This window comes from Conger conger, chromosome 5 (assembly GCF_963514075.1).
Source record: "Conger conger chromosome 5, fConCon1.1, whole genome shotgun sequence".
Lineage (NCBI taxonomy): Eukaryota > Metazoa > Chordata > Actinopteri > Anguilliformes > Congridae > Conger > Conger conger.
This window is the reverse complement of record NC_083764.1, coordinates 16,801,957-16,944,751: the sequence shown is the minus strand read 5'-3', so window position 1 is coordinate 16,944,751 and position 142,795 is coordinate 16,801,957. Positions and strand designations below refer to the sequence as shown.

Below are 142,795 nucleotides of genomic sequence, written 5' to 3'. Positions count from 1 at the left end.
CCTGCTCGTCTTCTGGTTCATGCCCACGCTTCCACACATCCTGGAGCTACAGATTCATCCCCCTCCCCTCTGCACTGCATGCTCTCCATCCATCCTCCATCCATTACCTGCTAGCTCAATGCCTGAACTGTTGCCATCTTAACCTAAAGGCCAGCGGAGGATGGGTATCCCCCTGTAGCTGAGTTCTTCTCTCATTTTTTTCTTGCCACTATTTGAGGGTTTTTCTCCTAGTAGGGAGTCGTTTACCTCATGTTCTTTTAAACTTTCACTGTAATCAACTGAAATGTATTCATTTCTTCATGATTTTCCAGAACTAGAGTCTCTTTCTGCAATCACTGGAAATTAATGTTTTTTTCCACTGTAGTTTTGTGACCTCTGAAACAAATCATTTTAAATGCCCTAGGAAAACAGCCCATACTGTAAAGGGGAAAGAACTGGTGGGACAGACTGCTCCGTTATGTAATTTGATCAGCTACAGGCCTTTGACCCATTGTGTGGTCTTACTTTGAATGCCAGTCATGCCGCCACAGCTGTTCCATTCACAAGGCGATGTCAGACCAGTCGAGGGCTGAGCTGCTAATCTTCAGCATCTACCCCTTTCATCTGCCAGAGAAATGCCTCTGTGTCTGACATCCCACCCTTGCAAAAATAATTTCCGGAAGAGCGACTGGGAGGGTGTCCCCCCTGCATATTATGCTACATCAATTCCCGAAGGTTCATCAATTCACAATGGGATCATGGTTGTTGTTATAAGGCCACCCTAAACACCAAGGCGACAGGAATCCCAGTGGCCATAATGTTCCCTTAAGTGGTTGACATGGTAAGGTTAACATGACATGTTTTTATGCTAGCCCTGCATTTCCTTACTAGGGTGGCGATTTGTTCCGACCTCTTGCGGGTATCAGGAAGCTAATGCTAAATTCTGCGAGCCTCCTGGAGCTTCCTGGAGAGGATGGATGCGGGGTTGCTTGATTTTGAATGAGAAGTACATTATTCCCTCTAGCTTCTCTGCTCCTCCCTTCTCCTCTCACTCTTTTGACAGTGGCACCATCAGACCATCACACACAAGGTCAGGCAGCAGCTATGAGAGCTACTGCAGGCGAGACGAATACTGGCCACACATTAAAATCAATACACTATTATCAACAAGTGCGTATTGTACCCTGAGATGACAACAGAACAAATGGGACTTAATATATCGGTTTGACGATTTAATATGTCTGTAAATTATATTTGTCAGGAGCAAATTATATTTGGCTGTCTGATTATGGAGTTTAAACAAGCATGCATTGTTGTCAGTATACAAGTAACTTATTTATTCATTGTATTGTGCAATGTATAATATTTTGGACTGGATAAGGATGGAATTACTGGCTTCTCTTGGTAATAGCAAATCAAATGGATATCATTGGCTATCATTGGTGTCAGAGCAGAGGTAATATATGCAATCTTTCTCATCTTGATAATGATATTCTACTTTGAAATATGATCCTGCTGGTCTTACAACCTATGTTTTAATAAACTTCATTGGAAACACTAAACCAATTCTTTTCTCTGCTGGCTAGATTCTGTTACCATACTTTTGCAATATCAATTACAATTGGAAAGCCAATTACAATTGAAAGATTTATAAATGGATACCTATTCAGTTGAAGCAATGAGAGAAATTGCAACAATGGTTTAAAATGGCTCGATTCCCAATAAGATTTACCGCCGCGTCAATATTTCATCTCCCTTTGAGACCAATGTTTGAAAGATCTTCACCAAAAAGAAGAACTCAACATGTGTCTACTTCAAAATCTTCTCAAAGGTATTTACTTCCTCTGCTGTTCCTGTCTGTAGCAAAATTGAATCAATATTCTACACCACGAAAGGGCTGCTTTATATTATCCAGTGCCACACAACATAAATCGATGCTGACAAGTCCCCTTCCCTCCCCCCTCTAGTGCTAGAAGAATGTTTCCTGCTTCCACATTCATTTCTTGAGGAATCTGCCACAGGGCCAGGTTTACTATAACTTGTGATTAATCGGCTGTGATCCGGGCCATGACTATAAGCCATTTAACAGACTACAAGTGCAAAACAAAACCTTGTAGCTGCTTTACTTAAGGCATAAATCTGCCGTTCGCCTTCATGTTATTCCGATTCATTCGGTGCTTTTAAAAAAGCTTTAAGGCTATGTGTATGGTATCGTTTGACAGCGTGTTTCACTATACCTACGGTGGAAAAACGAATAGCTGATTTGACACTTGTTATTTTTGTAGTGATGCTGTCCATGTCTTGTCAGATACCGAAGACCCCCCCATGGCTAATATGGCACCCGCAGTCTGCCTGTTCAAGATGCACAGGAAATATTCTCGAGCGACTCAATGTCTGCACAGGCTCAACCAGGGAACTGCGAGAAGCAGCTGCTTCCCTCCTCTACCATCTATCAAATTGTCAAAGGAGGTCGCAGTGATGAGCAAGAACACAGATTTGGGCATTCCAAACCTGGAGAAAATAGAGGTACATTTTTTAAAATTATGCCTGTCACCTCAGCATGAAGAGTGAGAAATTGGGGTTAAGTTTCCTGTGATATATAATATACGGCCCAGTGGCTCCATTCTTTCCTGCTGCAAAAATCAGGATAAGCAAAAACTGTGCTGGTCGCTTAGCCTGGACGTGGATACCACGCTTGGCGGACGACCAACAGTCCCTCCCCAAGGTGCAAAGCTGGCAGAGACAGGCCCATGTTGCTGTTAATCAGCCTCAAGCCATTCTCAATCATGAGTCATTTTACTGGGACTGATTTGGCAGATACCTTTAATTTAGTTCACTATTTACCTTCTGTTCTTGTCCACTAAGTCTTACAATCTATTTTCAACTTTTCCTTCATTGAGTCCTGGCTTGCGTTCATGCTAATCTCATAAAATCCCTTTCCCCTCCATAGAGGGGGTGCTTTGAGATCCAACAAACATAAAAAATAAAATAAATCTGCTGGCATAGAATAAAAGAAGTGAGCACACATAGGCTCCTACCTCCAAGGGCAAGGGTCCATAATTGACGTCAGAGGTAGACTCAGTTTCATTGTTCTCTTGTTGATCATCCAATTCAATTCTGAGGAGGACCTAGAACCCTAAGCACCATATGCAGCATACAGTAAGTGTTTTTGGATGTTTATTGGCTTAGGGGGGGGGGGGTTAAGATTTTGATTGTGGATTGTGTTTGATAGGTTTTGACATACACATAGGCATAAACACCACTACAACTAAAGTCTCCAAGTCAAGTTGAACCACATCTCCAGTGATGCAACATGTTCCAGCTTGTGTCAGGTGTACAGTACCTTTTCTTCTCTTTAATAAAATCACACTATTTTTAGCCTTTAATCAAGATGCTATGATTTCACAGTATGTGTCACAAGCTTATTACCATCTTTGAATTCGTAATGATCGGAGGGGCAGTCTGGCGGGGTGCACAGACAAAAGCAGGGGGTTTACAGGGCAGGCAAATGCAATGTCAAGAGGTGCAGTTCTCACTAATGTGTGACGTACGGTGACTGTGATATAGCAGATCACATCAAACCACACAGATGCATGCACGTACACACTCACCCATACTCATACACACACAATAGAGGTAGTTAAATTATTAGTTTTGGGTCATATGGATTTGATGCAAAAGTTATAATTAAGTAGTTTTCTTTTGCTGCTTCTTGCCTGTTCTGTTTTATTGTTTGTATTTTTAACTCCTGTAATTATTACTTGTCATACGTACGTAATCACATGGTGTAAATTTATCTTAAATTGGCTAGCTTTCAAAGATTTACATTCAGCTTGTTTCTGGAATCACCCTTATGCATATAGTCAAATGTAGCAACAGAGATCAAGTTATATGCGTACGCTCTGTATTCATAATACTTTTCGATGGTGACGGAGCAGATACATTTCTCTTGGATTATCTCAGATTTTAAATAGTAACATTCTGCTCGCTAAGGACAGGACATGAATAACTACCGAGCAAAGCCTCAGCACTTTCTCTGTGTCATGGCAGATGTGTCCCAGTGGTGTTCTTGGCCATCTGGTGGGTGTGAGAATCTGGCCCATGTGTCTCTTATCCGGGACCAGTCCTTGGCCACAGCCCCACACATAAGGTGGGGAAGTGGGAAAGCCCCTCCTGTCCTTATCTAAAGTCGCTGGCCACTTGTTCCAGCTCACACAAGTTTAAAACCTTAGTACTGCAGCTCCACCATACCTCCAATCTATGTTCAAACCCTACACTCCAGCCAGATAATGGTTATAAGGTGACTGCCATTCCCTCCCTACATATTTGCTTCTCATTGCTCACATGCCTGTCTGTACTGACCCCCAAAAACGGTGGAGAGAACTTTCCGTGGTGGTCAGGAGGACAGCAGAATTGGTGGTAATTTTCTGATGTAGACTGAACACCAACCAATTTGCCACATGGAGGCACTATACCAGTCTACTGAATTTCCACAAATTAAACAAGAGACTTCTGCTCTGTTGAAAATATATATATTTTAAATACTCAGTTGCTTGATGAATCAAGTTGAAACTTTGCATGCTTTCTGTTAGTCTTCCATAGGATCTACAATCATAAGTCACATCTGAAATGACTGGCATCAACCAATCAGTTGTCCGTCCACATGGACAGGTTTACCAATGGCTTATCATCATGAATTTTTGAACAATGTGTCCTTACAGCTTAAAATTTCAGTTTTATTTGTGCTGCTTGGACCCCATTACTGCTTGCAGTTATTTATTTTTATTGTGTTTCAGGTATTATAAAAACATCACTAACTTTTTCTCTTGTATACATTTAATTAGTTGTAGTTTATTTAGCTTCTAGATAGAGTAACGGAAGAGATCCTGCACAGCAATCTACTCATCCAAATGAGGTTTATCACTTGGATCTTAGACACCTGCCTTTGCTCTCTCCATGACCATTACATACCCAGAATAAAATGTAATGCATTCAATCTGGCAAAAAAGTGCCCCCTGGTGTTAGGTTTCTCTCTGAATTAGTAGACAACCTTGACGTTCCGAGTGAGGAAAACCGCTACGAGGAGCGCCGGAGAGAATAACCCCATAAACGGTTATTGACTGATTCCCCCTTTTCCACTCTGCAGTGAGTCGATAAGAGCGTGGACAATATGCTCAGGTGAGCGGCTCTCTTTCTTTTCGATGCGCCGTGGATTATTCTAAGATGCCTGCCAGCTCTGTGAAGGAACACCTGATGAGCGGCTCAGTCCATTGCCTCAAGAAGGCACGGAACATTGCTTATAAAATACCGTGCTAGCTGCATAAGTCATAAACGGGAAACATTTTTTTTCCTTTACGAGACATATAGATTCTAAATGGATTAGATTGGAATTGTCTCTTTTTAAAGTGCATCAAAGGTAAGTGACACATTTTGGTTAAACTAAACATTAAGTTCTAATCTTGTTATTCATAGATAATACCAAACTAATGGAAGAACTGGACGATGTTGAATCTATAGAGTCGACTAAGGTGTTGAATGTACGCTAATACGTCCAACAATTAACATATTTTGGTATTTCTAACTAGTGTTCACCAGACTGATGGTTAAATTGGAAAGTATACTTATTGAACCGTTAATTATAGTCGAGCCTACTCACTAAACATAAATCTGACTAACGTCGGTTAGTTACATTACGGAATCATTTGGATTTATAATACCGAGATGCATTGTTAAATCCTTTCCCTCCATTGACTCGAGTACATGCTACATATTCGCCTTACTGTTAGTAACCTGCTATTGGAGTCATCATTTGTGTGAAATTGATGCAGGAATATTGAAAGCAAGTATTGTATTTATTTTTATTTTCTGTTCAGTATGTTCTCTGTGTGGGCTATAATAACTTGTCTGTTGAGAAATACTATGTGTGTGTGTGTGTGTGTGTGTGTGTGTGTGTGTGTGTGTGTGTGTGTGTGTGTGCTTGCGTGTGTGTGTGTGTGTGTGTGTGTTCATCAGCGCGATTTTTTTTCAATTCGAAATAAGCTGACCCTAACTGATAAGCTTGTTGCATACTCAGTGTTTGCGGTGGCGTGATGTGTATTGTTGCCGGGTGCCTCTGCTACTGAAATTATTTAGCGTCTCTGGGTCTTAACTCTTGCATTAATATACATATATCCGCTTGCATAGCCGTTATTAAACACGTCCGTTCTTGGAGTCATAAAATTTGACTGTCCGGAATACAACAGGTGTGATTGAAATGATTGCTATACCTGAGAAAAGAAGGACTGCTTGCGCAAGTACACTCTCTTGAAAATATACCAGCGGATGAAGCTGATTGCAATGTCTGTGATAAAAAGAAACCACAACTTCAAAATTAAAATCATAAAGCAGCACATTGTTGTGCACGTATTACTGTAGTCAATCGTGCATAGCAGGAACATTTTACCTTTTCCAGCTGAACATTTTTTTCTTGGCAAATAATTATGCTAATCTCAAAAATATGACAAGCTGCATTAGAAACCAGTAACCAACCGTGCTGTAGTTTAATTCCATATTAAATCAAATGAGCGTTGACCATACCGCTCACACCCACATATTTTGTTCTATAAATATTTTCACACATTTTATGTGTGAAAACGGTAACACTGTAATTATACATCATAAAGCCTGCATAATGCTGCTGTTAACATGATATAAGTCCAGTCAAGTACCAGCCATTACAGTCTATTACAGCTCATAATAAGGGTCTTGACTGTCATAATAAAATAAGATATTTTTGCAATGCAAGTTTCAGAATAACTGTGCCAAAGAGATTGCAGTATATGTTATGTCAATGACATCTATTGCAAGCTATAATATGTTGCCATGGCTGTTTCTGAAAGGTTTTATGCCTTCCTTATTATGACAGTGCAATGATGGCTTTATTAAACTTAAATGACCATAAAAGGAGATACAATGTGAATTGCAACTTTAATATTCTTTTAATTCTTGTCAATATTGTTATTATTTTTCACATGGAGTCACCCTTGTGATACAACGAAGATGCATTACCTATAGCAAATAGAGTTCACAGGTTAGCAATAACTCTTCTTTACATTGCCTGTTGACTTGACAGATGTCAAATATAGCCATATAAATACAAGCAGTGCTTCAACTCAATATTCTTACAACAGGAAAATATAGATCGCTGCTATGATATTAAACATTTTTATTGCAGATGCATATTCAGTCTCTCTATTGACTGTATATGCCAAGACGTTAATTTCCAGGAATTAATGTGAACCATGTTTCACTATCAGAAATGCATGTAGTCTCTATGTTACAGCAGAAAATGATTGAATGTCTTGAAAACCCTTTTAAAGTTTGGTGTTTTCCCGTTTGTACATTAATAAAGAAAATACTGGATTGGACATGGGGAAAATGTTCTTGCCTGTTAGAGTGAAGATGATATTTTCAGTTGAAAAGCTAATATAACCTGTACAAAGGGTTAAGTTATTGTTTTTTATTGCAATACCTCTATTCCCAGAACCAATGTAAAAGATGGAAAAGCATACAGCAGCCAACCCAACAATCTTTTAAAATTTTAACTGTAAATGACTCAATGTTTTGTCACTATCCATCTTGAGGCTATAAAAATGTCATTTCAACTTATATTTGCTTTTCTTTTATGTACAATACACCTGAGTGTATGTCAGTGGGATTGGCTGCTGTTAGCAAGATTACTGTTTGAACCCACTGCCTCAAATATCATACCTTGTTGTGACATTGGCTCAGGCAGTAAGAGCAGTTGTCTGGCAGTTGGAGGGTTGCCAGTTCAATCCCGCCCTGGGTGTGTCGAAGTGTCCCTGAGCAAGACACCTAATCCCTGAAATGCTCCTGATGAGGTGGTTGGTGCTTTGCATAGCAGCCAATCACCGTTGGTGTGTGAATGTGTGTATGAATGGGTGAATGAGAAGCACCAATTGTACAGCATTTTGGATAAAGGTGCTATATAACTGCCAACATTTTACCATTTTAAATGTATATACTTTTAATGCACACAAGGTTGGGCAGCTCTGCTGCTGAAGGGACAGATCCTTGTTTAACGCTTCAGTTTGAAAGTTGTCACTGAGGTCCATGTTTACACTTTAAATTATACATTTCTGGTCTGAATTAAAGGTAAAATGGGGTGACAATTATTATATATAGTGCTGGAATTATTTATTTTGTATGTGGCCAATATAATATGAGGGGTACTCTGCACTGTTTTTGACATGGGGGTTACTGTTGTGCATGATGGTGATGTACTTACTACCTACTGAAGCTGTGTCCTTTCTCAAGTTCTGTGTTTCAGTGGGTGGTGGTGTGGGTCACATGAAAGGGTTCACTTAATATCCTGCTACATAAATGGGATCACGCCAAATATATACGTACATACAGTGCAGTATTTGGACAGTGACACACACTATTCTTGTAGTTTTGGCTCTGTACTTCACCACGTCGGATTTGAAATGAAATAATAAGGTTAAAATGCAGACTGTCGGTTTTAATTTGAGGGTATTTACATCCATACCAGGTGAACTGTATCGGAATTACAGCCCTTTTTATACATAGCCCCAGCAGCAGCAGGATGAATTCTGAATTGTATTGAATGTGCTCAGATCCTTGCCTCAAAGTTAATTGGATGGCAGCAGGACAATGACCTCAAGCACTTCTGAAGCAATCAATTAGTTTTTCTTGTTCTTGGCCTGGTGAGTCAGTCACCTGATCTGAATCCAATTGGACATGCATTTCACTTGCAGAAGACAAGACCGAAACCAAAAAGCCCCCCAAAAATAGGAACTGAAGATGGCTACAGTACAGGCCTGACAGAGCATCACCAGAGAAGACAACCAGCATCTGGTAATGTATATGGGTTGCAGATTTCAGGCAGTCATCAAATGCTAAATATTTGTAACCAAATGTTAAATAGGATGACTTCATTGAAAGTTAATGTGTGCAATTACTTTTGGTCCCCTAAAATGGGGGGACTATGTATGCAAAGGGTGATTCCTTCAAAGATCACCCCATATGGATGGACATGCCCTCACCTTAAGACTGACAGTCACTTTGACATCAAATTCACAGTTTCATTTTGAATAGAATGTGCCGGAGTATGGAGCCAAAACTACAAAAAACGAGTCACTGTTCAAATACGTCCAGACTGCACTGTACAATATGTGTATACTGTACTATGCCTGGACAGTGATGTTTCCAAACAACATAAGTTAAGTTAAAAAAAAGAAAGAAATTGGTTGGTTGAGTCAAAATTATTTCTGGTATTCCTGATTGTTCCTCCTGTATATTCGTATTTTCAGCAACATTTAGTGAGGGCCATGTGGAAAATAACAGACAAAATAATTGCAAGGCACCAATTACTTGTTGATCTCACAGAGTGATTGATGGCAAAATGGGGGAATGACCACAAAACTGCTACAATGGACTAAGTTGAGTATGTCCAGTCACTCAGCGCACTACATACACCTATCAGTGTGTGTTTTTGTTGGTCCTGGAAGAGCAATATTCACAGTGGACCCTCCTCAGATTCTACATCTAGTATTCTGGTTGGCTGTTGAACTGTTCAGCATTGAACCAATCAGAGGACAATCTCAGCTTTCTTTTGAAGTAATCACTCTTGCAGAAAATGTACAGCCTGTACTTTCAGCATTCAAGTGAAGCAGATGTGAGCTATTCAGAAAATTGATACCAATTTGTAAGGCTTATACCATACTATATGAATGCTAATGTAAAATGTGAGCAAATGGTTACAGCTATTTTATTAATTGAAGTTAACTTGAAATTGTACCATTAAATGGTTTCAAGCTAAATTGGAAAAGGCTTGGAGAACCATTTCCCCTTCCAGACTGCAGTCATTATAACTGTTGTTTGCAGAACATTAAGGCTGGGCAGTGTGTGTGTGTGTGTGTGTGTGTGTGTGTGTGTGTGACCCAATTTTTTGTTGTTCTTCTTCACATTGGCTTGCAAAGACGAGAGATGTGGTACTCTGCCGCCTTTAATAGTTTTTCAATTTTTTTCTCCGCAAATAATGTGTGAGCGAATTCTGGAAGGCACTGCCTGTCCTGTTGCACCTCGGACATCTTCCAGCCTACTGTAAAATAATTACAATTTTCAGAGAATTTGCAGTCATGGCTACTTATGTGCTGTCAGGTTGACATGCAGAGATTTACATTTTGAGAGGTCTGCAGATTTTACTCCCAGGAAATGGGCTGTCAGCCCTGATCAGTGAGGTCAGGCTGGCATTGGCCAACATCGTGGCATAATCCAGGCTTCAGTGTCTGGGCCCACTGCTTTTTACATTTTTTATTTAACCTTTATTTAATGAGGAAGTGTCTTGAGATATTATATTTCTTTTACAAGAGAGACCCGGCCAAGACAGCAGCAAAAATAACGATACATTAAAATGGAATAAAACACAGAGTGCAAATAAAGCTGTACCAAAGAATAACAGTAGAGCAATTAGGGCCTTGAATACAGTCACATTATAGTATATCACAAATTGAAAGGTGGCTTTGTCTATTAAAAGCAATTACATTCTTCCTTGAGAGTGTTTTGGGTGATATGTCTAAAATCCTGAGTCAAGGGCAATATCTCTAGCTTAATGCTTTCCAGTAGATTATTACCAGCCCGGGGTGCTTATTACGCAAGGTGCACACACAATGTGATGGTACTCCAGAGTTCCTCTGCAATCACACCAAAATGCATTGGGTCTCCCACTCCGACCTGCCCTAGCACCTCTAGGCCCTTGGCTCTGACAGGCGAGGCCTGGTCACGCATGGTGACGGCCAGCTTCCCCACCCGTTTAATCTCATCCTGCCATTTTCTGTCCCTGGTTATTTCTGTCATCTCCATTTGTCTGCCTAATGGAGCTCTCTGCTTGTGGGATAGGTTTCATTAGGTACAGGAGATTGATAGCAACTGGAGCATGAAGAGTAAACAGTAAAGGAGACATTTAAAACATCTTCAGAACAAAACTGAATACAACTTAACTATATTTTTTCTTATGTATATTGTATGCATACACTTACATGAGTTACATGAAAATGCATGAACTTGAAAGTCTTATGGAAACACAGTGAGATACCCCACAGAAAGGGCAAATTGAATCTATAGGATCTATTACACTGACCTGAGCCTCCAGGCCTGGAGAGTCGGGGTCACATATTATCTTTGAATGTCCAGGAGCGCATTTGACAAAGTACTTTTCAATTCGATTTCATGATGGAGATAATCTTGATACTTCATACATTATCAAATGGTGGGTAGACTTTGACATGAGCAACATACCGTGGGATTGTTCCAGAATTATTCGCACCCTTGATAACTGGAAAATAATGCAGGTATTGACATAAGCTTTATTTTCCAACATGTGTAAAGCATTGTCCTATATCAATGACTACGTGTTATATTTTTCCAAAAAATATATATATTTTCCCAAAAAACAGGTTCCACAATTATTGGCATCCCAGGTTTAATACTTCATAAAAACACCCCTTGCAAAGATGACTGCCATGGGTCTTTTCCTATCATTTGTCATAAGATTAGAGAATACATTTGGGGGGATTTTTGACCATTCCTCCATGCAGAACCTTTTGTTAGGACCACATATTTTTCATGGCATTTAACTCTTTAGACTGAGATGGTCATTGCAGACCATGGTTGTTGTCTTACTTATCCATTACCATGATTATGCGTGGAGTCATTGTCCTGCTTGACAATCTACCAAGACTCAGCTTCCTAGCAGAGGCTACCAGATTTTTCCATTGATCTTTAATAGTTCCCCTGGACAACTGGCAGCAGAACATTTCCAAATCATCAGTAACCTGCTGCCATATTTGTCAGTTGGTATGAGTTACTTCTCCTTTTATGCATTCCACTGTAATCTTATGGTTACTTATGGCCTTCCTTGCCATCCATAGGGATAATATGTACTTTCATCCTCTTCCTGGCAAGTTTGCAACCATTCCATATGTTTTACACCTTTTTATTATTGCCCTTACAGTGCTAAGTGGTATGTTTACCCGTTTATGTATTTTTCTGTACCCATTACCCGACTTGTGATGGTCAATTACCGTCTCTGTCTTCTGAATTGACAGCTCTTTGGCTTTTCCCATGCTGATGGTTACTGTACTACTGTAACATTAAACCTTTCATTTTTAACAAGCAGATTGTTCTTGAATAGACATTCCATGTGCTTTCATTGGAGCAAACTACAATTTGTTGCACATGAATAGAAATTCTTACATGTCAGCAAAAATCATTCCCTTGGGAGATGTACAGGTAAAGGAAGTCAGTCACAACATATTTTCTTTAGTTTTGCAATTTCAAAGCCACATTCTAAGCAAGCAAATGCATGTACAACCAGATTGCGGAGGTCGTTGACTCCTGAAGCTAGGTATTTCAGAAATGCAAAAGAAAAACTATTTGAATGGTCATTCAAAGCCAACACAGGATAGGCATTGTGCTTTTATCCAAAGCTTTACAATTAATGCCTCTCATTCACCCATTCACACCCACACTGACACAGGAAAAGGTGACAGGCTGCCATGCAAGGCACCAACCAGCTTGTTGGGAGTACTTTACTCAGGTGCTTTACTCAGAGACACTTCGACGCACCGAGGGCAGGGGATCGAACCAGCAACTTTCCGACTCCCAGACAACCGCTCATACCTCCACATCTACTGGCACCCCATACATATGAATACTGTCAGTAAGAACACAATATAGCATTTCCTCATCTCTTGTTGGTGTGTTACTGTTGGACAGGGACAAGGAAGAGACACTGAGAAGTGTCAGGTTGTTTTTTAGTGCCACGGCCTCTGTCATTGCAGCTGTCATTGATTTCCCATTATGATAAATGTTATTACATTTCTGGAGCGTACTGCCAAGAAGTCCAGAGGACTGCAGCTTGGGTCTCTGTGAATTTAGTTGGGGACAGCAGGCAATAATATTTCTGTGTGTGAGAAATTATTATCCTGAGGTAGCAGGGTGAGATTCTGGGGAAGGGGCAGTATTAATCTTATAACCTCTCAGCGAGGGCTCAGTTAAATCAAAGTCTCGAGTGCCATCCTGAGCATGAAGTACAAACTCAAGCGTCAGCTCAGGGCACCTAATTATCGATGAGCAGATTGGATATGATTTAATGCCTGCCCCAAAATAGTTCCTTAAAATTTTTATGTATGCGTCTGTCCTGATTAGTGAAAGTTGACAAGTTTACACTGTGGCAGCAGTGGGTTAATTGTATGGTGAAATAAAACAAAGTGCAGATGCCTTCATGTTTTGGGGATTGTGTATCCAGTTGGATGGACCATATCTGTGAAGAAAAAGACCGCACAAACATTCTGCTCGATGCCACACTGGTACACGACGAAAACAACTTGATGAAAATCACTGTCAATGATGGACTCATTGTCTCAACCTACATCCTCCTTCGTGGAATAAATGCAAACTTTCAGTGATAAAATGTTCAGTAAATAGACGTTCTGTGGTTCAGCGGTCCACTGTCTTGTTTCTGACGCGTAAGAATGTCCACGCTTAAGGTTCAGCTGAGGTTCTGTAATGCCAGGGTCTGACAGAACCGTGGTTGCCCCATCCAGGATCACAATCCAGGAAAACAGGGCCTTGCTGTCCAGAATACCAGCAGCAATCAGTGATGTCAGCTGTACTCATCTGTCATTTTGTCACCGAGCTATAAAAACAGAACGGTGATCCAAGACATGGGCGCATCAGATGCTCTTTTGCAGTTGATTTGAGATTGAAAGGCAAGCTGTCAAAATCACACTGTCATTCGTACACAAGAGCTCTCTCACCAATGATAAGGATCCCAAAATACCTTTTTCATTCTCATGGGGGTGGAGCTCTGGATCACGTCATCCGTTATCTCTGCCCTGACTGTCTGTATCTGTCGCGCCCGCCCATCCCCCTGCACTGTCATCTATCACTGCCCGAGAACCTGGTTCTCACCTGTCTAACGGGGCCCCTAGTCAATGTGAGGCAGATGCTCAGATCCGTTGCTGGCCTGAATACGGTGCCTGTGTGTGTGGTGTGCTAGCTTGCTTAGATTCAGCCTATAGTATGTGGACTTTTTCCCACCTGCTGCATGTCTGCCTGTAGACTGTAGTGGGACTGTGTGTGTGGTCTGCATTTAGTGGGCTTGTGTGCAGAATGTAGTGGACCTGCGTGCAATTTCCTGGGGGCATGCACGCAGGCTGCACTGGACATGTTTGCTGTCTATAGTGGTCATTCCTACATTCTACAGTGGCTATGTTCACAGTGGGTTTGTCTTCAGACTGTAGTAGGTTTCGTGTGCAGTCTGAAGTGGGCTAATGTGCAGTCTGAAGTGGGTTTGTCACATGGTCAGGAAGAGGAGTTTGAGGAAAAATTGTTGGTATAAAAGTTAGGTATAAAACACTCTGAGGGCTAAATAGATAGGATAGAGAAGTTTTAAAGTAGACCATTTAACACTAGGAAGTCTAACACTCCGCCTTATTCATTACCCTGTTTAGGAGTTCTGGTCAGTATTTGAGCTGTTGACCAATGTTGAAATAATGACAGGGCTGAATTCAACAAAGGCAATAGCATACTTTCAATGCAAAAGATAGGGTCCTTTATATCATTAAGGCTGATATTGAGTCTCTGTCATTGCCATGACATTGAAATGGCAGATTGCAAGAGGAACAAATGACAGTGAAACCCAGCAGGGTGACTTAAGCCACGAGAAGCTGAACCCAGGTAATGACACCAGGATTTCACGGTGATGCAGGCCAATGTCAGCAAAACCCAACACAGTGAGCCCAGCCAATGACAGCAAGATTTAACACCATTATGCCACTCAGCACAGTGAGTCCAGCCAATGATGCCAAAGTGTTTCACGGTGATACGGGCAAGGGACTGCAACAAACACAGTGAACATAGCCAGCCACACCAAGGGGTCTCAGTGATGCAGGCCAATGACTGTGAGAGCCAACAGGTGCTGGGATAAGTAAGCCAGAACCGGTACAGCAACAGGAGCCAATTACAACAGGACTGTACACTATGCAGTTTCATTATAGCACAACATGTCCGACACGGATTCCAGTCTTTGAGGGTAATTTGTTTTGAGTAAAATGACAGGTTTGTTTGCAGAGTAACAGCCTTGTTTGCTGAATTTTGAAATGCGATATCCAAATTCCTGAAAAATAGAATCAACCGTCAGCATTCCTCTTTGTTAAAAGTAAAATAGGTAAGATTTTTGTGTTAAAAAATTGTCATAAGACCATTTTACATCCCTTCCTATCTTTGAAAAAGGCTCACTGACATGTTGACTCACCCTCTGCCCGTGTTTATAGTCCTTAAATTCGGGTTTCAAAATATACAGTTGAAGAATCGTACCAGAACATTGTATAGTTCAAGAGTATTCAATTCAGTATTTAATTCAAGAGTATAGTCATTCAGATGCGTCACTATGTCTCTACACACCGGAGACGGTCAAGTGTTATGAAGCTCCACATGAAAGACCCGCACTACCTGGCCACAAACTTGAAATCCAAGTTTGCTGATACATTGGTGAATTGAAGACCCCTTGTCTTCCACATGTTTTGGGGGCACTTGACTATATGTGTGTAAGCAGGCTAAATGCATACAGTGCAAAGTGATTTTTATACGTATATACACTGATTGATTGAGTCATGATCTCTGGTTTCAGCACTGACAAGGCCATCCACTGTGGGCGTCAGCTGCCACAGTAAGAAAAGTTGAAGATCTCGAGATTGAAGAGTCAGATGATTTCAGTGTTTTTGTGGCAGACATTTAAGACATTTTGAGACAACCATATCTCATCTTCTTTCGAGAAAAAAAGATCTTTAAAAATCATGGTGCAATCGATTCAGATCCATAAATACATTTGTGAAAAATTGACATCGTAATTTCAGTTCAGTGTCTATGCACAAATTCTGACAAAGAAAAGCAGAAACAATGTCATTGAACTTTCACACTAAAAACGTAATGGCTGCTGAGGGCTTGTCATGATGATGCCATGTGTTTCGGTGTAGTAAGGCACTCCATGGTCCACTATCAGTCGATGACCGCCAGTGCCAACTGGCCAGCAATCCCACAGAACAGTACATAATTAGCTCGAAGGTTATCCAAGTACAGGTGGTTGGATTCTTGTCTCATTGCACCCGAGCATCAGTGGCATGCCTGCATTTGTCCTATCAGAAAATATTTTCCCCATTTCATTACACATACCAGACACCAAATTCACTTTTCATTTCACACAATAAATGAGCACTTATAAACTGTAATAGATTAATTTCACAAATGAATTTATTTTATTTTATAACCTGATATATATTTGTTTATTGGCATCCCAAAGAGCCAGAAAGAATGCTCCAACACTGACCACCAGTAAAGGCCTAAGAAAAATCATCCAAACTGGCTCTTTTTGAGTTTTGCTCATTGGCAAGCAACCTATGACTAATTGATGGGCTCTTCTAATATAGCAATCTCTGGCCAATGTCGACTGCTGACTTGTAGTCCCACATTCACTCGGTGCACCTGACTGTTTGCCAATGCTAATAGGTAATCTACTGTAGGGCCAATTTGTCCTTTCCAGTCCAGGCATTGGCATGTGGCAGAACTGTGCTCTGACATTGCTGGACCATAATTGACTATTGACTGAATAACACCAGTGGTTTACAGAACATGCAGCGAGGATCCAGAGTGGCTTTATACTATTTATACTGTGGACTATATTCGGCAATATACGACACTGAACTATCCAGGTCACGTATACAGGGCTTTGGGTACTGGGCTAGGAGCTGGGGATGTTAATGAATGTGTAACCCCTGGAACCTTCAGGGACTGAAGTCTGCAAAATCAAAGTCTCAGTTGCCTGAAGCCTATTTTTTTCCCAGTGCTGTAGACCCAGGGTCATGGTCAGCTAATGATATAGTCTAACAAGCGATGTTTCTGGTATGGAGCACATCCTACCCTAATGGTTAGCACCCTTGCATGAGAGACACAGCGGTCAGAAGACACAGTGAACTCTTTAATGTGTGAATTTAATGTCAGTAATGTTCTATTCTTAGCATGTGGTTTAGTTAGTAAACAGTAGTTTGTTGCTGTGGTTCCTTTGTTCATATTTGTTCAGAAATTGTATGAAATGATTCTTAATTATATTCTATTTTTTGGTTGCTTTTTATTTATAGGTATAATAGTTTGATGTTTTCCATTTTGAAATGTCATGTTGAGCATCAGTAACAGATGAGAACAGACATTTCACCGGTTTATTTGCAGAGAACATATCATATATGCACCACTAACACAAACATCAATCTGTTGAAATTCAAAGGGAAGTTATCTATCCTGTCAAAAATTTAAGATTTCTTAACTTTCTGTAATTTCCTTCACATTACCCTTGGAATTCGTCCCCGGAATTATTCCAGTATTTTCCTGAGGATTTTGCTGTCTCTTGAACATGGGTATACTCTGGGGGCTGAAAAGAAGCTATCAAGAAACAGCATGGAGTTGATTAAATGAACTTAAAGAGCAAATTTTGTGGGAGATTTGAGATCATCCCCCTCTTGCTATTGTTATGAATAATAAAGTATGAAGTGGGTTGTGCTTGTCTGTGATGATTCACGCCTGAAGGCGGGAACAGACAACAGGCCATGAAATGTAATGCAGATGTGTGTGCAGCCAGTGCCTGACCCAGACTCCATACACCCACCAACACCTCCAGCCCAAACAAACCTCCAAGCAACAGATGAAGAACATGCTAAAATAACTAGAGTCATCCATTTCCAATTCCCTCAGAACTCAAATTATACGTAGATCCAAAATCTCTGGATTAACCGGGGATACTTTTAATCTGTGGTTCCAAACATAGGCGTTGCATGTAACATGTGGTTGTGTTTGTTATTTTTTCACACAGGATGCTCTTTAATAAAGGAAGGTATTTACAAGTGATTAGGCTAAAGTCTGTGAGCTTTCTCACTTAAGGAGCCAAGACTGAAAACAAAACCTTACAGTAATGCACAAATGAGTTGCGGAGAAATCATCGGTCATAAAAACAATTTACTCTGCCAAATAATCTTGCATTGATATGCTGAGGCCTTGCCAGTGAGAAAAAAGGCTCAATGTTTTAAAACAGTCGTGTGAAGCTGATGACCCTGGACTCACACACCTCCGTTCTGTACTTTGCAATGTGCATTGAGAAATATTGCAGTGAGTCATCTATCCATTGATGACATTCAATATGTCTTTGTGCAATGACTTCTCATGCTTCCTTTGTTCAAGCGTGCCTTATTACAAGAACCGTGTCTCTGTGCCAAATCGTTCAAACCACTCTTTAATTATCTGACTGCTGAATGTGTGTTGTTCAAACTATATGAAAAGTATAGGGCATGAATTAATTGATTATTCATAAAGCTGAATGTTGTATACGGGTCGTAAACAGGCCAATGATGCATATCGCTGCGTATAATAACATCGCCGTGCTCTAATTTGTAGGCTTGTGGTCTTTGTTTTATTGCTTCAAATGTGCTGAATTGCTTTAGCAACAAAAACAAAGAAAGTATACCTTTGAAGTAAACACAGTGGCAGTTATTTTCATCGCTGAAGTGTTTCTTGTCATTTGAATCTGTCAATATGTAGACATTTTGACCTTACATGACTTGCACAATATTAGACTCCTATTCCTTTAAAGCAAGTAAAGTATTGCAAGAAACTATGTTTTTTAAAGATATTATTTAATTAAAATATTGTCAAATGTCAAAATTGTCATTTTATTTGGCAAGAATTTGCATCCCACAATCTTATCTGAGACTGGCATTGAGCCACTGTTGAGTCACAATAATCGCAATGTTGTCACGATTCAAAAGCAACAGCTAGATGTCCTGAAGATGTATAACCTGGTGAACAGATGGTCGTAACAAAGAGTGACAACTTAACATGTCATCTTAAAATGCCCTGGGCACATTTTGTGTGTAGCTATGATGGCAAAGTTAATACGCTAGAATATATGCTCCTGAGACCAAAAATAGCAGTATGTATGCTAATGGATCTGGTCACATAAACTCATGCAAGCGTGTGCGCGCTCTGCGTGTGCGAGAGAGAAAATAATTGATTTTACCTCTGCTGCCACCTAGTGGTATAATGAGCAATTTCTTCCAGTCGAAAGAGAAGGAGACTAAACATGACAGAAATATGACAAAATGTTACTGGATTATGAGCTTCCTGAACTTGATACAAGCTCACTTATCATGAGAACTGTTTGGTGATGCAAAAATATTCACTGAGCTGAACTTTATTTTCGTGTGGGACATATATTGGTTTTAATGCCTTATAATATCTTAATTGAATATCGGCTGAGCAGACAATTGGTAGCTTTTCTTCTGACAGTATCTCCAAGTACAGCTGTATGTTTGTAAGCAGCTGCCCCTGATGCCAGACTTGAACACTGCCTCTGACATGGTCACCTGTACTCTGTGGTTATTGACTTAGCCTGCAGTGTGAAAGCAATGGGAACCGCAGTGGACTGTGACTATGATGACAGCTGCTTTTCAAGCGTAGGTTATTCCTACAACCATATGTGACAGGAAAGCAAACATTGCCTCTCTTTAGATGTGTCACATGTTGTGTTGTGGTGGTTGTATGGTGCATTAGCAATTCACTTGAACCTTATCTCCATGAGCGTGCGTGATTTTTTGTGGGCTTTTTTGTTTTTTGCTGTTTGATGTTTAAAGCCTTGTGGTGTCTTTGCATCAGGATGAAAACCAATTACCCTGTATTGTTCAGGGCAAAGACTGAAGTATTTATTCTCCTGGCATAATGAGACATTCACACTTTTCTTTGCAGTGCTATTATTACTCAATTTGATCTTTGAATCAGAGTAACCATTTTCCTCTGGTGGAACCATGCCAAACTAAACCTAGCTGTGCTTTATTGACAAGGCAGACCTGGGTTGTCATTGCTGTATCTGTTGTATTATGAATGGTAAATGGTAATTGGTGCCTTTATCCAAAGCGCTGTACAATTGATGCGTTCCATTCACGCACACTCACACACCAACAGCGATTGGCTGCCATGCAAGGCACAAACCAGCTCGTCAGGAGCAATTGGGGGTTAAGTGTCTTGCTCAGGTACACTTTGACACCGGCAACTCTCCAACTGCCAGATGACTGCTCTTACCTCCTGAGCTAATAATCCCCCCATATTATACATCATGAAGGATGCTGCAAGCACCAGTGTGACCAGAGAGTGCTACAAATACCACTCAGCATTCGTTAAGGACAAAGCTGAAGAAAAACAGTCAAATTATAAAAACAAAAAAACTGTAGTAATGTCAATGAGCCACTTTTCTTTCATTTGAGTGATTAAGCCTCTGTTAGAGTACAAAGGGTTATTTTCAGCACTAAAGTTCCATTCATGTCATGAAACATTGCCCCTTGTGCCAAAAACAACATGATGATATGATTACTATTACATTAGCAGCGCTCAAGAATACCCATTCTTTGTCTGCCCACCAGACAATCTCCAAAACAAGATGTTTTAAACAAGATTTAAAAGGAAGCTATCAAATGCATCTTTTCTCATTCCATTTTTTCTTCCCCAACTGCCAATTTAATGAATGAAGGCACTTCGACACACTGGGATTAATTATAGATCTCTGTAATACAGAAAAACTTGAAGGAGGGGAATTCATCTATTGCTAATTATGACTGCTGGCCTGTGGCTGCCTGGATGTTGTGAGGAGGAACTAATGCAGTGGTAACCATGGAGCCCTGGTAACCCACCCTACTCCTGGCAGGGTGAAGCCAGTCAGTTCATGGCATGGCTCATACATAACCCTACAATAAGGTGAAGCCTGGTCTTTTGGAGAATTCCTTCACTAACTGACCCTACTGCAAGCCTATAAATATGCCAATCTGCATATATTAACAGTATATCAATTATATTTCCCCACTTTGGTTTTGGCCTTAACTTTGAATGTAACATTTTAGGAATCTGGATGTGTTTTGAAATTCATTATCGTAAGATTACCAGACAACAAACAGTCATTAATAAATACAGCAGAAAGTAGCTTTAGGCAACTAGCTGTCACTCCGGTTATGGCAGGCTGTGCAGTTTCGTGTTTTTTAAGAGTGCCTGGGAGATAACTGAGAGAGAGAGAGAGAGAGAGAGAGAGAGAGAGAGAGAGAGAGAGAGAGAGAGAGAGAGAGAGAGAGAGAGAGAGAGAGAGAGAGATGCAGAGAGAGAGAGAGAGAGGGGGGTAAAGAGAGAGAGACAGGGAGAGAGGGGTAAAGAGAGAGAAAAGAGAGGGAGACAGAGAGAGAGACAGAGAGAGAAAGACAGAGAGAGAGAGAGAGATGCAGAGAGAGAGAGAGAGAGGGGGGGGCAAAGAGAGAGAGACAGGGAGAGAGGGGGGTAAAGAGAGAGAGACAGGGAGAGAGGGGTAAAGAGAGAGAGAAAGAGGGAGACAGAGAGAGAGACAGAGAGAGACAGAGAGAGAATGACAGAGAGAGAGAGACAGAGAGAGAGAGAGAGAGAGAGAGAGAGAGAGTCTGCTTCTGTATGTGAAGTTTAAAGCGTGCAAAACCACCGCACTGAGATCAGGGCCCAGTCTCTAGGGGAGCTGCTACTCACTGACAGATCCCTTCTTGGATTTTCTGCCTCATTCTGCATGGAGGCACATCACCAGTGTGGATCAGCATTGAAGAAATTTCAAGCCTCGCTGATGGGTCTGTTATATCAGTATAAAGTTAAAAACATGGGTGTGTTTTCTGGGCCTTCCTCAAACAGTGTTTTAAAACATCCTTGGCCTATTCAATTGCCCATGCAATGTAGTGCAATGTAATTGACTTTATGAAGGTGACGCAATCAGCTTGCTGTTGGGTTGGTCAAAGTGTCTTGGCTGTTCAAAAGTAAGGCTTTCAGCCAAACAGCAATGGGCTTCCTATCTGTATGGTGATGTTCAGAGATAACTAAAGCATGTACACTCAGTGAGTAGTTTATTAGGTATTTTAATTAGACTATTAGCTGCTGTATTAATTAGCTGCTGTAGCCTATCCACTTAAAGGTTTCATGCATTGTGTGTTCAGAGATGTTCTTTTGCATACCACTGTTGTAATGTGTGGTTATTTGCGTTACTGTCACCTTCCTGTCAGCGTTGACCTGTCTGGTCCTCTCTCACTGGATGTTTTTAGTTTGTTGCACCATTCTCTGCAAACCCTAGAGACTGTTGTGCATGAAAATCCCAGGAGATCAGCAGTTTCTGAGATACTCCTGAGCCATCCTGTCTGGCACCAACATATCACATTTCTTCCCCATTCTGTCATTTGTTCTGAAAAATTGCTGAACTTCTTGACCATGTCTGCATGCGTTCATGTATTTAGTTGCTGCCACATGATTGGCTGATTCAATATTTGCATTAACAAGCTGGTATACAGGTCTACCTAATAAAGTGATCAATGAGTGTCAATATGCCTGTATGTTTTCGAATATGTGGTTGCGTTTATTGTTGGCATTGTGAATGTTTTGTCAGTATCATATAAGGCTTGTTCATTTTTCCCTTCCAGGAAAGGCTGACAGCGACAATGCTTGCATGTCCCCTGGCCACATGAGAGCTACATATGAAGGATGCACTGAAGCCTGCCTGTGATGGAAATGGAGGCTGAGATAGAGGAGCTCCTGAGGGCCAGCTTCGGGGCCCCAAACATCACAAATTGCACAAGGGACCCAGGAGAGAGGCTCAGGGCCAGTCCAGTAACTGAGAGGATGGTTGTGGTGGTCTTTCTCGCAGTGCTGACCCTCCTCACCACCCTGGTGAACGTGGGAGTCATCACAGCCATCTGCACCACCAGGAAGCTGCACCTGCCTGCCAACTACCTCATCTGCTCCCTGGCCGTCACGGACTTCCTGGTGGCCGTGCTGGTGATGCCCCTCAGCATCCTGTACATCGCCCGGGGGTCGTGGTCGCTGGGGTGGGTGGTGTGCGAGGCCTGGCTGAGCCTGGACATGACCTGCTGCACCTGCTCCATCCTGCACCTGTGCGTGATCGCGCTGGACCGCTACTGGGCCATCACCAATGCCATCGAGTACGCCCCCAAGAGGACCGCCCGGAGGGCCGCCGTCATGGTGGCCGCCGTCTGGGCCCTGTCCGTCTTCATCTCCGTCCCGCCCCTCTTCTGGAGGAGGAGCCGCAGCCCCGGGAGCCACGCCCGCTGCGTCATCGAGCACGACCACATTGGCTACACCGTCTACTCCACCTTCGGGGCCTTCTACATCCCCATGAGCCTCATCCTCATCCTGTACTACCGGATCTACAGCACGGCCAAGACGCTGTACCAGAAGAGGGGCTCCAGCCGCCATCTGAGCAGCCGAAGCACCGACAGCCAGAACTCGATGGGCCACGGCCACTGCCGGGTGGCGCACACGTGCATGTCCACCTCCGACCACGCCCTGGAGTTTGACCGGCTCAACGCGGCCGCCCGCCGCCTCTCCCTGGAGGGCGACCCGGAGGGGGCCTGCGAGAAGAGCCAGATCTGCTCGGCCCGCGAGCGGAAGGCGGCCCGGGTGCTGGGGCTGATCCTGGGGGCCTTCGTGCTGTGCTGGCTGCCCTTCTTCATCAAGGAGCTCCTGGTGGGGCTGCGCCTCCTGCACCCGCCGCCCCCCGTGTCCGACCTCCTCACCTGGCTGGGCTACATCAACTCGCTCATCAACCCCCTGCTCTACACCAGCTTCAATGAGGACTTCAAGTCCGCGTTTAAGAAACTGTTCAAGTGTAAGGAGCACATGTAGATCTTTTAAGAAACTGTTCAAGGGTAAGGAGCACATTTAGATCTGCTGGGAAACTGTGGTGAGACTCTGGACAGTTGGCAGTTGATAATGGACGTATGCAGCTGCATTCTACTCAATATTTTCATAGACCGAGCTTTCTTTTTTCTTTCTAGAAAAAAGCAAAAACTGTTCTTTCTGCAGGGTGACACGTGAATGCAGCTCTTAACAGTCAGGAAAGTATTCTGCATTGAGCTCAACAACATTTTTTCTTTTTACAAACACACAAACACACAGTTACAAATGCATCCGATTAAAAACATTACATCAAATGTGTGAAATTTCTGAGTTCTGGTGTAGCTTATTAATGCCACAAGATGTTGCTTTTAACAGGAAATCATATGAATTGCCTCTACATTGCTTTAGTGGATAACAGGAAGGGGTCATGCTAATGGTTCTGATAACCATTAAAATCTGGCTCATAATTCATATACTTTTAGTCAGTTATAATAACGTGTACTCTGCCAGTTAGCTTAATATATCTCTTTGTATGATTTTTTACAATTGTGAAAATAAAGTTAATGAAAGCATTTGCATAATGTTCAAAAACCTCCTTAATGCAAAAAACAGCTATACTAAAAAATGGCAAGACTATTATACATGCAAAACCTTCATGTTTACATTGTCTTTAATGACTCAGTCTCTCTCCGTTCCTCTTCAGCTGTAATCCATATAATGAAATTTCATCACAACATTGGTCACCGAAACAAAATTTGATGTGTCTCTGATTAATCACTCGAACAACCCATGAGTAATCAAACGTGATTCATTTATTGGAATTCATGTAAATTGTTGAACCAAATCTGGCATTAAAATCATAGAAGCTAATGGCAAGGTTGCTCAAGTGCATCTACCAAATCATTTACATTTACCCACAAGTTTCCATCCATAATATCATATGTGTTCATCTGGGAAACGTGTGGATAAGTCATGACATCTTGGGAAAAATATCCTTGCATGAGCAATTACTCCCTAATCCATGCATTTAGCTCCTGCCAAATGGCTGATGAAGTGTGGGCTTGGCTGGGAGATCTCCTGGGGAAACTAAGTGGAAGTGAACCAGTAGGGGGCGATCTTCTCTATGGTCAAAAGAACATTGGCGAGGGCCCAGGCAGTGAAGCCTAAGAAGTATCAGGAAACTAGCATTTACGCTGCATTTTGAGGGCAAAAGAGCTTGCTGCCCATTGAATTCAATGTAGAAAACCAAGGTAACCAAACAAAACCTCATCAGTCAATTTCTTGTTAACTTATATTTCATTATGTTTGTGAACAATGGTTGTTGGAGGTTTTTGGAAAATAATTAACATATTTTATTCCATATTGCATATTTTCATATCTGCCTTTCATATGAAATGTAATGATTGTACCATCGGGGAAGTGCTTATATAAATGCAATTTATTATTATTATTATTATTATTATTATTATTATTATTATTATTAATTAATCCCTGGTGTGACATCATAACATGCTCCATGCATTGTCTGATGGAGTTGCTCTCATATACCTGTCACTTCTAGCCAGAGAAACTTCTAGAAAGTTAGGCAATGTAGAGGAATGGATATACAGTGGGCTCCAGAAGTATTGCACAAAAGGTGCTGTAGACTAATCAAATCAACCAAAGTCTTACATTTTTCAAATATAAAATGTATTTCCCCAAAAATTATTGGCACCCCTTGTTTAACCCATTGTTTAACAATTTCGGCAAACACCACTGGCAAAGATGACAGCCATCAGTCTTTTCCTTTAATTTATTACAAGGTTAGAGAACACATTTGGAGAATCATTGATATATTTGGGATATATTTGGCACCACTCTTCAGTTCAGACCACTGGTTTTTCATGGGATTTAAGTCTGGAGACTGAGGTGGCCATTGTAGAACATGGTTGTTGTTTTTACTTAACCATTTCTGTATGGATTTTGATGTATGCTTGGAGTCATTTTCCTGCTGGGCAATCTACCTATGACCAAGACCGTTCCATATGTTTTACACCTTTTTATTATTGCTCTTACAGTATAAGTGGTATGTTTAACTGTTTATGTTTTAATGGGCAGTTCTTTGCCTTTTCCCATCCTTTAAAAAAAAGAAAGAGATTACTAAATAAAAAACATTGAAACATGAGTGTAAATGTATTCAAATAAAAGTATATTTTTTTCCCATATGTTTGAATATAAAATATAGATCATTATCCAAGTTGTTTATTATATGCAGCTTTTTTCTCCATTTGTATGAAGGGTGCCAAACATTCTGGAGCCCACGGTAACTGGACATAGCTGGCTTGTGATTCCTTCACCATGGGAGTATTTATTACAAAAGAGCTAGGACCGAGTGAAGTTGTCTGGTTTTTATTGCTGCTTCTATAGAACCACTGGTTAACTGATGCATGCTGCTCCCTCAGAAGAATTATTGTCTTCCACAATGCATGGCTGAATTTCAGGTAGGAGAATATCATTCATTGCTTGAATTCTCTCAACTCAGCCATTCCTTGTTGGTATATGTGACACGACAAGCCACAACTGTTTGTTAACTTTTCTCTAAGTTTTTAAAAAAGGAGTACAATTTTGTCACGTATGGGTGAGTATACTTTGGAAATATATCATATATGCATACAAGACTATGAATGTCATGTACACTTGGAAGTTCTCTGAAGAAATGCCCCAATGGCAGCCGCTATCGTTAATACCTGCAAGTTCATTGGACCACTGAACAACCAGCCCAGGCACTCATCATTTGTTCATAGCACGATTTCACAACTGATTTCACAAGTGGCCTTCTTTTAGTTCAAGTGACCGTTCTTGATGTTGGCCCAGTGCATGCGCTTGCCCTCAGTTATAATCACCTCTGCGTCCGTGCCCATGCCTACACTCAGCACCCTGCTGTAGTGCCTGCTCTGTGCTGCCACCTGCCATCACACTCACAGCCTTTCACATTGTATTAAAAACATCATACATTACCTGAATAAATGCAATTAGCACTGATGAGGGGTTATTTTTGGCAAGGGCAATCAGACTGCAGTATTTTAGACACATGATTTCAGAGAAAGGGAATTAGGTAAATGTACTGTATACATAATATTTCCATTTTTCTCTGAGTTTGGAGTTTTGTGGTGAAAGATTTGAAAGTGCATATGTTTCATAAATTGTGTTTTGATAACAATAAAAATAAAATTAAGTCATAACAATTGGAACATCAGAAATCATCCTTATAAAGTTCGCTGTAATAGAAATTGCTGCATAATGCATGTAGCCGAAATTGGTTTGTGGTACTTTTGGAACTGAAAACATGCAGATGTGTGGCAGTCAGGTTAATAGTAACACTGAATCCTGGATATAAAGGATGTACCTGCAGCTATGATCCTTGTCCAAAGTAAAAAAGCTTTGAGCCAGCCTTCTTATTGATTGGTGTGGTCGTATTTCCAGCAGATAAAGATAAGATTCACCATTAAATATGGTAGATGCCCTGTTTATAAATCAAAAATAAAGTTTGCGTTTCCTCATACAGTAATAAAGGAGGGTTTTATGACCGACAATGTCCACAAACTTTCAATGCTTATCACAGATGCTAGATGAGACAGTGTGCTCAATCATCTCGAAGATATATTCAAACGTCCAAAAATGTCCGACAAGAAACACTCCTGGGAGTTTCCATGTTACTCAAATCTTCATGTTTGCACTTATTTATTAATGTGTAGCATGTTTCCTTATAATTAATGGTAATATTCTTTCTTTAATGTTACAGATGAAGATAAAAACAAATCAAACAAACCATTCAGAAGAGAAGTGCCTCATTCAAAGCCTGCTTTTTATTATATACTGTATGAGTTTATTCTTCAATGTTTTCATTGTATCATGGAATTGAATTGAATTCACATTTGTGTGATCATAATTGCACTCTTATTTCTGATGTCATTTGGTGTTACAAGTACCAGGCACAAGGTCAAAGGAAAACTACTTAGCGCCCACACACTGAAGATTAACGTGACATATGGTAATGCATTTTCAAAAGAGATTAAAAGAAGCACTTTCATTTGTGTTCCTAAATGTTTTCTAATGTCTGAAAACTACAGGTTTCATATTTCTGTTTGTCACTTAACTTTCAAGATCACAGAACAGAAACATGTCACCCTGAGGCCTCCCACCTACGTGTTCTAAGGTGAGATGCCTGGATGCCCAAATTCTGTATGCAAATTCTAAGGTAAGTAAAAGGTTTTGGGCCAGTCACAACATATTGAATTCAGGAAAGAGATCTTTATCTGTCGTTCTAATGTTGTTGGACCTCACCACAAGGAATCTGTCTCATTTCAGCCAACTCCAAACTTGACTAAAAAACAACAAAAAATATTTTAATACAAAAACTAATGTTAAGGATATGATTATTATTTCAGAAAGTGATATTTGTGATATATATTAATTTCCAAAATAGCAATGTGCATACACTATTCTATTGAAGGTTTTGGTTCTCGTAATAACAATAATGCCCTTTGGTTTGCGTCTAAAAAGGAGTATTCCCACCTGAGTATCATCTAAGAATAATCACCATATTGAAATTAAAGACCTTGTAACAGAGCTGTTCTACTGCCACACCTGAACAAAAAACAGCCCAATGCTACCTACTATTGCACTGTGTAAATGTTGTAACAAAAACATTTCATCATTATCTTTAATACTGCTGTACTGACACTTCATTTTAGCTGACTGTGTGAAGTCTACCATATCAGCTCTGAAAAAATGTCAAGATGTTGTTTGAGAGTTTTACAAAGAGGTTTGCTTCAGGAAATTGAAGGTTTTGTATCATTACTAATCCTATTGAATTTAATGGGGCATAACTTCTCAGCCTTGCCTGAGATTTTTAGAAAGCTGCATGGAAGGCATTTCATTAGGCTTGCAAGAAGGCATATCAGATTAGAGCATGAGAGATTATCAGATATGTGGTATAATATATTTATGTATTCCATTTTTCTTTTGTGTTTAAAATTGTGTTGAAAATAAGTTTAAAATAAGTTAGCAATTTACAATTTCATTTGAATAATCACAGTGAGCTTTCCAGAAGGACATTTTATATTCATGATTCAACTGAAGGTTTTACATCTTACCATTTTTCATTGATCCCATAGTAAAGCGGGATGGATTCACAACCAAAAAATTGAAACCAATCCTTCCTTTGGTGGGCATGTGAAATATTTATATGTTTCATCAGCCTGTTTTACATTAACAATAAAGCAAGATTCAGTGGAATAGAAATAGGCCAGTACTAAAAGACAAGGACAGACACACCAGAGCACTCTATAAAGACTCCATGGCAGCAATTACTTGGTTACTAGTTCACTGCCTTCCAACCTTCCAAAGTGAACATGCAAGTATCACACAAAGAAACATATACTGGGGGACATGGTACTAATAGAAGATGTTTCACCAATACTTGATGATGAGTCGAGTGTATAGGACCTATGACATGTGGATTTTTTAATGTTGTGATATAGGAAATAGGAAATACCACAATATCAAGCAAGACTTGCTGGACAACTTTGTGCAGTTTTGTGCTACATGTTTTCTCTAGAATACTCTCATGCCAGAGAATTTTTAATCCTATTCAGGGACAGAGCCTTGGTCCAGCATGAGTAACTCTAACATCCTAAAATGCATGGTGGTGTAGCAGTTAAGCTGCTAGATATGAACATGGTCAAATCACAGACAGGGTCTTGTGTTTTGCCCTTGAGAAGGGTAATTAACTTGTACACATTTAAAATATCAAACTGCATTAATTATTAATATGTCATGAATAAGAAATAGATGATGCTTGACTAAATAGCTCAGAATAAGGGTGTGTCCTAATCTAGTATGTATGATTTCACAAAGAGAACCACAAAGGCATGTGAGTCTACAGCCATGACAAATGAATATTGAGGAATAGGGTGATCGTTTTTGTTTTGGATAAAACGTTTTCTGATGCTGTGCGTGTCCCATGCTGTTACTGCTAGTTAATTGGCTGATATGAGGGCTCAGTGAGTAGGATCAGCTATCCTGATGTTTTGAAAGATCACTTTCACACTTGGTTATGTTTAATGATTATGGTTATCATGGCTATATTGTGCAGGACATAATTGGAATATTGTTTATATTCAAGCTGATTGTGATTAAAATAAAGAAAAGTAATGTCTTTAAAATGTTAGTCAGGGATATTATAATTTGCAGGGCTTCCTCCTTCAGGTTGTGTATGCATATTGTGAGATTGGAAATATGAGGGTCAGATTGCTAGCATGTTAACATTTCAGAACTCCACCTATTGAAAACTGCAGGGTTGTTTGGAGTGGTTGGCTAGTACAACTAGTTCACTCCCAAGCATACTCTGAACCCCTTTCTGTAAATAAAAATGGACAAATAAGGAATTGACATTTATTAAGAACTCCTAAATGTAGAGATACTACCATGCTTCAAAAACTGTTCAAAACACACCTCTTCACTCAGGCTCTTAACTTATAACATTCTGGTCTAGGCTCTTAAAGGTGCAATAGGTACCCTTCTCTGTGAACACACAGACATTGAAAAACGGTCCATCAATTGTATATTTTGAAACCCGAATTTAAGGACTATAAACACAGGCACAGAGGGTGAGGCAACATGTCAGTGAGTCTTTTTCAATGATAGGAAGGGAATTACAATGGACAATATAACCGATTGTACCATTAACTTATAACATACTGTATGGTCCAGGCTCCTAACACTCTCGTTCATCCTTTTTGCCCACTCTGATGTCTCCCTTTGTTATTATTGTGTTGTTTTTTTCAGATGTTAGTCAATGTTAGTCAATGTTCCCATGTTGTTGTTTTACGATGGCTATGTCTATGTTGTTACTGTTTCATCCAGGGTTTTAACTTTTCTTATTCATTTCTATGTAAGGTGAATTTGCGTGTCCAGAAAAGTGCCAACATATATCTTCCTACTTTTTTAAAAGTTAATCTCAATCTTTGTGTACTGTATTGACCTTTCATTGTGTTCTGTAGAACAAGACAAGGGGTTGTTGCCCTTCACGGGTCAAGCAAGAAAACTCACACAAACATTATTATCATTAATAAAGTTAATAATGTTTTATTCAACATTAAATGTCTGCTATTGCTCAGTATTTAATATTCAGAAATAACTGTAATAAATAATAAATTATCAATGTGATTATCATGCTAAAATTATATGCTGCAATAGAAGACAGGCTAAGATGATTGGTGATGTTTTCACATTTCTCCATCGTTGCAGTTGACATCTGCTCATGTGATTCATAATTTCAGATATTATTATGTCACGTGACAGTACGTGAGTGTTTTTTCCAATCCTACGTCTTGTACGTGAGCGAATCTAGTCACGTGGGGCTATGTGCGTACGCGGCGGAGTTGGGTGTGAAGATGGCGGACGAAGAGGCCGAGCAGGATCGCTGCGCAGAGAGCGCAACCAGTGCAGCGATTGTGGCTCTTCGAGAGCGGCTGCAGGAATTAGCTACAGCTTTGAAGGACAGCCCGGATACTCCAGAGCAATCCGCCTCTCAGTATTGCCAGGATTTCTGCCAGGTTAGTCAAAAAGCGCTGTTTGTGCATTCTGGCGATTCCAAAATAAACCTCCAGTGCGATGTCGTTAGCTAACGTTAGCTAAATCAGACCGACTGCTGAGGAAGGGGCTGTCTGAGCAGAAGGGGGAGGCAATCCTTTGTGTATGTGTACGGAAAGGAATAATGGTTGTTGCCAGCTTCATTATAAAAGCATGTAATCGTTTAAGCCTGCCTTTTGCATTAATTCAGCAAATTAACGTTCGTTACCTGGCATGCTATCGACGTAAGTTCATTGAGATTGTGTCGCTTATGATTTGATCTACCGAAAAGGCAGACTACGGTAACGTTAGTGATGTGCATCTCTCATTGTCATGTCAGACGTGCCCAGGACTGTCGCCAGCTGTGTCATAACATTCCCGTCTTTATCACTGCAGAAGAGTGACCGTGGTTGTGATGCTAATCCAGTGCTTACTCAACGCGAAAGTAGTAGTGGCTAGCCAAGTACGCTGGCTGGCTATGTAAGTTATCGAGTCTTTTCGGGACGGCAAGTTATACACGTTATACGTGGAGTTCAGAAATGAACCTTCTTGTAACTTAGCTGACGTTAGCTTGCTAGCAATATTGAATAACCTGTCTCTAAGGCCCTGTGCGTCTGCCACCACAATTTATGACTCTGGGTCTCGTAGTTCGTGTTAGCTCGCTAACAACTATCCTAATGGTACTATGTGGTCCGTATTCTATTTCTAATTTTGGGTGGTGGGCACTGGGAAGTCATCGTAGGGTGCGAGCTAACGTTAGTGTTTTGTGCATAATATTGCGTTAGTTGCATGGTGATGGCTACAAATATGAACCTCATTTGCATTGGATCGCTAGCTAGCTTGCTACATCTAGTTAACTACAGCAGCTGGTAGTATTTTATGTTTATTAGCTACAACATTATGTTAACTACTTGGGTAATCTGATAATTAACGCTTATTGGTCGACATTTTGTAACGTTAGCTAGCTGGTGTCATGTAGCTAGCCGCTTTTTAGTTCGAGCTTTAACGTTGGTATTAGCTAATTTCTTCGATGTCAACACATTTCAACAACAATCCGCCCCAAGCGCATGGCTGCTGCAAGTTGAGAAGAAAGCCTGGAAAACACCGTCTGAGTTGTTTTGGATAACTGTTCATTTATTTTTGTTTACATTTTCTATTTGTTAACTGCGTAGCTAACTATTTATGCACCATTCGACTGCTGAGTTCACAGTGTCTGTCGTTTGTAGGACTTGACTTTCAACCACCTACCTCGACCGAGAATCTAACCTTACCACAAATGTTTAACTTACGATTCTGTCATGTCACGGTCTGATTTACTGACCTGTATATTTATTTCCAGTTTAACTTGACAGTTAGCTCGTTCGTGTACGTTTGCTAGCTAGCTGTCTATTATTGAGCCAAATTGAATAATGAATATATGATTCAATGTGCATTGTTAGCTGAATGAGCGCTTGTGAAAACCAATCTGTCATTAACTAAAGTAACCCCGTCATCATGTCCTACGAGGCTCTTAATCTCGACATCCAAAAGCCAATATGAAAAATATGTTTAATTAATACTAGTTCATATTTGTCTTATATTTATTGTTTTATTTTGCTTTAAGTTACGTTCTAGGCATATTGATTTTAAGTCGTGATGTATTGACAGTAATATGACCAATGTATACCTTTATATGCGAGTTATTATTTTAAAGTGCTGAAGAATCTCCAGGATAAGCGAGCTGTGAAGGGCTTTTTCAAAAGTACATAATGCGTTTTAATCGATTCCAGACTATAGTGTATATGGTTTCTTTCTGCAAAATAGTCCACTTAATGGATTTAATAGAAGTTATGACGTTATGGAAACATCGAGCAGGAGTAATTTCGTTTTTCAATTTGATAAAGACAGGCCTGCAACCGCAACTAATACGATGCAGAGTTTCTGTTTTCATAGGTGCTGTATGTGTGTGTGTGTGCGTGTGTGTGTGTGTGTGTGCGCGCGTGTGTGTGGGAGTGGGAGAGATAATAACAACTACACTTGATGTGTACCCTATTCAGTTGATTGAAACTAGAGGTTTGAAGAAGGTTTTTTTTCAGAATCTGTAGAATACTACGCAGTTTCAACTGCAAACGCGTGAAGACGTTTTGCTGGAAACCTAAAACTTGCATTGGTGGTTGATGTGGAAGAATCATCATTGCAATAAAGACTTCGGGCTGTGGTTTCCTGTCAAGACATAAAGCGAAACCAATCGAACTTCGAGAGAAAGAAAAAGCATTGTTCAATATTCTTTCGTAAAGCGTTGCCGTTTGTTTTAGATTTGCAAGTGACTCAACATTCTGCGTGAAGGTCATCGTGGTTGAATCGTTTTGTCAGCTGTTGGTTTGGAATTGACATTTTAGAATGCTGCATTAAAGTGTGTTATTTGATTTAATCCAAATTTTAAGCATTGACAGCTGAACAATAAGCCGGATCTATAGAGTAAATAAATACTTGTATTGTGTATTTAAAATTTTCACCTGAAAAAAAAAGAGCCCACAGTGAACACAATATTGGCAAGTGCCCAGAATTAGCTGTGAGTGGCATACATCTCCTGGTGAAAGTCGGGCAGTAGGACATGAGTTTGCAGTTCAGTTTTAGTGGAGCTTTGACAAATGCATAACAGAGCAGGCATGCCAGACATTCAGACCACATTCCATTCTATGTCACCGGAGTGTCAGTCACTGGACATTTGTGCAGAAATTCAGAATCGGAACTCTTTTGAGTGCAATAACCGTTGACATCGGCATTTTGACATATTGAAACGGCTTTGCAAGATTTGACAAATTATTTAAAATCGAATCTGCATAGGGGGTTTGTCGGCAAGTTGGCTCATTGCCATGGTCCGGAAGCTGACTGACACACAGCACAAAGTGACCACACTGAAACCCTCAAGAGGCAGTGACATCGCTTTTAGTGATCACATGACCCATACGCTTTGGCGGATATAGCATGATTAGATAAACCCAGATAATAGCCTATGCACTGTGAAGTTGTCACATTTAATCTCATTAAAAGCATTAGTGCGAATGGTACTATAGTATCAAGTCATATACAGCAGGAAGGTGCCGAGGTACACTGAGTGAGGGCTTGCCCCCTATTGCCTCAGTGAAAATCCAGCATAAACTCTTAATGCAATGACTTGATTGTAGAAACTGTAAGTCGCCTTGAGGAATGGTATCCATAAATGTATTATTCAATGATCAATGAACCATGTTAATGTCACCACCTACTTGATCTTGTTTGCTTTACAGTAGAAATATGTAATGACATAAGCAGATTTGGCAATGAGTACAGAGCAGTACTTGGCTCATCATAATATTGAGGCTCACCAGGGTTCATCTGTGCATATAGAAGCATTGCATGGGGGGGGGGGGGGGTATATTTCACAGTCCGTTACTGTTATTGCTAGAATAAAAAGTGCATTTAATACATTTATTACATATTGACTTCCCTTTCACATGGAGGACAGTGTACAGTGGAAGAACGAACACACCCCCTCCAATGACTTTATTTATTTAACCATGTGATGCTGTCATGACATGCGGTAACATGTAGTTCTTCATCAGAACATTTTGAAAGCCTACAAGTCAGGCTTTTTTGATGCAGAGAAGCTTCCAGTTGAAAAACAAAACATTCCCACAGTCTCGTGCAATTGTATAAAAAATACTGAAATTCCTGTTTGAGCGCATCACATTCCATTAGTATTTGAATGGCTCCCAATGTGATTAAAGGGGCACACGTGAAAGCAGAATGAATTCAAGGAATTCAAATTCCAGCCCTTTTTCAGAGAGGTGGATTTGCAAATGAATTCTGTTATTCATTACTACTCATTACCCTTCAGGTAGATCACGTGAAGAGGATTAGGAATAGAATGTTATGATTTGAGAAATACTGACTTCAGCTTACACAGTTATCTATGAAGGATTATGATGTGACCTATCTTCGCCCCACTGGGCCGCACACATGAAAACAAAGAGTACGCACAACAAATCTGTTAGTTGTGTTTCTTCTGTATTTGCTTTTTGCCTGTAAAATTTTCTGACAAACAAATTATGCAATTTGCATATTTTAGGGAGCAAGCTTTTGGGAGTTCGGGAGATACTTCTCAGTGGGGGGAAATATTTGACCGCCTTGTATTTAAGCCTAACCACCATGAAAGCAGATTGTTGAAACCAAATGATTTTGGCCCTTTACTTTCATAACAAAATGATCGCTCACTTGGTGAAAGAAATTCCAATATCATATGAGAAAGCAAATTCTTTAACCCATCATCTGTTATTGTATAAGCAGCCTTCTCTGCTTGGTTTTTTTTCACCTGTCCACCTTGCATTTAGCTTTTTAACAAAAAGCAGTCCCTCTCAATTATAGTTGTATCTAACTTCTTCCATCACCCCACCCCCCAAGTTGCCCTCAGACTACCTCTTCTGCTCAACCTCCCAGTAACCTATTGCTTCCTGTTGTGCTATATGGCCCAAGTTCCAACCTGCAAGAACATATCGGTAGCCTGTAAGGTCATGGATATGTTCCACTATTTTCTCATGGTAAGGCATATTTCACCCACATATGCTTTTCCATGCCAAAATAGTGGAGCTCCCTTGGAGGCCTGTCAGGACGAGCAATGTGGGCTGGCGGAGCTGGGGAAAAAGTGTTTGCAGTGAGGGCGGTCCTCACTCTGTGTGGGGCTTTTCCCATGTGAGGGGTTTGGGTGATTGGAGCCAGATGTTTCCGCGAAAAGGCCGTTTCTAGTCGAGATCCCTCCGCCTAAGTCCCCGGCAGTTTTCTTTCAGGTATCTCCATGTTAATGAAGCCAAATGGAGTCCATGTGTGTGTACGGGCCTCCTTCACTCGGAAACGGGTAAACAGTAGAATTCCTCGACTGATGCATGCAATACATGTGGGCCTGCAACCGGTTTGAGAGGTTGAGTGGAATTTTCTTCACTGTGGACTCGGAGACACGGAGAGGGCTCAAACTTCATTTTCAAATGGGAAAACTTCATTGGGAAAACGCGGGAGAGCTGTACCGAGAAGGCCAGTTTCCGAACCTCTGTTTCATTGTTATTTATGGATGTAACAGATTTACTCATTGTCCTCTGTTTTCCGTTTAACGCTGGTTGAGCTAGCCCGTGTGTGAATGAATGTCTGGCTGGAGGCAGCAGCCGTCCTTGGTAGCTGCACACGAGAACGCAAGGACGGGGAGGAGGGAGGGTCGAACTCGGGCGTCCGCGTAGCTGCAGAGCTCTTTTCCTTTCACAGCCGCTGCAGGTAATAATAAAGGTCATATTATCCACATGAAATGTATATCGCTCGTTTTGTTGCCAGAAATAACACAGCGGGGCTGGCTGTTCGAGTACCGCAAGTCAGAACAGCCCAAAGTATTTTTTGGGGAAACTAAGGTTTGCCGTTCACGGTTTTAAAACTCCAGTGCGGAACAGGTTACGCCCTCGTTTCGCCACGTCGTTAAAGGGCCGCTAATGAAATAATTTGTGTTTTTGTTCAGCTGGAGTCAGTCAGTGCGGTGTCCCTAATGAGAGGCTCCGGGCTCCTCCGCGCGGGGAAGCGAAGAGGCGCTATTTACTACACCCCCGCTGCTCCTTCTCTCCCCGCGGCAGCGTAGCGCTCGCTGCAGAAACGAGTAACCCCCCCCCCCCCCCCCCCGCCTCCTCCGCCCCCACACACACCCACGCCGCGGTCGAGATGCTGCGCCGTCTGAAGACATTTGAGACGCGCCGCTGCTTTCAGTCATGGCACGTAGGGCGATGAATATGCATGACCCGACGCCGCTTTTTCGGCCGGACACGTTCCCCCCTGCCAGCTGTCTGCCGGCTGCTTTTGTCTTCCAGGTTCTAATTAGATTAAAAGATAAGGGGGGGAGGCAGGAGGGGAACGGTCGACATTATCTGTCCGCGAGAGGTTCGGTATGTTTGGACGGCTTTTCTCTTCCGCTTGATATCGATGATCGGACAAAGGGGAAAATCCACGGCCCCGTCCAAGGCCTCTCAATAGCCTAATTCTCTTCCTTTTGTGTTACCGCAGGCCGCTTATTTAAATCCCTCTAACCTTAAGTCATGTTGCATGGGAACCAGTAAAATTAATTTCTTATGTGAATACTTGGCTTTGCATCGTTAAGTGCTACAGGGTTTGAATATTGGATTTCAGTGAAGCTGCCATTACCAAAACTGGAGGACACTTTGCCCTGGATTAGTATCATGTTCGTATGCTGGAGTTCATAAAAAATTTAATATTGGAATATACAGGTGCTGTAATTTCCAGGAACACAGATGAGGTTATATGGAAATGCTCATCTATGACGAATGTTGGTGTTTTGAAGAAGAGAATTGGGGGCTTGGGAAAGGACACTTGACAAGGACAACCACAATGTGCTGCCCAGTTGGGTCGCCTGGCTCTGTTGTCAGCAGCTGGGTTTTCAGAGAGCCTGGGGCCCCAATCACAGCCAGGCTGACCCCCGTCGGTGTCCAAATTCAGTCACAGAATGGAGCATGCGATCGGCCCTCTCTACGGTGGGATTAATGTGACCTTTGACATTCACGTCAGCGAGGCAGCTGTGATATGTGATACCGCATTTACATTAGTTAATCTGGCTGCGCTGACGTACTGAAAATAAATGCGTGTGTGAGAGGGGGGGGTGGGAGAGAGAAGGAGAAGGAGAGGGAGAAAGAAAGAGAGACAGAGAGAGAGGGAGGGAGGGTGAGAGACAATGAGGGAGGGTGAGGGAGATGTTTTAATGGCTGCCATAAGCTACGTTTCTTCGATTTTTAAAGACAGCGTGGCTAACAGGTCGTGCCCGGCCAGGCGTTGCAGGGGGCCTTGTCCGTATGAAGCCTTTGCGCGGTGATGTCTGTGCATTGATCAGATAACACCGCGCCCTCCCCCAGACAGAGAGAGAGAGGAAGCGGTGAGACTGCCACAAGCGCCTGCAGAGCGAGATCACAGCCGAGCATCAGACGGAGAGAGACAGCGAAGGTGAACCAAAGGGGAACACACTATGCCACCATGACACTGGAGATTTATATCTGGTGTGTCTATTAGTCTGATGGCTTTTTTTCTTCCATTCACAAAGCTGTTATGAGGGCCTCTTTTTTTTTTTTTTTTTTTTTTTTTTTCTCTCAATGGCTTTTAATTTTGTAATTGTGTTTGTGTTTGTGTGTGTGTGTGTGTATGTGTGTGTGTGTGTGTATAAGTTCTGCTTGCGTACTTGCACTCAATCAGTGGCCACTTCATCAGGTACCCGTCTAGTACTGGGTTGGGACCACCTTTTGCCTCCACAACAGCCTGAATTCTTTGAAGCATGGATTCAACAAAATGCTGGAAACCTTGCTGGATTCCTTAGTGATTTTGGTCTATGCTGACTTTATGGCATCATGAAATTCCCTCATCCCAAAGCTGCTGTATTGGCCTGAGATCTGGGGACTTTGCAGGCTATTGGAGTTACTGTCATTGGAGTTTGTGGAACCCGTTTTGAGGTGATGCGTGCTTCGTGAAATGTCACATGGTGCATTATCCTGCTGGAAATGCCTATTAGAAAAAGGGTAGGCTGTGGCCATAAAGGAATGCACTAGGTCAGCAACGATGCTTTGGCATTCTGCGTCATTCAGATTATGTTCACCTGATATAAAGGGCCTAATATGTGGCTAGAAAACATTCCCCATACCACTCGACCACCAGAGGCCTGCATTGTTCACACAAGCCTTGGTGGATCTCTGGATTCATGCTGTTTATGCCAAATTCTGACCCTATCATCTGTATGTCACAACGGAAATTGAGATTCATCAGACCACCATTTTTCTAATTGTCCAATTTTGCTGATCACATACCCTTGAAGATGAGGTTTGAGAGTTAACACACCAACCATTCTTAACTGCAGGTCAGAAGAGTGTGACGGTCCATTCTTAATGTCTAGTTCAACCTCTTCACCATGTCTGCTTGCTTTATTTGTCGCAACCACACCTTTCTCTCTTTGGAGGTGCTGGCTATACACGTTTGCACACAAACATGGACATATGTACATACAAGCATTCAATATTTTATTTCTTTACCGTGATGCTTTCTGCGTGATGTAATAAACAGGGTAGGCCTCGGAAAAGTTCTTGTGTTGTGTAGTATCTGGTATTGGTAAACGTGGAGTGAGAGGGTTTTAGTAAGCCGCGTGGGAAGCTGGATTGAGTCCTGCGGGCAGGGCCGCGTCAATGGAGCCGTCTCCCCCCCCCGGTTCAGGTCACCTCCACGCAATTACCTCCCACAGGGAAGTCTGAGTTGCGTCTAATGAAAACTGCCCTTTTGAAAATGTCTCTTCTTCAAGACTGCGCCTACGGCCGGCCGATATTCCACAACAATAATTATTGAACGCGGTAACAATCATCGCCGCCGTGTTGTGTATTGCCTTTTCTTTTCATCTTTCGTTCTGTATTCATACCCGATACGATAAACATCCAAACTTCAGAGGCTGTGTGAACTGCTTCCGGGGGGGAAAGAAAACTCACCGCTGTTATCTTTTGGGTGTTGATAAGACAGCCAATTGGCACAAAGCCCTTGCAGCTTCCATAAGATTGACAGCAACACATGGCGGTGAGGATTGTTATTCAATTCAGTACTTATCTTTGCGGTATATCACCCTGCCCTACCTGCAACCAAACGTTCTCGTTTACATATTTCAGTGTATGTAAACTCTTAGATGGGTTGAGTCAAACGTAATGCTGTGAGGAATTTGAATGATTAGCATGTGATTGTAAAGGACAGAAAGCATTGAGGACTCTTCAGAAAGAGTGCCAGCGCAATGTTATGCTTGAGTGCTAAATGGTAAATGGCTGGCGTTTATATTGTGCCTTTATCCAAAGCGCTGTACAATTGATTGCTTCTTAGTCACCCATTCACACACATTCACACTCACACCAATGGTGGTTGGCTACCCAGCTCATCAGGAGCAATTGGGGGTTAGGTGTCTTGCTCAGGGACACACCAAGGGGGGATCAAACCGGCAACCCTCCGACTGCCAGATGACTGCTCTTACGTCCTGAGCCAATGTCGCCCCATTTTTATCGGCTTGAGCAAAGAATGATGTTGCTATTGGGAGTCCTAGTGTTGGGAAGCACTGTGATGTTTGATTGTCTGGATAAGAAAGCAGGAGCTGATTGAAATATCTTTCGTTTTTTTCCTGAATGAATGATGATAAACGTTTCTATAGAGGAAGCGCGATACGGCATTGACTTGACTCCACACCGACTTCCTCAAGCCTTTTGTGGAAACAGACCAGGTACCCGCGCTTCCGTTTCGTTTTACCTCGAGTGACTTCCTGTCAGGTCATGGGGGGTCATGCGTGCAGCGTTCTCAAAGGACCTTTAGAGGGAGCTCCCGCTAAAGTAAACTCTAGATGACCTCCCATCCCGGCGAAGTCTGAGCTCTGTCTGCCAAGCCTTTGGTCATTCTGAAGTGCCTTTAATGCGTCCGACAATGGGGCCGTTGACTGCGCCTGCAGCCAGCAGGGCTTCGCTTGGGCAGAGTGGAAGGGTCTGCTGTGTGCACGCCTCATGATGTGGACACAGCCTGATAAGGCTGCAGTAGGAATTTTCAAGCAATAGTTTGAATAACCGAATAAAAATAGGCCTGCTTCCTTTCAGTTGCATGATATGCAGGTTGGTTGTGCAAGTTTAAATCTGGAAGTATGAAGTGAACTATCCATTTTTTGTCAGTGTAAGATTTGAACTTCTTTTTAAAATGGGTTTCATTTTAGAATTGGTTATACAGCAGTAGCGAGCCGGCAGGCTGTGGAAATTCCATTTGACCTGCTGTTTTGCTGATTCTTTGAGCAGCGTTGACATCCCCAACTGTGTTGCTTTCTCTGCCTTTTTAAAACATTCAGGAAATAGGATTGCACACACAAACGCTGAAAAATGGTTTTCTTTAAAACACCATGCAACTGATTCTGTGTATAATTTCTCGCAAGTAGATTGTGAGCATTCACCCAAAGTGCCTTGATCGACACAGGGAGAGTAATGGTCATCATGACCATAATGGTGGTGGTAATAATGATGTTCTTTGATTAGGTTTATGCAGATTTTTGGTAATAAGAGTTTTAGTCTCTTCAATATATTAAACTAAGTTAGACAAACAAAAGCTTCAGTGGGCCGGCAAATCAAATAATTAGTCGGCAGGGAGTAATTTTTTGGTTTTGTAGTCACTCCATTTCAACAATGCCTGACATTGATGACTTAACTTGGTTGGACAGCTAGTTGGACATTACATATGCATGGCTGCTAATGAGCATAGCATGTCGGTTACCACATCTCCAAACAAATGAGCTGCTGCAGAATCCTGGCAACATGACATTGTGCTATTCATGAAATCCCAAATTTACTGTTGGCTTACAAAACTTCTATTACTGTTTCCTCATAGCTCAAAAACATTATTACATTATTAAAACGACAAACTTATACTTGATGAAACAATATTGGATGTTCTGCCATTTTGAATTTGGAAAAATCATAATTTGGAAAAGACATGGCACCAACAAGGCACCAACATGGCTCTTAAACTGATTTCTTTCTTTGAATGTTTTTTGTTAAATGATATCCATGCTAATCAAAATCTAGTGCAATACAATTTTTCCTCCTCAGTTGAGTCAGGGCAGTCTGACTCTACTGTAGTCTCTTAAAACTACAATCTTTAAATAAGTTATTGTACTTGTGCATTTGTCTGAGGCTTGTGTAGTTTGTCAAATTCAATTTTATAACATTTTATTTAGCTCATATCTTTTTACGAAGAACTGGTCACAATACGCTTCACTGTGTATCCTGGCCTAAACCCTCACAAAGCTAGCCAAAGGAGACAGTCATTGTCGTTATGTCATAGATTATAATATCTGTGAAATGTTGATATCATGCTTTTTGGAAATCGGGAGTCTGCTTTTGCCAAGCACAACAGAATTTTCAAAAGGTTTTATTCATATAACAATTAATGTTTGGTATGAAATACAGCTACGATTTATGTGTCAACATACAAATTGAACAGAGCTAATATTTCCATAAATAGTAGTCTTGTCGTTATTAATAACATTTCCTTTTTTGTTCTGTATCTTTTTAATGATGTTTGTTTGTGCTGTGACTGAGAAGGGGATAGAATTTTGTACCTCCTGTCTGCAAAAGTGTAAAGACACTGTCTGCCAATTGTCTTCACATCTGTTACTGTTAAATCTGCAGTTTCTCAAAATACACTCAGCAGGAAACCACAGCTGAATTGAATCCATACATATAAGCTGCAAAGCGTTTCTGGTGTTATGTTGCTCGGGTTAATGTAACGTCATCATATTACAGAAATTGCATTTCATTTAAGTGGAAGAGAACAATTATCCTTTAGAACAGCCCATTAGCCCCTTTGTGAGAATGACTTCTGCCTGGAAGAAAGTGGATAAGATCTATTCACGAGGGCTTAACTTTTGTCCCCCAGAACCGTAACTATGTTTTCATTTTAGGGGCTTTTGCTATTGATGACCACATCATCTCTCTCTCTCTCTCTCTCTCTCTCTCTCTCCTCTCTCCTCTCTCCTCTCTCCTCTCTCTCTCTCTCTCTCTCTCTCTCTCTCTGCCTGTCTTTCTCTCTCTTTTCTCTGCCTGTCTTTCTCTCTCTCTCTCTATCACACTCCCTCTCTCACAGACTCTGGTGGAGTATGCTGGCCGTTGGAGGATCGAGCAGGAGCCTCTGCCTCTGGTTGAAGTGTACACAGTGGCCCTGCTTAGCTACGCACGTGCCGCACCCTCCCTTTCCCCACAGTGTGAAAATGTGTCCCTTGTACTTGAACGGCTGACCCTGTGAGTATACTCTCGCTTTCCCTCGCTCTCTGCGCTACCATAACCCCCCTCAAGTCCCCGTACATGTTTCAGATTTTTAAAATATTTACCACAAAATGTAAAACCTCTGGCCACACTGTGAGCAAGAAGGATACGTTAATTATACAGTCATACCACAAAATGTCATTCAGCATTCACCTGTCAAATTGCTTGAATTTTGTACAGTTTTGTTCAAGAGGAGAACCAAGCAATGCACCTGAGATAATGGAAAGAATGTCTAGAAATAGGACATGCTCCAATCATGCCTATTACTAGTCTTTCCAATCTACATAGCCCCCCTCCCTATGTCACTGAAGGTAAGTAAACTTACCTAAACACGGTGACTTCATAAGTGCCGGTTTAGAGCTTTGAAGTAAACGTATTTTAGGTTTATTGCAATCTCGGGAGTGTGCGTTTTGCCACATTGTTCAGCCCCTCTCCATCTGGCTTGTGAGCGTCATGAACCCAAAACACATAAGCCACAATTATATTGGCTCGATACCATCTTGAGCGTCTTGGGATTTGAGAGTCCAAGGCCCATTTGATATCTAAACCCTCCACCTCTGGCACAGTGAAGAGCTTTTACTCTATGGGTCACTTTGGGCTAACAGTGTCACCAAGTCCACCTTGAAGGCATCTGCCTGCACTAAAAACCTTATGTCTGGAATACCAGGGCTTTACAAATTAGTGCTTTTAGTTATGGTGAAATTCCTGCTTCTGGCATCCAGTGGAACTTCAAGGACCTCATCGTACTAGTGAGGTCAATTTATGGAGTGTTTATTGTGTAGAAATTGGAATGAGACCAGAAAACTGGAAAACGTGATGATTGCCAATACCTCTCTTTTCATATTGATTGGTTGCCCTGGGCTTGGGTTGTATTGCATAAGCTATTATTCTGTGAAGGTTGTGCCGTTCTTGTTTGCGCAGGTCCTCTAGTTGAAGCCTGGGTCAATTTCTACTCTTTGCATAGTTTGCATAATTAATGTTCAACAGAAACTGATTTTTGATGGTTATTGGACGGATATTGGACCCACACTCTTACTAAAGAAGCCTTCAGTTGAAAATGTGCTCCTTAGAGTGACACGGTGTCGCTGGCAAAATTTCCAAATTCAGGCCAGATCAAAAGTTTGTCCTGAGAGCCTCAGGCCCATCGATTTGCCTTTTTTGAATTCATACAATAGTTTTCAAACAAGCAGCAGCGACAGCAGTTAATCAATGCCCCCGAGTCAATTGCCCACGTTTTCAGAGCAACTTAGAAATCCTGAGATCCACCACCTCCTTTCCCCTCCCCCCACCCCAGTCCCTTTCTCCTTTTGCATTGATCCACCTGAACGATAGACCACATGTCCCATAATCTGCATTCATTGATTTTCTCTCAATGCCCCAGGACGAGCAGAAGCTCCTTCAGTAGAGCAGAGTTTTTTTGTCTGCGTGCGTGCGTGCGTGCGTGCGTGCGTGCGCACGTGCATGCGCATCTGCGTGTTTTAACATTAGCTGTGATGTGTGATGGTGAAGGCAGATGGTCGATGAGTTCAAGGAGTCATATACGTGCACACGAATGGAAAATACAAATGAGTGTTCTACTCTGTGCAGCCTTGGACAGCTGTTTTATGAAACCCTCTATAGCCTTTTCATTTTTGATCAGTGTTTGCTATTTAACTCGGTTGCTGATTAGAAGCACTCAAAATATTATTCCTTTATTTCCTTTGATGGCAAACATTATTAAAAAAGATATATTATAGAATATATTTCTGTAATGTTGGTTGGCATGCTGCTGCCGGCAGTAATCAGTAGTTGCGTGAGCAGTTTGCTTATATAGTGAAAGCTCTGCTAAGGTTCTGATAGTGATGTCTTGTTTCGACACAGGAGCTGTGTGGAGCTGCTGCTCTCGTTACCTGAGCATGTCCCAGTTGCATTGTGGGAGCAGTTCCAGTCGTCTGTGCAGGTGGGTGTTCTGTTCTGAAGATATTTGTTATTGCTTGGAAATGTGGCACACATTCACTGGTGGACTGTTTAAGAAGGATTAAAATATTGCTGGCAAATTTTGCTCGAGCCTCCAATCAACACTTGCACATGAGATCGATTTTCTGGTGTTCAACAGATTTGTAGTCTCAACAGGCCATTTGGTCTCAGCTGGCTGGTGAAACTAAATATGCCTTGATATTGTCGCTGAAAGAGCCTTTTAGGGGGCTAATTGAAAGTGCCTTTACTGATCACCTCTATTCTACACAGGCAGCCCATGAATTGCTGCAGGAGAAAGGGATCTCTCAGCTGCAAATGCTGTACGCTGTGGCACAGGAGAAAGGTGTATGGAGCCATGCAATGCTGCATGGTATCTTCTCCAAGGAAACGCCCGAAACAGAAAAGGGTGGGCATGCAATTTTTATTTTTTATAGTTATAGAACTGATATTTACCAAATGGGTATGGAAAAAAATAAATGTGTGGAAAGACATATATGTAATGCTCTGTCAAATGTTCATGTTTCCAACATTGCAGTTCAAGAGTTCCTGGCACTGGAAGGACCAGTTCTCCTCGAAATGCGAATCAAGCACCTTATTAAAGAAAACCAGCTTGAGAAGGCTGCCCTGCTAGCAAAGGAATGCTCTGAATATCCTGGTTTTGAAGGAAAAGGCCACTTTAAACAGACCTATCTGGTCTGTCTGTGTGGAACAGTGCCTCAGGAACCTCTGATGCAGGAGGTGGGTCCAAAACAGATGAAGGGATATTAGGCACTTGTTCTTTGAACTGTTAATGGCTCCATTGTTTATTTTGTTGTTGATTTGGATTTGAGGCTATATGAAATTATACATTTTGACCAATGAGTTTTATTGATGAGATGGCTTGAGTATTTTGATTATTACAGTATATTCTGTTATTTAGAAACAAACCCAGACAGTAAATCTTAATCTTAAAAGCCTTATGTCTATTAAAAAAAAGAAAAAAAAAAAGAATAAATAAATAAACAAGAAAAAAAAGATGTAGCTTCAAACCGGTAGTGGTACTTTCAAAAGTGTTCACCAAAATCGTAATGCATTTGTCCACAAGAGGGCAGGCTAAACCACTATCACAAATTTGGTAGTACCATAGTACTTTTGTGTGTCAGATATGCAAAAGCCTGCTGACATCTGTCAACATCTGCCATGGCCTTTATTCAATCATAATAATTATGACTTACAAGATAATTTGGTTCTTGTCACAAACTCAGTTTGGCAAGGTCCCCAATTAATTGTTTGCCAAAATTATGGAGAAATGTGGATTGAATCCCAATGTCTTTTTCCAGATTAGTAGTGGAATTACATGGTGGATAGTTCGGTCGGTCATACTGTTTTTGCTGCTAGTGAAATTCAAGCTTTAGCCAGTACTGCTGGAAAGACAAGCCTACCCTCTCTGTGTACTAGACATGCAAGGTCTTGTTACTGCAATGACAAAGCTGAAGTCTGTGGTTAGCAGGGAGTCAAATATCAGGCGGTCATGAAGATCTGTGGCACTGCTGAGCAAATGTGGACTGAAGTTTTAATGTGTCTCCACGTGCGTCCTTATGTCATTGTTTCTAACTGTGCTTTGAATTGCATTATTTTACTGTAAGTAAGTGCCTGTCATCTCGCCATACCAATGCAGATATCCAAAGTGGACTGCCGAGACGCTCTGGAAATGATCTGTAACCTGGAGTCGGACGGGGATGAGAAAGGGGCCCTCTGCTTGTGCTCCGCGTTTCTGACGCGGCAGCTTCTCCAGGGGGACATGTACTGCGCCTGGTGAGTCAGCTCTCAAACACAAGTACTCTAAACGCCGTGAGTCACTCTGTTTTCCAAACAGTATGCCTTATTATGACTGTTTCATGATTAGCATCTGTTGATCTCTACAAAGGCTGGTTTTAATAATTGAGGCTTTTGGCCTCTAGTGCCAAAAGCAAATGTTCCACAAATGCATCTGCCTGACCTACATATTGCACGTTCTTGCATATTCTTGACTTTGAATGTCATAGTAACTCCCTGGCCTGTAATTTTGATTTGTGTTAACATGCAGTATCCCACTGTTAGTCCTGATGGATGCTGACTGTATTCCTCTACAGGGAGCTTACGCTGTTTTGGAGCAAGTTGCTGAAGCGACTAGAGTCATCAGTACAGGCGTTCCTGGATAGATGTCGACAAATGTCATCGCTTTCTAAAACGGTCTACCACATCCTGTTCCTTATTAAGGTCATCCAGTCTGAGGTGAACCTCTCTCAGTGACTTTCATTTCATCTGATGTATGAGAAATGATAATCCCACTCTCGGGTGGATGAATGCGTTGCTTGTCTTCACAAACAGCTATATGTACATGGAAGCAACTTGATTTAGTGTAGTACTGTAAAACATCATGAAAGTAAAGCTCCTACAAAATTGCAAGTAATTAACTTTGATGTTCCCTGAAAAGTCTAATGGATGATTGCTTATTAATGTGCAAAATAATGTTCTATGTTGTATTTGTTCCAGGGAATATTTTTTGACTTTATTTTATCTTTTTTTGCAGATGGAAGATGTGGGGCTTCCTGTGTGCATTGAGTTGTGCATAAGAGCACTGCAAATGGAATCAGATGACAGTGCAAACACCAAAGCCACCATTTGCAAAACCATCTTGTGCTTGTTACCCTCTGATCTGGAAGTGAAGCGGGCCTGCCAGCTGACTGAATTCCTTCTGGAGCCCACAGTGGATTCATACTATGCTGTGGAAACGCTCTATAACGAGCCCGACCAGAAGTTTGAAGAAGAGAGTCTCCCTGTACCCAATTCCCTACGCTGCGAACTGTTGCTAGTATTTAAGACGCAATGGCCGTTTGACCCCGAGTTCTGGGACTGGAAGACCCTAAAGAGACATTGCCTGGCTCTGATGGGCGAGGAGGCATCCATTGTGTCCTCTATTGATGAGCTCAATGACGGTGAGAACCCGGAAGTTGCTGAGGATGAGGAGCTGATCAAAGGACACGAGGTGTACAAAGACCAGGCAGAATCCTTCTGGGACACTACAGCGGAACTCAATGAAATAGAAGATGAGAGGAAGAAAAAGCGTGAGATCAAGAAACTAAGGGAAAAGGGGTTCATATCAGCAAGGTTTAGGAACTGGCAGGCCTATATGCAATACTGTGTTTTATGTGATAAAGAGTTCCTTGGACACAGGATTGTTAGGCATGCACAGACGCATGTCAAAGACGGGATCTACAGCTGTCCTATATGCGCAGAAACTTTTGACTTAAAAGATGTATTGGTACCACATGTGGCATCGCATGTAAAGCAGTCGTGCAAAGAACGGCTTGCTGCCATGAAAACAAGTAAGAAGTTGGCAAATTCAAAAACCGGTATTCCTAATTCTGCCATCGAAAAGAATGTTGAAAGGCTGGACCGGAAGCCTAAGATGACAGATGGACCTGACATTTTTCTAGATCGTAACATCAGTGGCAGTCTTGAGGCATTCACTGCCAAGAATGACCTCTCTGCTCTCAAGGTGGAAAATGCAGATGAATACACATGCCCTGTCGTCAACTGTAGAAAGGGTTTCAAGTACTACAGGAACCTGATAGCCCATGTGAAGGCACACCGAAATAATGATGAGGCTACGCGTTATCTGGAAATGCAGAGCAAAAAGGTGGTTTGTCAGTATTGCCGTCGACAATTTGTTAGTGTTGCCCACCTCAATGACCACCTGCAAGTCCACTGTGGCATCAGGCCATACATTTGCATACAGCTGAATTGTAAGGCCAGCTTTCTTTCCAATACTGAGCTTCTTGTTCACAGAAAGGAACATGCCATGTTTAAGGCCAGGTGCATGTTCCCCAACTGTGGGAAGATTTTCCATGAAGCCTACATGCTGTATGATCATGAAGCGCAGCACTACAATACCTTCACCTGCAAAGCTCCCAGCTGTGGTAAATTATTCCATAGTCAGTCTCAACTGGATCTACACCAGGAAGAACATGTTTCAAAACCGGAGGAACCCATCAACTCTGAGGGCCAAACTCAATCATTAGTCAAGACTGAACCTCCATCTGGTTCTCTTATGGAACTAAACCACTCTGCCTTTATGGCCTCAGAACTGCTTGATAATGATTCTTTCCATCTGCAAGATGTCGTTGAACAGAGTGGATCAAGCTCAGCTGATGATACTCCCTCATACCTTCCAGGACAGGTTAAAGTGAAACATTCAGTTGAGAGCATGCTGAACCAAGCTCAGGGTCTCTTGCAGGAGTCAGAGCACATCATGGCTTTCAAGACCGAGCTTCCAGATGAAATGCAGCAAGCATTCCCTTTGCCGTGCCCTGACGGCTCTGGCATCCAGTCTTCTGTGAGCACCCAGTCATCTGACTCAATTCAGCCCGAGTTGGGGGACTCTTCTGTGCCCTCTCTTCTGCATGACCCGAGGAACACAGTTGCCCACCCATGTGTTATACAAGGCACTCATCCCTCATCATGCTCAACCATGTTACAGGGCCAGGGCCAGGCCCAGTTAATGTTTCCGCATGATCACAATCAAGATGGAAATGCTGAAAGAAACATAGGTAGCTCTGAATGCAGAGGGACAGTGCCTGTACAACATCCAGGCTCATTTCTGCAGACCCACCAATCTACTAACAAGACCCCACTCCATATGTCCACTATAATGGCTGGGATTCCTCCATGCGTTACCCCTCAGGCAGTTCTTCCACAGTCCACTCCTCTATCAGTGGGACTGACTGGGACAGCCGGTACAGTTTCACATACTCCATGCAACAGCAATGTTGTACCACCTGAAGGTGAAAAGGAGAGACACAATTGTGCATTTGAAATGTGTACTAGAAACTACAGCTCCTACAGGAGTGTCACAAAGCACATGAAAGCAGCACATCCTGAGTTTTATGTAGAATGGAAATTAGCCAAGAGGAACAATAAAACCCTCAAGCCCAGTACACAGACTGTGACAACTGGAGTGAAGCTCAATTCAGTCATACAATCCCGAGATAATAGCCGAAACAGCGGTCCTGTCCCTTTAGTACAAACACAGAACATAGCCAGCCAGTCTCTGCAGTACTCAACAGGGGGCACACACCCTACTGTTGCAAATCAGTCATTTTCCACACATTCTGCTGCTGTCACAAACCAGGCTTTAACTAATCAATTGGAAAACATATTGAATCCCATATTGCTGTCCCAGTTGGGAAGTTCTCCAAATCAAACCAGTTCAGTGCAGGCACAAATTGGGCCTAGTTTGCCATGGACTGCACAGCCTGGGAACAATCCAGATCTTTCCCAGCAGGCTGGCTGTCCTTCTCACTTGATGCCCTCACACATGCAAGGTCTTTCCAATCAACCTTTCTCTTCCCATTTGAACACATCCACTACTGGGCAAAGGTCAGATACGCAGCATAGTGGCCAGCCGGCATTACAAAACCAACACATTGAGTCCACTGATCCCTTCCTGCAGTCACACATAGACAATAGCGCTAGACTTTCGGAACCGATGTCGGGAGAACATTTGCGTCCCTCAGATTTCACTGCAAACATTAGTCCAGGTACACCAACCCAAATGGACATTACAAACAGAGGGTTTGGGCACATTGAATCATCCAGTCAGATCATTGCATCGAATATGGAGGGACTAGCTAACTCCCTGTTAACATCAGCTATGGATAACATACCGCATCCTGCGCTGCCTTCTTACTTGGATAGTCTGAAGGACCCAGTCTTACCAGATCAGCTTGAAAGTTCTGCAAATTCTTTGTTCCAGTCCCAGAATCAAAACAGTCCATATTCAAATTTTAACAACATGCAGTCAGATTATCCTGCCCAAGGAAATTCCAATTTGCAGACAAGCACAGATCCCGTCCTTCCTGAAAATATGAACACATCAAGAATGGATGCCATAAATCCAACTGTTACAAGAACAAAGCGTAACAAAAGAGCAAAGTGGCCTGCTATCATCAAAGATGGGAAGTTTATCTGCTGCAGATGTTTTAGAGAATTCCCAAGCCCCAAATCACTTGGTGGTCATTTGTCAAAGCGTTCTCACTGCAAAGCATTTGATGAAACTGACCTGACTGCAGATTTGCCAACATCATTTCTTGATCTTCTTAATTCACCACATGTTTTGAATGCTCACCAGCAACCAGTAGCTTCTAATTTCAACCCTAATTCAGTTATTAAAGAACATTCTAGTCAGTCTCTAGGTACTGGCCCATTAGAACCTAGGTTCTTTCCTAATGTTACTTTTCCTCAAGCTAATGGTTCAACTTACACAAATGATGGTGAAGAAAATGACGAGATTCTGAAGCAAGTCCTGGACAATCCAAGCATTCCAAACCTCTTTGAGCCTTCTGGAATTCCACAGCAGTCCTTCCAGAATCCCTGTAGTTCATATTCAACCGACAGTTGTTTACCAGAAAGCACAGTTATACAACACACTGGAAATATCCAAATTAAGACAGAGAGTGAACCCCACAGGGAGGATTTCATGAAGTCGAGCTTTAGCAGTAATGACTTTTCTGATCCTCTTCTTTCTCAAATTTTGGCAGAAAACAACACTGCAGTTTCATTGAATAGTCTACCTACAGACCATTTAAATCAGATACTCAGAGCTGAAACTCTGATGAAAATGAGGGAACAGAAGGGGAATGAAGAAGAAACCCAGACGGGTGGACTTTCAAATGACGGTCTTCTGGCTGCAATGGCCAGTCTGGCACAAAATCTCATGACAAATCCTTTGCTGCAGATCACCTCACCTGACCCTCAAAAACCTCCGCTGATGCCAAGGAGCCCACAAAGCGATTCCTTGAAGTCTGAGAAGAATGTCAAGAAGAAATTACGTGAGCAGATTTTAGCTGGAGACATCTGCAGACGAGGCAGTTTATCTCAGGCAACCAGCGTTGATGCAAATGCTAGCCTGAAGAACCTTGATTTACAGGAAACCCCAGCTGCTGTCCACAGAGCTTTAAGTGGCAGTCAGAGATCTGAGCCATGTAAGGTGATTCAGATGCCCTCTAGTGGTGAGAAAGGTGCTGACCTAAACAGCTGTATAGCCACATCTATGCCCATTCCTCAGAGTGATGGGGTGTTGCCAATATCAAGTTCTTCACTGCCTCCTGAAGCATCTGTTTCTGGAGCCACTGTGACCAATGATCCCGATCCAGGAGCAGATCTGTTACCCGCAAATGAAGAGAAAATAATCCTTGAAATTCAAAGAGCTTTAGAGAAGCTTGATTTAAGCATGGAAATGACTGAAGACATTCAAGTGGTGAATACTTCTTCAGTCAGTAATCCCACTGGCAATGATGCCATCTCAAATAATGTTGAATCGGTGGTGGCGAATACCAGTATTGCAAATGATGTGCAGGTTGTTGAAGATTTTGTGAAGCCATTTGCATGTGAAAATGAAGGCTGCAATTACAGGGCCATGACAAAAGATGCACTTTTCAAACATCTCATCAAAACCCATAATTACACAGATGAAATGATTGTTGAAATCAAGAAAAACCATGGAAAGTTTGCACCCTTTCGCTGTCAGATGTGTAGTAAGACATTCACCAGAAACTCAAACCTTAGGGCACATTGTCAAACGGTTCACAGCTTGTCCCATGAGGAGATGGTCAAGCTGAAAATAAAACGTCAGTATAACAAAAAAACTGAGAAGTTTGAGTTGGAAGTGAGCAATCGGCAAATCAGTGCAGTAAAAACTAATCCCATGTGTGTTCAAAATGTCAGCACCTCAAACCCTGCTCCAGTGAATGAGAGCTTAATGCAACAGTACATGTCTGCAGATGGAAGACCTGAGCGATTAAATGTGGCCTCAGTTCAAAATGCTGTTTATGGACAGGGGTGGATAAAACAAGAGTATCCTTCATCAGCTTTTGAGCAGTGTTCCACAAGCCTAGCTGTTCCAGAATTATCTCAAGAGGACGTCCTCTCAGTTTGTCTGCCAGTGCAGCAAACGCAAGGAATGTCCAATAATTTTTCAACAGGGGTGCAAGCTCTACCGGCAATGACTATGACTGGATACCACATGCAGGGTCAAGCCACGGCGTATGCTCCTGCTACTGAACAGTCTTCACATGGACAGCATGCCTCGGGGCCTTCAATTCCCAGCCAGTGCCTAGCAGTGCCACAAAGTGGGGGATTTTTACCTGCTGTAAGCACACCTATGACGCATGTTTCAACTGGGCTCTCTCAAGCAGACCCAGTTTTGAGTGGGACTCTCTCTCCCGATAGAACCAAGAGGCCTAAAGTCTGTAAGCCAAGAATTACAAAACTTAAAGTTGAGAAATCTGATGTTGAAATCCCCAAAAAACCTAACCAAAAAAGGCCCGTGGCTAAGACTAGTGAGGCAGATGAGGGTTTTAGCCCCTACAGGCCGTACCGCTGTGTCCACCAGGGATGCACTGCAGCTTTTACCATCCAGCATAATTTAATTCTCCATTACAGAGCTGTTCATCAGTCTGCTTTGCCTAAATTTGAAGAGAATGCTGAAGACGAAGAGGAAAATGAGCAGGATAATCAGCAGGAGGAAGTCAAAGAGGACCACGAAGCTGCGGCTAGTGATGTGGCTCAGGTGAATGAATTTAGATGTCAGGTCAAGGACTGCTCCAGGATATTCCAAATGGTGACAAGCCTTTTACAGCATTATCTTCAGCTGCACAAATTCACCCTGGATAAGGCCGGTGCTCTGATGTCCACCATCAACCTGGGGAGATTCCAGTGTGATCAGCCAGACTGCCCTGCATTCTTCACTGCATTTTGGAAGTACATTGGACATATTGAAAATGATCACAAAGAGACAAAGGTGTCCAAGGTTGAACCTGTGGAAGGTCTATATAGGTGCGAGGTTGATGGCTGTGACCGCGGTTATGCAACACGATCAAATCTTCTGCGACACACCATGAAAAAGCACCAGGATCTTTATAAACTCCAGCTCATGACGCAAAGGAAGAATCAAGAGAGAGAGAAACTTTGTCCTAAGAAGTCCCAGCTTGGTCCTGTTAAGAATACTAATGGGAAAGAGAACATGCAGGACAACAAAAAAACAATCCAAAAGGGTTATGAGAAAAAGAAAAGTGATGAAGAAAAAAGTAACCACTGGACAAAGTATGGAAAGCCCTCTTTGAAATCCAAGGAAGAAGCCTCAGCAATGTGCACCAAGAAGTTCCCCTTGCAATACCCCTGCATGATAAAGGGATGCGAGTCAGTAGTGAGTTCAGAGCGGAACATACTGAGACATTACATCAGACATGGACTCTCTGAGCGATACCTGGAGGAGCAGAGGAGCCACTTCATATTCTGCAAGAAGTTACCACGTTCCTGGTACAGAGATCGGTCTTCCAGGAGCGAGGATTCAGAAAAGTCAGAGGAGAGTTCAATAGAATCATCAGAGAATGAAGACCTGGATGAGATGGACCATAGAGGGAGCGACACAGAGAGTTCAAAACCCACCTCAGGGAGGGAGGAACCAGAGCTGTCTGATGCCAAGCAGTCCACTGACGAAAGCTCTGAATCCAAATCTGTCGCCTCAATTGTGGTCAAGCGGAAAAGAGGGCGGCCGAGGAAGATGACCCATGAGGAGCCAGTTGCTCACAGAAGGACAGAAAGATTGAGGGTAACGAGGAGCAACACAATCCACCATGTTGGTAATGGGTCAGACACCTGCAACACTGCCGCAACCCAAGAAAAGCAATCTGATCAAAACATGGCACTGAACTCCTTTAAGCCCATGGGGTTTGAGGTGTCTTTCCTGAAGTTCCTGGAGGAATCGACACAGTCCGCACGACCTCCAAAGAGGCAAAACAGTGATGACATCTCAGGCGAGATGGCACTGAAACGGCAGCGTACCATTCAACTGAAAAACGCCACGGTCTTGTGTAAAAGGTCAGATGCATACATACAGCCAAGAGATTCCCCAAATCGTATAGACTTCAAAAATCCACAAAAAATCTTATCCTTGAGGAATGTCAAAATTGTGGTCGATCAGACCTTTTCGAAGGGCACTGATCGTTTGCTAAAGCAGCTTCAGGAAATGCGACCTATAGTGATACTGCAAAAGTAGACCATACAAATGAGTGTTAACTGACTGGGTGAATGTCTCCATTTTCAAAGCATAGTACTCAGGATTAGAACATGAACCTGCTGCTGACTGGTGTCCAGAATCAAAAATGCATTTCGATTGAATATTTTCCAACACTAAGCAACAGTCATTTGTTAGTTATAAAGTGGACTACAGTAAAGTTTTAATTTTTTTAAATATTAAAATTATGAAAGTTATTGGTTTTAAAGTTTGGGTAAAACATTTATTTGGCTCTTTTATGGGAGAACCTGTACAGTTGAACTGATCTTTTATAGTAACTATGTAATGTGTAGGAAATCAATACTGTAAAGCATGTTTGTATTTATGAAGCTTCTCATGAAATTATGTTGCCTTTGCAAAATGAAAACTTAGAAAATGACTCAAGTCATTACATTTTTATATATCCCCATGGGACTTATTTTGTTCTGTTAGCAATTGGACATGGTGTTGTGTATAGTTTGTGATTTGTTGTTCTTGTAAACCTTACTTTGTAAATGTAAAAAAACTGTAGATAATTGTGTATATATAGTATTTGTTCTTTAAAGTAACTACTACCACCAGCGGTCTGTAAGTCAATCCATTTAAACCATGTTTTATTACAGCTTGCACTACGTATCTGTGTGTTTTATTCACATTGCAATTTTTAGTGTGATATTTTCCAGTGTCTTTTTATATGTTTACATGCATTTACCCAAACCGAGTATAAAACAGTATTTTAAATGACTTTAAAAATAATGACAAACCTGATTTTTCTTTTGTGCCTTTCACTGCTGCCAGAAAATATTTCATTAGGATTTTTAACCCCATTTTGAAGCCATGTGAAGCATGGCTTTATTGTAAGTGTGATATGGTACACCAGCAATTTTTACATCATTTGTGATTATCACTGCACTTGTTAAAGACTAAGCAAATTTGTTTGTTTAATGTGAAATGTACTTTGGGTTATATGATTTAAGTTATTTTTAATATATTGGTTGTAGAAAAAGAAATTATGTTTTGATTTTTCCCTTTTAATTTTAGCACCATAACAATCACTTTGAGCATGTACATGTTACACCCACATATTTTCCCATCTAATTTGTTGCCACATATTCCACGTTAATAGCCTTACTGAAGAAGATGCACTGATCGGCCATTTCTCTTTGGCTTGTTCACTTGCGCTAACATTATCTACTTAGAAATATCAAGATTTTCCACATAATGACCCCATTTTTATTTTGAAGACTGTATTCTTGTACAATGTCTTTTGTCTATATCTTTAGCCATGTTTAATTATCATAGATTATCCTGGACATCATAAAACCTTTTGAATATTTTATTAACATGTTTTCTGATTTCTTTTATTATTATTTTTATCTGCACCTCAATTCTAAAACAAAATTTGAATAAAATAGCCTTCCAATGAAACTTCTCTTCAGCCACATATAGACAGGCTAAAACAATTGACATTGCTATTACATTGTTTTTTATTTAATTTTCTCAAATGAAAAACATGTATACACATTTAAATGTTGAAAAATGTTTAGCCATTCAAACAGTGTTTCTTCATAGGGTATGCCATGACAGTTTGGATGCAGTGTATCATTTCAAACGGTAAACATGATTGGGAGCCTCAGCCCTGGCCTGGGAAGGCATTAGTGAATACACTTCTTTAAACAATAGCAAGTAATGAATTACCTTATTCATTTTCATCTTGATTGGGTTAATGTAGAGTTTGCCCATTTTTGTGAGTGAATATCAGCACTCCTACTCGGTGCCAACAGTGTCGGGGCAGCAGTGGTACATACAGTAGTGTGCAAAAAATGTGGGCACCCTTGATTTAAAAAAAAAAAAAAAAAAGAAGCATTTTACAATTAAAATGTAAGTGAACATGACCTCTAAATGGTATGTTAAACATTATATAATAAAAAAGGGAAATGGCCCTGTGCAAAAGTTTGGGAGACCTATCAATTCATACTCTAACACTTTGAACAACTATAACCACTTGTAAACACTTTCTCTCGTCAGCTCTCCACAGATGTTCAATAATATTCATGTCTGGGGACTGTGGTGGCCATTCCAAAACCGTCATCTGTCTTTCCTGGAGGTACTTCTGGTTGATTTTCAGGTATTATTGGGATCATTGTCTTGGTGGAATACCCAACCACTCTTCAACTTCAATGGCTGGACTGACCTTTGAATAGCCTCTAGAATTTATTGAATCCATTTTCCTTCTACTCGCACAATATTCACTGTGCCCCAGCTGCCACACAACCTCAAAGCATAATGTATCAACCTCCATGCTTTACAGTTGGCAAGGTGTTCTTTTCTACAAAGGCTTCACCCTTTTTTCTCCAAACATACCATTGGTGGTGGCCAAAAAGTTTCATTTTGGTTTCATCAGTCCAAAGCACATTGTTCCAAAAGGTTTCAGGCTTCTCAATGTTTTCTTTTGCATACTTCAGACACTTAATTTTGTGTTGAGGTCCTTCTTTCTGGCAACTCTGCTATGTAGTTCTTTTTTGTTTGAAGTACAGCCATGGAATTATACTCACCTGACTCATTGAAACCCTAACGAGTAATTCACCTTGGTCTGGGCCTTAGGAATCATCTTTTTAAAAACTAACAAACGCCATTTTTTCACAGGGCCTTTTCCTTTTTTTTATCATTTATAAACTGTAATTTTTACTTTAAAAAGTTCAAAATTTGCCTTCTTGTTTTTCATAATACTTGTAGTTCTTGGAGTTCTGTTTTAATGGAACTTGACACTTGTTTAATTCATTAACCTGAATGTTGTGAGAGAACATAATTACTCCTAATAATGAAATGATGGTTGTTTTTATAAAAAATAGTAATATAATTTCAGTATATTTAGTGTGCAAAGATCTGGAAATAAATATAAATTACAGGCACTAAAGAGTAGAGGACTCTAGTTAAGTTGTGTTAAGAGACAGTTGTTGGATTTTCCTTTGTAGCTTGTGGAAGGTTTTCCATGTCTTTGCCCAGTGGTGCGAGGTCTGGTGGCACTGCTATAGCAGCACTGACTGGTGGGGAGTGACAACGACAGTGGGCCCTCTCCTCGATGGGGACGTAACGCTTGCTGAAGCACTTCCAGCACTGCTTGGACACGATGTAGGCCGTCTCGCAGACGTTCAGCACGATGCACAGGACGGAGGTGCACCCCATGATATAGAGGAAGACCTTCTTCTCCGTGGCTTTGGAGATGTAGCAGTCCACTGTGTTGGGGCAGGGGCTCAGGGAGCACTGCAGGAGCCGGGGGACGTCAAAGCCGCTGTAGAGGAAATAGAAGGCCAGCAGGGACCCCACCTCGAAAGTGGTCTTGAAGGCGAGGCTGAGCAGGTAGGTGCAGAGCAGTCCACCGTCTATCTGGCCCTTGTCCGCGTAGAGCTTCTTCCCATGCCGTTTCTCCCTGTGCTCACGGTAGGCCACGTGTAGTGCCACCAGTAGGGAGGGTGTGGACACAACGATAAGCTGCAGGGCCCACAAACGCACTTGGGAGATGGGGAAGAAGTGGTCAAAGCACACGTTCTCACAGCCTGGCTGCTGGGTGTTGCACACAAAGTCCTTGGACTCGTCCTTCCACACCTGCTCTGCGGCTGCGACGTACACCAGGATGCGAAAGATGAAGACTATGGAGAGCCATATGCGACCAATCACCGTGGAGTACTTGTTAACCCCACTCAAAACGTTCTCCAGAAACCCCCAATTCATGTTTGCAGATACCCTTTGAGGCTGGGAAGGGAACAGAGAATTCAACTTTTTACAAGTTTGTTTAACGCTTTAATCTGAAATCTTCCATCTGAAAATGCCATTTCCTAATGTATGATCAAATGTGTTGTTTGTGCATATGTTGACCTTTACCTTTACAAATCAGTCTGAAACTTATTGACAGGTGTGTGCACATTAACTATTTGGAGGAATTGCTGGAAAGAAATGAAGGATGATGAAAACTGCAACTGGAACTGCAGGACATGCATTATTTTATATATCCGCTGTTTATGTTGCAAGTTTATGTTTACTTCGATAGGTCATTTTCATTGTGTAACAGTGCTCTGAATGAGGATCTTTAACCACTTGAAAAACAGCAAGGCTGCTCCCCCTGCTTTGGCTGGGGGGCTTATTCAACAAATGGTCTTGTGTCATACACATTTTATTTGCTTATCCACACATCACAAAGAGTAGGGAACATGCACAAGTGTCAGGAAACCATGGCTCATGAGCAAGTAGCCTACGCAGCCTGTTTTCTTTTCCCTGCTCTGCGAGTCATAGCCAACCAGTCAGCATATACTGCGGCTGGTGTTTACATAGAATTTGAGGCATGAAATTATTACCTTAACAGAAAAGCAATGTTTTGTTGCAGTTAACTACATTTTGGAATATTGTAATATGATAATCTATCCATTTAAATAAACTTGCTCTAGCCTAGGTTATACGTTTTCAGCACAAAGCCTCTGTGAATGACCTCTAATTTAAAGTGTGTTCATTTGTATTTTATCTGAGTATTATGTAGTCTACTACAAAAAAATATTTCACAACGATTATCCCCGTAACTTTTTTTGAGATCGCTCAGCCATTTAGTTTTGTTCCACACAATCTTGACGTGAAACGTCTTTAAATTAAGGTTAAGTATAGGCCTACTTGCGCTCTGATCATTTCACACAATCGGGGAGAATAAGCAGGAGAATCATTCAAAATAAGTATTCTATCGTGGATTTAACTAGGCTAATTAATTGATGAGCAGTTATTTTCCTCTTTCTATTACGCACTTGTGGAGAGAATAATGTGAGTTTAAAGCGGAGAAAAACGCAGTTTAGAAATACAAATGTCACGATTTACCGTAGAATAGTGGTCGCATTTAGTCTTCTTTTATATTTGATGGGTAAAATCATCGAAGCGATTCTTCACGGGTCTCATCCTTCTCCTCTCGCCCTTTCCGTGTGGTCTTATTTGCCTGTCAAATACACCTGTCGGAGATGCCACACCTATTTGGCCGTCAGGGCGCTGACAAATGGAATACAACCGATTTGCCTAGATGGAACTTTAGCCTGTGTAAAGTTGATTTCATATGGTCGGCTAAACTCCCTCAGCTATTCCAGTTAGTATTTATTCAATCCACAGAAGACTGCCAATCATATGTATGGCAGTTTAAATGAACTGATTAAGGGTATCGCATGGGTAAAATATTTGAGATAGCCTAAATGGATATTTTAACGTGCAGGGTATTATTACGCATTAGTCCTATTTCTTTGTTATTTTGTTATAATAATAGGTCTAATAATAATTATGAAATTGACAATAATAACATTGCAACTGATTACTTGCGGTTTTGTTGGAGAATCGGGTGTGCAATGTGCATGGAGTAAATACGAAAGAAAAACTACGCGTAAACATCTAGTCCACATTAGTATAAAAAAGCAAGTGGTCTCTGGACAGCTATCTTTCACATAAGCTTGGACGTGAATAAAGACGTTTCATGCAGCTTTAATGACTGCACCGGGGGGTGTCACTGATCCACATCATTAATTAATTAAGAGTTGCTTTTCAGCTTAGTTGTCTGTCTCTCAAACTACTGCCATGTTTCAGATTAGATTCACATGTTAGATTAACTTAGATTCATTTTAAGTTCATCCTTTGTCGGTATTCAGCGAAGATAAATAATATGGCTTAATTAACTTTGATTATTGTGCTTTAATTTAATATTGTATTTGTTATGATTTATTTGTTATCGTTTCAAAATAGGGACAGTGAAATGGACTCAAATTCGAAGTGGTTGCAGTGTGATTGTTTCCAAGGCAGTTGTAGTTGCGGTGTTCCATGTTTATTCTCCCATTGTATATACTCCAAACACGAGGTGGCGCTGCAGACTTTTGAGAAGGAATTGGTGTTGATCTAGTCAACTCATTTGATATCGTTTGTTATTCATGGGAACAGGAAAAACAAAGAGGTAAGCGAGGGCAGTACGTCGGTCACTTCTAAAAGTGGCATGCTTTTAAGTACAGTCCGTGGATTGTTGTATGCTATCAGTTATAGTTTCCTATTCAGTTTGATAGCTAATGTAAGAATCTTGCCTTTCGAGTTTGATTTGAAGTTCTCAACAAGCACCATTTTACTGTAAACAATATGGCCGGCATATATGAAACATTTCAGCAATAACGCTAGCTTGCTAAGTGGTCTCAAGTTAAATTAGTGGAATTTTCGTAATGAAGTTGAATAACAAAATATTTTTGTTACAGCTTGCAAATATAACTAAGTGTTCTGTGTTATTTGGCCTGAAACGGGGTTAACCCAATATAGGCCTATTTGGCTTTACGTAGGTCCGGCCTAACGATGTCATCTCAGGACTCTGGAAGTGACAAGGCAGAGGCCCCAAAGGAGAGAAGCTTCAGGACCCCTGGTTTAAGAGGGGCCCAGACCACTACGCTTTTCCGTGCAGTCAACCCCGAGCTATTCATTAAACCTGTAAGAATTATGTCTGCAACCTCGAATGTATGGCCTCAACACGACAGTTGATACATTTTTAATGGGTGTTCAAATGTAATGACATGCATATATTTCATATGGCGGCAGCATACACTGAGGTTGCTATTATTCCCATCTCTCTGCAGAATAAACCAGTGATGGCTTTTGGACTGGTTACAATCTCACTTTGTGTGGCATATCTTGGATACCTTCACGCCGTCAAGGAGAATGATCAGCAGTTGTACGAAGCCGTTGACAGTGAGGGAGAGAGATACATGAGGAGGAAAACATCTAAATGGGACTGATTTTGTTTGACATTTAACAGTTCCTGGCAATCAAATAGAAATTACTTGTCTTCCTTTGCAGAGAAGTGTACAGAATGCCATTGTATTCCTGAAAGGACAAGCTTTCAGGACAAGGGACCTGAGCAGAGTTGTACAATGGAGAAAAAATGAAAACCCAAGACAGTACTGACTTTTGTCAGAAATGACTATTGCCTGAAACCATAGTAGTAGTTTCTTTAGTATGTTTATGTAATGTCTTCATAATGTAAAATTTTTACTGAAGACCCTTTGAATAAGACATGGATGTATTTCCAGCATGTACAATATGTTTCTGTCATAAATTAGATAATTTATTTTATTAAATAAATGTATGGGCTTATTGTTTCTGAGAGATTTTGCTCTAATTCTAATTGGATTGAAAAGTACTCCTTCTACATTTGTGTGTTGGTAGCAGTGCTAGTTGTTAGAAAGATACCCAATTTAGTGGCTGAATGGTAACCTCAAGGAAATTTGCGAGCAAGGTAAGTTTTCAACATGAGGAATGATATGTTCAGTGGATGATGTGCATCGGGGTTACTTTCAGTGGTTTTAAATGGTCAAATGCTGTAACCAGTTGCATACAGGAGGGATGCAGAGGCATAATGCCAAGGGCGTAATAGCTGGTTCAACAGGGAGAGTAAGCAGCAACTTAGGCTATTAATTGTTTCAACAGCTGTGTCCCAGGCTGGCTGTCACATATACCACTTCTAGTGAGGTGCACTGAGCCATTTACCATTTACCAATTAAGTGTGGATGTTAAGGATGTCATAAAAAGCTGTGACCTGAGAAATTGTACTCAAATAATGATTGAATGTTGAAAATGAACATTCTGTATTGTCTGCCTGCTCACCAGTAATTTTGGACAATACATTACAACAAACTCAAATGAACCATAAATTGAAAGCTGCTAATGCAAGACACATACAATTACACATTATCCATCTTGTTTGGTCATGCAGTCCAGTGGATGAAGGAAATCTCGTATACCTGAGTAAGTTATGGAGACTGATGGACTGAACTGTGTGTGGAAATGATAAAAATTCATGACTCAACGTCAATATTGGAGAGAGGTATGTGGTTTAACATGGTCACAAATATCCTGTGATATGAATGCTGCATGAGGAATCCCTGATGAATCCCTGGGGTTTTTTATTTATTTTGTATTATTCTAACTTTTCCTTGGTTAAGGTTTTCTGCTCTTGATAATAGGATGGACCACGATGAGATCCACTGAGAATTCTTTGGTAAATAGAACAGTCCACTTCAGTTAAGAACATGTTAGGCAATGTGATCTGTGGTATGGTTTCCTATGCAACAGAAAATATAGTGGGTATTATAAAGTGTGTTGATAGGGATATACTTTCAAATTAAATTGTCAATGGAAGAACTTGGCACAAGATTTACAAACATTACCAGTAAATTGTGGACTAAAAACAGACACCAATAAACAAACACTCAATACAAACATAAAAATGACAAATGTTAAAGCACAATAGGTAAATATAATATGTTTTTGTACTACAATGACTTCAATTTCTTCAAAAAAAAAGAAGTGAAATAGTAATTTCATACCTCCCATTATAACATGGACATTTCCATTACATGGGTAGTTCCAGCCTTGACCTGCCTACGTCCTTTCATCTGGTAGTACTGGCCAGATTGATCAATTGATCCACCAAAAATGCCATTAGTTAACATACGTGAGCATTTTTCTGAAGTGTTAAAAACTAAAACTAAACATTATGGATGTAGGCCTACATAGCATAGGCTATGACGCATACGTAACTTAGACACATAGCATATGAGTTTTATTTTGACTGGCAGTCTGCAATAGGGGAAATCTTGTAATTTATTGACTCCAATGAATCATAAAAGCACGATAATAACTGAGAATCGTCCCGTTTTCGCTTTCACTGGAGCCTGTTACGGTTGTCTCAGAGAATCCCCCGCCCCTCCTTGTTTGTGAAGTTATAAATGAGGGCTCACCATCCAGTCAAAGTGATTGCTCAGCTGTGTGATCCGCGTTGGAATGGCTGTAACATGGCGGAAACTCGAGGTCTAAGCATCCCAAGTCTGTTCTCCTACCGACACGCGAAAAGAAGCCTTTCTTTCAGGGGCTAGTCGTTGGAGAACATGGCGGGATAGTTTCCAAGTATATTATTTGCCTTTTGCATTCCGGCGCCCGGTTGTAACTATGAAAGCTGTTTTACGTTTGTCCAGCACTGGTCTGAGAACTCCCTCAAAATGAGCAGCAACGCAACAGGTAACGACTCGGGCGCCGGAGCGATTCGCTTTTTATTTTACTTTAATTGGATGTTTTCTTTTAAAACCAAGGTATGGATATTGTTACCTTATATTTTTTTCTTGCCGACGATAAACTATGGCTTGTTTGTGACGGAAATGGTAGGCTTATTCATGTCCGTGCTATTGCACAGGTGGAGGGAGATTGTATGCCTCGCTCCATTGTGGCGTTCAGCTATCCAGTATTCTAATGTTCTTTTTCGAATTCGTTTTCAGTGATCTTTGAACATTATTTCTGTGGGTGTTTGAAATGTACGAACGCATTCTTCACATTCATTTTTCTAACGATGATGAATGATTGAATAAATGATCTACTGAAATAAAAGATAGAACTCCTACTGAACCGGGTTGCTGTTCTCAACCGTTACAAGACACCAATTTTTTTGTATAATTATCCCCGCAGAATTCCAGAAGCCTTCCCCCTCCCTACCACTGCCTCCGGATCATGTGTTAAACTCGGGAGCAGTCACATTCCCTGGTAAAGGAAAAAAACAAAACGTTGTTTGTTTTTATAGCTGACTTTCTTGGCAAATAAGTGGTGAAATAAAAATCTTGATTCAGCACCTTGTTTTGATAAGAGGGCCGGTCCAGTTTGTACCCCCTAAATATTAAAATTTTTCATATTAACTTTGCATTCCCTGAGCTGTTGGCCTGAGGTTTTTGCTTAATATCAATATAAAAGGTACATTTATGGGTCCTTTTTAGGTGCATTTGACCTGCAAAGTTGTCCTCTGGTGGTGTTCCCAGTAGAGGAACACAAACATTTTATCTCATCTCTGACCCAGGAGGAAGTGGTTGAATTCATCAATTATTTTTTGCGGTTGCACAAGTATGTATCATTATGACCTTGTTACTAGGAACCAGTCAAACTTGTATATCAATGTTATGTTTCTTTGTGTAATGGAATAATTGTTATGGTTGTGCTCTTGAGTATTGTATGCCCATTTGTGGATATGACTTTTTTATGAAACTTGTAGCATAACTGGTTGGAGGGGATGGTATAAGCCTGTTAAACCCTTGATTGCTGACTATTGCACATCTTCCTTAGCAAATACCGGGAGAAGGAGTCCATGGTCTCGGTGGTAGTTGATTTGCGGCAAGCCACCCTAACCACCACAAGATTCATTGCAGAAACCATCCTCCTCCTTGAGGTAATCCTTCCAACGGAGCTCTTGTCTCGAATATTGACAGTGCCCATCTGACCTGCAATTAAAGGCATAATTCTCAAAACTACTGTTGCATCTCGAATGAAATCGAATGGCAAGCTCTCAAAGGTGTTCTGTGCTGTACAAATGCAAATGTGCATCAGTAAAACCGATGAATTGTCACAATAGAATTCCTTGTGCATTTAATAATGGCTAGACTGTCTGAGATGATGACATTCAAAAATAAATTTGTTAATCTCAAGTCTACTGTGGTGGTGTACCCATAATGCACGTCACTGCAGAAACCAGATTTCACATGTACATTTATTTTGGACTGCCATCTGATCTAAATCTTACTAATGAACTTGAAAAGCTGTTTGAACAAACATAGCAGGAAAAATAATTTGTATTCTAAAGACTGATGCAAAAACAGTGGATGCTACATGTACAGGCTATCTCTTCCCCTCTTCCCTGCTTAATCTGGTAATTTACCTCTGTTTTATCAGCCTCAATTGTACACCATTAGAAATTATTTAAAATGGTGGTTCTTTGAAATCTGTGAAATCGGTATGCATCTCCTTGTTTGGATGGTGGAGAATGAGCTTGTGCCTGCAGCTTGCCTCATATGCTTTCGGTTACCTTTTTATTTGCCATGGACTTCATTCCATTATTTGAAGCTAATGTTGTTAAAGGTGATTGAAATGCGTTCTACCCTAGGTCTGACCCCATGCTGTGGGAAGGTGTTAATCATTATTGGGCAAATACTACCCCCTGGCCTAGGTTTTTATGTTTCTATAAATACATGTATGTCTGATGGACAGGATGTAATGTTATTGCTCTCTGTATTCACCCTTCCCAGGTCCATAAGAGGACTATTCACACACTGTATGTAGTCCAGCCTAAAAAGAAAGATGTCCTGAAATTGTTACTTAAATTACTGGTGCCAAGCCACTCAAAGCGTCACATTTCTGCATCCTTTAAGGTAGGCAGGGCTTTTTTTCAGTTGCTTTATGAAATGGTTCAAATGCAACTGACATGCAAACTTGATAATGTAAAGGATAAAATACCTGCTTCTACCCTATAGCGTGTTTTCCTGAAAGAAATCTTCGAGCTGTCCAACTACATTGACCAGAGCCAGTTGACTGCTGCATTGGGAGGGTATCTAATTTACTGCCACCAGAGTTGGGTGATGTTCATCAAGGTATTCTGCCACTTTGTTTTGTCTTCATTTTTATTTCTGTTTACAGATGTATTTGCAATTGTACTTTGAATCTTTCCCTTTATTGGTCATGTTACAATTTACCCTAAATCCAGGGCTTGTAAAGGCAAAGTAAATACCAAGAGACCAGTGATGACACTGTGAACCCTGAATCTTTAAACTGTTCTGAAGGACATAATTTAAAGTGGTTTAGCCTGGCTGATCTGCTTTATCATGGCTGTCTGTTTTGCTACGGTGTGCACTAGTGCGTAGATTATCAGGGGTCTTATGATTGTACCCTAACTATAATCAGTTTAACATGCATTTGTCCACCATCTTGGGCTGATGATCAGTGAGACCTACCTTCCCCCCACCTCTGACATGCATTCTTTTCTGTCCAAAGGTCTATAGGTGTTTGTGTGTTTACATTTGTGCGTTGTCGCAGCCTGTGCCTCGATCAGGGAATCCATTCATGAGTTTCAGCTGAGCGGTTCCGAGCCATTGTTCGTTACCTTGGTGAAGCTTGCGCAATTGCCAAGCGCAGCCGTCTGACCTCATTAGCAATTGAAAGGCAGTCCCATTTGCCATTTGATCATATTCAGTGATGTTCAGCGGGGCCCTTTCAAACGCATCATCCACGTCGAGTGTTCGTTAGCTGCTGTGAATGAGTGAAGTCTTTCCAGAGACGCAATTTGGATTTCGGCACAGTGCCGTCTCTTGTTTCTGCGATGGATCCGTTATAGGCATTGTCCTCTAGATGGGCATTTTGTGAGTACCTAATCAGATGTTGCTCTGGATTTCTGCTGTTTATGGATAGTACCAGTCTATAGCAAACCTTTGCATCAGTGATTTTGTTGGTGTGTTTTGCAGTTCAAATTTCTGCTAATGTATGATGTGTCCCCTTTCTGTTCATCTCCAGGAGATTGATGCCTTTGTCCAGGACTTCCTGTCTGTTGTACACAGGCTCCCTTCATGTATTGCCACCCTACAGACATTATCCCAGCAGCCGGTACCAAGCAGCTTTGAGGAGCTAAAAGAGTTCTGTTCTGTAAACGAGGCTAGGTTTCAACAGCTAAGAAGGTGAGGCTTTGTATTGGCTGTTGAATGTCAGAACCTTTCCCAAAGATGAGAAATACATTGATGGTCAGACCCACTAATAAAGCCATACAGTGAGAGATTTCACTTTTGGTCCAGCATTGCTCTTAAAGGATCAGATTACATACTACTCATGTTGCAGGACCAGCAAAGCATCTTTCCTTGGCTCCTGTGATTAGTGCCCTCCTGGCAACAGTTTCCAAAATATAATTGGAGTTGCTGGTTTTAATTTTCCCTGAAGTATAAGATGACTCTTGTGCTTTAATCTGATTGCTGGTCCTGAACCGATTTGTCGCTGATTTTCTTTCAGTACATTTCAGGAATTAAATCTCAAGTGTTGCTTTGGGCATGGGGATTAGAAACATTGTACTTTCTTCCAATAGAACGACTAAGGATATTGGCAAAGCATATAGGAACTTTGACATTTGGTTATAGGTAAAAGGGGTGATGCTCCTCCTGTTGTTCCTAGGGAGCTGGGCCTGGATGACCTCCTGAGGCACTGTGAGCATGTAGTTGAGAAGCTGCGCTACCCTGAGAATGAGCCCTGCTACCAAGCCATGGCTGGCACAGCCCTCTTCACACACACAGCCTATGACATGCTGCAGAACTACAGCCGGTAAGGCACGGGGCTTCTGTAAACTTAACTGGTTTCCATGACCATTCCAGAGAATTAGAAATGACACTTCATTTTTGTATCCTTGTCTCCGTTGGGTGTTTGTGGGGGTTGAAAGTCTCGTCCTCTTTTTGAAAGGATAACGGTTGCTGTAGAGAAAGTGGAGTTGCTGTGGCAACAGGCGTTCTCCAGAGCTCACCTCCAGCTGAAGGTCCTCCAGCTCAGGAAGGAAGCACAGCAGGTTTGTGTAATGGAAAGCAGGAGTAGCCTGTTTAGATGTTTAACTGTCAAAGAGTTTGAAAGATGTTCCGTTGGTGTCGTTTACTTCAAACTGTTGTAAAAATGCACAAAACTCGACTGTTTTCACTTCCGTAGTGATGGCCATGCTTATGTGGTCAGTATTGTGGAATTTAAATTTCGCAGGCACCATTGTCCTGTAGTGCAGTGATTTTACTGGTTTCTTCCATCGAAACTTGATTTAATTGAATTGTCTGCATATTCATAGTTTGGATGGCGAACTGCATTTCAAAGTCTAATTTATCTAATTATGCAATTTGGGTTCAAATGGGGTAAAGCTGTGTTGCTAACACTCCAAAATAAAGGTTGCCTAATTCCCTGGTTTACAGGCCACAATATTTGCTTTGACTGTTTAAACCCATGCCTACATTGTACTGCACTTGTCATATAGCTTTATTGCGTTATATTTGTATATAGACATGTTTCCTGAACCTAAATGCATATTTAAACTGTTGAAATATTTTTACTTGCCAGGTCAATTGCTGCCATATCAGTATGGGTCCAATGCTGAATGCATTCACTGACATCTGTAATGCCTGTACTGTATTTGGGATTCAATGAGTCCAATAATCATCCGGATGTTTGTATTTTATTGCATTGGGAAGGAAAGAGATTGGCTGGGTATCTCAAGGCTCCCATTTTTTATTTCTGACAACAAACCATTTTTTTAATCTTCCTGTGCACCAACAGATTACTGAACATATCAACAATACAGGAAAGGAGAAGCTCCAGCTGTACACAATAGAGATTGCTAAAGATGCTAGGAGAGCAGAAAGTCTGAAACTGGAGTTTGAAAAGTCCATTTATACTCCAGCAATGGTAATGCCTTATCTATATATATTGTCTGACATGGCCTATTTACGATTAGGCTTGATGTTCATAGCTGTAGACAAAAGGTTCTTTCTGCGAATTATACCTTATCCAACCTGTTGTGTATTTCTGACCTTCTGTAGTGTCTGCTAATGTGTAATGCATTGACGGCATCCATTTCTTATATTGCACATTTCCTGGATGTGGGGTCTGGACTTTTCAACTCTCCTGAACATTTGTTTTCAGGCCCTTGTTCGCCGTGCAGAAGATGTGATCCATACCTTTGAGGAGACAATCCCTCCTGGGGACACCCAGGTCAGGGAAGAGTGGGTGGATGATCTGGAGCATCTAAAGGAGAATTTCCGCACATCTGTTGAGCTCCCACACCAATCCCTCAGAGCAGTCTCTGACTTTTACTATTACTACAACAATGTAAGTGGTCACCTGAAAGGTTGGATTCCTCTCTGTCTCTCTCTGTCTCTCTCTGTCTCTCTCTGTCTCTCTCTGTCTCTCTCTGTCTGTCTCTGTCTCTGTCTCTGTCTCTGTCTCTGTCTCTGTCTCTGTCTCTGTCTCTGTCTCTGTCTCTGTCTCTGTCTCTGTCTCTGTCTCTGTCTCTGTCTCTGTGTGTGGTCTCTTATGGTTTCTAAATACTTTCCACAAGTATGTATTTTTGCTGGTCCTGTTTAAATGAGCCGGCTGGTGCTTCATTTGAAATTAAACTGCTGCTACTTGTTCAGGTTCCTGTCTTAGCGTACTAGTGAGACTCCATTTTGAATGTCCATTTGCATTCATGCCTTCAGAGTATCAGATCAGGTTCCTGCTAAAATCAAGTGGGTAGTTCCATTTGTATGGAGTGCAAGTCGGCCCCTTGCAGGCTCATGTCTGCATAACCAGAGGATTGCCAGAGCTTGACTCTTGTGCAGGGATGAAGTAGAATCTTTCAGGATTCAGCCTAGGTTGGTAATCTGGATTGTTATTTAGGTGCTTTTTAACAAGACAGAAGCTGAAGTGTTGAAATGCACAAATTCTGAACATATTGCTCAAAGTTCAATGGAAGACATTTTTGTTTTTTAAAACTAGTGCGTTTTCGATGGGGCTGAATATATTCAATAAATTGAATAGCACTCCATTATTCCCATTTCAGTTTCTGGCCAATTGTGTATGGTTTGCTTGGATAAGTACAGTACAGCTTTTCTGCTCATTAGATGTCATTAATGCCACAGTGACAATGATTGCAGATTTTGTAGAGAAGTTTCTCTTTGAAACAGTTATTGTATTCGTTTGCTTAAAGGCACCATTTGATCCTGGAACTTGACTGTCCACATGAAGCCTCAAGGGTAAATGGGGGATTGTTGCATGTGTAGTCTGTACTACAGACACTGACTTAAAATAGCTGACCAAGTTGGAGGCGAAATCTCACTAGTACGCTTGCTGTTTCTCATGTGACTCACCCAAAGTGCAACCGCATCCATATTGTTTGTGACTGAACCAGTCACAATGGAGGCTTTCATATCAACCCTCAGATGAAATATTAACTGGTTTTCCGACATGAGCAGGAATGCAACTCATTTGTAGTGCAGCTTTTCAAATTTCACAAATGAGTATGACATTGAGGATTAAGTCAGTGTGAAGCTGGACCAAATGCTTTAAAACACTAATATTGCATGTGCATAAGGAAGAACTGCCATGAGGCACTCTATTGACGTAAATGAACAATGTTGCCTGGCAACCAATAGACCGGAACAGTCATAACTGAATGTGCAAACATGGAACAATTTGTTCTGTTAACAGATTTGTCTGTAACCATATGAACCCATTTAATACATCGTTTTGTGCAGAATGTGATTGTTAATCTAGTATTGTATTTACGAATTTAGGGAAAATGTGGGCTTGTATAGTTTTTCATCAAACGGTACACTTCAGTAGCTTATAACAAGCCAGTCTTGAACAAGAAATTGCATTGATATTAGAAGTAATTTCTCATAAGATTATTTTTTTAAACTAGTGGTGAAACATTTAAAATCAGCAATGTTTGGATTGATCAAATTTAGTCATTTAAAGAGGGGGGGGAAAAAAAGAAAGAAAAGTTTGTATGACTAATGGTGACTGTCTTCCACAACAGTCTCAAAGCTGGTACAACATGGTGCTCTATGAGAACTTCCTCCAAGATCTCCTCTGGAGTAGAACCCGTGATGGCCTCTCAAATCCGCATTACACCCAGGGTGTGAAGGCCAGTGGTGTCCCTGTGTGGAAGCAGAAGATCTATGAATTCCTGAAGAAGAATCCTTCACCTGAAATGGATGATTTGGTCCAGCTTGCCCACCTTGCCAATATCATCCCTGATGGCCTGCTACAAAAGACAGGGAAGCAACTGTCTCATCGGTGAGGACATGGTTGTAAAACTTCAGAGAACCTGTCAACCTTTATTTTACTGAATTTGCATTGATATTAAAACCCCTTGAAAGTGAGGCAAGGCAATAATGCATTGAACTATGAAGGTAGAACATTAATGTGCAGATGCAAGGTGTTTGGGGGGGGGGGGCTGTTAGTAATTTATATCAAACTAGAGGTGTCCGTTCAAAAGGTGTATGACCTCAGAATGAGCTTGGTGTGGTGGTTGTGGAGCTGGTTTGTAAATGGGCTCCCTTTCTCCAAACAATAGGTGCATGATCCTGAGAAAGTTGCTGACCTTGCCTGGGGCTGTACCTCTCAATGACCTCCAACTGGCCCTGCAGTGGCAGTATGAGTTTCTGAAGGGCAATAAGCGGGATGTGGATCCACTGGGTCCCAGAGCACCCAGTAAGGACCAGAATTGTACAGAAGGCACAACCAGTCTTCCCAGAGACATGTGTGATGGACGTACCAGGCAAAGCCCTGAGACTCAGCTCAGCAACCTGAGCAAGTGGGACTCTGGCAAAGAGGTTGCACCAAGTCTGGTTCAAGGGCCTGTGCCACTGTCGGGAAAGCCGCCATCACTGAGCTCCTTCGACTCCGGGTTTGACGGTGCCGGAAGCAGCCATTTGGATGCTGGGGCTGGAAGGGACGGCTGGGAGGGACTTCCCAGGCCACAGGGCACCAGGGAGACATTCAGACCGATAGTCAGGCAGCCTCAGATCCATGAGGAGAACTTCTCCAGTGTGTCTGACTCTGAAGACTGCAGGGAGGAGTTTCAGTTTGGCGCTGCAGGGGCCGGGAGCAGCTCGAACGCAAGCATCCAGATTATCCCAAAGATAACCATGGGCTCACTCAATTTTGAAATTAAAGTGAAGCGTTCTGCGACATTGCCGAAGAACCCGTGGCTCAGCTTGCCTGTGGAGGACCTGGAGAGCTCTTACACAGTCACCATTTCACCAAATTCACAGGGCCCCCTACAAGAATCTGTTCGAAGGCAAGACTCATCGGAGAGATCACGGGACCAGCCTACACAAACCGAGGTGCAACCTACTACCCAGGAGTATTCAGGAGGGGAGGAAGAGTCGATGCATGTTGGGGGAATGGAGGTTGGGCCAAGGGAAAGGGTTGGCATTCTGCAGGCACAGGATAGCTTTGAGGAATTGGACCTAAGCCCCATATGCAATATCCTATCTAGCACCATAACCGATTCCCAGGACAAACAGGAAAGCACAGTGGATAGTGTCCCCACTCTCCTCTGGGACTCCTATGACTTGCATAACAACAAACCAGAAGCATACGAAAGGTAATTTGTCATGTTATTCACCTCTGAGAATTGTTTGTTTTGGCTTTCTGTTGTAACTTGAAATGTTACTTGTATGGTGTATGGATTTGAATTAAACCGCAAATGTTCTCTTCACTGTTCCCTTTAACCACAGAAAAAGGCCACTTGTCAGTAGCCTCAAGCATTGATGATCTTTTAGTTAAGTTTATTTGTACATAATTGTTGAACATTAAATATTTATTTGGTCTTCTATTTTTGCAGGTTGACTGCCTCTTTGACTGGAGGGTCCCTAACCGATTGGGACCTAAAAGAGCAGGAGGGTCTTAAAGAAGTTGAGGAAATCCTTGACCGGGCAGCAGGAATACTACAGGCAAGGGTTTGTGCCGAGTTGCATCCTGTGAATTTAGCTACTGTCTCCCTCTCCATGCTAACACCTCAGTCAAATTTAAATGTATAACCTGACAAAATGTATGTCCATACTGCAGGAAGAGGAGAATGTACTTGCACAGGAAGAAATGTTAGATGTTCTGATGGAGGTGGAGAATGGCAGAAAGCACTGGGGGTCATGGGACAGTGAGGAGCAGCTGAATATGGTAGGACATACCACACTCCATTCAGCTGACAATCCACAAACAATTGAGCCACTGTTCTGCCTGTGGGAATCTAATTTCACTAATTGGATTGGGATTCCACCCACAAATTTAGTTTGCACAGCATTTCAAGAACTTTGAAGTGGGCCTCACCATTCACTAAGTCTTCAGTTGTTATTACTTGTAGTAAATATGATTGATGTAAAGTATTTATTTTGATTAAGCCAGATATAATACCAGTTTCAGGCCTTTGTAGGCCATTGTGACTTTTTTTTGGGTATGCCATATATTTGGAAAACTGCGCCGCTTGAATTTCTTTTTGAGAGGATGATTACCCCCCGTTCTTCAGTAAAAAAAATTCCCCTTTTTACAGAGATTTCTCATGTTTTATGCTAAATGCATGTCTAGGTAGGGGATTTAATTGATGCATTGTGGGGGATATGCCTCTACTCTACAGAATTGTGAGTTGATGGTGAAGTTGTTTTAGTCATAATTGCTGCCATACATGAGGATTATGTGGTGTTGCCATATAACTGCAAACAGTAATTTTATGAGACCGATTACTATCTAAAATATCTAACAAAATTTGGAATTAAAATCTATAATTAAAATTGCCGATATTAATTGGCAACGTGTAGATTCCACTTTGGTTAAGATGGGCTTAGACTAGTTACTGCGAGGTAAGCCATGTCTGTGGAGAAGTAGTCGCTGTGGAGAACTCTGCTTCTATATGTGTATGTCACTGAAGTGTCTAGTGGAATCATGGGAAGTGTAGTCACATGTTCCCTACAATTAGATCCATCTACCTTTTACATTTTAAACTTACATCTGATGCTTAAAATTCTCCCATTCCAGGTAACCATGTCCTCTAGTGATTTACTGGATGCAGGCATTGTTGGCTTTGAGGATGGCCCCCTTCCAACCAGTATTGATCAGGGCACTGAATATACCCCACCTGAGACAGAGCTCAGTGTCTCTGATTGCATCACTGCAGACGACAGCCGTGTAGCTTTTGGGTCAGGGATGTTGACCAGAGAAAGTGGTAGATGCCATGTCCTTGAAGAGCTGAAAGGGCTCCATATTCTAGAAGAGAAAATAATGGAAGAGAACTTGAAGATCTGTGAGTTTAGACAATCTGAGGAAGAGGAGCGACTTATTGAACGTCAGTCTGAGCAAACCCCATCAAGATGCTCAAGTAACGACAGGAAAATGTTTCTGAGGGAGCTTGAGCAGGAGAAGAGAGAGGTGGAGAAGATGGAGAACAGTCTAGATACAGAGAGGGAAAAGGAAAGTAAACTCAAGAACAGGCTAAGCAGAGGTCGTAAAGTGGTGAAATGTTCAATCATGGATCGAACTTCAAAATTGAAGAACCTTGAGGATAATGCACTGTGTGATGAGCTTGTTTCAGGTTCTAAGAGCCATGCCCCTAACAAAATGCACTTGATCCCTAATCAAAACTATGTTTCAGTTCAGTCCCCTACTAATGAGATCTTAAGTTTGAGTAATCAGGATTATGAGGGTAAGCTTGAAGAGTCTCAGAATGGGATTTTCACATTGAGCCATGCAGAGTTTTCTCTCAGTACTTGTGAGAATGATGGCCCCTCTGAATGTCATGGTTCCTGTGATGAAATGGATACATGCAGTTCCTCCGGTAACTGTGAACCTGCTGTGCCCAATGATACAAGTTATAAATTGGAAGTTGACCGAAGACAATCCCCTCTGAATGATTTAACTCAGTCCATGAATTCCCCAAAAATAATGAAAGATTGTCACCCAGGTGAGGCTGGACTACTGGTGGAGTGTGCAACTGTAGAGAATTCCAAAGGTGAAACACAAGCTGATGGGGTGCCGCCTGTTCCAGATGTTTCCTTGAAACCCACGCCATGTCCCAAACAGGGAGCATTTGACCCTGGTGGTGACACTCCAAAGGTTCCAGTACCAAAACCTAGGAAGGCATTGAAACTCTCAAAGGCTGAAGGTGAAGTGGCAAGCCCAGAGGACCTTGGATGTGATTTGTTTCTTGCATCAGAACCCCAAGCGGACGATCCTGTCGCAACAGCACTCCTAAATTCAGAAGCACTTAGGACACCTCCAAAACCTAAAGAGCGAAAAAACAAACTGTCAACTAAACCTCAAGCTCCAGATTTGACCCCAAACATGAAGGAGGACAGTAATAATAACAATAACACTACTTCAGGTACAGGCCAAAATGTATGTATAGCCCCAGAAAGCACTGGCCTAGAATCTGTTGAAGGGTCTTCCGTGTCCTCAGCCACAAAACCGGTTTCTCTAAATTACCTGCAAGTGCAGCTGGATGCATGCAATACCGTGGTCTCTGAAAATGCTTTCAGTATAAACCCAGCTCTCGAGGAGAGGGAATCCTCTCCACGAGTCTCCCCTGAAGGCTCCATGCTGGAATTTGATGGACTATCAAACAGAACTGATGTACAGAGTGCAGTGGATATACCTGAGGTCCCATCTCTGAGAAGTGTAGCTGTGGCAAGGTCTGTCTGCAGGTCGCCTCTCAATGAGAGCCAGCTCAGCATCAACATGAATGCGGTACGAACATTTGCTTTATTGTAGGAAGCCCTTGTTTTCGATTTGTAAATTTGCTATTTCAGAATGCACCACTTGCATGTACTTTTTTGATTTGGCTATTTTTTTTCACAGATTATGGACTTCAAAACCCCAATCATTCTGGATACTGGATCAGGTCTGGTGAAGGCTGGTTTTGCTGATCAGGACCTCCCAACTACCATATTCCCTACAGTCATTGGAATACCCAAATATGAAGTAATGCAGATCTTAATTATCAGTAGTCTTACTTTGAAGCACCAATCAATAATACTGGGTAACATTGAAAGCCTGACTGACTCTGATTCTGGTAGTTGACAACAGCCATGTAAGCTTTTGGCTTTCCATGTGTGGTACGTGCTGCAAGCACCTGAATACCCAAATGAAGAGGAGGGTAATTGCCACACACATTTTACTTCTGATTTAAATTTTCACATTTGGCAATTCTAGCTTTCCGGTGTGCTACAAATCTGTCAATTCCATTGGCAAAGTTCTAACACTGCTGACTTGATTCAGATTTCTGATCCGCTTAACTGCAGGAGGTCATGAATGGGAACTTTGAACGGGAGTCTTACATTGGACATGAGGCACAGCATATGAGGGGAGTCCTTGCCCTGAAGTATCCAATGAGGAATGGCATAATTCGCAACTGGGATGAAATGGAAAAGGTGGGTAATTTCAAGGCAGTGGTCCCTGTAAAGCAAACATCTTGTACTGCAATCCAGCTCCTTGCACTCATCATGATTTGAAGTGGATATAATTTTTTTTTTTTTTTTTTCATACTGGTGCAGAGTATTGGTTAGTCATCACTCAGTGCTTGATTGGTGTTTTGTTTCAGATCTGGCACCATACTTTCCAGCAGATGCGTGTGGACCCTCAGGATCACCCCGTATTGCTGACAGAGGCAGCAATGAACCCCCGGGAGAACAGACAGCGCATGATGGAGCTCATGTTCGAAACTTTTGGTGTGCCTTATGCCTATGTGGCTATGCAGGCTGTTTTGGCCCTGTATGCTGCAGGGAGAACAACAGGTAGACTCCTCACCATCTGGCCTGTGCTTAGATCATATTGGTTTGATTAGCCCATGCTGCAGTGTGGATCTGCATTTCAACCGTTTGTTACCCTTCCCTACTACCTAATTTCTGATCACAGGTGTTGTGTTTGAATCTGGGGATGGAGTAAGCCATAGTGTGCCAGTGTATGAGGGCTACTGTCTACCTCATGCAGTGCAACGCTTTACCCTGGCTGGCAATGATGTCACACTCCACCTCAGAAAGGTACAGTGCTTCACATTGTCCAATTGTTTACATATAACCAATCCTGTTAAAATGTTCCACAGGGTTTCCTCCCCCCAGTTAAGATGAAAGCTTGTGTTGATCCTGAAGTTCATAGTCTCGCCTCCAGAGCTTGACCGTGTCCTCCCCCAATCGGGTTGTGCATATACTTATCTACTTCATTTTCTCAGCTGCTGCAGGAGCAAGGTGTGTCTATGCGTACGTCAGCAGAGCTGGAGATAGTACGGGAAATGAAGGAGAGGTGCTGCTGTTTGGCCCAGGACTATGACGCTGAGCTGGTCTGTGGGGGGCCTGCCAGCAGGGAGATGTTTTACACCATGCCTGATGGACAGGTCATTCGCCTCACCACTGAGAGGTTCAGGTAACTATAGAGCTGTCCAAACTCTCCCTTCACTGTAACACAAACTGTCACCCCACTCTGTGTAGACACCTTATAGTGTTCAACTTTTGTCCTCTGGGAATGTGAGCCTTTCTTAAAATCACTAGTTGAGCTCTTGGATTGTGAAATGTGATGGTACACATTTCGATATTGACTTTTTATATGGGTTTCATTGACTTTACTTTTTGATATCTTCACACAGGGCACCAGAGATCCTGTTTAAGCCAGAACAGATTGGACAAGACAGCTATGGGATTCATGAGAGCATTTTCAGATCCATTCTTCATACTGACATTGACCTTCGAAAGAGTTTTGTCGGGAATATAGTTTTATCAGGTAATTAGTTCCTATACTTGTGTATGTGTGTGTGTGAGCGAGCTGTAAAAGGCAGGAAAACAAAACGTGTATACTTCATATTCAGAATCTGGAACTTTTAGGCTTTGTCCACAGTCTACAGCCTCTCTCCCTCTCTCCCACTCTCTCCCTGAAGGTGGCAATACTCTCCTCGCTGGTTTGCCCCAGCGTCTCCAGAGCGAAATCAAGAAAATGGTGCCTGCACAACTTGGGGAGAATGTACGGGTGACTTGTCCTGAGGACCGTGATTTCTCTGTGTGGCGTGGAGGAGCTGTGCTGGCCAGCCTCCCTGTGTCATGGATCAGTCAAGAGGAGTATGAGGAGTATGGCCCTCCGATTATCTTCAGGAAGTGCTTCTAAGCAGGCTTGAGCCTGCAATGCTGCTGCGAATTCTCACAAGTGCAATACAGCTTTGTAATGGTGCCAAGTTTCTGAGCTTTTTTTTTTTTTTTTAATCATTTAAAACAAATTGTATTACGTTTTAATTGGTTCTGATGTATACCTTTCTATTCATAAGCATACAAATTAATTTGAGTAACTCAGTGTTATTCAATGTCTGAAAATCCTGGCTTTACACCAAGATAATATATTTACATTATTCCTAAGTATTACACAGAACAAACTTCTAAGCGATTGGGGCTTGCAAATTACATTAATTCATGGTGCTACGGTATCCCTATTTCTGTTGCCTGAAAATGGATTTGAATTATTGGATGTGTAGTGTAGAGCAAGAGATGCAGCACCCCCCCCCCCCCTTCATTTAAATCAGGCTAGTCCTGTTTAGCGCTGAAGTACACAATTATTTTTATATTAATATTATAGTATTTATATATGTACATTTTGTATATCCACAAAACATCTGGAAACATTAGTTACATTTGGAGGGAAGCTATTATCCACAAATTCATGTACTGTGGTCTGAATTGAGTCAGGCGCCTTGGGGTGTATATACCATACCATTTGTTTTATGCATTGAATATATGCTTGCTAAAATTGGAAATTTGTCTAAATGTGATGTCTAACTTGGTGGCATATTTGGGGTATTTGCTCTTTCTGTCCTTGGGACCACTGCATGTGAAGGGCCATTTTATCTATCCATTCTTACCGATCTTGAGGCAGATTCCGAATGAGTGCTTTGGTGCATCATATTGATACATCCATGATGTATGCTTACCTGTCTTTGTCCCTAGTTTTCCCCTGGGTTAAATGTCAGTGGGTTTATCAAGATAACTGGCTTTACTGATGTCCTCAAGCGCTCAATACTCAATACTGCTCAGTATGCTCAATGCTCAATACACAATACTCTTTTCTCTATGATGTAGAAATATTTTTATCGGATTTATCTTGTTCACGTGTGGCTTGATGCACTCTAGATTACCAGCAAAATATTTTTGATTATTTGTGTGCATTCTGTGAAATTGCAGTTTTAATTCACTTGAATCAAGAATGTAATTTGTGCAGCATTGTGTTACTGTATTTGTGCGATTAGATTATGTAGTATTAAGTGTAGATTGATATGCCATCTGAAAAGAAATGAGTAATTGTACCACCTTAAATGTTATACATGCTTTGGATCCCTGATGATAAATCTGTTAAGTGAGGCGTTCTGACAAATCGATGCATCAACCCATTAATGGTATTGTAGAAATGGATATATTGTGGTAAGCACACTTTTTCACTATTTAAATATTTTCCTTTGAAGCACCATTTTCTGCATGTGTTAATATTTTTATAACCATGTTACAATACTTAAATGGGGTTGATGCGTGACTCAATCTCAGGTTTGAAAGCGGGTCATTTGGCAATGTACAGGATAAATATTGTAAGAGCCTTGTCCAAGGACTTGACAATTTATGGCTTTTCGGTTCATTGAACCGCACAAACCTATTTAGGCACATGGGTACAATGTAAAATTTTAATTCTGGAATGTTCCCAAGTGGAATATTTCAGTCCAAAGCACTTGCTTATGCTCAATTTGTTAACCAAGTTATGTCTTGTCTTACATGTTTATGTTTTTATAATAAATTATTTTACAAGCAAGTCTACTTCTCATTGCCACTATGAATAATTTCCACATAGGAAATCTGCCATTTAAATACTGGTTCGTATGAAATTTTGTACTTGCTGTCTACCTGGAGAGGGAAGTTTTAAACTTCAGTGATTTTTACCTATAGTACATGATTAATATAACCATTCCTTTTGCTGTTCTGAACTCTGCTATTTTTAAATGCTGGTTGTATTTTCATCTTTTGCAAGTTTCAGAAACTTGTAAATTAGTGCACATTGCAAGGCTAAGGCGAACCATTGGTCAAATGAAATCGTGTTTATGACGCATGAACAACTATAGATTTGGAGGAATTGTTTTCTCAGTAGAAGGACTTATTTGAGAGAAACGATCGGCTATTTCCGGCTATTTCCGTTACCTCACGTGGGTCCTGAATCGGGAGCGACAACGTTACGTTCTGTTGCTTGTTGCCTTGGAAACCTGGCAATAAACGCTGCTCCGGATAGCTTTTTATTGACAACCAGATTATCTCTTTGGGGATATCGTGAGATGATCAAAGAAGCCGAAAGAACTTTCTGCCGTGAAAATAAGTGATATCGAACTGTAGTTTTGAAACCGTACAAACGCATGCAACTGCGGTTTTCGCTATAAACTCTCATTAACCAACCAGCTTGTCCGTACATTAACTTATTTACCGTCCTGCGATTTACGGCGGTCGAAATTGATAGAATGTTAATTATTTTATCAGCGTTGAAGAGGATTTTAAAGTGATTCTTAACTAGTCAAATAACTGTTCGTTGGTAATTGACTAGTTGTGCAATTCAGAATGTCTCGTGCTCAAGCTGAAAGCGTCATCAAAAATATTATTCGTGAAGTTGCTCAGGAATGTGCGGGGAAAGGACAGAGCGTATCAGAAACTTTGGTTGCGTTTACGGTGAGTGAATGTACCTAATGTATGCTTCAGCATAAAATGAGATGCGAAATCATACAATATTACATGTCTAACGTTACATTGTATGTTGAATATGTGTGCTACCGCTAGAAGTCACAATCAAATTTCGCTGGCTGGCTCGAGTTCAAATAATGACGTGTTCCTCCTCCTTAGGTAAAGGCTGTTGTTTTAGACCCAAGAAATCAATTCAACGTTGATCGGACTCTTACAAACAATGATGTACGAAACCTCATTGAGGTAAAGTATTGTATTGCTGAACATGGTATTATATTGGTTCACACGTTTGCGGGTTTACTTCCTGGCATGACCCTGTGTTTTTAATCTATAAAATACAAAAGGCAAACCTGTCATGCAATGAGATGGTCCTCGCAGCAGTCTGGAAGAGGTTTTGCGCCACTTAGCGGCCAAAATTAAATCTACAGCACAAAGAGGAAGAGGTCCTCACCTGCAAGCTTTTGGAAACTGATTACATTTTGTAACAAACAACATTAGAAATTGAATGTTATATTCCCGGTGTGGTTTTAGTAATGGAAATGAATATACCTTTGTATTTGTACGTTGGATATAGCCTAATACTGATGACAATGCTTTCATTGTAGTTATGTGTTGACCGCCTCCTGGATCAAGAAAGTCCTGCCCTTGACACAATCAAAATGCAGGTCTATTTTGATATGAATTACACATCACGACGTGAGTGTAAAAATGATTGAATATTTAAACCACTATGAAAATGTGCAGCACTTTCTTCAAAAGATATGAAGACATTTTAGAGTGCTATTCAAGGGTTGATTATAAAAATGAAAGCTTTGAGTTTTTACCTGCATTTACTTCTGTTTACAAATTTGAAAATTTTCTACAAATTAGCCTTCATTTACATGTAATATTTCTCCTTTGATAAAACAAATTTCTGAAATGCCCTTATCACTATAAAAAACATCTCGTAAATGTTTTGAGATGTTTACCATGTTACATACTATTTGCGTGTGTGTGCGTGTGTGTGGGTGTGTGTCGTGGTCCAGGTGAGCTCCTGGAGGAGCATCAGCGTGTGCTTCGGTCGAGGTTGGCTGCAGTGAGCCGTGAAATTACAGAGAGCCGAGTCAAGGATCGCGAGGAGCTGGATATCCTTTACCTTGCGATCGTTAGCTATGTGCTGCTTCGCTCTGGCGTCGGCTCCCCTACCGACATCAATACAGTGCGAGAGGCAACCGGTAGGCAACCTGTGAACTCGACACTCTGTACCAAAACATTGTTTAGCTGTACAATAATCAGAAATGACCAATTGTACCTTTAATTTTGATCTATAGTTCTTGAATTGCTTCACTGGTGGAAGCTGAATGACGTCCTGTTTTTCTAACTGGTGTTTGTGTCTGTGGAAGCTGCCTTGCAGAGTGTGTTCCCGCAGTCGGAGATGGGAACCTTCATGTCCCTCCTCAGGAAGGACAAGGAGCAGCAGCTGAATGAGCTCAGCATGATCGTCTTGGGCATCCGTCTCTTCAACAGGGACAGCGGGAAGGGAGGGGAGGGCATCGATGACCGTAAGTTCCCACACATCCCAACAGAGACCCCTAACACTGGACATGGTCTTACGGTCATGTATTTGGTTGTAATTAGCATGACGGTGAAAATATTACTAGAATTTTAAAACCGAAAATTTAGACACTGAGATTTAGAAAGCTTTCTTTGTTTTTAAATCCATGCACAGTGCCTTCAGTCTTGAAAGAGCTCATTTCCACCACCAAGACTGACATTCTATCAGAGCTCAAGGCTTCGTCTGACTTAGCCTGCCAGCAAACAGCCTTGCTTGAGTGGTTGCATGACCCTGTGGACGGGCCCAGTGAATTCTTCATCCCGAAGTCCCTGCTGAACCAGGCGGTGTACAACGTGAGGCAGCACGAAGCTTTCCTGAACATCATCTTGGTGAGCTACATCGCATAGAAGCCAGGTCCCAGCTCAGGTTTTACCTGGATATAGCCTGGCTACTTCTTTGTCAGTTATCTTTCAGGTTTCAACCAAAATTTATCCAGGTTTTCACCTGAACGCAAAGGCGGCTTTTCACCACAATCACGGTCACTGCTTGAAGGCAGAATCAACTGTCAAGTTGTCAAGAGCTATTTTCATATTTACCAAATTCCAGTTTGATAAAACGTTCCATTTATATGGTGCAAAAGCCACAGGATGTTGAATGTGATTGGAATTGTCCCACGTCCCATGTCCGCATTGTATCTTGAATGTTTGCAACAGGCAGACGAAGGCTTATGTGAAATGCAAGTGGAATCGCTGCAGGCAAACCTACGCACACAAATGAAGGACTTAAGGGCGACTGTCGAGTTCAAGACCGCAATTCCAACTGCCCAGGTTTTTGTGAGTGTCCCACAGTTTGTACTGCATACTTGGAAAATATGGACCTGTCTGCAGGGTAATATATGGTAATATAATTCACCATATAAGTGTATTTCGTTAAAGGTATGAAGGTAAAAATTTGGGTTTTGAAATATACAGTTCACGCACTGACACTCTGTACTGAATCATTGTACAACTGCCCAATAATTAAAGCTCATTGGTTGAAAATTGGTTCTAATTGCCGCAGCCAATGCTGTTTCAACGTCAGCGTGTTCACAGAGAAGGGAGAGGGATAAACAGTGTTGTGGTTTGACGGTGTTTGTTGCTGCAATTCTTCTTTTGACCGTTAGGAGTCCAAAATGACCTATTGTACCTTTAAAGTGGGATTCACAGCCTATACCTCTCCACAGCCGCATTTCACAGCTCTGGCCAAGACGTGGGCGGGGCTACAGGATGAGATCGTGCTGCTGGGTGTCCTTGGCAACATGGCAGCCAATCTGCGGCCCTTCATAGCCACGCAGTCCCGGGTCCTTCCTAAAGAGCAACTTGACGATTTGCTGGAGGGCATGCAGGTGAAGAGCGATGAGCAGAGGATGAAGGATTCCTCAGGTAGGTACAGTGAGCCCTCATAAAGCAAGAGTAGTATAAGGGCAGCCTGTAGTCTAGTGGTTAAGGTGCATGACTGGGACCCGCAAGGTCAGTGGTGCCACAATAAGATCCACACAGCTGTTGGGCCCATGAGCACACATCTACGGCTTAGCCTAATCAACTGTCAGTTGCTTTGGATAAAAGTGTCAGCTGAATTACATGTAATGGTAATGTAATATATGCATCCTACCTAATTTATTTGAATTGGAGAGCCTTGGCAGACTGCCAATCTCAGTTCAGATTAAGATCTCAATTCAGTCTTGGCGGATGGAACCACACTGTGCCCTACCGAATAGCACCTCACTTGCCACATATAAACAGTATCACTAATTGTGACCTTTGAGTGTCTAATTGTCTTATGAGGGTTCAAGGTTCTACACATAGGATCTTTGCTGAATTGGCTTTGCTTTATCTGGGTGTTTTATTCTGGTGCCAGAAATTATCTCAAGAGGCTATGGGAAAGAACCTGATTTACTTATTGCATAAGTCTAATTCATCAATGCAAGAACATTTACAAACTTTATATACAAACAGGGTCAAATGTACAGTATGTGCAACATTTGTGAATGGAACGCATTACGAACAAGCTGGACCTGCCAATATTTGGTCTTTTCTGCAGGGAACCCTGTTGATCCCACGCAGTTTGAAAACATAGAATGGCTCTTCCCTGAAACCACAGCTAACTTTGACAAACTGGCTCTTCAGTTCAAAGGAATCTGTGGGTATACACTTGTGGAGAAGGAGGGCTTTCTTTTGCCAGGTATGTAGAACAGTGCTTGTTAACATCTGACATACTGCAACAGGGTAAAAAAGTCTATTTGCCTGTTCATGCTTTTATTGATATCATTCAAATCATCTGATAATAAGGTCAACCAAAAATGAAGTAATAGTAATAATGCAGACTGTCTTGGATATCAAGAGAGAAATCATTGCCTGGTAAATTAATGTTGTGTCGATACATTTTTGTAAATATGAGGGCATTTTATGGTCTCCGTTGTGACCTATATTCAATCAACTTACAAGTACTTACACATGCTACTTTTTCTTTCATAATATCAGGGTTTGTTTTGTGATCGCTGAACTTTTCAAAAATTGTGTTAAAAGAAAATCTCTAAGTCAACGATAAGGATAAGTGTTGATTGAGACTTGTATGTCTCTTTGGAGGATAAAACATTTCCAGTATCCACCGGCCCTGAATTCAAATCTAAATGATGGAACTAATAGCAATCTGAACATTTCTGTATCTAGGTAACCCATATATTGGGACCCTGAAGCACAGAGAGAAATACTACATTTTCAGTTCCAAAGAGGCGGCTTGCAGTTTCGCCGCAAAGCCGGAGGAATACATCGCGCAGGTCGCCGAAATCGCCAAGAAGGCCCCAGAGCTTATTCACCTGCTGGAACTCCACCAGCAGTTTGCCTCTGTCACTCCATATTCAGAGGTGAGCCACAGATCTCACGTTTATTCAATCATTCCCTACATAGCAATGACATTTCTACTGAAGACAACAACCGCTTTTACTATTATGTTTGTCATTTGTCATTTTTTGTCACTCCTTCTTGTTATACATGTACTTGCCGTGAGCTTCTAAATTGAGCAGGTTGTATTGGACTCACAGACTGGTGCATGACCCTCTGTATTGTACTGTGGTTTCTACACATAGCGTTTGGCCCATGGTCTTTCACGTTCTCAGTGTAGATTCTGTAAATGGACAGAAGTGTTTTCCTGAGGGCAGTGCTGCTTTGACAGGTGCAGTCAGGAGAGAGGCTGATGGTGAGGCCCATCGTGAAGTGTGACAGCTGCACGCAAACTGACACACACTTGGTGGAGACAAACATTGTGAGGTCGTATGAATGGAACGAATGGGAACTCAGAAGAAAAGCCATCAAACTGGTCTGTATTCACTTCTCTCACTTAATCGGAAAGCTAATTATAATTATTAAATACATCATGCTATTGTGGTCAAATATAAAGCTGAATGTAATATTTATAAACAGATGTTTTGAACCTGCATTTTGTTTTGGATGCATGAGCACATTTTGGTAGGGTACTGTTTCAGTAGGGTGTCTAATTCACAGGCCAACCTGCAGAGAAAACTGACCCAATCTGTGCAGACGGATCTCAGCCACATGAGAAGGGACAATGTCACCCAGACGTACCCTTCCAAAGACGCTTCCTGCCAAAGCAAGAAGGACGGCCAGAGCAATGTTCCAAAACCGCAGGTGTACCTGGCAGGCCTTCGCGGAGGGGGATTAAAGCCAACGAATATGGTCAAAGCCAATTTAACAAGGGCAGTCGATGAATAACCATCAGCCTGCTAGGATGAGGTCATTTCTGCTGTTGTGTGTGAAATGTCATTCTTGTTCACGTTTCAAATGAAAGTAAAGTGGTTGCATTTTTAAACAGACACATACATGTACAAATAAAATGTAACTGATTTCATACAGAATTGATAACCAGTAGTAATTACTGGTTTTAACAGGTTTCATCCTATAAAAGTATGATGTATAAAACATTGGTGGGTAAAGAGCATGTTGATGTCTTCATCTGAGATATAGTCTGAAGTAAGACAGGGAGAGAGATTGTTTTGAAACACACAACAATTATGAAGCTTTACAGAGAGATCTGTCCAGGAGGTGGCGTCTGTGATCAAATTATTTTCAATCTTTGTCGTACAAAATGGCGAAAGAATCACACTGCATCACTGGAGTAAGGCGAGGGGGAATTCCTATGAATTGCAATGGAAGTCATGAACAGAATCAATGACTTATGACAGTTCTTTGAGATAAGAAAAATGCTTCTCGTGACCCAGTTTCAAACGAATGAAAAATAACAGTTTTTTTATATTAAAATGTCATTACACATGAACAATAACATAAAAAACAAAAGTATATCCCTATATTACTACAATTACAGTCAGTCATCATTAATGTCACCCACATTGGCTTTATTGGGGAATAGGGGGAATAGTAAACCATAAACCATGTAACCCGAATCAGGGGAGACAGTGATGGAATTCACAAGCTCTGTATTTGCTGCTGTTAAACTGTTCTCCAGCCACTGAGCCACAGATATCCCCTACTTCATGCAACAGGCCCAAATTGTACAATTACAACTTTTTCCCCCACATTCTACAGTGTCATGGGGGATGGAATACCAAATTAAATACCACATTTCTAACTTTACAGTCAATGTTTATAACTTAAACATTTTGATTATAGCCTCTGATTTATTAATTAAGCACATTCATACAATTTTAATTTGGAGCAAAGTTCTACCTGCCAAATAAATATGTGCCTTTAGGAGGTATGTACACTAGCATACACAGCAATGGAGCGTGATTATTGATGATGAAATGTAAAAATTCAAAACCAGAGATTTTAAGCAATTAAACATGACCGGTAATCACCTGAAATTGTAATCAAGTTGGTGGCGGTGTGCAAAATTGGCTTCAATAAGAGGGGTAATTATTAATCTACCATTACTCAGTAATCACAAAATCTACAGCTCAATTGAGGTAATACAATTCTGACAAAAGATTTGTTGGAAATCTAACATTCAGTAACCCAACAGTTACACTTACACATGTAGCTGGGATGATAGTATGATTAATGAGTGGTATGCTAATTAAGTTGCACTGATGAACAGGTACATGATATGAAAACTCACCTGGGAAAAGGCATTGGTCTTGCATCTCCATCGGAATTGTAACTGACTGACTGTAAAGACACTGGCAGGCTATATGTGGGAATGTAACATGACATATGCCTCACCAAGGCATTAACTGAGGCTAGTAGAAGACAGTCCTGTAAGCATTTGTCAGTGTTAGCAGATAGCAAATCAGCTGTACTGCAAAACAATAAAAGGAATTACAGAACTCAAACCTTGGTATCAAAACAAATGCTCTAACCTTGAGCATAAGACTGACCCTACAAGTGATCACTGTACATTTCAGGAGATTACAGGTCAGCTGATTAAAGGAGAAATGAGTAAATAGAGTTGGACAGGGGACTTACTGTACCACAACAACTCAGCACAGACCTCACAGGGAAACCACCTCTAGGCCTGCTATTCCACCCCTGGAGAAACACATTCTCATTATGTCACAACTCACTGCAGCTTAATATTAATATATATTTTATCTACTTGCAGTTTAATATTGACATTTACTGCATAAGGAGACATACGTTGTTCTGTCCTCAAATGTGTGAATTTATGGTGTATTTGTCCAAAAAAGAAATGAAACGTAAAAACTCAAATAATTGTCTGATACTTTTATACAATTTGATGTAAATAGGGACATGTAGGGGTGGTATCATGCAAAATTGACATCAACCACATCATTCATAGCTTAATAATACAATTAATGTAAAAGCACATACACCATATTACATTACATTACATTACATTACATTACATTACATGGCATTTAGCAGACGCTCTTATCCAGAGCGACGTACAATGAAGTGCAAATCAAACACAAGTATGAGTGCTAAGAGGACCTGAGAGGACAGTACAGTTCCGAGTCCTAGTGTAAACATACAGATAATCAGAACCCTTGAAGAGTACAATCAACTTTCAAACTAGCATACCACAGCTAGAATACCCTGAATACAACAATACAACAGCCAATAAAAAACAGTATCTATACAAGTAACAATATCTATACAATCTATACATAAGTGCCATTACAGTCTAAGGCTAATCATGGTGGTGAGTTAGGGAGGGAAAGGTGTAGCCTGAAGAGATGAGTCTTCAGTCTGCGCTTGAAGGAGGTCAGAGACTCTGCCGTTCTGACATCCACTGGGAGGTCATTCCACCACCGTGGGACCAGGACAGACAGCAGTCGTGAGCGTGAAGTGCAGGTGTAGAATGTCTTTATTATGGTGGGAAGTTTGATGTTTGTTGTGTATTTGGATGGAGAATGGTGGAGCCTGGGCAGTTGAGGGACAATCCTAACCATAAGCAAAAATATTCCATTTCAGTAAACTAGAATGCTGAATACACCATCCGCTATCCATTTTTAAACATTTCATATGCTTTATCATGCTACATACATAGGCTGTTCTGATTGAACAAAAGACAAAACAGTAGTACAATAGCCTGATTTTCAAGAAGGCCTACGCTAATGATAATAAGTTTGGTGTGAAATACTTTATAACAATACATAGGCCCATTTTGTCTCAGATTGTAGCTTAAATATTCTAAGTAGCTTAAATATTTCCCAGCTTGTAACATGTGAAAGACTCCTCTCTGCTCTCTAAAGGAATCAAATCATCAAACCCAGACTGAGTTTGTAAACACATGTGCTCCAGATTGGGTTGGCACTGTCTGTCACAGTTCGGAGTAAGACACTGACGGCTCTAATAATGTTGCTTATTCAATCTAGCAGCTCTGGGACCATCTGCCTTCCTCCCAGAGCGCATGTATTTTTTGCATGTGTTAATTACTTTATTGTATCCAGCTGTAGGTAACAACACTTATTTTGTATTACTTCACTTTAATTATGTAGATATAACACCATTGAAAGCAGCCCTGAAGAAAATAAGGCTCCCAAATAAAAATCAGTTTCCATGCCTCAATTTCAAAAATTTGGTTTGTAAAAATTTCTTTACATTCATTTCACACTTTAAAAATTCTAATCAGTTAAATTCAATGTGTTCTTAAATTCAAATTAACCTTATTTTTGTCCATAGTCTCACAAGCCATTTTGCTACGATCTGAGACAAAATGGGCCTATGTATTGTTATAAAGTATTTCACACCAAACTTATTATCATTAGCGTAGGCCTTCTTGAAAATCTGGCTATTGTACTACTGTTTTGTCTTGTGACGTTCTGAAATGGGGACTAAAGATTTGTCCCTCCACATCTGTTCATTAACAGACTGATGAAAGGACTACATAGGCCCTAGTCCCAAATTCAATCAAAACAGCCTATGTATGTAGCATGATAAAGCATATGAAATGTTTAAAAATGGATAGCGGATGGTGTATTCAGCATTCTAGTTTACTGAAATGGAATATTTTTGCTCATGGTTAGGATTGTCCCTCAACTGCCCAGGCTCCACCATTCTCCATCCAAATACACAACAAACATCAAACTTCCCACCATAATAAAGACATTCTACATGTATAAATCACGAGTGTGATATTCAAGGATAAAATATTAAAATAAGTTTGACATTGTTGTGAGAACAAACAACAGCAAAGTAACAATTTATAAACTTTCTTAGAGTAGCAGGTAGATATGGCGTTCCTCAAAGAATACATCATCCCTAGTTGTCTCTCTACATAACCCAAACATGAGTATGGGTGTGATAATGTTCACGACATTCATTTTTTAAACGTATGTATGTGTCTCCAGGGCCCATATCTCACTCTGGAGCCAGTTGTTGATTAATTTTGATAGTATGGTGTTAAGTGAGCTTTATGGCCTTCCCTCCTGGTGTGAATGATCAGTACCATGAAAAAGCTTGTGAAAAATATTTACTTTAACCCCAGAGAGATGTTGTTGCATTACCTGAAATTAGCAGTTTATGTTTGAATAAACTACCAATTTGTCTGAATTAAATCAGTTCTGCAAAGAAGAGTGGGGAACAATTCCTCCATTCCTCCTTTGAGACTGATCTCAAATTATAGGAATGGTTCGCTTTCAAGTACTCTGGCGAATGTTGGTGCAACCAGTTATTTAGTTTAAGTGGGAAATTCTTATGTTTCTCAATTAAAAAATATATTTCATTTTGTCTCGTTTAGCAAAAAAGCAATATATAATAGCAAGTAATCATTATTGCAACTGTGGCAATCTTTGTTTTTCATATTGAAAATAAAAAAGTTTCATAACCTATTATACCTATATTATGAGAAAAAGATAGCATCGCATATTGATGATTGCAATAAGAACAATGAGCCTGTTTCCTCCTACTCCAGTTTTGACCAATACATTTTTTTAAATTTACTTGGATTAGATGAATATCTTTTCAGATAGACTATCTTTGCTTAAACTGCCCACTGGAGGGGGTGGGAGGGTCCAAGCCATCATTCCAGGTCATTGTAGGGCGGCCTGTAGTGTAGTGGTTAAGGTACATGACTGGGACCCGCAAGGTTGGTGGTTCGATCCAGTGTAGCCACAATAAGATCCACACAGCCGTTGGGCCCTTAACCCTGCATTGCTCCAGGGGAGGATTGTCTCCTGCTTAGTCTAATCAACTGTACATCACTCTGGATAAGAGCATCTGCCAAATGCCATTAATGTAATGTAATGTAATGTCATTGAACTGTTTATGGTCCAGGCATTGAAACACCTAAGACAGCTGAGCTGATCACACTCCAGCCCAGTAGGTGGAGGTAATACACCAATGTTGGTTTTCAAACCAACCAATAAATAACACTGAAGAGAAGAAGAAGAATGAGGTTACACGTATTGGAACATGTGACTGACAGGTGTGTCCTGTTAGATTGATTGGTTAAATATTAAATAGTTCTGAATGTCTACTCTTGGTTTTAGCCTCAGGTTTTGCATTTGTGTTAGAAAAGATAAACCAACATGAAGACCAGAGAACTGTGTCTTTGGGAGAAAAGCAAGCCATTGTGAAGCTTAGAAAAGAGGGGAAATCTATCAGGATCAGCACTGGGAATAGTTTGTACAACAACTTGGAATAAAGAAACCGCTGGCGAACTGAGCAACAGACATCAAACAGATAGACCAAGAAAAACAACAGCAGTTGATGACAGAAACATTGTGAGAGCTGTGAAGGAAACCCCCAAAACATCAGTCAGTGACATCACAAACAATCTCCACAGGGCAAGGGTGATGGTATCTCAATCAACCGTTCAAAGAAGACTTAGAGAAACAAACAACTGAAAGAGGCTGCAGTAAAAGCCTGGAAAAGCATTGCAAAAGAAGAATGCAACAGTTTGGTGATGTCAATGGGTTGCAGGCTTGATGCAGTTATTGCAAGCAAGGGATATGTTACCAAATATTAGTATGTATTTACTTAAATACTCTCTGAATTTTGAACCCTTGACTTGTGTTCATCTTTTTATCTCAACCCCAAATATATTCAGTGTATTGCAAAAACAAAGGAATTGGCCTTGCTGTTCCAATACTTTTTGAGGGGACTGTAGATAGACTTACCGACATGTTCAATGTGTATATATACCAGTTGCAACTAAAATTAAATGTGCATAATCAAAAAAGGCTGGGTTTCAATAACCGGTGTATCCTATATGTTAATGACCGGATATATCAATCATCCGGGAGGAAATATTTTGAACTTTGCTGAATACTCATAGTCATAGTCAGTCTTTTAGAGAATGGTGAGACATGTCGTGGCCATGTTGTTGATGACCTATTTTGTGATGACTCTTTTCTGCAGCTTAATGTGCTAAAAACTAAGGGCATGGTCATGGATTTTAGATGGATTTTAGAACCCAACAACAGGTTCCTCAACCCACCTCTATCAAAGGACAGTGGGTGGAATGTTTCTGAATTTAAAATACCTGGGCACAATTACTTGCATTTTTATGTAAATGCAGAGGCCTTGTGCAAAAAGGGTGCAGCTTCTTTGCTTAAGGAAGCTAAGATCCTTTAATACTAACATAAGTCTCTTAGTCTTCTTTTACACATGATATATTGAGTCAGTTTTTTGCTTCTCTACGGCTTGCTGGTTTTGTAATCAGTCAAGAGCAGGAATGCATAAAACAAACATGAATTGCCAACCGGTGTGGGAATAGAATTGGAGTCAAGACAGAAGAGTTTGTCTGATCTGTATGAAAGAGTCTTTCGGAATGCTCAGGTTGTCCTCTCACTTGTGGTTCACGTTATAGGCTGCCTAGATGGAAATTGAATGAATGAAAACACTTTTATTCCAACTGCAATCATGCAATCAAATTAAATAAGATATTTGGGGAACTTGTGCATTTTTCTTTCAGCTGAAACATTTATTTATTTTGGGTGTCTTTGTCTTTGTGTTGTCTGTATGTTCTGTGTCATAGATTCCTGCTGCTACCAAATTTCCCCCATAGGGATTATATTATATAAAGAACTGAACTGAGTTGTATGGAATATGGCCAATATACTGTATACAGGGCCATGATAAATTATTTCCTGATTTCCTCTACTCATGCATATGTTTCACACTGAATGGTAGCTGATCTTTCAGCAAAAGGTAATATTTTACAATGGGAACCTGGGTAAACAAAATACACATTTTAAAAATTATTATTGCTGTGGTTGGACCTGAAAAGAGCACTTCATACTTGAAAATCTATCTACTGTCTTAATATAAAGCAGTTATTAAGTTTAAGGGGGCAATTATTTTTGGTGTTTGATAACTTTTTTTATGAGACATCCATATCACCCCTGTGAAAAAGTAATTGGTTTCACCACCTTTAGCAGCAATAACCACAACTAAACACTTCCTATAATTTGATAACAGTCAGTCACATCTCTGTTAAGGAATTTTAACTCACTCTTTTGTATTTGCTTTACACCAGTCATAGGACCCAAAAAGTTCAACAAAAATGGATGTTTCTCTTGGTTGGTCTTGGTTTCTGCCGTACAAGAGTTCTCTCCCACAAATGCCATTTTCACTGTCACTTTCTTATTGTGGAGTCATGAATACTGACCTTACTTTAGGCTATAAAGGCCTGCAGTGCTTTGGATGTTCTTGTAGGATCATTTTTGACATCCTGTATGACTTCTCACTACACCCTTTGATAAATTTTGACAGGCCACTCACTTCTGGGAAGATGCACCAGTTTTATGTGTTCTCCATTTGGTGTAAATGGCACTCACTGTGGTTTGGTGGAATCCCAGAGCCTTAGAAATGGTTTTGTAACCCTTTCCAGACTGAAATCCTGTATTTCATAGTGTCCTTGGACTGGACAAAATGTGTGGCGATTACTTCATTCTGGCGGTAAGATTCAATTAGAGTTGAGTGCGCACTGATTGGCTAATTTGCATAATGAATGCATTAATCTGTTAGGAAATTATTTTGCTATCACACTGTCGTCAGAGAGGAGAACATATAACATATAACAACACTTCAATGCAGTTTATTTAGTCTAGACCACGTATCCTACATCATTACAAAAATAGCAACGCAATCACACTCTCGGACTCACGTTGCCTGCACAGTGCACACACGAGGGAGACAAATGTCGCAATTTCCAATGTGCATATTCGTTTTAGGCCTATTTCATATTACAAATATTGACTGAACTATTTGTAGCCTACCTTCTGCTACTGTAGCCTAGTTCTTTAAATTCGCCGGCATGGACACAGACATGGGGGTTACCGTCACAAGAACGTCACGGGGTACATCATAAATTACATTCATGAATATTACAGAGCCCCTAAACACGTTACGGAAATGTCGTAGGTGTGATGCATGGCTTTACGTAAATATGCTAATGAACACAGCATTTCTGCATTGCTATTGGCTGAAGTGCTTTTAACCGTGTTCAGGCCGCAGTCTATGGTTAGAGATATGGTTAAGGAGAGCAAAAATGCCGTGGTAACAGGTCAAAAATCACCACGATTAGGTGTATTTTGTAAGACGCTTTCTAAGACTTTTTGGCACATTTGGCGTTGCATGTATGCTCCATGATACGTACGTACTCGACACACACCTCGGTATCATTCATAACATCACGAAGACTAAGCTGAAATAGACAACAATCTCGCCATGGCCAGTGGTAAGTATTCGCTAACACCATGCTAGTACCAGTAAAGTACATTGCACTTTAGATTTATTGTATTTGTTGCTAGCAGGATTTCTACTTAGGCTACCTAACTTACCTAGCCATTGTTACTATAGCTGTTAATGGGCTAGAAGAACCTGAATGTTATTTATTGACGGGAAACTATGCTAGCTAGCTAACTATAGCTAAGGTTCAGTTATTTAGCTCTAGCACACCAACAGACATCTTAGTAACTTAGTTAGCTAGCTAACTGGTGATTCGTCAAAGACTTTGTCGTTACATAGCTAGCTCTAAGCTTGTTTGGCGCTGTTTTTTTTAATGATAATTGATTGCTAACGTTCGAGGTCCTATTATAAACCACTTACTTGGAGGACGTGTACTGGCCACCTCACGCTAATGTTTCGATTGGACTTTATTCGAGAGAAGGGAATGGCGTTGCCCATTGAAATGCAGGGCTTAAAGTTCTCAGGCACCATGCCTGATTTCAGGCATAGAGCAGTTTTAAATTAATATTATAATTCAATACATTGTACACACTTCCTCCTGGATAACTTCTCAGGCTCACAAAATGTTCTTGCTTTAATCCCTGAAACTGCAAGTCCCATAGAAATACACATAATAAACTGTCTACATGGAATAATATTAACATTCACCTACAACACACCTGGAATTCCTTAATCGCGACGATTAATTAATACAACGATATAAGGCGTGTTGGTTTCTTAAAGGCTGTTTATAGTCAACACGTTTTATTAACGATAGAACTGTGAACATTAATGCAAGATATGCATTATAGGCCTATGTTATTGAAAAAAATGTATGATACTTTTCTGCCAGTAAAAGCGAGGCATGTCAACATGATCTCAAGGAGTAACATTAACGTTACAGACAGGTTACATTCCCTATAATGGTTATGATAAATGTCTTTAACATGTCTTTTAGTTATTCAATCCATAAAATGAAGGTAGATGAGAAGAAACGTTGAGCTGGCTGGCCTAAATAAAGTTAGGCTGCGGCCTACGTGTAGTCAGATTCAGGTGTTTCCACTAGGTGATAATGTTACAAAATACACTGACATTTTTTTTGAAGCTAAAATATCATAGAGTTGAATGCACACCACATTTTATGGCTTAGAGTGGCTCCACTCTTAGAAAAATGGTGAAAAAGAAAAAAAGCTCCTGGAGGATGGTACATGTCCCCTTAGCGGCTAATGTTAGAAACATAATGTTGGAAATAACCGTAACCTGCATGATCAAGCTTGCTTAGCTTTTCAGTGGATGTAGTTACATGGTTCTCCTGACAACCTGTTATGTTTTCCAGAACCGGTGAGCGTGGTATTCAAGCTGTACTGCTTGACAGTGATGACTCTGGTAGCAGCTACGTACACTGTGGCTTTGCGGTACACAAGGACCGTTTCGTCGGATCTTTACTTCTCCACAACAGCAGTCTGTTGTACAGAAATCATCAAATTGTTTCTGAGTCTTGGTATGCTGGCTAAGTAAGTGCCCTATACCCCCTTTGTTGATGGGCACAATGAATGAACTAAACTCTTAACCCGCTTAATAAGATCATTGCATTACTTTAGGACTGAACAGAATTGTTGCCATTTTCCATATGGGACAAAAAAACTTTCTCTGTCATTTATGACCTCCTAAAAATGGATTTATTTTTATAATATGGTGGGATTTTGCACCCCTGTACAGTGTGCACTGTTATTTTAACCACAACTATCTACCACTGTACAAATGAGTTGGGAGGGTAGATTGGTGTTGATCTCAGCTTTCCGGTTTTATTTTATTTTTTTCTTTTGTATTCCCTTTGCAGGGAAACGGGTAGCCTTGGCAGGTTGAAGTCCTCAGTCATTGACAATGTGATCCGGAGTCCGATCGAGCTGCTGAAATTGAGCGTTCCCTCTTTGGTGTACGCCGTGCAGAACAACATGGCCTTCGTTGCTCTAAGCAACCTTGATGCGGCTGTGTATCAGGTTTGTTGTTCGTCGTCTATAACTGATTTGAAACGAATGAATCGCCCGTTTTCTGTGCGTGTCAGATAATCCAAGAATGCCAGCCAGGCAATGCGAGAGCTGTGCGCCCAGAGGATGTGTGGGAGGGCAAATATATTGTATTTCAAATGCACTCATACTGGTTACTTTGAACGTCAACAGAAAAGCTATTGGAATATTGAGAAGTGTGTGATCTGGCAACCCGCTCCTCTTCCTGTGACTAGAATGCTTTGCGTCACCGATAGTTCAGTATCGTTCATTAAGTACAGCACAAGGGCGATTGACTGACACGTGGCGTGGGTCTGTGCCCTTTCTCCAGGTGACGTACCAGCTGAAGATCCCCTGCACGGCCCTGTGCACGGTGCTGATGCTGAACCGCTCCCTCAGTCGGCTGCAGTGGTTCTCCGTCTTCATGCTGTGTGGGGGAGTCACGCTCGTGCAGTGGAACCCAGCCGAGGCCACCAAGGTCCAGGTACAGGCTGATCTTTTTTTTTTTTAGGAACTTCTCAGAAATTTAGAACGTAAGAGCAAGAGAGCAAGCTCTGTTTCATTTTCGATTCTGGCCGACACATTTGCACGTTAGAATTGGGCGGATTATAACATGCATAAGGGATGTTAAGAAATTTTTTTTTTTTTTTTTCTATCTTTTCTCTTATTGTAGTCATTTAGGTAAACCTCTATGTGACACTGGTTTGATATTTGAATAGATCTTTTATATTTTGACATCTTTGTGACTTTATTACACCTCAGATTTTCAATAAATTTTATGGACTTGCCAGTAGGTGTGCGTGTATGATGTATTACAATGTACATTAGTGCCTTACTGCCTCATGGGAAGGTATTGGGCCGTTCTTTGAGACTCATACCTGGCTTTTTACCCACGGCATTGTCCTTATTTGTCCTTAGTTTAAGCAATTTAGCTGATTCAGTTTGGCAGGTTATTTAGTGAAGCAAGTGTGCGTTGCTGTTAGAGATGTCTTGGAGATGTCTCTGTGGTGGCATCTGTAATGAAGGGCCTTTTGTCTCGTCCCCTCAGGTGGAGCAGAACCCGTTCCTGGGTTTCATGGCTATCGCTGTAGCTGTCCTCTGCTCTGGATTTGCAGGTACAACGTAAAAACAGATGTATAGGCGTGTAGTAGCGATAAACGGAAAAATGGCTGAATAATCAAATTAGTCTTGTTTGCTAATGTTTTACTCGCCTTTATGCAGAGTGGTGGTATTTTTCCCAGACGGACAACTTCATTAAGCTAGGGTCCGTATGTGCAGTGTACTTGATGTAGTTACAAAGTAAGGGCTTTGTTTCGGACCATAACAGAATTTACTCCATTTGTATGTATGTGTGTGTATGTGAGAGACTTAAGCACAGTGCCTGTCTGTTTGCTTCCATTTCTGTGCCGGGCAGGAGTGTACTTTGAGAAGGTGCTGAAGAGTTCAGACACCTCACTGTGGGTGAGAAACATCCAGATGTACCTGTCTGGCATCTTGGTGACCCTGGTGGGCGTGTTCCTGACAGATGGGGCCGAAGTGATTGAGAAGGGCTTCTTCTTTGGATACACGGCGTGGGTGTGGTTTGTCGTCCGTGAGTCAATACTTTACTTTTCCAACATCTCTCGTGTCTCAGAGCAGTCTTTTTCAGTACTTTTCAATACTATACTCAGTAGTAGTCGTAGTGACTTTGTGGCTCCTCCCTGGAAAATTGTCACACCCTGTCCTCTATGTGAGGATAACATAAGCCATTAGGCAATGATGGCGCAGCTGCAAACAACCACGCACACACACAAGTCCAATGGTGTTTTTATTTCGCTGATTACAGTAAAGCAGGGAAAGCGCACTGAAGGTTGCGAATACAACATTTAAATTTATTTTATTTTATTAGGCCTACAGTCTACTGCTTCCCTGTCTCTTGAGAATTTTGTGTGTATATAAGTTTCAATTGGTATGATTGTACAATGAGTATATATGTACAGTGGGGTCCAAAAGTTTGTGACCACTACTGAAAATGCTTCTATTTAGCATTTTCTCATTTAATACAAACATTATAATAACTATTTGTATCATCAGCATAACAATTTTAGTGAAAAGTTGAATCGTTGAAAAAAAAAATAACATTAAATATTTGGTATGTCCACCTTTAATGGCAACGTGCACTCAAGCTGGCAGGGACACATTTTAGCAAAACCTGATGATTCGTGTTATCCCAGCATTATCTGACAATGTTCCAAAGAGCATTTGTAATTTTGGGGATATAATGTAGTTTGGGGGTTAAAACTGCTCCCCAGGAGTGTATTCCTGGACCATAATTCTACACTTTATTAGGTATTTATTAGACTTCTTTTTTAGACTTAAGTCTTCTGCTGCTGTTGCCGATCCACTTAGAGGTTTGACATATTGTGTGACATATTCTGCCATCTGTTACCTCACCCAGATGACAGGGTGTGACAAAAATGCAGAACAGTGACTTCTGAAATGTCACCCCTTATCTCTATATCTCTACATGGCTGTACATATATATGGAATCTCCCCCCCCCCCCAAGATCCTTCTTGACAAGTAGATGCACAAAACCCAGTTTATATTCTGAAAGAAATGCTAACAGGCAGTCGAGGGTGATTAGGATTGCTTGTGTGCGTGTGCTAGTTATTGGAATGTGTAGTGTTTTCGAGGTATTGCGTTCCTCAGTCTGCTCTCCCCGTGTTCTCCAGTGATGGCCAGCGTCGGGGGGCTCTACACGTCCGTGGTGGTGAAGTACACCGACAACATCATGAAGGGCTTCTCTGCCGCAGCGGCCATCGTCCTCTCCACGGTGGCTTCCGTCACTCTGTTCGGGCTGCAGATCAGTGAGTCGCCCGTTCACCGCCCTGACGCGCTCAGCCACCTTTCTGTGTGCTTGTTTTTATTGCGCTACTGTTTTCCGTTAGCTGTCAGTCTAATCTGTTGAGCTTTCCTTTCTTTGTGTTCATTATTACGACACGCTTAGTCACGAGAATATTCTAGCGTTCTTGAAGGTACTTCCAGTTCTTCTTCATACAGAAGTAATCCCTGGGCATTTCTTTTATCAGATGTACTCTGTAGTGCTGTCCTTTTTTTTTTTTTTTTAAATGCATTTATTTATTCTGAATTAAACTGGCTCAAAAGCACAATTTTAAAGAAATGAAACAATTTGGCAGTCACTGTCCTGGAAGCGTGGGAATGTGGCTGTGTTTCTCAGCTGGTAGCGGCCGCTCTCTGAACGGTCCCCTCTCCTCCCTCAGGTGCCACGTTCGCCAGCGGGGCCATGCTGGTGTGCGTCTCCATCTACCTGTACGGGCTGCCCAAACAGGACACCAGCAAGGTGACCAAAGCCGATCTGGACAAGGACGCCAAAAGCAAGCTCATCACGGTCTGAGACCCGGGCGCAGAGCGGACTTTCCGCACATTTCTCAGCCTCCGTGAGAGGGACGCCCACCTCACCGCTGCCTGCCCACACAGGCGCCCACACACTATATGTACAATACAGCCCAGCCATCACTACCCACAGTGCCCTTGGCGGAGAGCAGTGAGGACTGTTTTTAAGGATGCGCTGCTTGTCCTTTTTAATAATAGTTTTTTTAAATGTGTACTTGCTTCTATTTTTATTTTCTTCCCCCTCTGTGGCGTCATATTCTTTTTCACTTAATTGTAAATTTAGAAATATGGCGACTTCTAAATGGTCTTTTACGCACTCTCATCAGCAAATTAAACTGGAATAGTATTTTTAATTGAGGAATGTTCCAAGATGCCGAAGCAAGCATTTTTGGTGCGTTCTTTTAGTTTTCCTGGAGATTATTTTAATTGGTGATTAATCGGTATGCCACCATTTCTTTCTGTGGATGAAATGGTTGCTACGGACCACTGGACAGCAACTGACCTTCGGCTCTTGACTACAGAGGTGAAATTATGCACATAAGCAGACAATGAGAAGCTACTGAGCCACAGCCTGGAGCACAGGGTGCATGCACTGTTTGTTTTTTTTTGTATTAAACATGAGGCCAATGAAAAACATTCATTAAGGATGGGCTTCTTGTTTTACCTGTGGTCATATGTAAAAATGTTTATGGCTTCAGGCTCTTATCAATGTAAACTATTAACATTTTCTATAAGCCATTGTTGGATCACCTAACTGTCATCAGTGGATGTTGTGTAGTTACCAAATGCATTTGGTGCTTTTGACAAATAGGTGTTTTCTATAAGCCAATGCTGGATTGTCCAAACTGTTGGCAGTCAATGTTGCCTATTCACCAAATGGATATGGTGCATTTGACAAATAGCCTAATGGCAGATTTTTGTGATGGTATAATAAGGCTGATTCTATAAGCTCAGTTATGACGGTAAGACACTTTTCCCAAAATGTGGAAAGTTTACTGCAACGGCAACATTCAGTCTTGATCAAAACAAAATGGAATCTTCTGGCCAGTCATATGTTTTGATGAGTGTCCAAAGATGGGCATCTTGAAAGGTCAGTTATAATTGACGCCAAAGGGTAAGAACCAACTCCGCTGAACCCTGAGAAAGTCTCTCATCCTCCTTCCTATTCTGTAAAGCCCTTTGCCTGTATGTCTGGATAATAGGTTCAGGAGGTTAAGCACTACTGAGTCTGGTTCCTCCTAAAATCATTTGAAATGTTTATTTGACAGAAAGGATCAAAGATCTTGAGGATATCAAAAGTCCTGTTTTAGTGCTTTGTGTTAATGTTGATACCTTGTTATATGACCAGGATCATGCTTATTAGATTAAACAACCACCTGAGGACCATTGGATATGTATTTTCATTTGCTAATCAGATCAAAGTACCGGACACATGGTACTAATTTATATTTATATTGCCGGATTAAAGCCTTGTACCTTCTGTTAATTTGCGTGTGCCTTCACAAATGCATTGGATTAGGACCTCTACAGCTGAAATCCTTGTAATTGCTATTGGGGTGGACCAACTTCAAATGTTTTGAGAGAAGGAACCCTTGGGTCTTTACGCAGTAAATATTACAAAGGCATTTATTGTTCAGTATCTTACAGTAAGAATATGACCATTATAACTGAAGAAAGCTGCTGCAATCACATCTTCTCAACAGGTGTAATGCCCAGAATCTTCATCCCATTGGCCAGCACTGTACACGTACCCTTGAACAGCTGCAACCTGGCCTGTCAGTCAAAAGAAAAGAGGGTGGGGAACAGAACAGGTTCAGTTGGACCACAACAGAATTTTTCTATTCTTTGATCTTCGGTGTGAGGAGACGGTGAACACTGAAAGAATGGAATAAGAGTGGAAAGGGGAGTGTCTCAAGTATTTTAAATATTTGCAGAGAAGCAGATATTTCTCTGGAAATCCTTCCAGGTTCTTTCATGTTTGATTTGGTGTTTTACTGGAGGTGTTACTAATCATATGACTAAAGTTTGTCAGGTAGAGAGTAGGACTGAGCCACACCAGCTGACGGGAGAGCACATGCAACCGGGTTGTATTAATTAATCAGCCGAGGTGCTCCCCTCCACAGGATGTGTCTGAGAGACGTTTTTGCGGTGGAGTTTTTATTTAATTTTGTTTAGTGCGCAACGGTCGGCTGAAAAGCGGTGTCTCTTGAGCGGCGAGCTGCTCTCTCGGTTTTACTTTCTTTTACGTTTATTTTTTGTGTGCGTTTGTTATTTTTGCCTGGAACCCGTGAGGGGGGGGGGAAGGCCGAAGACTTGGGTACCCCCTTATTATTATTTTTGTGTTGGTGTGGGCGACAGTGATGTCCGCGGGGGATTCGTACAGAGCGTGACGATTACCCACCTCAGCCTGTCCTGTGGGGCTGCCCTTCACGGGCAGTGTCCTGTGGGCTGTGGCCGCCAGGTGACTGTAACACAGCAACACATCAGTGTCACAAGCTGACGCTGGGGCGGCCTGTAGCGTAGTGGTTAAGGTGAATGACTGGGACACGCAAGGTCGGTGGTTCTAATCCCGGTGTAGCCGCAATAAGATCTGCACAGCCGTTGGGCCCTCAAGCAAGGTCCGTAACCCTGCATTGCTCCAGGGGAGGATTGTCCCCTGCTTAGTCTAATCAACTGTACAAGAGCGTCTGCCAAATGCCAATAATGTAATGTAACAAGCTGTTGTTGCCTACTATAGTAAAAGCACCTGTGGTGTATTTTCTGAATATTCAGGATTCACAGAATATCATATCCTATATCAATTCAATCAATCAATTTTTATTTGTATAGCGCTTTTAACAAGGGGGTTTTGTCACAAAGCAGCTTTACAGGGGCAGCCTGTAGCGTAGTGGTTAAGGTAAATGACTGGGACATGCAAGGTCGGTGGTTCTAATCCCTGTAGCCACAATAAGATCCGCACAGCTGTTGGGCCCTTGAGCAAGGCCCTTAACCCTGCATTGCTCCAGGGGAGGATTGTCTCCTGCTTCGTCTAATCAACTGTAAGTCGCTCTGGATAAGAGTGTCTGCCAAATGCCAATAATACAGAGAACCTTGCCACTGTTGCCTACACCTAGGGCAACAGTGGCAAGGAAAAACTCCCTGGCTAACCGGAAGAAACCTTGAGCAGAACCTGACGTGGTAGGCCTTACCAGAGTGTCAGGAGGAAGTTGACCAGGTATTTGGGCTGCAGATCCTGTAAGGACTTGTGCAGCACCTCATCATACCTGTTAATCAGCAGACAGCAGAAACTCCATTAGCTCTTAAAACACAAATACAAATGTCAAAATGTAAAGGAGCGTTTACATTTTTCCCCAGAGGGTGCAGCTAATGCCTGAGGCAAATACACACAGGAAACCCTTGTGAGCAGAGCAAGAAGCGATTTGTCGGAAAAGCAACCAGTTATCATCACAGGACCTTCACTGCTGCCACGCTATGCGCATTCACATTCTGGAGGAACTCAGGGACCAAAATGGGCCTGGATGTGCCACGGTGCAAAGGCAGCTTGATAGCACTCTGTTGTATTGTGACGAGCTAGCTGGCCAGGAGGAGAACCCTAGGATCATGTCATGTTGGGCATGATGAATAATATTTTTAAAAAGAAGCAATGAAGTAAAGATGGGACTATGCTACTTGGCTGGTTTGGGGGTTTGTGATTGATGCTTTGAGTAGTTATGAGCGGCTATAAGCAGTGTATTACAGTGATGTGGTTGTGGGATTTTGAGATTGTTTTGTGGCTCACAGAAAAGCAGTCTGCTATTGTATGAGGGATAAACCCCCAAAAAAACAAGAGAGCGTAGGTACACTTTAGTGGTAGGAAAAAGCAAACATTGCTGGACTGAATGGCCTGTTCTTGCCATTGTCATGTATATACATAAAGAGTTTCAGATCTAGTATCAGGTGTCAACATTTCGCTCCTCCTCTGATAGGCTTTTTGAAAATCCTGAAATACAGGAATTCTAATGCAGCTGAGCGACATTTATCACAAGCTTTGGCTTGTTCTGTAGATTAGCATGTACTTGTCCATCAGCATTCCAGGTTTTCCCTCTTCACCTAGAGCAGCTGAAGATTTAAATGTCACCTTTATCAGCCTTGGAGGTCAGATATCAGCATCTTCATCTGCCAGTGGACAGGGTTTAGCAGGGTTTCTCCGGCTACGTAGCCCCAAAGGCAGCAGGGTGCAATGCACTGTGTGTTGTGACACATCCCTCCCGTAATCATAATTAAAATTTTCTGTGACTTGTGCCACAGTAGTCCTTCTGTCGGTTCGGACCAGATGAGACAGCCTTCGTTGCCTTCGCACATTGATGAGCCTTGGGTAGCTGGTTTGTGGTTTGTCCTTCCTCAGACCACTTTGGGTAGGTAATCACCACTGCGGGAGCACCCCACAAGCCTGGCCCATTCGTCTGGCCGTAACGATTTGGCCCTCGTCAAAGTCACTCAGGTCTTTACGCCCATTTCTCCCGCATCTAACACCAACTGTTGTCTTACCATCTAATATATCCCAGTCCTTGCGCCAACGTTACGAGATAATCAACGTTATTCGCTTCATCTGTGAGTGGTCATAATGTTTTGGCTCATCGGTGTGTAATATGTGAAAAAACTAGTCAGAACTCTATTACTCATCTGAACTTCCTCATGTAGAGGATGCACTGAATCAGTAAAGGGCTGATTAAATATAACCTTGCTAAACATAACCTTGAAACCTTCAGGACAAGTAATGCTTGATTATTTGTTATTCCTGTTTTACAATAAAATGTATATAATAAAGGGAATGCATAATCATTGCACAATCCAACATGAATTAAACTGACAAAACAATGATAGGCAGATCGAGAGTAGAACCAGAAAAAAGGTTAATTTTCTCCAATGAATTGAAAAATACATTGGCAAAGGTAAATATCACTCCTCCTTGACCAAATTTGCCAATATGCTACCAGGCCCAGGTATTACCATATATGGGCTTAAATAATAGTATGCTATGTATAAACAGCTGGCCTGCAGCTAAGACAGATCTGTGGAAACATGACTCATGTCTCCTTAAAGTGAACAGGTGCCCTTGTGATATAGTCTTAAAACATGCAAACAGAAGATATATCTCACCGCAGAAGGTGCTGTAGTATATGGATACTACACTGCTCCTGGAGAAGCTGTGGATCAAAGGTTGCCTCCAGACCATTTTCATTCATCCGCATTAGGCTGAAACAAGACCGCTGTTTCAATTCCCAAAGTGATGTCACAAGCTAAGGCTACCATGATTTAATTAAACAGGCAGTAAAAATGGAGGCTTGTTCATGTGAAGACAAGCAAAGACAGTTCAAGGTTGTTTTTTTTGTTCTGGGGTAGGATTATAACTTTTCAGGTTTCCTTCAGATGTCTGCAATTGGAAATTTGAAAAGGTGCCAAAAGGGTTGTTCTATGAGAAGATTTTTTTTTTTTTTTGTAAAGATTATTCATACATATTTTATTCAGAAATATGTGAACTCCTTTATATACACATTTTAGGGGATACACCTTTTTAGGTGCCCTTTAAATTGACAGTTGACAACAAAAGACAAGTTGTAAATGTTTTTATTTTTTATTTTTTATAAATGTGAGGAAGACTAGTGCTGCATGCCTCTTGGAGGTCTTGGCCCATCATCCGCTCTTATAACATATGATTTTTATAACATAACTGTTTCCGCTCACCTGCAGAGCCGAGCGTGTGTGTACTGCAAGAACACCCCAGTGTCGCCCTGGGCCTGGAGCACTTGGTCCCAGCTGAACTTGTAGTCAGACATGAGTGGGCCCATGAAGTCCTGCAATGGAGAGAGCAACATGGCACTGTTACAATCCCAAACCAACACTGGCTAATCTCGGCAGTGCACATGGCAGTTCTCAGGTTTGGAGCACAACAAAGGCCTAGCATATCATTGACACCAGAATGGGTCAATTCCAGAGTTAAATTGTAACAGAATTATTTAGATATTACAATTCTTGCGTATCCAGACCGTGAACTCATGAGAAAAACGTGAACACATGGATCGATTTACCTGAATTATGAGAGCACTAATCCCCACTTTCTGAGCTGTGTCTTCAGGATCTTCCAGGTCTTTAGTGGCTGAGGGAAATGAAAGACAGTAGCCACAAAAATACAGAGAACAGGCACAATTCTGTTGAAAATTAGGTTCAGAAGACAAGTAATTGTTACAAGTAAAAATATATCATACTTAAATGTAAAATGTATCTGGTCATATTAGCTTTAAATGATTCACCACAAATGTTTTTTTTGATGTGTTTGAGTTTCAAATATTTTAATGTTCAAGAAAGAATCGAGTGATAGCAAACAGGAAAGAGCGTGCTTTAATGCCTAAAAAGAACAAAAGAACTTTGTAGAAAAGAACACCCATTATGTTCTTCCAGTGCCTTCATTGTATTTTTCAGAACCATGGCCAAAAGACAGATGCCAGAGTTATGTGGAAATACTATAGCCTTCAAAGATACACTGGATGGCTGTACTGACAGGTTGTTGAAGGACATGCTTTCCTTCCTCTTTACATTTTATTGAAGGGAAGGGTGTTTACAGAAGGGTGTTTCACACCAGTATAATCACAGTAACAGAGAAGAGATATATACATACATATATATTCATTGTACAATCATACCAATTGAAACGTACATTAAACTTTCTAAATCCTCAAGGAAACAGAGAAGTAGCAGTCTGCAGAGCCTCTCTTATCTGGAAGGTCAAAGTGAACCAGGCTGTATACGTGCGTATTTCTGTCTGTGTCTCTTCCTCCCGTCTCCCCATTTCTCTCTATAACACTGCAGGCATGTGGCCATTGACGCACTTGCATCCCTCAAGGATATATGGCCTTATCGATCATCTTATCGCTAGCGGAGACGCTTCATCTTGAATCAACAAAACAGATGGCCCTGGGAGACCAAATAGCTATTTGTGATTTGGAACTGTTTGTGTGATGTTAGGGTCACCGTGCTCTCGCGCTCAATACACATTCTACAGGAACCAATCATTGTACGTTGTTTTCAATCGTGTACCAATCAGAAGTAGGATAATCTATGTATTAGCAAGACACTTTTTGATTATAAAATGGTGGACACCGCCTCGGTCTCCTCAGTTCATGCTTGACCACCTTGAGTCAGTACTGGACTCTTTCTGCAGAAAAATAAGCCCTTTTCTTCTAGGAGACACCTGGTCATGCCCGGTCATTATAAGGGGAGAAATTCCTCAGCTCGACAGTAAAAAAAGAGCCGTGTTCTTACTCCTGGATGCTGTCATGTTCCTCAGCATCCTGACCCGACTCTCGTCTAGGACATCCTCCAGGAAGACCACCTCGCCTAGCCGTGTTTTCATGCCCTGAACCCGACCAAAGGGTACATGGAGACAGCTGCAGAGGAGAGGAGAACACACACTCCCTCATAAACCTGGGCACAGCAGCCAGCACGGCGCTGAGGTCTAATACTAACCAGAGTAACCAACTCCGCATTACATTCTCTAAAAACATATTTGGGTAGGTCTTGATGGGTTGGAAACTAAGTTCATCAAGTCGGCGTCTCGTGTTCTTGTTTATCCACTTGCTGAATGACTCATGCATTTCTTAATCCGCCTGTAGATTATGATAGTGCGCTCGTCACTTCACCGCACAAAGGAGTGGAGTCCTGATCAACATTTACCCACTAATAATTACGGCTCCGTGAATTTACCGTCTTATTTGCAATCTATTAACCACAGTAACCAAGACAGAATTCAGGTCCTACAGCGACCACAGAACCAGCCCTTGTTTTCGCCATGTTTTTCAAAAGAAATTTTCAAGTGAGTTCTGCATGCAAAATGTTGCTCTGCACGTTCATTGAATGTCCATTTCATGATTTAATAACTTTTATAACTTTAATAACATGATTTAATAAGCTTCCTGGGATTTAAGCATCATTTGAGCTGAGTGAGACTGTTGAAACACAGAGCATGAGGAGTGCTGCTGAGTCTGTAGTGATGGGTGTTTACCTCTGTGCCCACTCGTATCCCATGGCCTGGAGAATCTGGAATATCTGCTGAAAATGGCCACTCTGGCCTTTATCTGTCTTCACAGGAAGAACAACACAAGCCAGTCAGCAGGTCTCGTCCTTTCCCACCCTTTTTACAGCAGGAGAAACAGCGGAGAAATGTCAGATGCTCCTTACCACATATATCATCTCATCAAATGCATATTTTTCCTTTCGATCGATGGCTGCAGCGAGATCTCTGTGAGAGCACATAAAAATGACCAATCACCATCCCTGTAGTATTTCAATAGTTTGCAATGCATTATAAAAAAGAAAAAAAACAAAAACATTTTCTCTTAGCTGAGGATACACCGCCAACAACCCTGTCCCTCGGCGACCCGGATGGATCAGGTGATCCTGAGAATGTCAGCTTCTTCAAGCTGTATCGTCACGCCCGTGACCGCAATTCCGAGGTGGCCAGGGCACTATTGTGCGCAGCGATCCTACTAACTGAGTCCCCCCCCCTCAGAGCGGCAAGCCGGCTGACAGAACCGAGAATCGAACTCCAGTCCACGGTGTGCAACCGTAACAAACTGATGCCCGCATCAAGGTCCATTACATTAGCCGTGTGCCACCGCGGCTCCCTGCATTATTTTCTTTTTTATGGTGACATTAAAAAAAACATATGGTGACAGGGACACTTGCCTGGTGATATAGAGAGAGGTCCCATCGCTACGCACCACTGTGGAGTAGTAAGACATGTCTTTGGCTGAGGAGAGATCCACAACACCTGTCCCCTTCCTTTTAACAGAAAAATAAAAAATCTCAAGTTTAGTCATCCATTTATTTTATTTCAGTTTGAAGGAAAGAAGACACAAAATGGTCTCTCAGGGCATGTAATGTAGTAACAACACATTGTCCATTCAAAATTGTCTGTAAATTCTGGATGAGCTAAAGAACAGGAAAATTATGCTAGGGTTGTTCCTTTTTTTGTTTTGCTTTGGGGGGCATTTAAAGGACACCTGCTGAAAAGGAACATGAACTCAAATGCAGGCAATGGTGAATGACGAATGTCACCTTTTCCAAACGGCTTCCTTTTTCATTTGTCATTAAAAAAAGATGTGGTTTTATTCACTATTGATTTCCATTAATGTACTCACTTTCAAAAGTATGCCTCATTTTTAAAAAATCAACACAATCGTTCCGTCTTTCCGTCAGCACAATAGAGGTCAGTGGCAATTAAAGTATTTCTCTAGGTACAGAATCTTTTGTGTATAGAATCCAAGCCCTCCAAACTCCGATTTCACATGACACTGTGGTTGTGTTTGATTGCTGCTTCTGCACTGTGGGTGTGGCATGGAAACATACCCAGCAGTTTGTACACGGTTATTGTATTTGGGAACATGCCCAGCTTTCAAGCGATGTCAGGAATACATCACAACTTGACCATAGAGCACACTCACATGCTTTATGGTTGGATAATAGAACGAAAGACTGTGTTGACAAGAGTGAGTATGTCACAACTCAGCCAATTCGTGTTGCAATTAGAATCCCAATGTCCTCCATGTTGTCATCCGACATCAGGTGCTCATGGGGACCTTTTTCGGTGGGACCAAAAATCTGACACTACTTGAAAGCAGGGCTAGTGTTGTGACACTGTGGGTGTTGCATGGGAACATAGTACTTTGTATTCTGCATTGTGCGCGTAGCTTGGGAACATACTCAGTGGTTTGCAGCAGGCCTTGGTCCTTGAGCTGCTGCAGGACCTCCTTGGTCTGACTCCGATGGAACGACTCCCCCGAGTACTCATCGAAGTGCACCCCTAAACGCTGAGCAACATCACACAGAGACTGAAGACACACTCGCAGGCGGACAAAGGACAAGCTGACAAAACAAATAGAACCACTCTGACGCAGAGGGCCTGTCCCATAAATTAAGAATGCATATTTGGGTAGGCCAGAATGATTGATGCCAGAAGCAGGAAAATGTGTATGAAAAATGCACTCAGTTCTACCTCGTAAACCTGCTGGTACTCTTCTATGGTGATATCTCTGAAGCGTTGCCATAACGACAGAGCCTGTTCCTCTCCTTGCTCCAGGCTTCGAAAGAATTCTCGAGCTGTGAGCCAGATGTTTTGGTCGCTCTCCGCCTCCTTGTTGACCCGGACATACACCTACAGAGTACACACGGGCGCGTTGCTTCACAGCCACAGAGCACACACTCACCTTCCCAGATAAACCAACATCCCCTCCCCATATGACAAATAGGCAAGCAGGATGCTGCTACTCATTGACATTCATCTGTCCTTCTTCCAGTGAGTGGCCTACTGAACACTGAACAGAAATGAAACCCTGTGTTGAAAAACCTGTGAGCTCGGATGACAAACTATTTATCTACTGTATTTAGGATCTAATGGGCAGGACAACCTGTGTCAATCACTATCAGGATGCTCAGCTGCTTCTTCAGAGGCAGTGATACTGCATTATAAATGGCGGTGATATTAATACGATATGGGTAATATACATATTAAAGGGCCCTTTTAAGCTGTTCTCTAGAATTAATCGTTTAAATTAAACACGTACTTATGTTGGTAAACATACACATATTTTGTGCTTTTTTATTATCATTTAAACTTTTTATTGAGCTATTTTCCAAGCAAGACACATCAAATCAAAATCACCAGACAGGATAAAACTCAAAGATGGCACAACTCGCCACAACAGAGTAACTTTACGTTCAATGTCTCCTAAACCAAAATGTGAGTGAAAATAAATGAACTACACCGGTTCTGCATCAATAGCTGCCTCTGTGAGGCCCTCAGGGCTTAAATTCTTCAAAGAAATCAAGCCTACCAATAACATTTTTGTAGGTGCCATTTAATTCAATAAAATAAAGGTTTACAATTATTTGAAAATACCACAGGGAGAGTGGTTACACACGCATTCGGTCAAATTGCACTTGTGTTTCATAATTTCTCAGTAGGTACAACTAAACATCTTAGAATTTAATTCCGCATAGAAGCCCTACATACTAATGACTCCAAACTTACATCAAATAGGTGCTGTAAGGGGTTCACTTTCAGTTTTTCCTCGGAACCGAAGTTCTGAAAGCCAGCTCCCAGCAACCCTTAATTCCAGGGAGACAGGAAATGGCAAATGGGTAACAATAGGTAAGATTTTTGTGTTAAAGCACTTAAAACAAGACCATTCATCCCTTCCTATCATTGAAAGAGGCTCATTGACTCACCCCCTGCCTATCCTCCTTACATTCAGGTTTCAAAACATACAGTTGACGGACCGACACTGTACCAAAACATTGCATAACTGTACAATGATTCAAGCTCATTGGTTAAAAATTGGTTCTAATTGCCACACAGCCAATGGTGAGGGGGGTTCCAACATCAGCACTTTCACAGAGAAGAGGGAGGGATAAACAGTGTTGTGGTTTGAGGGTGTTTGTTGCTGCAATTCCTCTCTTGACTGTTAGGAGTCCGAAATAACCTTTAAGATGAAGTTAAATGACAACCTGAGATATGCATGTTGGTACTCACCAAAGGCTTTACTCAGCCTTAATATCCAGGAAACTTCTCAAAGAATGCAATTGTCTACAAATATTGTGTTCACACTTATTTGACAGTAGTCATCAAAGCAAGGAAATTACATAATACCTGTCATTAAGTATCATGCCCATTCATAAGCTATGACATAGCATTTTTATGACACAATACAAGACATGGGTATCATACCAGAGGTATGACATTTGAAAATGACTATTAATGGTTGAAAGCTATGTCATTATGTCATGATGTCATGATGACCACTGTCAAATAAAATGTTACTGATATTTTTGTACACCAGGTTTTCTTTCAGACTAAAACACTACTAGTCCGCATTAAACATTTAATGCAGCCCAAGCATCAATTTACAAAAAATCCTACACTTGCCCCATGTCAAATTACATTGAACTGAAATGCTACAAGTTTGTTCAAGTTTGTGGCCATACATATTTTCTGTAGTTGCAATAGTTTCAATAACCATTTTTGAGCGAACTCACCAAACTGCATGCCCCAGTCCCCCAGATAATTCATCCGTATGACTTCATGCCCAAGAGTTTCTTTCAAATTTGCGATGAAGTTACCTGGGTAGAAAATATTAAAAACATAGATACAAAGAAAACAGTTTTTGTATTTTCTCAAATGAAACTCAGCCTATGCATCTGATAATTCAGAACATTGTCATAGAGCATACATGCTCTGCCATCTACTGGTGAAGAAAGGCTCTCAGGTACATGATCTCACAAATATGAATGCCAAACATAGAATTCAGTACCTTATTTCATAACACAATGGCAAAACACTACATGACTGGTGTATTTAAGAGAAACCACATAGAACAGCTACTCATTATCTCACATTAGCATAGCTGTGTTTTGTACTGTGGCATTCACATAGTAAGTATCCTGCTGAATGGAGGCAAAGCAATGTGATGCATTGACTGCAATATAGTTCAAGGGACAAGTCATTCAACACTGATCAAATCATCTCTAACTTTCTGGCAGGACGCTATAATTTGTAAAAAAAATTAACTCAATTGTAAGTTCACTTCTAAAAGCAACAGCTCTGTATGATGTAAAAATAAAGAAATACAGATAATATGGTATGATAAGGGACTCACCAATTATAGTGGAACGTAGGTGTCCGGCATGAAACTTTTTGGCAATATTCGGTGAACTTGAAAAAAACAAACACTTTTTTGAAAAATTGGGGTTAAGGACAACAAAAGTGCAGAATAATATTTTTGCAATCTTTTATGCAAATATTTTTATAAATCCCATCAACAATAAAACATTGTCAATGTTGCCTTACAATGTTGCAGTAATAATCAACTGGCAACTGGCTTTTATATCAGAGCAATATAGTGAGAGCAGTGCTTCTGGTCTTGGTTAAAAGGGTTCCTCAACAAACACATTCAGAGAAGTCACCATAGACGTTTTGAATTCATAGGACTGACCTGAACTCTACCAATGTTTTTCTTCTCTGGAGACTGCTAAAAAGCTCACTTTTCACTCCAAATAAATGACCCTCCTCATGTAGCTTTTCTAACATTTTCTGAAAAATAAAAAGAGAACTAATTTCATCAAGCAATTCATGCTGGAACACGTACCAATTTGTCTGAATAAAAGCAGTTTAGCAAAGAAGAGTGGGTGACATTTCCTGCAGTGATACTGCTATAACATTTTTATTAAATCAAATTTAAAATGTCATTTAAAAGATGTTGTGTTTACCCAGGTTCCCTTTGTCTAATATTACATTTTGTCTTCAAATCTGAAACCATTCAGAGTGACAAATATGTAATATTAGAGGAAATCAGGAAGGGGCTTTGTGATTATGCCGTCTGTGATATTTAGTGTTACTGCATAAACACAGAATACACTGATCCTGGAACACCAGTATGCCATATTTGACTGTACCCAAGAGGTGAAAAACAATTATTAACAATAAGAAGGAACTAACAAGATAAGCTCGTCATCTAATGACCAATCATTTTTCATTGCAAGTGCAGTTCATAATTTTCACATGAACAAAGGGTGGGGATTTTATCTTATTTTTGTCCATTCAATATGCCTATATCTATTCACTAAAGGATAAAATAGAATGTTCCATTCACCTGTACCAAAACTGATCTGTTGATTTTAAAGTTTATCGCCCGACGTCCGACCAATACTTCTTCAACAACATTGTCAGGCTTTAGCTGCAAATGTGGAAAAATATCAAGCATTACATCATATATCATACAAAAATGTGGGCACCCCTTGTTTAAATGTATTTTACAATGAATCTGTATGTGTTTGAAAGCAAACCTGACCTTCCTGGCCTTTTTAAAGCAAGATTGCTTTTTATTTTTATTGATTGGTCCCTGTTCAAAGGTTTGGGAAACCTTTTGAATTATTCAGTTACTTTTTTTAAAGATGATTACTAAGGTCCAGACCCAAGTGATTTACTCAATAGGGCATCAATGAGTCAGGTGAGTATAATTCTAGGGCTAAACTATTTATTCTGAAGTAAGTCCATGTCTTCTAAAGTATCCAACAGCAGTGGCTGTTCTGTCTGGTGTTAACAACCATGGGCTCCTCTAAACAGTTTCCAAGGATTTCAGAATTAAGATGGTTAATTTCCACCAAGAGGGAAGGCTACAAAAACTCTCTCAATGTTCCAAACTTCCCATTTCCACTGTCAGAAACATAATTAGAAAATGGAAGATAAATGGAACAGTTGAAGTCAAGGCAAGGCCTGGAAGAAATATTTCAGATAGAATGGCCAAAGGAATGCCCAGAAGAACCCAAACATCAATACAAAAAAGAGATGACCTACATGGAGTTGCCAGAAAGAACGACCTCAACACAAAATTAAGCATCTGAAGTATCCAAAAGAAAACATAGAGAAGCCTGAAGCCTTTTGGAACAATGGCTTTGGCCATCACCAAAATTGATATGTTTGGAGAAAAAGGGTGAATCCTTGTGGAGAAGAACACCTTGCCAACTATGAAGCATGGTAAAAAAGTTACCTTGCTATAAAATGTGAAGAAATGTGTCATGTCTAATGTTGTACCATTTAGGACAGGTTCACTTCTGTTCAGGTATTATTCACCATACAGTAATGAAGTTTCAGATTCTTTTTTTTTAGTCCAACATACTGATGTTCTAAAACAAATTTCACAGTACCAAGGCTGCATGCAAAAAATAGAACTGTAATGATACCCGTTGCACCAGCGCTTCTGTCTTTGTTTGACTGTCATCTGCAGATGAGAGAATGCCATTCTGTAGCAGGGAGGTCACTGACAGTCGGAAGTCTGAAGACTGGCTAACAAATTGAAAACAGCAGAGGTGAGGAAGAGTGTGTGTCATTTTGAATAGGCCAGGGCCGCAATCATTTTAGCCGTTCTCATAAAACAACAAAAATGCACACACGCACAAATATACACACTCATACACAGACAACAAGCTTAACTGTTTTTTTGAGACGGGAATGGCGGAGAGAGATGGAATGAAGGTCTCCTCCGGTTGTCGCAAAGCCTCTGAGAGCTGAAAAAGAGAACTTTATTAGCTGTAAAATGGGTACCGAGTTGGCTGAGACGAATGGCATGAAGACAACAGAGGGGGATTCTATTGAAACTTGTGTGTGATGGCTAGTTCGGTAGTTAGCTAGCTATATAACACATTAGCAGCGGTAGCTTAGGGTTAGCTAACCGGACAATCATCTAGCTGACACAGTACCTTCGACGCAATGTGTCTTCTAAAAAAACACGCCATGTGTACTATCTCCAATATTCAGAATCGCAATGGTAATTTCACGGCAGCTTGTTAACTATGGAGATTCTCGAACACAATTTCGTTGCGCATGGTTTCAAGTGACATTCAGAATCGGGATCCTAATTTCACCTTCGAACTTTCTGCCAACAGTGATTGTCCAATGAGAGCGCACGTTTTTTCCTAACGTCTTTTTCTTCTTTAGTGTTTAACGGCGGTTTATAAACAAATATTTGTGCATTACCGCCACCTGCTGAATATGTTACGTTATCACAATTTATTTTATGTGTACATTTATACAGCTATATACACTGAGTGAGCACTTTATTAGGTATTTATTTGACTTATATTTAGACTTAAGTCTTCTGCTGCTGTGGTTTATCCAAGTAGAGGCTTGACGCGTTGTGTGTTCAGAGATACCACTGTTGTAATTTGTGGTTATTTGTGTTACTGTCACCTTCCCATCAGCTTTAACTAGTCTGGCCATTCTCCTATGTCCTCTCTCATTAACACCTCATTTCTGCCCACAGAACTGTTACTCACTGGATGTTTTTTGTTTTTTGCACCATTGTCTTCAAACATTAGAGACTGTTGTGCATGAAAATCCTAGGAGATCAGCAGTTTCTGAAATACTCAAACCACCCTGTCTGGCACCAACAATCATCCCACAGTCACATCATCACTTAGATTAAATTTTTCCCCATTCTGATGGTTGGTGTGAACATTACCTGAAGCTCCTGACACATATCTTCATGATTTTAAGCATTGCACTGCTGCCTCACATAATCACATGAATAAGTAGGTGTTCCTAATAAAGTGCTCAGTGAGTATATATATATATATATTACAAAAAAACCCTTCTTAACCAGCTCTATTTCCCTAACATTTGACTCTCACCCTTTTTCTAAAATCCCCTGTATCTCGTCCCCCTTCACATCAGAAATGCCCAAAATTTATTTTGCCACCATTTTGATTCTCTCCGACTTGGTTTCCATATCCTCACTGCCTTCACTGCCTTCATCTCCGATTTTATCAATTTCTAGACTCTGTGGCCATACCTAAAAATGCCATTTGCTTCCCATCCAGTTCTCTCAACCTTCATTCCTACAACAAATCTCTCTTCATCATGATCTTCAGTTTCAAAATCTTCAGAAAATCCTGCACCTTCTGTCCATCTCACATTTTCCTAATGTCACAAATGTGGGAAACTTTTTTGCCTTCCATCCACAAAACTAAACAAGAAGCTTTCATAAGTTGGCATTCGATAATATTATATTTTATTTGTAATAGGTTTTTGATTTCGTTGTGCGCTTCGCTTTAATGCTGGTGATTGAGAAACCATCACCCCTGCCCTGTGGAGATTGTTTGTGATGTCACTGACTGATGTTTTGGGATTTTTCTTCATAGCTCTCGCAATGTTTCTGTCATCAACTGCTGTTATTTTCCTTGGTCGACCTGGCTCAGTATGCCACCGGTTTCTTTCTTTTTCAACTTTCTAGTTGTTGTACAAGATATCCCAAATGCTTGTGCAATGGCTCTGATAGATTTGCCCTCTTTTCTAAGTTTCAAAATGGCTTGCTTTTCTCCCAAAGACTCTCTGGTTTTTATGTTGGTTTGTAATTTCTAGCACAAATGCAGTTTTCACAGGCAAAACCCAAAATCAAGAGTAGACATTCTGAACTATTTATTGTTTGACCAATCAATCTAGCAGACACATCTTGGCAACAGGCAACACCTGTCAGTCACATGTTCCAATATGTTTGCTCACCTAAAAATGGATTGATATGAGGTGATATGTTCTAAGTTGTTCAACAAATCTAGGTATAAATACTAGGAAATAAAAGCCGAAATTTGGATCTGTCTCATGTACATTTTCTGACCTCAAACTCAACTTCAGTCAAAAACAATGGAATTGACCTTGCTGTTCAGCTGGGCTAGCTAACCAGAGAGCTGAGTTTAAAGACTGATATTGTGAATCCTACTATGTATCTCCCCAAATGCTCTGACACTTGCAGCAATATTCTTATACAGTAACTCTTGTAACAAGAACAAAATGTTTTTGGCAACGGGACAGGTAAACAGTAAGAGAGGGCTGTTTGCTGGTGTGAAATTATGCTGTGTGAAACAAATGTGTGAAATAAATTTCAATCCTCCTGTTAGCACAGAATTATATGAATGAATATCCATACTTCCTCAGAGACTGCACAGCCTCTTGTCTCTATCACTGAATGCAATGGTTCCAAAACCTTTTTTGGTCAGGCCCCCCATTGGTAATTGGTAACCCTGTTGTCTCTCCTGTTACCCACTTTGAAAACCACTGACTTAATCTTGTTACTAGGTCCCAAGCACCAAGGGTCCCTCTTGTAATTGTAATGATTCTTTATTATTTATTCTTCTTTATCAGCTAAATGGGCATCAGGTGCTTACCATGCTCGAAAAACTCACTGTTTCAAATTGTTCACACACATCAGAAGTGATGGTCATCAGGGTCTACTAAATGCTCAGACCTGGGCTTGGCCTTGGGACTGCACAGCACCCTCTTTCGCATTTGTCTTATATTGTGGGCAAACACTTTCACCTACATGCACCAAATTTGGTAGGCATATGAGTCTACTCAAAACAGACAAATTTCAAATTTGCATCGATTCATTTATCTGAGCAGGGAGTCAGCCATTTTGGATCATGTGTGTTTTTACATATATCAAACTTTTAAATACTCCACGGGCAGCATTCCACTGTAGATTGTCTGATTTGGCCTAAACTTTACACATATGTTCCTTGTTGGAGTATAAGCACATCCATATACCAATAAAGGCTATCTCTCATAGCACCACCAGTTAACAACAGGAAGTGAGGGTTACATGATAGTTCTCCTCCTAGAAGATTCATGAAATACATACCAAATTCATTCAGCATGATGTTTAAGTGTTTATGGTCCTCTATTGCACATGAAATATTGATATCTTGCACACTGTTGCCATGTCAGGTATCTTAGGTCAAATGCTGCTGTAACAGGAGGTGTGGCATGTCACTGTGTATTGTTTGAAGTGGATGGGAGGTCACAGGTATATTCACTGGACCATAATGACATCCACATGCCAATATAGGTTCATTATCATAGCGCTACCTACTGGTAACAGGACATCTTAATTGATCAAAGGAGAAGTGTGGCATAATTCCTGTGCACACTAAACATTGTCCAAGGAAGCTGATTTTTCCAAAGTGTGTTAAAATATTGTTCCTCCTGCCATTGGCTCAGCTATGCCACCAACGCTGCTGCACGCTTGGAGCATGGGCCTGCTCATCACTGCTTGCCGCTATATTTCATTCTTGTGATTGATAAAGTGTGCCTGAAATATTTTAAATAATGATTCATGTATTTTCTTTGTGTCTTTTGATCTTTCCCTGTGTCTGGTTTCATTTGATTTCAAGACAACTTTATATATTGTAGGCATGTTCAATCATAAACCTTTTATTTTTCCTTTGTAAATCTTTCACTGTTTTGCTTATTTGTGTGTATGTTTGTCTTGGAGTGTACATTTGTCTTATGGAAATTTAAATAAATAAAATACTAAAAACAAACTACTCTTTTTTGGCTTTGTAATATAAAATAATAATCATCAACACTTAAATAGACCCATTTCCACTACCTTCTAAACTGCATATTTTCCTCCATAGTTCAAAGAATAAAATAGCTGCACGTGCATTTTCAAGTTGTTTCTTCAGTGTTTTGCATAAAATAGGCTATGCCTACCGTAAAGTGTACACATGTCAGGGCTTTTTGCTTATAACGTTAGATTACAACACTTTTGGGACAGATAAAACAAATGTATCTTTATGATTGTATGCCAAATTAAACATATGGGCTGAGTGTTCCCCAATATTTCCCTCATGTGTACCCCCCTCTTCAGCTGAAGATCGGTTTTGACATCAACATTTCATAACAGAATCTTCCTAATCTGGTTTCAACGTTTGCCTTTCGAATTGTTTCACTTTCCATATTGCTCATACAAACACTAGCTATTCGATTTATTAAAATATCTTAAAATAATCTAACGTACCAATGGGCTTTGCCAATTTGGGAATTTAAAAAAAACGGAAACAAGTTTTCTGACCACGTTGTGGGTAATGTAGTGCGTAACACCAAATATAGCTTCATTAAAAACCTACCAGCACTTTAAAAATAACTACAAATCCCTACTTTACTGTCATTGTTCGCGCATGCTCAAGAGCTCGCTGTTGAACTTTGACGGCGTTGACGCCATGTTGACCGACTGGTTAGAAATATAGCTGTGTTGACGACGTTAGTTTTCATTTTAGGGAAGAATCCGTTTTCATCTGATTGCGATTGCAACCCAACCGTAAAAGAAAGCGGGGATAAAGAATATATAGCATCGGCCCTACAACAGAGGCTGACTAGTGGGAGAAGGAGGGACTCCGAAAGGTGAAAAAGACAAGGCGTTTTTGAAAATTTGGAATCCTCCCTAGAGAGAAGTTAAGAAGGAAGCTGCTGGAAGGGCGCAGTTGTATTATTTTTTTAGCGTCATTACTAGTCAGGAAGCCGAGTTTCACTTTTAAATTGCTTTTATTGGTTTGAAATAATGGCTTGTGGAGCTACTTTAAAAAGGACTATGGATTTCGATCCGTTGATGAGCCCAGCGTCCCCTAAAAGGAGGAGATGCGCCCCTATGTCCCCATCGGCTTCCGCCTCTTCCCCTCAGAAATACCTGCGCATGGAACCTTCCCCATTTGGAGAGGTGTCGTCCAGACTCACAACAGGTCAGTCAAGTATTAAAAATTAATAGCTAAACGAGATAACGTTAGTTAACCTGAAAAGCGTGTGAAGCCGGCATTCATTTTCGGTCTCGGTGGAATTCGCCAGTCACTTGTGTCTGGGTGGGTTTCACTGTCTTGGGGTTTGTTGTTTTGCTAACTAGCTAGCTAGCTATTCGCTAACTAAGTTAACTAGCAAGGCAAATGTTGAACGTAGCCGCCAAGAGTTACCTGCTTTGACATTTTGTATGTATTGCTATTTTCGTCTTAACGCCGGGTTAACGTCTTTTGATCGATTTCTAGGCCAACAACATTAGCTAACGTTAGCTCGCTAAATGCGTTTCTCACAACCGGACACAACACTGCAAGTCCGTACTTGCTTGTTGGCTTCATTCAAGTAACAGGCCTTAAATAAGCATGTGACGGGTATACAGTGGGTTTATATATAGCTAACTATAATTGGCTAGCTAACTAGCTTGTTTGCTCGTCATTCGCTAGCATTAACTTACTTGACCAGCTAGGCTCGCTAGCTTGCACGCTACAGTTAAGTTACAACTTTTTTTGTTTTGCTAGCGAGCTATAGATATGTTAGCTGTTTAGCTTTAATTACAACTAACGTTAGCACTAATCATACTTGGCTACCTAGTCTAGCATGATCAAGCTAACGTTAAATATCTAACGTTACTTGCTGGCTGATCTGACTAACTTAGCTGGCCCTGATTGACGTATTTGGCAAATTAACGCATTCGCTGGCCTGCTGAAATCCTTAAGGGTGACCTACACGGTGCTAGCTAGCTATCTAAACACAAAATTGATTAACTTTGCTAAGTTGTAACTTAAGGTAAAATCATCCGCAAGTCGGTTAACTTATCTAGACTAGCACGAACATTCGTAATGTGAGTTAGTGCTAAGATCACCAATATAACAACGTACCACAAGCTAACAATTACTACATTGTTGCTGTTGAAGTTTCTGCTCTGTGGCGCAGTGAATGATTTGGCTAGTTTGTAGCTAGATTGTGACTTGGATACTAAGGGAGGTAGTAATGTTTGTCAATGGCTTTCAAGTGAACCAAGAAGTTAGGCCTACATGTAGCGAGTAATAGGAACTCTGTGACTTGCTAGTGTAATATGTCTCCAATCGAGTTGAGGGATTCCGTATGTATGTTGTCAGAATTTAACATTACTTTTGACACTTTATGAACTTGAAGTTCTCTAGCTAACGCTATACGTTATTTTCGTCCTGTGTGATCACAACTTGCTAAAACTTAAAACGACAAAACAAGATGAAGGGTGGGTGCCCTAGCTTGTTAGATTACCAATTGATATAAGTAATTATGCACAGCAAGAAGAGACAATTTGGATAGGAAGACTGAGTACTTGTCATTGCTTTGAGCTTCGTGCTTTGAGCTTCTGCCAATGTGTATTGGAGACCAATGTGTATATGACCAACAAGATTGTGCAACACAAAAACCATACTGGCACTGCAGAGTTGCCACCAATTGGTTACACTCAAGCTGTGCTCATGACGATGGCATTATCAATAGTAAATGTAAGTTCCACCCGAAAAGGAAGTGCTGATATTGGATGGGTTTTGGGTTTCTGTTGCCTGGGGCCCTCTTGAAAAGGAATTTTTAGTGGTTGGCATTTATATAGTGGCTCTAACTTGGATAGATGAATACGATAAGGATGAATACAATAAAGTTTCCCAATAAAATAAGGTACATCTTGACTTGGCACTTCATCTGCCAACCATCTGAATGTGATCTGTTGCCTAGTTTCTCCCATAAATGAAAACAATCTACAGGCCATCTGCGTGCATGCTTTATTTGTATTTGTAAGGCCCTAAAGCTGCACCGAAACGGCATAGTAAGCCACTTAGTTTGTGCTTACAATGGTTTTGTTTGTTTTGTGTTTCTGACTCTCCTCCAGTGCCTTTTTTGATAGGCTAACAATGTTTGACAGTTACATCTTGTCTTTGACCTTGTTTATTCACAAATTCTGCAAACAATTTTGTTTTATATTATATTGATAGTTTTATTAACGTATTACTTCAAAGGTACCCCTGTAACCATGATGTTGGTATTTAAAATGTGATTTTTAAATTTTATTAAAGTCCTTTAAATTGTCGTGTGTGGTCCTGCAGTCTGTTGTAATGGTTACAAAGCCTGTCACATCTCTTTGCTTATTGTTTGAGTTAGTTTTATTACTTAGCTACACTAAAACTGGAGGCAGCGCATGCATGTCTTGGGCTTAAATGTGAGAGCAGGCATGCTATTGACAAAGTTATGGAAAAGGTTGTGAAGCCACTTGAGAGTTGATTGATGTGTGTTGAGAATTGAGCTATTTTTATTGGTGTGGAGACAAAATACCGCGACCTCTTGTCTTCCAGAGTTGTGCCCTCCCCCTCTAAACCTCCTTTCTCCTCCTCCTCTTCCTCCCCAGAGCAAATCCTGAACAACATCAAGCAGGAGTACAAGCGCATGCAGAAGCGCAGGCACCTGGAGAGCAGCTTTCAGCAGACCGACGGGAGCTGCTCTCTGGACTCGCACCCCCATGCGTCCATTCTGAGTGGGTCCTCCCTGCCAGGTACGCCTCCTAAAGCAGCGTGGTGGTGCCTAATGCCCTGTTACTAATGGAACAATGGGACAATGATTTAGACTTGACGTCTGGTTGGTCTCCCTGGAAATGTTTCTTTTTTTAAATATATATAAATGTTCTCAGTTTAATTTTTTCTCTGTCTGAGGGATGATATGCAAAGACTTCATCTGGTTCTATGAACAATGCAAAGAGGAAATATTATATGCCAAATGCGTTTTATTTTATGACTTTTTTATAATGTTAAGGTACATCCTCTGGGGCTTCATCTCCATCGAGGAAAGAGCAGCCGCTATTCACCCTAAGACAAGTGGGGATGATCTGCGAACGTCTACTAAAAGAACGTGAAGACAAAGTTCGGGAAGAATACGAGGAGATATTGACTTCGAAATTGGCAGGTTTGTACCAGAGAAGCGTAAATCTAACTTGTCCTCTGTGTAATTCTATTGCGCGATAGCTCATTGGTGCTGATCTCCGATCCTGAACGGCAAGGTCAAGCTTTAATTCACGGTGGGTTTTCTTTTTTAGGTCCAGTTCTCAGTCCGGTTTTTAGGATACATGCATTCTTTAATGATTTTTTTCCCTTATTCGTTTACCAAGAAAATCAAAGCCAGTGGAATGTCTACATTCATCAATCCAGTATGAATTCATAACTGACAAGCAATCGGCCGACAAAATGGCTTTATCCTTAAACATCAGGGATGACGGGCAGCACATACCCACCTGGTAACATGAAGCATCTCTTTGATTGAACGTGAGGGCTGCCCGCGTCCCTTTCTGAGGATCGATGGCTGGCATATACTGGGAACCTGAACTGCAGTCCTCCAGGGTCAGATTTGGGTAGCCATGCTCTAGCTTAGCTATAATAAATTGGTTTGCTTTTAACCTGCCCTTTTTGTGTTTTCTCTTCTAGAACAATACGATGCATTTGTGAAGTTCACACATGATCAGCTAATGCGACGATTTGGAGAGCAACCTGCTAGCTGTGAGTAGAAAGTCCATCGCCCCTCCGTGTAATAAGTGTATTCAGTGCAGCACCTGATATGCAGGGATCTTTTTCATCCCCAAAACATTTCACAAAGTACTCGCTCTTATCTTTGGTGTTTTTGAAATGCAACACCTATAAAAAAAGCTCAATTCCCAACACACATCAGTGAACTATCTCCAGTGGCTTCGCAACCATTTACATAACCATTTCAGTAGCTGCCACTGAACCATGCCTGCTTTCACATTTAAGCCCAAGACATGCATTCGCTGCCTACAGTTTTAGTCTAGCTAAGTAATAAAACTAAGTCAAACAATGGCTTTGTAACCATTACAACAGACAGCAGGACCACACACACAACGGTTTAAAGGAAATGTATATATACACCACTTTTTTGTGATGTGTATATAGAGTTTTTAATTATTGGGTAGTGCAGCACTTATTTCCTCATTGTGTATGGTCTGGAAGGTGGTGCTATCAGGCTAGCTCATACCTTGCCTCTGTGTGTCTTCCAGATGTTTCCTGAGTAAGACCCGCTTGTCTGCTGGGATGCCAGTTTCCCCCTCCGATTGCTGCGAGCTGTCGAGCCGAATCTCTGCAAATGCCATTTCCAGAGACTCTGCTGATGTAGTCGGACTTGTAGCAGTGCCATATTTCTCCTGTGGGAACAGGCTGTTTCTAGCTTCTGTCAGTGGTGACCACTTTCTCTGCAGCAACTGGTATTCGGAGTGCTCCCCACTGTCGATACGTATATGGACCTCTGCTACCTACCTATTACTCTACCAGTGGCCTCCTATGTTTCAATTGCTGTATTAATAATGATTAGGCTTTTTCTGATTCCTTTTATAAAGACGTCAGGCGTTCCCAACTGCCATCGTTTAAGTTTTTTTAAAAACATTTTTTTCTTTTGTGTATCAAAGCAATGTAGAATGCCATGTAATTTTTATTTTTTTTGTTGCAAATAAACATATCTTAGGCATGGGAAGAAGGTGGTGTGGGTAAGGAAAGACGAGTGTGCTCCTGAGTGATCTTTTGTACTGGTCTCCTAAGAGCTTGGGTGTGGGCTTTTGTTGGAATCACCTTTTTATTAAGTGAATTTTTTTTTATTTTTTTTTTTCCTTCAGTTTTTTATTTATTTCAAGTCAAACCGCTTTTTTTTTTTTTTCCTCTAGTTTTTTTTTGCTCATAGAAAAATTTTACTGCCCATGTAGTGTAGTTGAGTTTTGGATGGGGAAAACCAATAAAACGTTTACATTAAAGTGTGTTCCAAGTACTCTGTACTCTGGTCACCCGTTCCTTTCCATTTTGCAATCATTTAATGTTCTGCTCATTAATTTAGCACAAAGTATTCTGTTCTCCCTCTTTCACAGCTTTATGACTGCAGAAGGTCAAAACATTGTGGTCCTGTCAGTTGGTTATAGTGCAGACTCGCATAAGACCCCTCTGGCAGTGGGGACCGAAAATGAAGCCTCGATTAAAATGGATTCCTAATGACTACTTATCAGCTTTATCTATTGCATGGAGTGCAGTGTTCAGTGGTTGGATATAAAAGCTGGATTGTTCACGATGAGATCATGGAATGGTACATTTAGTCCTTGGAACATTGGGAGTAGATGGCCAGGGAGATTTCTGGTTTTTATACGGTTTTCATGCTTGGAATTTCCATTAAGGATGTGCGTCCATAGTTTGCATGGCTTTTGGTCCAGTAGCTTATGTTTTTGGCAAGCAAATGCATGAAATCAGAAATTATAATTAAGTATCACATGGACCTTTTCAGACTGTCCCTAGCTTAGGAGAACGGAAGTCTACTACTATTTAATAACCCATTGTAGATTAAGCCATTAGTGGAGTCATGTTTGTATTCAAAATGTTTTCAAACTCTTTAAAGGGAATTTCCTTATGTGTCATTACACATGCCTATATTTAGGCTTTATGATGATGGTCTTTGTGTCTGAAAATATTGGCAGCAGATTAGGGCTCATCTACATCTAATTCTGGTCTTTGGTTTTTGACTGTAACCCGTCTCGGTTGGTCATGAACCTGGTCTTAGTTTTCAGACCTTTAATAATGAGCCATTATACAGAGCTGTCTGGTCTATGCGTTGTAGCATTCAGGTACTCGGACAAACTGCATAAAAGGTATGGTATTCCAATATGAATAATGTAGTTTGCATGAATTAAGTACAAATGCATGTACAAGCTTCTACAGATTAACAGTTGGTTAACAGCTACATTAGTTTGTGACAATTCCAGTAGCCTTATTATATAGTGTAACCCAAAAATTGTAATGTCACTTCGGTTTCTGCTCAAAGTGTTGCATATTTCTGCAGCATATGGTCTGAACAGCTGACCACTGCCACTGACCATATGAAGCCAACAAATCAGATGGTACTATCGAGAAGATCATGGAAAATCGGTCTTGATTACATCACAACAAATTATACAATTAAGCACCTCAGATTCATAGCTCCTTATGGTCAATTAATTCGAGAAAGAAGGCGATGATCCTTTTGATTAGAATGTGCTCCAGGCTTTTCTTGGAGACTGGCTTCCAGCTTGAAGGACACTCCCATGTATGTCTAAGCAGTTAACATCTCCAATGTCTTCTCATCAGGTGAGTTCACAAGAGAATGAAGCGTGTTCTCACCTGCTGTGGGTCCTTCAAGGGGGTTTTCATGTTTGATACTGGCTGTTTGTAATGTTTGTGATGAGTCAGAAATAAGCAATTAGTTACTGCTTCAGATATGCTCAGATAACAGACCTGTCTCCTGCCACTCACTGCTGTTGTGTTCAAAGAAGGACGCTGGCTCCTGCACCCTATTCAGTTAAAAATCTTAGACCTTCCTGCCAACGGTGCAGTACAGTTCAGAACCCAAATCTAACCAAGATGGTATTTTTAATGCAATATATATATATATATTTTTTAATCTAAATATTTTGCAATGAAGCCATACAGTTTTTTTCCTGTTGGAAAATGGTGCCACATAAACATATTCTTAATTTAGTGCAATACTATGCAACCTTTTTTATCAGGTAAAAATTTCTCCTTACAAAGTATTTCAATGGAAATCCTGTCATCAAAGCCACATGAACCTCAGATGAAAATGTAAAGTTCAAGGATGAATTATGAAATGCGAAAGCCAGTGTGCTGTATGGAATTTCAATTAACCTTTCATATTCCCTCTGAAGTACTGGAGTGGAAGACAATATAAAAAAAAATTATAACCTGTTAGTCTGCATATGAGTGGGCTGGCTTCTTTTCCTCAGCTTAAATCAAACTTTCAGGACTTGTCCGTTTCAGACAGAGTGAAGATGAACGGGAAGAGGAGTGTGTGGAACAGGTGTTGAAATGTTGACATATTGGTGACATCTGTTTTTACTTGAAGGTAACCTTGGCTACATCAGTGACTGATTTATGAGTTTATGAGGTTAATTCTTTCACCATCAAACAAATGCACACCATTGAACTCGTGTACATCTGCAAACCTTCCTGGCAGTCCAGAAGCTCCAAAACTTCAGCTGAGTTAGCCAGACAGCATGCACGGTGGAACAATGGCCTATTTCAAAATGCTTGTTGAATTTAAGGCTCTCCAGTTTGCTACAGAAACACTGAATTGGATTTCTGAGCAATTTGAGGCAGTACTTACAAGATCACAACCAATCCTCAATTTAGAAGCACCTAACTCTTACATAGTACCAAAACACCAAAGACCCCCAGGCGGCCAAATTAGAGCTATGATTTGCTACTTGTATGTTAATGGAAGTGAATCGTGATGTGAAGCTATAAAATGAAGTCTCAAGTGTGGTAAATATTATCATACATATCTGTCTCTAATGGCTTAGTTAGACATATGTAGTGATGAAGCTTAGCCACATGTCTCCCATCTGGTGTCACCGACAGCTGCAAAGGCAGCTGTACATACTGCTCCAAGATAGTAACCATACTAAACATCTACTGGATACAGAGGGAGTGGTGTGCATGGAAAGATCAATCAAACCCCCCCCTCCCAAACACGCGCACACACACACACACACACACACACTCACTCACTCTTTCTTTCTCATGGACAAGCACACACACACCCTTCAGTTCTGCCTTCCCATTCCATGGACAGACTGACCTTCTGCAGGGCCTGGATCTGAGGATCTCATGACTGTACTTTAGCTTCCAAATCCAGATGGATATAAGAGCTAGGCTGGCCTATGCTCTGGAACATTCATGTATAAAAGCCAATCTTGACTGAACATCAACAGAACATAGAAAATTAACATGCAAGCTAATTATGTGGGTGTCCTCTGCTGCTTTGATGAAGGACTGTGCCCAGCGCTCTTATTTTGGTTTGAAATCCTACCCGTGACGAGATCTCCGGTTCATGAAGGAGATAGATAGTTTCCATGGTGAGAAGTGGATGGTTTTATTTTACACTGTGAACCCCCCTGGCGATGCTGGCAGAAGCTCAAATGAAAATCCATCATGGAGGTGCTATACTGGAAGAGAAGCAGCATATATTCTCCCTAAGCATATTCACTCAACAGTGTATCTGACCTAGTTAAAACATGAGAACATGCTCCAGAAATTAAATATGAAATGCTTCATTTTAGTGTAAAAAAAGTCGTCCAGCAGGAAAATCCTATTGTTATTCGTTCCAGCACCTTCGCTTCCAAAGCAAATGTCAAAAAAGCATTGTGTAGAATGACATTAGTCATATAATGGTTTTCCGCAAAATTAACTGTTTGTCACATTTGTAATTTCATCAATATATTGTATTTTCTTAATCACTTGGACTCATTTAGTATGAACAAAATAGCTTAGGGAATCCTAGTTCCTCTGCATAGACAGGAAATTCACCTGTATTATCTGCTCCTGTCTGCTTGTGTTGTGAAATAGTGACTGGTCAAACGTCAGCACTTTGGAATTCAAAGAAGGAGAGACAAATTTCTTCTGAGATAATGGATGGCTCTGCCAATTTACAGAATACAGGCTTTAAAGAGAAAGGTTATTTTTGGAATCCCATGCAGCTCAAAGTTTCCCTCTGGTGACTAAAGATTTATAAAAATTGAAAGATTCTATTGCATTTTATTGCATCTCAGTAAAATGACAAATATACTCACCTTGTTGAGAGTCCAATATTTAATAAAAGCTCAATTTCCCAACAAATACAGCTTAAAGGCTTACATAGATTAACTGGACCAGTGACCACTTCAAGTGTATGTCAATATATTTCTGAATGTATGTCCAGTATGGAAATTATACTCTTTAATTATTCTGTCCAAAAACGAATGAACTAAAACTATCACATTCGTTTTGTGCTTAATGCTCTGCCTTTACAAAGTACAATTTTCTTGCTAGCTAATTCACTAAATACTGTACCTTAATTTGATTTGTAAAAATGTAGTGTATTTGAATAATGAAGTCCATAGACTCATTCGTTGCCCCTTATTTTTAAATATTTAATTCACTGACAATTATTATTATTTATTTCAAAGGTAGAAAAAAAAATATTACAGTAACAGATTGTAATTACATTTGAAATACCAATACTTGTGTCTTGCTCTGCACAATTTGATAAGATACATCTTCACCAAAAGTGCTGTAAACTAAAAAATAATAAAATGATTGACTGATTAGCTTTATTTTCCAACATGCATAAAGTAGTGCACTTTATTAATGATTGAATGGGATTAACCAGTCTTACAGTGTTCAAAAAAATTTTTTTCCCAAAAAAAACAGGTTCCACTATTCTATTCCATTACTTTGTGCAAACACCCCTGGCAAAGATGGCGGCCATGAGTATTTTCCAATAATTTCTGATAAGGTTAGACAACACATTTGGAGGGATGTTTGACCATTCCTCCATGCAGAACCTTTCAGAATCATTGATATCCTTGATATACCCCCCTCCTCAGTCCAGACCACAGGTTTTTCATGGGATTTAAGTCTGGAGACTCAGATGGCAATTACCGAATATGGTTGTTGTTTTTACCTAACCCATTTGGTCATAATGACCACAGCACTGGACAAATAATAGACACTGAAACCTGACTTTGCAGTTCGTGCTCACTTATTTGGATTCCTACCAAGACATCTGCCATCTAGTGGTGCCTCAATGGCATACAACAGACATGTTAGATCCAAAATGGTGGAGACAAATTTCAAATTGCATAGCATCTTGATGATATCCATTCCTCCTCTGAAAAAGATAAGAAAAGATAAACTTATTGCTATTACTGACATTATGCATCATATGGTGCATATATATATGTTTTTAAATGAGCTTTTAATTAAACTAATTACCACTTTGTGGGACGTCATACATTGCGGATACAATAAATGACATGTTCTCCTTTTGGGCTTTGATTTATATATTTCCATTGTCATTATACAGTATATTATATATGAATTATATTGTAATTTATAGAAAGTATAGATTACTATATAGATGAATGATACATCCATAGTGCAACACATTATCTGTCCACTGTCATTCTGGAACAAGATCATATTGCACATTTGTTACATTTTGGAAGTTTATGCATGTGCATGACCATTTTCTGTTGGACCAACAGTGTTTGCAAGAACTATCCCTGTGGTGACTATTCAGCAGAATGGTGTTATGTACATGGTAGAATTTTCTTTCTGATATCTTTCTACACATCACTAATCGCAATTGCTTATTCTGATCCTATTTGTACAATTTACTGGGCTGTGGATGCATAGCTGCTCTGTTTTTGTTACTGGGTAGTAGTTGGGCATCAGCATTTGCACTGTAGAATATGAAGATGTAACCAATAAAATGTCCTTTATAAACTTAATTTGGTATGAGAGCATTATAGAAACATAATGTTTCACAGAAATTGTGTGCTTTAGCAGTTACCTTGGATCATGAAGTCTGGTGCAGTATTACTACTTATTGACCACAAGAGGGCGAGACAGATCTAGAAATTATCCATAGGACTCACCAAGAGCTGAGATAACATAGCCTGCCTGGCAGATAGCAGATTCCATATTATGTTTCTCTCATTCAGTACATTCCTTACTCCTCTTCACCCCCCCCCCCCCCCCCTCCCAAGCACACACACACATAGACACAAAACAAATCCTTCTCCACACCTTTCTCCATTCCAGAACTAAGCCACACTTCACTCCACGTTAACCAGCTGTGACTTTATTCAAAGGCTTGGTAACAGACTACATTGCGGTACGTCAAACACAAATGCCCCGTGATTTTGGACATTACTTTTTCAGAGGACTCCTTACATGCGACCTTGGTACAGAAGCCACATAATGGCAATGAGCTGACCTCTAGCACTGAATCGCATCAGGAGTGGGAATGATCTGCACTGAAACACGTTTTCTTAATAGTTATACACCAAGCTAAATGGCTACAGAACAACACTGCTAATTGAGCTAGTTCAAACCTGAATGTCCTGTCATATCAGGCCAAACTGTAACATTTCATTGAGGTTTGTAAAAGCTCTAGAAAAGGTGTCATACAGTACATTAAAATTACAGCGGGCTTTCACACAAATTTGTTGACTAATGCTAAGTTAGATTTTGCTGAAAAAAAGGAGAAAGCCAGGCATTGTGCCATCATATTTTTGGTCTTTCATATCAATCAGCTCATTACTTAATTCAATCCCAAAGGCCAGCCCCTGAGAAGTTCACGTTTCTTCAGGATAATAAAATAAACTCTATTTAAACAATAGCAGTAAGCTATGTATCTCAATGACAACCATTGACTACACTTAAGTCATTTTCAAACACAGTTGGCCAACTGTTGAATAGAAATGAAATAATAATGAAAGGTAAAATATGTCCCTTTAAACAGTACTGTATGGGGTTTTCAAGATTACAACAGTGTGGCCAGCACACAAATGCTTTTAGTTTTTCACTAAGACATAAAATGGTGATCGTGCTTAGACCACACCTTGAACATGTTTAAAACAGAGGTATGTTGTATTGGTTGAGGCTCATCTATTTCACCGAATGAACCATTTTAAACCATTCTTGAAAACTACCTCTCCATACATCTAATACTGTACAAGCGTTTGGTAAACCTTTGATGAACCACACATTGTTAGTGCACTCACAGTGGGAGGCTGTGGAAAGGCTCACGGTTGAAATGTAACTCATTTATAATTTATATTGCAGCCCTGCTGCTTTTTTCCCAGCTTGTTCTGATACTTCAAAATGTATATTACTACAGACAATGGCAACAGAACAGCATCACTGAATCACACTTGTAATAACTGTAACAACACAGTAAGATTATATACATTTCAGCTCTAAACTCTGCTGTCTTGAGTCATGTTTTTTTTTATAGCAAGATGTTGTTGTCAGCCCCAGCAGGTCGTCGAAAGGGCAGCAAACCCACATTTTTTATAGTGTTAATTACAACGTCTTTAAATCACTTTCACTGCAGATGTCAAAAGAAATGTTGAATAAAAACTCACGTCCAAAATAACCTGCACATCTGCAGCAAAAACAAAAGACAGATATACACACAAATGCCAAAAGATAAATTGGCTTCACTTCATTAATAAAATGTTAAACTGTTATTTTCAGTTCAAGTGCCTTGTTAGGCTCCGGCTAAAGGAGAGTGACCGACTGAACCTCTCAGTCATGATCAGAAAGCCAAGGTTAGGCATGTTTTAGCTGAAGGACTTCCATATATGAACTACCCCCCCCCTAATGCCCCACATCACAATCAATCAACACATCATCTCAAGACTTCAGAACATCATCTCAAGACTTCAGAACATCATCTCAAGACTTCATCTCCTTGCACCAATAGTCTTTCGAGTGTGTTCTTGATATGTCAAAAATAATATTTTCTCATGATCCAATTTCTAGATACATATTGAACTTTATGCTAAAGGTATCTTCAGAAAGGCATAAAATGATGACCCAAAGAATTTCATTGTCTTGCATGTACAAAGAAGTCCCTTTACCAAACAAGACCAATGAAATGAACAGTACTGCACCTCCGTAGTCAATCCAAGAGAATTAACCTTTGGGGCATTTCTGTGATATTTGTTATTTTCTTATTATTAACAGGCGATTAAAGGTATTAAAAAATCTTCATTGACATCTTTAAATTCTGCTTTTCTGTACCAATGCACACAATGCATCATCCTTATGAAACCCTTCATTTATTCACTGCCACATAAATAGGTGTTTGTAATTAGAGGGTGAAATCATTAACAAGACACTATAAATACCCTCCTATGACAATGATACTATAGTAAAAAAATGTAATAGTTGTGCTTTCTTTTTTTGTAAGAATATACTATCACTTGCATCTTTTAATAATATTGATGTTTGATGTCAGTACATTCCCATTCTTCAAGCATATTTTTTGTAATTATTTGTGAATTAAGCATATTTCTATACAAAGCTGTACCATAGTCATTACAACATTGCAACCAAACGATTAAATTTACAGTATGTTCTTAATTTCATGAAGGCATGGCTGCTACAGAATATGTACATATTGATATCTAAATTATATATTTATATATATATATTAACATATATCATTAAAAAATGTCAATAGCCCCTTATCCCATGAGTAAAGATATCATTTCTGAGAACCTGATTTCACAGTAAAAAAATACCCTTCATGAATTCACCCACAGTACCACCAAATCTATGATGAGATAATTTAGAAGAGAACAGGGTACATAACGAAGAACAACAGTGAACAAGACTATACAGCAGCTTGAAATAGTTCCCATACTTTCTGCATCATATTCCTCCTTCAGTCTAGACATCGGTTTGGCACTTAGGCAAGCACTGGAACACTACACTGGCACACTTCAGCGAAAAAGACACATTGAAGCAATGATCTGCCTTTGTGTTGTTTTGGTCAGTCAACTTCATGACCCTTCATGAGCTTTCCTCCTTCCGACCTGCACGTTAGGTCAGTAGGCTTTCCGTTTCACCTCTCGTGTTAGCGATGGACCATGACATATTGAGCGCAGAACTGGGTTGTGAGAATCAAAAGGTTCCTTCGCCAGCATCTGGAGGCCGCGAGTCAGACGGCTTCCGCGGAGGTCTCCGTGGAGACAGACATGGTCACTTTGGCTATTTTCACAGTGGTTTTTACGCAGCTCTCCGCGGCTCTGTTGGCGGATATGTTGACGCCCCGGTTCTGGCAGTCGGACTCCAGGCTGTTGTCCAGCGGCTGAGCGGTGCTTCGGCACATTTGGAAGGTGTTGAAGAAGGCGTGGCGCAGGTCCTTGCTTCGCAGGGCGTAGATGATGGGGTTGACGGTGGAGTTGAGCAAGCAGAGCATGCTGCAGAAGGCGAAGATCGTCTTGGTGAAGTTGTCCATCCTCCAGAAGAGGTCGTAGACCATGATGGCCAACACGGGGCCCCAGCAGATGATCAGCACCACCAGGATGAGCACCAGCGTCTTGGCCAGCCGGATGTCCATACGGGCCTGCTCCGGCCGAGTGGTCTGCACTTTGGTGCCGTCCGCCGAATACACCACCAGACTCTTCTGGGAGGTGCGGCTGAGCATCCTCACGGCATGATGGTGGGCCTTCCACAGGATGTACATGTAGGCGTAGATGATGAAGATGACCAGAACGCTGGTCACCCCGATCCAGAACATCAGGTAGTTCTTGTCGATGAGGGGGAAGATGTCCGAGCACTGTGATTTGAGGCGCTTGCAGTTCCAGCCCAACAGGGGGAGCACCGCGATGATGATGGAGATGGCCCACATCATGCAGAAGGCGATGACAGCCTTGGTGCGGGTGACAATGCGCCTGTAGGCCAGGGGCCGGTGGATGGAGATGTAACGGTCGATGGCGGTCAGGAAAAGGCTGCCCACAGAGGCGGTGAAGGAGGCCGTCACCCCGCCCAGCTTGAAGAGGAAAACGTTGGGGCTGTCCTTGCGGTGAAGGACGTGGAAATCCAGGAAGCTGTAGACGAAGATGACGCTCCCCAGCAGGTCGGCCACCGCCAAGCTCCCGATGAAGTGGTAGGAGGGTCGGCAGCGGAGAGTACGCGAGTGCAGGATCACGCACAGGACCACCAAGTTCTCCAGCACCGTGAACGTGCCCAGCGTGAGTGCCATCAGCGCCACCGCCAACTGCTGGCTCGGGGTGAGGATCATGAAACACTCCATGTCCATGAAGTTCTCCCCGCACTGGATGGTGCTGCCCTCTTCCCCGAAGGTGCTCCTGTTCCCCAAAATGTCTGTGACATTGGTTGGGTAGAAAGCAATGCCTTTGAGAATGAGCTCCTCTTCCGCCGGCACTTTCCCAGGATAAGAGTTACTGCGGAAGGCGGACAGAGGTTTCTGTAAAGGGAAGCCGCCCTTGGAGAAATCGGCATCAATGGTGGGGTCTTCATAATTGACATCGTTGGAGCCAAGGAACTGCAACCCAGAGGTTATTGTCCGGAATGTGGTGTCGGCAACGTCGCCCAGTACAGTCTTCATGACTGCTTCTCTGGGAGAGAGATAGCGCAGCCTAAGATGTATCCAGGAGAGCCTACAGGAACAAAATGGAAGGCTGTTTGTGGAAGCTTGAAATTCCTTTGTTTTAGAAATCAAAGAAAATGTCATATGTGAATGCAGAATAGTTCAGTCATATTTTTTTTTAAAAACACAACAACAATCAGACAATTTGAATAACAAAAATCTCTAATGAAATCTATTTACATAGCTTTCAGATATTATGAAATTATATTGGGATTGGGAGTCTTTAAATTCCAGAAATCTGAGAGAAAAAAACATTTGGCTTTGGACACGGAATGTCTATTCATGGTCAACAGTTGCCTTTCTCGGCTTAATCGTCATACTTCTTCCTTTAAGAGAAACTATTCGTTCACATGTTTAGTTGGCTTTGTGGGGCAATTAATAATTGCTGATATTTGTGTTGCCACAAACAGTAGCCTACACAAATATGTGATAACTGGCTTTACAAGAGTTAAGCTGTTCTCAAGATATGTCTGGTAGATAACAATGAAAATTCAGAGACTGCTTACAATTAATTGTAAATGTAGAGGGTTTCTTCTTTTGAAAAAGATAAAATTTATCTTAGGCATCTTAACTTATAAACGATGTTGTTCATTGATAAACAATGCAACATTAAATTTAGTATCGTAAGAAAGAGAGGTGGGTAGATTTTTTTTTTGCTATTCTTTAGACAAAACCTTGACTTAACTACGAAATTTCAACATCGCACATCCAAAGCAGGTCCATGAGGCTTGTCCTCTAATGTTGAGCTCCTATAATTGTATTTGCGAGAGGGCGCTGCTTCTCACAAATACTAAAAAGTACGGGATTATGAAGACGCTTCTTTCGCAAGACTGTGCGAATATTTTTTGCATTACTTCGTTAATGTATACGAGAGAAGCTGTTGTATCCATATTACCGCAACCATACGTGTCGCGTAAAACTGATTTAAAACAGGTGATTAATAGCCAAAATGTCAATTTGATGGTAGCGATAATAAAATTAATTTCCCAGCTAAAACGGATTATTCAACAACACCATTATAACTTCGCATAGTAACAGCACCCATACGTGTCTTCACTCAGATTCAAGAAGGCTCGATTCTCAATTTCAAATTCGATATCGATTAATTCCAATATATCACAAATCAAATCATCATCAGTATTGTATATAGTACTGCATAATACATTAAAATCGACGGGGGTGGCCACACAACTTGGCACTGCACTGAAATGCAGCGAGAAGCTATGGAGAGTTGCCTGTTGAGAAACATGTTCCATTTTATTCCTTTTCTTACTCATGGTCCAGTTATTCAACATCGGACTTTGACACATGTGCCAAATATAATATGAAAATAATATGCACATTTAATGCAAATCTTGCCATTGCAAAAATTGGAATGGACGATTTAATGTACAAATCCCATCAGTAGCCCACTAAACCGCACCATGGATGCAACTTTAATAGTTTGCAATGCTACCAGCACCAAAGCCGTGCAACCATTAGGAACAGGTTAATATTTATCTTAAGATAATATTAACAACATAAAAAAACATTTAGAAATGCAAATATAATTTAAAGTGAACCAATTGCAAACATCAAAACATGGATGTAAAAAGTGATCATAAAAGCGCAACAGCATCAGTAGGAGTTATTTACCTTCACATAATTTGTCCAGGTGAATCCAATCCTTGCACATCAACTGTACTCTTGCATAAATCCAACCTAAATACACAAAACCAATTTCTTTTGAGCAAAAAAGAGAAATAAAAAAATGAAAAGAAACTGGAACTTGTAGTTATGGGTCTCAACAAATTATTTCTCCATGTGACTGAATGTATTGTTTTAACTGTAACGAGGGACCGGTTGTTTCTAAGGAAAGCCTCACCAAATGTGTAGAGTTCCTGCTGCCGGCAACGTCTGAGGTCTCAGTGTGTCTGCATACTTATGAAGCGTCGGTATAGTAGGCTGTATCACGTGTTGCGAAGTGCCGCTGACAGCGTTCTATAACCAACCAACGATGCGCTGGCGAAAAACACTAGAACAAGAACAAGCATAAACCCCAACGAGTTCACCTTCCCAAGCCTCCGTACACAGACATTAGCAAGTTATGAGAAAATAAGAATGGTTTTCTGGTAAACTGACTACAAATATTTGCATGTATTCCTTCAATTCATAACTCATTTCTAAAATACATGCATATATTAAATAGCCTCATTTATTTCCGTTCACTCCCCCCTTTTTTAAGGGTTATAATGTGATATGATCAAAATGAAGCCCAGAGACGCTGGTCAGGACAAGATTCCAAGTGAACAGAGAAATGCTGCGTCACAGACATCTAACTACCCAAACAGGAAGAGCAACTGGGTTAATATAATATGTATGGTCTTTAAATATAGCTATATACCTGGAATATGTACGGCAAAAAAAAAAAAATGGATGTGCAACAACCTGGTGCAAGCATGGCAGTGGAAAATTCATGGCCCAGTAGTGTAAACCTTGCAATGAAAGTGACATAACTGCCTGTCACTGCAGACTACCTCACTACCGTCATTAGAGGGGAAAGAGCAGGCTTAGGAGTGTGAACAGTCAAAACAGCACAGTAGAGCCTTCCAACAAATTCATAACATGTCACTTTTGTCCAATTCATACTCCAATGTATCCGCTGCAGAGAGTGGAGAGGAACAGCAAAGATCATGCCAATCACTGCTCTTTTTTTGTAAAATAGCGGAAAAACATATAGACGCTCTGTGCAGATGCCAGAAAACAAAATGTCGAAAAACTGCCAGATAAAAATGAGAACCGTCACTGGGCAACAAGGTTAGTTTGCTAGCTTACTGAATCATGCAGGTTTATATTAAATTATTGTTTCAGATCCCACAATTCAAAGAAATTCTATCTGGTTGGATAGCTAAGTTACCCAGACAGCTTGCATGCTGGCTGAGGACTGCCACAATAGGCAAAATAAGTGGAAATTGTGCTATGAATCTCAGCTGAAAGGCTTAACTGAGGCAATGGAGAAAATAAAGAAAGCAGAGTGACAATTCATACAAAGCACTGACTTTGCTAAAACTGTTATGGGACCAATTTCTGGGGTAAAACATAGACCCATTACATATAACATGCATTTTATTTATAGTTTTTCATTTAAGTAAAACCTCTTTTCTGGGTTTTATTACTCCTTGCTTCAAAGCAATATACTCTTTGAGATGGCGGTAATCAAATTCATAGTGCCACATCTAGTTGCTTAAAAGAAACAATCACAGCTAAAGCTGCCCAGTTTGATTACTCATGTTCTGGGGTAACTTGTAAACAAACCAAAACGCAAGTGTGAAGTGCTTGTGGGGTGGGGGGAGGGGCTGTTTACTTTCATTCAGTAAACTTTTTTCTCTGTTTGTGTGTGCATACAGTATGTGCAAATAGACATACTCACGATAAAACATGCAATATGAAAATACGGTTTCAAAAATGGTTGAACTGTGGCAAAAAATGCAGATTAGATTAACGTATGACTTCCATTGGCAGGGACGCCAGTCGTATTAAGATATGCATTACATACACTTTTAATTTCAATATTAGGATTTATTTTAGGCTACATTTCTATTAAGGGCAGGTCGTGGAAAATGTAAACTCATTTTGTGGGCCATGACCTAAGAAAGTTTGGAAACTGCTGATGCACTTAGTTTAGAATGATACTTTTCATTTGCTTAGCAGGCTCCTTTATCTAGGGCATTCAACTATGTTGCATCTGATGCACAATGCAACCCAAATATACTGGTAAACTTGAGGTGAGGATGTTGTTTACTCTGAGGATAAAAACGCAATATTGCACCCACTGGTGGCATTCAAATGCTACATATCACATTCAGGTCCTGACTGCCCTCACCATTGCACGTTGCTTCTTTGAAAGTGGATACATGCAACCACACCTCAGCCTGTGCTTTTATCTGGATTAAAAAAAATAAAGCAGAATCAACTGCCTATCAACACATGCTATATGTGAAAATAAATTGCTTAAACTGTCAACTTAATATCAATATTATCCGTATCTTAAACCAAAATATATGACATTATCTGTCATTGCAGGATTTCAGGTAATGTTACAGACATACTGTAGGCACCTGGAGCCACCGCATGCAAGAGGGTTCAAACTTATGACAAGGTGAATACAGAAAAGGTCAAAGTCTCTCCCACGCTACTGGAAATAATGTTTAATAAGTAGCTCTGCAGTGTACTCCAATTATGACTTTTAGTGTTTGCAGGGCACAAGAGGATTAGGTGATCTATTGGAACTAAAAACCAAGGGATTTAGTCACACTCATTTTATTATTTATTTATTTATTTTTTATTTAATTAATTAATTTATTTATTTATTTATTTATTTATTTATTTATTTATTTATTAATTTATTTATTTATTTATTTATTTATGTATTTATTTATTTATTTATTTATTTATTTATTTATTTATTTATTTGTTTATTTGTTCATTTGTCATTGCCTTCTAAGCCAACAAAATGCATCCTCTGCATTTAACCCATCCTAAATACTTAGGAGCAGTGGGCAGCCATAGTGTGGCACCTGGGGACTCCAATTCTGAGGCCAGTGCCTTGGTCAAGGGCAATGGTGGGAGCTGTAGCCATGCAGGCAGTGTCATAAATGAACCTGCACGTCTTTGGACTGTGGGAGGTAGCTGGAGTACCCGGAGGAACCCACACGGACACAGGGAGAACATGCAAACTCCACACAGTGAGGCCTGGGCGGGTCTCGACCCCAGGACCTTGCTGTGAGAGGCCACGCTGCTATCCACTGTGCCACCATGCTGCCCATAGGCTCTAGGGTCGTATCATCAAACAAAATGGCTGCTCACTCTGTCACTTTCACTTTTCAGCCTGGTACAGTACACTTGTCATTGCGTCCAGAATGCAAAGTGTGTATCCACCTGGCTGCCACCATTGCATTTAATAAGCAAATTGTGTTTTTTCATTTTGTTTTATTTTTTGGTTTACAGGTTATTAAACCTCAATATTTTATTTGACACAAAAGACAAAATATTCCAGACAGTGCGTATTTCTTTTTTTACTAGCCTGAATGATTCACTTGTTAGAACGCTGAATGATTCATCAGTTCTCTATTTCACTTTAAAATACATTTCTGTATCTCTTGTGCATAACAAATAATGATACACAAACACTTTCCAGGGGGAAATGCAATGGGAAAGACAGGAACAATAATAGCCAAACAAAGGAAGTGAAACTAAGCCAGTGATTGCCTGAAATGGAGCACACTGTGGTTCAGACATGAGGCGCTGAGGGAACGGCAGGATTATCTTGTGTCGCTGTGGCGACAGAAAATGAACGGAGGTAAATAGTGAACAAGGATGAAATACTGATGTACCTTGGTCTTGGTCTAAACGATAGAGAATATGTTTATGTTCCATGTAGCCTCAGTTATTGCAACTCGAAACCCTGGGTTTTTCAACAGGGGGGTTGCCTGTGGGTCTCAACTCCCCCATACCTCCACCCCTGGTTTGCGATCTAGATGACGCATTTTTTAACATAACTCTTTTTAGCTTTTGATGGATGGATGCTCTGTTGCAAAACCGATTGAAAACCCCTCTGCTAGATTATACTTCAAGCGGCAGATGTAGTGAAACTATTGATGACAAGGCTCATTTGAACAGGGCTTGAAATTTATTGGTTCATTTCTTTGTTCGCTATCACTGCTCTCACTAGAATAAAATGAAGCTTTTGGAAATAAACTTCATAAGACAGATTTTTAGTTGATAATTCCCAACAGGATAGGCTGGCTGGAGAACCAAAGGGTTTGAGTGTTTCTTTGAGTGAAGCCTTTTGTGTAGTTATATACAGTTTCTGGCAGGCTACAGTAGCTAGCCCTTTCATTTGTCAGCTCTGTAAGACCCACTTTCTGTGTGTTTGCAAACAATGCTGGAAAATTGTGAAAAGGCGATGGGTTTTGTCATACCTATAATTAAGCAATGAAGTACCATAATTGGCTTCGAAACCCTGAATCATTTTCAGTTTGTTCAATAGTATGTCATTTACCAGCACGTAGAGAACAAACAATGAACATAATTATGATAGAGGGTGTGTGCACCTCCTCTCCTTCAGGTGGGAATACAAATTGGACGAAAAAATTCAAAAATACAGTAAAGTGATGAGTGAAATACAGTCCTTTTTCGATGACCATTCAGTATTGCCGGTGTTGAGCCAATCGCAGTGTGAACTGTGAGGGAGTGATGTGGCTTACAGCTCCATCTGGGCATGACTTGCAGGACATCTTGTTCTGATGCAGCTCCAAGGCATTAGCAGAGTTCAGTGTGACATGTTCGAACAGAGAATGGCAACATTGGGTAGAGATTGGTCACAGGGTTTTTATTTTTTACTTTTAAAGCAATCCTGTTGAAGGACCCCCCCGTGTGATTAAAGTCTCCTTAGTAGTAATTTCGTGAGCTGAGAATTAGAAGGTTCTAATTGACGTTAGTGTCATAAATATGTTGTTTATAGGACACTAAATGCATGTGTGAAATTTTATTCAAAAATATTGCTTAGAAGTTTGAGAAAATGTTACATTTAAAAGTCATATCTGCTTGGAGCCCATTCACTTTGGAATCTTTGAAGCTCAATATTTCAAAACCACTCAGAACGTAGAAAGAACCTTCAAATTCTCAGCTCATGATTTGATTTCAGTCAATAGAGATAGGAAAGCAGAAATCACCAATACCACAGTGCAATGAGGGTCATTGACTGGGGAAAAAGGGTTTCGAGCAGTGAGGCATTACATTCAAATTCACTGGGACAGATTCATTGAGCCACAGAACTGCTGTATGCTCTGCCATGCACCAGAAAAACCAGTTTACCAGTTTCAGGAAAAGAAAGTAGGCCTTCAAAGGGCATTTTCCAACAGAAACACCCTCATTCCCTAGAATTGGAATCAGAGAAACAAAAGAAGTTTCAGGTTTATGGGGCGAAAAGTCACGTCTTTTTGAAATTGGTGCAATGACGTTTTCCTGATACTTTGCCAAGTGCCAAATCAGTTCTGGCACAAAGCTTTGTCCGTCCCAGTCACTGCACATCAGCAGTTACTGAGTAATTCAGAACTTGTTTTCTCAACCAGAAAGATTTGAATTAAGCCTTTGTCTAGGGCACAGAGGGCACTACATGACAGTAAAGTAAAAA

At 40.9% G+C, this 142,795-nt stretch overlaps 10 protein-coding genes across 17 annotated transcripts; 7 read left to right on the top strand and 3 right to left on the bottom strand.

The window, feature by feature from the left end:
* The first annotated feature begins 22,629 nt into the window (after positions 1-22,629).
* On the top strand, positions 22,630-24,365 carry LOC133129354 (5-hydroxytryptamine receptor 1E). Its single transcript, XM_061243373.1, is given in 1 exon segment — positions 22,630-24,365. A coding segment is annotated over 1 exon segment (1,161 nt). The 3' UTR covers positions 23,791-24,365.
* Positions 24,366-31,220: 6,855 nt separating this feature from the next.
* On the top strand, positions 31,221-55,917 carry znf292b (zinc finger protein 292b). Its single transcript, XM_061241734.1, has 8 exons — positions 31,221-31,382; positions 43,081-43,235; positions 45,120-45,198; positions 45,486-45,621; positions 45,751-45,953; positions 46,873-47,009; positions 47,327-47,468; positions 47,767-55,917. Exons 1-8 carry the CDS (start codon positions 31,221-31,223, stop codon positions 55,291-55,293), a joined length of 8,541 nt encoding a protein of 2,846 aa, XP_061097718.1. The 3' UTR covers positions 55,294-55,917.
* Positions 55,918-58,175: 2,258 nt separating this feature from the next.
* On the bottom strand, positions 58,176-60,265 carry gjb7 (gap junction protein beta 7). The gene is made up of 2 exons (XM_061241735.1): positions 60,148-60,265; positions 58,176-59,043 (listed from the first exon to the last, which is right to left on the bottom strand). The coding sequence occupies exon 2, from the start codon at positions 59,020-59,022 to the stop codon at positions 58,234-58,236; it is 789 nt and encodes a 262-aa protein (XP_061097719.1). The 5' UTR covers positions 59,023-59,043; positions 60,148-60,265; the 3' UTR covers positions 58,176-58,233.
* Positions 60,266-60,973: 708 nt separating this feature from the next.
* Positions 60,974-62,438, top strand: smim8 (small integral membrane protein 8). 3 transcript variants are annotated; one of them, XM_061243620.1, is made up of 3 exons: positions 60,974-61,255; positions 61,626-61,770; positions 61,917-62,438. In XM_061243620.1, the coding sequence occupies exons 1-3, from the start codon at positions 61,233-61,235 to the stop codon at positions 62,073-62,075; spliced, it is 327 nt and encodes a 108-aa protein (XP_061099604.1). In that variant the 5' UTR covers positions 60,974-61,232; the 3' UTR covers positions 62,076-62,438. The 3 variants fall into 3 exon arrangements, with proteins under 3 accessions (XP_061099604.1, XP_061099606.1, XP_061099605.1); XM_061243622.1 differs by having other exon boundaries at positions 60,983-61,255; positions 61,606-61,770; XM_061243621.1 differs by lacking the exon at positions 60,974-61,255 and adding an exon at positions 61,259-61,366.
* Positions 62,439-64,111: 1,673 nt separating this feature from the next.
* Positions 64,112-80,460, top strand: LOC133128055 (uncharacterized). 2 transcript variants are annotated; one of them, XM_061241277.1, is made up of 23 exons: positions 64,112-64,356; positions 64,798-64,872; positions 65,100-65,223; positions 65,443-65,545; positions 66,399-66,521; positions 66,624-66,740; positions 67,657-67,817; positions 68,302-68,448; positions 68,584-68,686; positions 69,433-69,561; positions 69,799-69,984; positions 71,675-71,934; positions 72,215-73,249; positions 73,490-73,598; positions 73,714-73,821; positions 74,674-76,377; positions 76,489-76,611; positions 76,932-77,060; positions 77,231-77,423; positions 77,545-77,669; positions 77,858-78,048; positions 78,269-78,402; positions 78,557-80,460. In XM_061241277.1, exons 1-23 carry the CDS (start codon positions 64,338-64,340, stop codon positions 78,778-78,780), a joined length of 5,622 nt encoding a protein of 1,873 aa, XP_061097261.1. In that variant the 5' UTR covers positions 64,112-64,337; the 3' UTR covers positions 78,781-80,460. The 2 variants fall into 2 exon arrangements, with proteins under 2 accessions (XP_061097261.1, XP_061097259.1); XM_061241275.1 differs by having other exon boundaries at positions 73,490-73,604.
* Positions 80,461-81,042: 582 nt separating this feature from the next.
* On the top strand, positions 81,043-86,801 carry cfap206 (cilia and flagella associated protein 206). The gene is made up of 12 exons (XM_061243829.1): positions 81,043-81,359; positions 81,531-81,614; positions 81,977-82,067; positions 82,397-82,585; positions 82,754-82,912; positions 83,080-83,294; positions 83,619-83,738; positions 84,128-84,326; positions 84,985-85,125; positions 85,614-85,807; positions 86,116-86,259; positions 86,445-86,801. The coding sequence occupies exons 1-12, from the start codon at positions 81,252-81,254 to the stop codon at positions 86,670-86,672; spliced, it is 1,872 nt and encodes a 623-aa protein (XP_061099813.1). The 5' UTR covers positions 81,043-81,251; the 3' UTR covers positions 86,673-86,801.
* An 8,013-nt stretch (positions 86,802-94,814) lies between these two features.
* On the top strand, positions 94,815-101,940 carry slc35a1 (solute carrier family 35 member A1). The gene is made up of 8 exons (XM_061241745.1): positions 94,815-95,064; positions 96,391-96,568; positions 96,895-97,054; positions 97,392-97,544; positions 98,109-98,175; positions 98,475-98,651; positions 99,773-99,907; positions 100,322-101,940. Exons 1-8 carry the CDS (start codon positions 95,055-95,057, stop codon positions 100,453-100,455), a joined length of 1,014 nt encoding a protein of 337 aa, XP_061097729.1. The 5' UTR covers positions 94,815-95,054; the 3' UTR covers positions 100,456-101,940.
* A 124-nt stretch (positions 101,941-102,064) lies between these two features.
* Positions 102,065-115,952, bottom strand: rars2 (arginyl-tRNA synthetase 2, mitochondrial). 4 transcript variants are annotated; one of them, XM_061241744.1, is made up of 20 exons: positions 115,908-115,952; positions 115,477-115,550; positions 115,227-115,329; positions 114,137-114,220; positions 113,481-113,577; positions 113,144-113,215; positions 112,524-112,607; positions 111,520-111,596; positions 110,485-110,643; positions 110,193-110,299; positions 109,176-109,271; positions 108,669-108,729; positions 108,493-108,569; positions 107,754-107,878; positions 106,523-106,590; positions 106,179-106,288; positions 105,594-105,689; positions 103,643-103,717; positions 102,856-102,919; positions 102,065-102,227 (listed from the first exon to the last, which is right to left on the bottom strand). In XM_061241744.1, the coding sequence occupies exons 5-20, from the start codon at positions 113,572-113,574 to the stop codon at positions 102,141-102,143; spliced, it is 1,452 nt and encodes a 483-aa protein (XP_061097728.1). In that variant the 5' UTR covers positions 113,575-113,577; positions 114,137-114,220; positions 115,227-115,329; positions 115,477-115,550; positions 115,908-115,952; the 3' UTR covers positions 102,065-102,140. The 4 variants fall into 4 exon arrangements, with proteins under 4 accessions (XP_061097728.1, XP_061097726.1, XP_061097724.1 ...); XM_061241742.1 differs by lacking the exon at positions 115,908-115,952 and adding an exon at positions 115,743-115,901 and having other exon boundaries at positions 113,144-113,199; positions 113,480-113,577; XM_061241740.1 differs by lacking the exon at positions 115,908-115,952 and adding an exon at positions 115,743-115,901.
* Positions 115,953-120,025: 4,073 nt separating this feature from the next.
* Positions 120,026-125,408, top strand: akirin2 (akirin 2). Its single transcript, XM_061241955.1, has 5 exons — positions 120,026-120,554; positions 122,993-123,136; positions 123,394-123,543; positions 124,059-124,130; positions 124,646-125,408. Exons 1-5 carry the CDS (start codon positions 120,377-120,379, stop codon positions 124,654-124,656), a joined length of 555 nt encoding a protein of 184 aa, XP_061097939.1. The 5' UTR covers positions 120,026-120,376; the 3' UTR covers positions 124,657-125,408.
* A 7,422-nt stretch (positions 125,409-132,830) lies between these two features.
* Positions 132,831-137,506, bottom strand: cnr1 (cannabinoid receptor 1). 2 transcript variants are annotated; one of them, XM_061242961.1, is made up of 2 exons: positions 137,257-137,506; positions 132,831-135,675 (listed from the first exon to the last, which is right to left on the bottom strand). In XM_061242961.1, exon 2 carries the CDS (start codon positions 135,577-135,579, stop codon positions 134,167-134,169), a length of 1,413 nt encoding a protein of 470 aa, XP_061098945.1. In that variant the 5' UTR covers positions 135,580-135,675; positions 137,257-137,506; the 3' UTR covers positions 132,831-134,166. The 2 variants fall into 2 exon arrangements, with proteins under 2 accessions (XP_061098945.1, XP_061098943.1); XM_061242959.1 differs by having other exon boundaries at positions 132,831-135,631.
* Between the last annotated feature and the right edge of the window lie 5,289 nt (positions 137,507-142,795).

Excerpts from the sequence above, each read along its gene's own strand:
- smim8 (XM_061243620.1), top strand. The coding sequence starts at position 61,233 with ATGGGAACAGGAAAAACAAAGAG. Across the intron at positions 61,256-61,625 it reads GGAACAGGAAAAACAAAGAG|GTCCGGCCTAACGATGTCAT; the intron begins GTAAGCGAGGGC and ends GGCTTTACGTAG. Across the intron at positions 61,771-61,916 it reads CCGAGCTATTCATTAAACCT|AATAAACCAGTGATGGCTTT; the intron begins GTAAGAATTATG and ends ATCTCTCTGCAG.
- LOC133128055 (XM_061241275.1), top strand. Across the intron at positions 67,818-68,301 it reads AGGTTTCAACAGCTAAGAAG|GGAGCTGGGCCTGGATGACC; the intron begins GTGAGGCTTTGT and ends TGTTGTTCCTAG. Across the intron at positions 77,061-77,230 it reads ACTGGGATGAAATGGAAAAG|ATCTGGCACCATACTTTCCA; the intron begins GTGGGTAATTTC and ends GTTTTGTTTCAG.
- akirin2 (XM_061241955.1), top strand. The coding sequence starts at position 120,377 with ATGGCTTGTGGAGCTACTTTAAAAAGGACTATGGATTTCGATCCGTTG. Across the intron at positions 120,555-122,992 it reads GTCGTCCAGACTCACAACAG|AGCAAATCCTGAACAACATC; the intron begins GTCAGTCAAGTA and ends CTTCCTCCCCAG. Across the intron at positions 123,137-123,393 it reads GAGTGGGTCCTCCCTGCCAG|GTACATCCTCTGGGGCTTCA; the intron begins GTACGCCTCCTA and ends TATAATGTTAAG.
- gjb7 (XM_061241735.1), bottom strand. The coding sequence starts at position 59,022 with ATGAATTGGGGGTTTCTGGAGAACGTTTTGAGTGGGGTTAACAAGTAC.
- znf292b (XM_061241734.1), top strand. The coding sequence starts at position 31,221 with ATGGCGGACGAAGAGGCCGAGCAGGATCGCTGCGCAGAGAGCGCAACC. Across the intron at positions 31,383-43,080 it reads ATTGCCAGGATTTCTGCCAG|ACTCTGGTGGAGTATGCTGG; the intron begins GTTAGTCAAAAA and ends CCTCTCTCACAG. Across the intron at positions 47,469-47,766 it reads TTAAGGTCATCCAGTCTGAG|ATGGAAGATGTGGGGCTTCC; the intron begins GTGAACCTCTCT and ends CTTTTTTTGCAG.
- rars2 (XM_061241740.1), bottom strand. The coding sequence starts at position 115,778 with ATGGCGTGTTTTTTTAGAAGACACATTGCGTCGAAG. Across the intron at positions 113,578-114,136 it reads ACAGATCAGTTTTGGTACAG|AAAATGTTAGAAAAGCTACA; the intron begins GTGAATGGAACA and ends TTTATTTTTCAG. Across the intron at positions 102,228-102,855 it reads GCCCCACAGGACAGGCTGAG|GCCAGGTTGCAGCTGTTCAA; the intron begins GTGGGTAATCGT and ends TTTGACTGACAG.
- cnr1 (XM_061242961.1), bottom strand. The coding sequence starts at position 135,579 with ATGAAGACTGTACTGGGCGACGTTGCCGACACCACATTCCGGACAATA.
- slc35a1 (XM_061241745.1), top strand. Across the intron at positions 96,569-96,894 it reads AGTCTTGGTATGCTGGCTAA|GGAAACGGGTAGCCTTGGCA; the intron begins GTAAGTGCCCTA and ends TTCCCTTTGCAG. Across the intron at positions 98,176-98,474 it reads CCTCTGCTCTGGATTTGCAG|GAGTGTACTTTGAGAAGGTG; the intron begins GTACAACGTAAA and ends TGTGCCGGGCAG.
- cfap206 (XM_061243829.1), top strand. The coding sequence starts at position 81,252 with ATGTCTCGTGCTCAAGCTGAAAGCGTCATCAAAAATATTATTCGTGAA. Across the intron at positions 82,913-83,079 it reads AGGGGAGGGCATCGATGACC|TGCCTTCAGTCTTGAAAGAG; the intron begins GTAAGTTCCCAC and ends ATCCATGCACAG. Across the intron at positions 85,126-85,613 it reads GGAGGGCTTTCTTTTGCCAG|GTAACCCATATATTGGGACC; the intron begins GTATGTAGAACA and ends TTCTGTATCTAG.